At 44.0% G+C, this 143,708-nt stretch overlaps 1 long non-coding RNA gene across 1 annotated transcript; it reads right to left on the bottom strand.

Moving 5' to 3' along the window:
* Positions 1 to 54,157: 54,157 nt before the first annotated feature.
* LOC125137366 (uncharacterized) lies at positions 54,158 to 142,290 on the bottom strand. The gene is made up of 3 exons (XR_007137415.1): positions 142,210 to 142,290; positions 67,842 to 67,989; positions 54,158 to 54,899 (listed from the first exon to the last, which is right to left on the bottom strand). It is a non-coding gene; the product is annotated as an uncharacterized LOC125137366 (long non-coding RNA).
* Between the last annotated feature and the right edge of the window lie 1,418 nt (positions 142,291 to 143,708).

The following is a 143,708-nucleotide window of genomic DNA, read 5'->3' as shown; positions in this document are numbered from 1 at the left end:
CCAGGCTAGGGGTTGAATCGGAGCGGTAGCCACCGGACTACGCCAGAGCCACAGCAACGCGGGATCCGAGCCTCGTCTGCAACCTACACCACAGCTCACGGCAATGCTGGATCGTTAACCCACTGAGCAAGGCCAGGGATTGAACCCTCAACTTCATGGTTCCTAGTCGGATTCGTTAACCACTGCGCCATGACGGGAACTCCCCAGGTTCTTATTTAAAGACCCAAGACGTCTGGGAATCCACATAAAACAAAGTTAAATATGTTTCTTTTCTAGGGAACCTTTCAGAATTTGAACACACTGCTGTCATTATCATTCTCTAAAAGAGCAAAGAAAGATGCTCCCCAAACCTGTTGGCTGCGGAAACTTGACTTTCTGGACATCGATCACAACTAGCGTTCCTTTGAAGGTACTCTGGGAAATGAAGTCTTCATTATTCCTTTCAAATGTCTTTATACACAGCTCCCCCAATTCCAGAGCACACTGCTCATAAACATGAGTGAGTGGACTGCAACATTTGGGGCCTTACTGGTTGGATAAACGTAATGTTTCAGTAAGGCTGTGATTTCAAACATGTATGTAAATAGCACATATTAGGATACAGTACAGAGCAACTGCCTGCATCCTATAAGTTTACTACTTTAAGAGGAATTTTGCAGGGCTTTTCTTAGTTCTGGAACCTCATAATACTTCTGAGGAGAAACTGTGGGATTAAAATAGAATGACTAGAGGGGCCACTGATGCACATATACTGGGTGGTTAGCACATCTTTACAAATACTGGGTGGCTGGCAGATCTTTACAAATTCTGGGTGGCTGGCAGATCTTTACTGGACCCCATGGTCCCAGGGTATGTCAGTTAAGACACAGGGACTGGCAACATGTCTGATGGCCTGCCCTCTCTGGGGCCGCATGATGACAAGACTGAGGACTAAGGTCCCCTTGCAGAGAGGAGGGCAGGGTGACAGGGCAAGTTACAGGGGAAAAGGAATGCTTTTCTCCTTTCCTGGGGAAGCATGGAGGGAGGTATATATTGTTTTGCTTTGCTGATTCAGAAAATGAAGATACAGGACCAACAACATAATTTTATTTATTTATTTATTTTTTTTTTTTGCTTTTTAGGGCTATACCTGAGGCAAATGGAGGCTCCCAGGCCAGGGGTCCAATTGGAGCTACAGCTGCCGACCTACACCACAGCAGCAGCAACGCCAGATCCGAGCTGCGTCTGCGACCTATACCACAGCTCACGGCAACGCCGGATCCTTAACCCACTGATCGAGGTTAGGAATCGAATCTCATGGTTCCCAGTCGGATTCGTTTCCGCTGCACCATGACAGGAACTCCACAACAACACAATTTTAAAAGAAGGTGGGGATCCTGGGACAAATTCCTGAGGAGGACAGAGACTGCGGCTTCCACAAGTCAGGGGTCAGAGGTGAGATTGTGGCGACTGACCCGATTCAGGGATACCAGGCCCCAGGGCAGGTCCACAGCCTCCATCTGCTTTGATCCCTGGGCCAGAAATGTCACTGCTTCCTCCCCAAGGTGATGAAATTCTATTCATCCTTCCAAATCAATGTCCTCGAAGCTGTTCCCAACCCCCCAGCCCATTTAACCAATCACAGCTCCCTCCGGCTCCCGTTCACTTTGCTAGTGCTTACGCTGCATGACACCATGTGTTATGAGCTGAACTGGGTCTCCCCAGATTCACAGGTTGAAGCCCTAACCGCTCCCCTCCCAAAACTCTCAGATGGTGACTGTGTTTGGAGATGAGGTCTTTAAAGAGGTAATTAAGGTAGAAGAGGCCATGGAGCAGGCTCTAGCCCAACATGACTGGTGTCTTTCAAAGAGGAGATCAAGACACAGACACACACAGGAAGCCCACGTGAGGACATGGAGAGAAGACGGCCATTGACAAGCCACAGAAAGAGGCCTAAGGAGAAAGCAACACCGAAGACACCTGGCCCTGGACAGCTGCCCTGCAAACTCCTGAGCCCCCTGCTCAGCGGTACCGGTCACGGCAGCCCTCGCTAACTAATGCACCAGGTGGCGGCTGTGTGCTCCTACAGAGACCCCTCTGCATCAGCTCCTCTGTGCCACTGTGTCTTTGCACCTTACAGAAGCTCTTCTCTGGGGAGTGCTTCTCTCCCTTTGCCTGGAGAACTCTGGCCATCCTCCCACACACAACCCCAGGGCCACGCTCTCTGGAAGGCCTTCCTTGACCTCTGCCCAGAAAGAATGGCTTCCTCCTCTGCTCTCTGCATGTGTGTGTGTGTAGACACCTGTTGCACAGCGCATGCCACAGCTCCTGGATGCAAGTTCCCTGGACCCAGGACCCACACCGCGTTCAGTCTCTACCTGCAGAACTGATCACGACCCTGGCGCAAAGCAGACAGTTTACAGATGGATAGTCCCTAGGCCCTTAGGGCCAGATGTGCTGAGAAATTGGAAGTTTTTAGATTGCACAGAGGCATACTTAGACCCCAATGGGGCTGTGACAGCACTTGATAATCACATGGCAGTGTTTGTGGAAAACGTTTATATTCACCTTAATTTTTGCTAACAGGAATTTACGCCAAACTTACAAAGGACCTTTGGGATTTTCAAAGTATAGATAAAGGATGATGATCTCTTTAGGGGATACGGCCAGCCTGCAATCAAGCTGGAAAATGCAAATGTAAATGTTCCCATGTGACTAATATACACTCTCATCCACAAGAAATACTAGGCGAGTACAGAAAATTGCACCCAGCTGAAATGAGGTGTGTAGGAACATACAGAATGCGTGCATACAGAACACACACACACACAAACATCTCCCATTTCCCCCAGACTGCCACTTGTGTTAGAAGACACACCCACACACACGTGGTATTACAGCTCTGTCTCCCTGCCCCCCGAATGTCACAATAACTCCCAGGTTGAAGCACTCTCAAGCTCTCGTCCACAAGAAAACTTTGGGTCTTTTTCAAGGTCAAGAACCATATTTATTGTAGTATCAGTAGATTTTATTACCATTTAACACATATAAAACTGTGCTGTTTTTTATTAGGTTCCTACCCACTTAAATACATCACTGAGAAGTCTGTGTGTTGTGCTGTTCTCCAATTTTTCCCATTAGCTCTTGATTTTCACTTTCTGACTTTGCATAGCTCATTGATTTTTAGCCATACGTCATGTTATAGACAAATTGACTGAATGTACTAAACAGAAACTGCTGAACTAGGTTTGTACTGTACCGAGGCAAGGACCAGTCAATAAAAATGTAAACAACTTGGCTGCTTCCTGGGCCCTTTCTTTCTCAAAACCACACCAATTTCTCATTTTTCTAGTTTTTCCAATCAGGCTATTTCAGAACTCCCGTCTACATGTTTTACAACAATTCACAAGAGAAACCAAATAATACTGAGCAATAGTAACAGAGGCAGAAGGGATTTTTCATGTGAAGTCTCAGTGTTTGGCCACATTTCTCCCACATACTGGAAGGTACGTGGGTGATGGTTCTTTCTACTGCCAGCTTCTGCCACTTGAGCTTCAGGGGCTGCTGTGGATCACCGCCTACCTCTGAGTGGAAAATACTAGCAGGGGAGCTGCCTGCTCCCTGGCCCTGCAGAGTCAGCGCAGCAGCAAAACCCCTTGACAAAGGAAACCTCTGCGCAAGGGCTGTGGGTACGTTCAATTCAATACATAGTATTGCATATCTAACACCTGCAGGACTGGTGACAGGCCTTGCTGGCAGCACTGATGGGTAAAATAAAAGCTTTAGCGACATCTGAGGCTCTATCTGTCAAGGTTTAATCAAGGAAACAGAAGCAGCAAGAGGAGTTTTTGCAAGCGCGTGTGTGTGTGTGTGCATGCGCACATGCAATATATTAAGAGATTTACTGCAAGCAGGAGTTCCCATCATGATGCAGCGGAAACGAATCCAACCAGGAACCATGAGGTTGTGGGTTCGATCCCTGGCCTCGCTCAGTGGGTTAAGGATCCGGCGTTGCCATGAGCTGTGGTGTAGGTCACAGATGTGGCTTGGATCCTGTGTTGCTGTGGCTGTGGTGTAGGCTGGCAGCTACAGCTCCAAAAGGACCCCTGGCCTGGGAACCTCCATATGCCGCAGGTGCAGCCCTAAAAAAAGCACACACAAAAAAGAGAGAGATTTATTGCAAGCAATTGGCTTCTTTCTGCCAGGTGGGGGCTGGCTAAGCACATCTGGGGCCCATAGGGCAAGTCCTCAGGAGGACAGCCTGAAATTTCTTCCCTCGGGAGCCCCATTTTAAAAGGCCTTTCGATGTACAGAACTAGGTCCACCCAGATCACGCTGAATTATCTCCCTTGCTTAAAGTTAACTGATTATGGACTTAATTTCACAGCAACAGCTCAATTAAAAATATTTGTGTTTGAGCAGACTTGAGGTTGCCAGGGAGAGGGGGAGGGAGTGGGATGGACTGGGAGTTCGGGGTTAGTAGATGCAAACTATTACCTTTAGAGCGGATAAGCAATGAGGTCCTGCTGTACAGCACAGGGAACTATTTCCAGTCACTTGTGATGGAACATGGTGAAAGATAACACGGGAAACAGAGTGTGCATAGATGTATGACTGGGTCACTTTGCTGTACAGCAGAAATTGACAGAACACTGTAAATCAATTATAATAAAAAATTTTTAAACACTTGCATTTGATTCAATAACTGGGGAGTATAGCCCAGGCAAGTTGACACAGCAAAATGACCATCACATGCCACCCCCTGTCAATTTGGCACTCATGCACAACTACTTAAGCCACCCTTCATTTCCAAATCAAGGTCATAATATAAGTCACTTCCACTGACGTGATATAATTATCCTATGTACACCTGGAACACACTCACCTGTTCCCCAGAAGACAAGGCAGTGTCTTGGGGTGATGCTCACATTTCTACGACTTAGATACTGAGATATAAAATTATTACTATGTCTTACGTTAGATGATAAGGAGATAAGAGGGAAGACACAAAAATATGTGGCTAATACACTCATGACAAAATAAGGAAGAGATGCCCATGACACTTATTTGTTTCTGCAACCATCCCGTGGTTGTAGCTGGTCTTCACGGCTCTCCTCTCCCATCACCTGTCCACTTTCCTCTTGCCCTCGGCAAAGACAAGGACCTCAGCTGGCTGTGGCTCTTTGTCTGATGAATGGACCCTAACTGGCACTCCTGAAGCACCGACCATTAGCTGTCCTGAACTGGGTTCTTATGGTTTTCATTACCCCATAGGACATGAGACTACTGGGAGATGCCCTCAAGGTCTCCCGTGTTGCAGACATGCTCTTCCTCACCTCCATTCTATGGCAGCAGCCCAGCTCTCCCATGGCCCGGCTCTCCCCTGGCCATCAGAGCCAATCGCTCCAGCCCACAGAGAACCTCTTCTCTGCCTGCTGACTGAGAGCCTGAGGAGCCCAAAGGGCTGGGGACAATCTACACAGCTAGTTCAGGAGAACCACTGCTGTATCCCTGATGGAGCTTTCCTCCCACTGGACCTAAGAACTCTAGACCAGCAGAACCGAAGGCCAAGGGGACAGGAAGATACATTTTTCTGGTGGATCACTAGGGGTAACAGAGAATGAAGCCACTCCCACTGCCACCCCTTAACTCCTGGACCAGGAAGCCTGGCAATGAGGAGCAGCACCACACAGCGGACACTGACTTAGGATACATGCTGCATCCTAGAGGCCACTGCCCCCGCCCCTCAAGTATTGCTACCTCGCTGGCACCGTGACTGAGTCTTCTCAAGGCCATTCCACTGCTGTATGAAGCCAGCTGCTACAGGATGACAGGGAATACGAGAAGACTAGTGAATTCTCTGAGCTTGGGCCTTGATCAGAAGTGATGCTACATGAAATGCCATTACAGTCAATAAGCTAGTCTATAAGCACAAGGACGATAGTGTTGACAGAGGCACTGCAGGCAGAGAAGGCAAATCTAGAGTGTGTTCTCATAAGAACACAGAGGGAAGCAGTCCAATTTAATGAACTTGCACCAGGTGCCCAGCTAGGCAATGGTGTCCTCCTGGGCACTCAGTGTTGGTCTCTGGCCTTGATGAGAGGGAGTCCGTGCAGAGGCCATCCATAACCTCCATCCTTGATGCCATGGCCATTCTGCTTATGAGCCCATTGGGAAAGGACAGGGGTGGCCGGGACAAGAGGCTAACAGGTATCCAGAATGGCTCATCCTCTTCCCTATTAAAATCCTCCTCAGGTCATCCTTTGGCAAACATCCACGAAAGACATGAATATCTTAAAATCTTGTGCTCATTCAAAGAGGCCTATCAATATAACTCTTACCTGGATCTCCTTGTCACTGATTTCCCAACCATATTTCTTCTAAGTCCCTGGTCATCCTGCCACACCACTGGCCACAATCTATGGACTGTTAGAGATGCACATCTTGGGCCATTTCTTCTTACAAAAAAAAAAAAAACCAAACAAAAAAAAAAAACGAACAATCAGATGTGCTGATTCAACTTCTGCCCATTGGAAGGATTTCCCTTCACACGGTCCTAGGGCCGCCCTAGAATGAGGCTAGAGCATTATAGCCTTCTTGCTGTGCCTGAATATCAGGAAAAAACATCCATAAACCAGGCCTGAGCTTGGTCTTCCCCAGTCGGCTGCTCACAGGGAACTCATGAGGCCATAGGTGCAGGCTGGGAGCAAGAAGACAGTGGGCAGCAGTGGGGACACTTCATGTACCTTCCTTGTGCCTTTGGGGCCAGCCTGCACCTGGAGTCATGGGCAGCACTTCCTTAAGGTGATACAGTGCTGCCAGGCACACCCAGCTTTATGGCTCAGTGGGCCAGACAACACCCAGGTCGTGAAGGCAGCTCAGGTCACGTGGTGATTTAGTGGCCACGGTTAAGCATTCAGTCTCTGCTGACACCCGTGGGCACACCCGAAGCTGTTTCTCCAAAGGAGCATTTTATCTGCAGAGGATAGGAGGGCTCTGCTCCCAAACCCTGGGGCTGTGTGTGCTGTGATTCAGCTCCAGGGGCCTCCAAAAGCTCCAAGCAGCAGGGCTAAGGTGCCCTGGGCCTGCTGGACCCTGTGGCATGGAAGCTAGGACCTACTGCAGAGACTTCTCTTGTTCTACCACTACTGAAAACGACAGCTTTTGGGGGTCACGTGATAAATGGGCCAGACCGGAAGCCGACTCAGATGGGGAATATGCTGCCTCTAAAATCCACCTGGCACTGGACCTTCTTCTGTGGCAGGAGGGGCCAGGTGCCACAACTTAACCTTCACCTTAGAAGGTATGTCATGACGTGTCCCAGGCCACTAGACCCCTAGAAATTGTATTATTGTGAAAACCCCTTAAATTTCAGAGGGGTTTATGTCTCATCCTCTGGCAAAATGTTTTGCCAATACGTCTAGACTAATTGCTACGTCTTGCTCACCAGGTACAATAACTGTAGCCTCTACGATATTATTATGCTATCACTTACTTCTTTTAAAAACAAACTGATTTTTTAAAATTCGGTGGAAAAAGAATGTATATATGTGTATAACTAAGTCGCTTTGCTATAGAGCAGAAACTAGCACAACACTGTAAATCAACTGTACTTTAAAAAAAAGATTCAGTGGTCTCAGTTTGGTATTCTTTAAATCTTGAACAGTTGGTGCTTTCAAAGTCTTTATGTCTTTACACTGGTATCTTCATTAAACTGAGAGTGAGGGGTTCCCATTGTGCTCAGTAGAAACAAATCTGACTAGCATCCATGAGGACGCAGGTTCGATCTCTGGCCTCAAGCGATAAGTGGGCTATAGCTCCAATTTGACCCCTAGCCTGGGAACCTCCATATGCCACAGGTGCGGCCCTAAAAACAAAAACAAAAACAAAAACAAAAACACTGAGAGCAAGGTGGTGCTGATAAATAGAAAAGAGCTCTGAAAATATTAATGTTTACTGAGGACGGCTGAGTGGAAGATATTCAGTAACATGTATAACAATAACTGGTTTAACTGGAAATGAGCTGAAAATTATGAGAAAAACTGCAATACAAGATGCAATTAACGTAAGTTACAGAATTATTTAGTTACAGATTTCAGAATGATTTGATTGATTGACTAATAACATATTCCAGATTCTCTCAGACCATCCTGTCGGGCTGTTCTTTGATCTGAATCCCATTCTGGCACAATACCACACTGGCTTCCTCTGGTGCCTGCTCTGTCCTTCCTGGGGACATTGTCCTATCTCCCCAGGGACACTGTCCTGTCTCCCCAGGGACACTGCCTTATCTCCCTGAGGACACTCGATGGGCACGACGCAGTCCTTGGAGACTACTGCTCTCCCATCAGGTCTCTCACTTCCAAGCTCAACCTCAGAGAAGAGCCGAGACAACTAACAGGTGCACGCTGGCCATGTCCTATCCTGGACTGACAACCAAGACACACCCACTACTTGTTCTGTGGGATCTTTCCATTCATTCTGGACCAGATACTGACAGAATGAATGACAACCCAATTCTGAGATTCTAAGGGTCAGTGACTTAAATTTCCACTAGAATCTCAGCTGGGTTGTCTCTTTGACTAGCAGCTGTGTGACGTGGAAAAGGGGGAGACAACAAAGCTGTCCTTTGTCCTTTTATGGTTGGGAATAATTTTTGAGAGGCGATCTCGTTTCTGTGGTAACAGGTGTATCAGGAGTGCAAGCAGCCGCCACACACCTCAACGTCCAACGAAGCCTTCAAGGAGAGTCACGGGAGCTGCTCGTCAAACACAGGAAATCTCGAAAAGGTCACTCCTGAGCCGCAAACAGCACAGCTCCAATCTGGGACCTAATGGAGGCCCTCTGGGCTTCTGGGTTTGCTTGTTTTAGCCTCACCACGTCTAACAGTGCCTAAAACCGTGTTTTTGCACACTTTCTCAGCAGTAAGGAGACACGCTCTTCACCTCAAGAGGCCACGTGGACGTGGGGGAAGAGGTTGCAGAGTCGGGACGATCCAGCTTCTCTGGGTCACTCTAGCCATTTTCATCTAGTAAGATGAAGCGACTAAGCTACATACTATCTAAGGTCCCTCCCTGTTCTAAAAGTCTATAGACTGTTTAAAAAGTGAGGGAAATCTATGATCTATTCTGGCTCATAATTCCTGTAACTTTTTTCATAAACTGTCTATTAATTATGTTCATTATATTTTTCCATTCTTGGTTTGTCTCCTAATTACACTGGCTTGGTTACCATTGTGCTTATTTTGCAAAATTAAGGATCTTTGGGGCCTGGAAGAGGAAGTGACATAGTCTGCAGGTTGGCAAAGAGAGCCAAGTCATGTCATTTCCTTGTGGAGACTCCAGGCTCGCACTCTTAGGAAGGGTAATACTGATGGAGAAGGAGCTGTGTTACTGTCCCAGAGTCTGAGACCCCTGACATGCCACCCTCCTGCCATGCTGAGGTCTGACTCAATGAATCTTTCCTAAGAAAGTAACTAACATGGGAGCTTCAAACCTGGGCAAAAACACACAGACCTGCTTTCAGACACATTTCTAAGATGTCAGGGACTATATCAGCCACTCAGGGCTCCTTTGAAGTCCTGAAGGGCAAAGTCAGATGGGTCTCAGACAGCCTCAGACGAGGGGCTGATGATACAAATGGAGACAGCTTCAGTGGCTGACCAATTGTGCCCCGGTCTATTCAGATCCTGCCAGCCCTGCAGCCGCCTGCATGCTCTTCTCAACACCTCATACATTTAGAAATGTACGCCTGAGCTGCACTCTCACTCCCCGAATTATTCCACACCTTGACATCTTGTCCGCTAAACTCAGCCCATCTATAGAGAAGCAGTATCATTCTGTCCAGTGCAGCTCAGCACTACCTCAGCCAGAGCCCCGTTTCCATGATGATTGGGGACGATGCCTGATTGACAAATATTGACTGCAGTCCTACTGGGTACAGAGCACTGGGCTGGCACCAGCAGACATATCACAGGAATTTCTGAGTTTCTGACACCAGCTAATAACTCAGAATTTAAGAAGAGAGTAAGTTGCTTTTCAAAATTCACAAAGTTTTCAAGATTGTCGCCTTCTTTGAGAAAAAGCTGGGGTTTTACTCGGGGAAAACCCCCTAGTAGCCGTTGAAAGGGCTCTGTACCCGTAGGTCTAAAGGTTTAGTGGCAGTGGTGATGTGGTCTGGGCAGGTGAGCTGAATGGAAGATATCAGGTCTCCCCTGAGGGCACAGAAAGCCAGGAAGGTCTGGACTAAGGGGAATCCTAAGCCTTCAAACCACTGTCCTTCAAACAGTGGGTGATAAGTCCACTAGTGGGCCATGACCAGGAATCCTTTAAAACTAAGTAGAAAAGAAGAGAAGTAGTGTGGAATACAAAACAAGGTGAGTACAAGCTCAGGAAACTTCATTTCTAGTTTACACATGTATTTATATATACAGGTATACATAGCTTTACATACAATATGTTCTGATATAAGACATATTTCTCCCTGTAGATCAAGTCAAAAATATTTGGGAAATGCTAATTAAAAAAAAAAAAAATGAACACCCTTCCCAGTAAGCTAGGCATGCATTTCAATGCAAGAGCCAACAGCTATTTATTGACATGAGCCGCTGCATATGTGGCGGTCGAGCTGGCTAAATGAGAAAAAGTGATGCAGGCAAAAACAAGCTAAGAGCTGCCAAAGTGATTAAATAAGCTCCTGACACTGCCAAAGAGGAGATGGTGTTTGCGCTGCTGAAATCTCTCCTCTGGCTTGGATCATTCTGCTTCTCAAGCAGTGAAACTCTACCTCGGAGTTGAACAAAATCTTCCACCTCTGAATTAAAAAAGCAAGAAAGCTTTATTAAATTCGAGCATTTGTGGCAACTGAGCTGGCTTTTGGAGCATAATTTAAAAACTCCTAATTTGGGGCATCACTTTAAAAAAGGTACTAATTATGCTTTACCTTTTGTAGACATTTTACCTTCTACAGAAAACGCCTTCCAAATACAAAATTTCATGAGGAAATCAAATCTGCTTGCACCAGATTCATTTCTGCTGAATCACAGCATCCCTTTCTTCCTCAAACGCCTTTTTCATGAAACAACTTCCAGAAGCTGGAAGTGACGATTAAGTCACTGTTTGTTTGCCACATCAGACTAGAGAAGCTGAGTTAGCTGAACAAGGTCAGATGCCAAGTAAGGGCTCAGATCTAAAGACAGACTTTTGAAAAATATTCTCCGTTTTTCAAAGATTCCTTTCCTGGACCAATATCTAAAGTTTTTTGTTTTATTTATTTATTTATTTATTTATTTTTAATTTGATAGAGATTATTTCTTTCTATGATTTTTCTGGTGTCTGTGCTTTTCTTTGATGCTCTCCATTTGCCTTTTTTTATAATTTTATTTTATTTTTTACAGAATAAAATACATATATTTAAACACAATTACATTCACACAGATTATTATATCATGGATCTTAAGAAACAGATTAAGTGACTCCCTCTGGAGAAGTGGAATGGAAAATATGCTGAGACAAATAGGAAATTTATTCTATACTTTATCCCTTTTTGCATGGCTTTCATCTTTACTATTTAGTATTATCTATTACATTTCAATTTTTCTTTAAAAATTAGCATTATATTAAAATTTTGTATATTATGCAACTAAAATTTATAAAGAAGAAAGCCTTATATACCATTAAATATTTTATATAGCATAATAAAAAGAATAGCTTAACTGGTAAGAATAACAAAAATAATACACCCTTTCCTCTGAAAATAAGTAAAATTTAAAATGCATAAATTGGTTAAAAAAACAGTGTAACTATATAAATATGTCCTCACAATTTGTTACATCTTATTGATTCTTCAGTATAGGCATTACACCATTCTAGGTGATAAACAAGACATTATAGACCTTACATTATACCATGAAGAGAAATGGTAATTAATAATACAATTGTAGAATTGTATTATTTAATTGTACAGTTGCATTATTTAATTATAATTATCATAAATTCTTTGATGGAGAGGAAATCAGAATCAGATGTAAGAAAACTGCAGCATTCCAAGAATGATGTCAAATGACCCCCTTCATGGTGGATTATGCACTTATTGACTATGAGATATATTGCTTCTTCAGAGATTCCTTGTTTGTGTATCAATTGTAGATTTTTGGTTTGCAGTTATTCTGAAGTTTTGATAATAAGAGTCTATACGTATATGAGATTGTTTTAAGTTGTTCTCTTAATTGCAAGTGCATCTCCAGTGTCCTGCATTTGTACCCTCCTCTTCTCCTGATTTCTGATTTTGGTGGCATAATTTTGCATGGATGATTTTGTATCTTTATTGTATGTATACCTTACTGGTGAGCCTTGTCATTTGTGGAATTTTTGTTTCCTGTTGCTGTCTTTTCTTTTCTGCCTAGAGAAGTTCCTTTAGTATTAGTTGTAAGGCTGGTTTAGTGTTGCTGAATTCTCTCAACTTTTGCTTATCTGTGAAGGTTTTGATTTCTCCTTCAAATCTGAATGAGAGCCTTGCTGGGTAAAGTGATCTTGGTTGGAGGTTTTTTCCTTTCATCACATTAAGTATATCATGCCATTCCCTCCTGGCCTGCAGAGTTTCTGCTGAAAAATCTGCCAATAACCTTACTGGGGTTCCCTTGTATGTTACTTGTTTCTTTTCCCTAGCTGCTTTCAAGATTTTCTGTCTTTAATTTTGGTCAGTTTGATTAATATGTGTCTCGGTGTATTCCTCCTTGAGATTATTTTATATGGTACTCGTTGTTCTTCCTGGATTTGAGCGAGTGGTTCCTTTCCCATTTAGGGAAGTTTTTGGCTATCATCTCTTGGAATATTTTTTCTGTCCCCTTCTCTCTTCTCCTTCTGGCACCCCTGTAATACGGATGTTGGTGTGTTTAACGTTGTCCCAGAGCTCTCTGAGACTCTCTTCATTTGTTTTCAATCTTTTTTCTCTTTTCGCTTCTCCCTTCCTAATTTCTTCTAATCTGTCCTCCACCTCACTTATTTGTTCTTCTGCCTCCTGTATTCTGCTGTTAGCTGCTTCTAGTGAATTTTTTATTTCAGTTATTGTATTTTGCACCTCTGCTTGTTTAAGTTTTATATCTTGTATCTCTTTGCTCAGTGTTTCCTGTAAGTTATCCATCTTTGCCTCCGGTTTATTTCCAGTGTCTTGCATCATCTTCAGCATCAACAGTCTAAAGTCTTTTTCCTGGAGGCTGAGAATCTCCTCATTGCTTAGTTGATATTCTGGGGTTTTTTCTTTCTCCCTGATCTGAGTTATAATTCTCTGTCTTTTCATTTTTACAGGTTTTTGGTGTGGTGACCTTTTCATAGATAATAGAGTTGTAGCCTCTCTCACTTCTGGTGTCTGCCCCCCTTGTGGCTGAAGTCAGTATGGGGGCTTGCTGTAGGCTTCCTGATGGGAGGGGCTGATGCCTGCCCACTGGTAGGTGGAGGTGATTCTAATCCCTCTGGTGGGTGGGGCTTAGTCTCTGGATGGGATTAGAGGCAGCTGTGTGCCTGAGGGGCCTTTAGGTAGCCTGTTTAGTGAGGGGTGGGGTTGTGATCCCACCTGGATTGTTTGCCCTGGGGCTACTCAGCCTGACTGGCTGACTGACAGGTGGGGCCAGATTTTCCCAAAATGGCCACTTCCAGAGAAAGGCATGGCTGCTGAATATTCCCAAGAACTTTGCTTTCAATGTCCTTCCCTCACAACAAGCCACGTTCACCCCTGTTTTCCCAGGAGGTCCTCCAAGAACTGCAGTCAGGTTTGACCCAGATTCCTATGGAGACCTGGCTGTGCCCCGGGACCTAGTGCACGTGAAAGTCTGTGTGCGCCTTTTAAGAATGGGGTCTCCGTTTCCCCTAGTCCTGTGGAGCTCCTATGCACAAGCCCCACTGGCCTTCAATGCCAGATGCTCCAGGGGCTCTTTCTCCCAGTGCCAGACCCCCGCATGTGAAGGTTTGATGTGGGGCTCAGAACTCTCACTCCTGTAGGTGAGTTTCTGTGAACCAGTTAGTTTTCAGTCTGTGGAGCTTCCCACCCCGGAGGTATGGGGTTGTTTATATCACAAAATCGCCCCTCCTACCTCTTGATGTAGCCTCTTTTTCTTCTGGAGTAGGGTATCTTTTTTAAGGTTTCTGGTCCATTTGAGTGGAGATTGCTCAGTCTTTAGTTGTGAATTTTGTTGTTTTTAGGAGAGAAGTTGAGCTCCAGTCCTTCTACTCCGCCATCTTAATCCTGTCTCCAGTTTTTCATCTTATCTAAAGTTTTTTGTTTTAGGCCGCACCTGTGACATATGGAAGTTCCCAGGCTAGGGGTCGAATTGGAGCTGCAGCCACCGGCCTACACCACAGCCACAGCAACTTGGGATCTGAGCCATGTCTGCGACCTACACCACGGCTCACGACAACACCAGGTCCTTAACCCACTGAGTGAGGCCAGGGACTGAACCCACATCCTCATGGACAATATGTTGGGTTCTTAACCTGCTGGGCCGCGATGGGAACTCCAATATCCAAAGTTTTGATGAAGCTGCAGGTATCAGCCAAAAGACTGAAGGAGGTCATTCCAGAACTATTAACTGCCTTTACTGACCCTAGAACCACAGAGTGAAGACATGAGTGGATTCAAGGACTCTTTAGATACACCCACTAATGTAAAAGCCCAGGGCTTACAGAGGACGCTTCAGATACTTCAAAATATGCTTGTAATTAAATGAAGTTGTAGCAGAGGGATAAATGCTATTTTTACCCCTGGAAAACAGTACCAGTCAATTTTGTTGGACTTCTGCTATGTGCCAGGCTTAAAGTTTTACAAGCAATATCTCACGGCCACACTGTAAGTTGTTACTTCTCATGTTTTATAGGTGAGGAAATTGAGGCTCAGAGAGGGAGATGCTTTGTGCCGAGTTATAAGGCTAATCAGTGCTGAGATTCAAACCCAGTCTAATTCCAAACACCATTCTCTTAACCATTTCGCTGCCTTCTCAAAGTATGCCTTGGTGCCACCACCTGAATGAGGGCTCAGTGCACGTGAGGCTTAAGCGCCCGGAGTCAGATCCTGGGTCTGAGCAGCAATTCACTTACAGCTACGAGACCCTGGGCAAGTTTCATGGTCTCTTAAGTTTCTACTCTCCTGTGTGAAATACAGATAATAAGAATAATACAAAGTTTACTGACTTGTAATTAAATGCCACATTGAAAGCCTTTAGCAGAACGTCAGCAAACAGTAAGTACTCAAAAAACACTAGCAATGACAGTGCTTGTTAGTATCATGACGTTCACTGAACTGAGGAATGGGTATGTCTTGAGCTTTGGGTGGCATGTCTTAGCTATTATTCAAAAGAGAAGAGATGAGGAAGTAGAGAAAAGAGGAGAAGCACAGGAAACAGGGAAGCAAAACGGAGAAAGAAGAAAGAGGAAAAAGGAATGTCAGGAAGTACTTAATGAGAAAAAAAAGTGAAAGAGCTTTAGATACCTTTCAGAGCAATTCAGACTTCCTCAGAACATGTAAATAAGGTTTCTTTATCCTGTTTCACCCCAATCCCAGAACACAGTAAACCTCACTGGCAGGAGGTAGTCCAGATAGTGAGACAATAATGTCACCTTCTTTGAGGTCGCCTACAATTCCAGACAAGCATATCAATGAGAAATGTTGATAATATATTAGAAAAGTAATGACAGACACATGCATGATTTAAAATTAGAGTTCAAACAACCATGAGATGAAGCGTTCTCTTTTTCCCCAGGAGGACTAGAAACCAGCCTCTGTCCTGTAGGTCATGGCCAGACTCGGGTGACAGGGCCGGGAGACCTGGCACAGGAGGACTACTCCTCCTCCTACACAAGTGAAGGGACTTAGTGAGATGGAGGCTCGCAGATTCTGAAAGACAGGTGTCCCGATAAGTGCCTGGTGTTTTGGTGACATGCAGTGTCTCTGAATAAAGCCCTGAGCCTGGGGTATCTTAAGTTTTACAAACCCATGCAGTCTGTGAGCGTCTTTTAGGTGACCTACCTAATGGCAGTGGCAGCAAAGAGGCATTTAATCAGTATTTCCTGGCTGAGCTGAAACCGGGCAGGTTAACTACCAGAAGTTTAAAACACAGTCTCTCATGTATGAGCAAAACGAGGTCCCTCCAACATGTGTTCTTTCCTAATAAGACGCCAGCTCTGACTCAGAATGAGTTGCTTGGAGAAATATTTTCTAGTAGCTTGAACGCGGGAAGCTCTCTGACAACAAATTGCACTGAGCTGTCCTCGGCAATGCTCCTAGCTTTTCGGTGGGAAACACACGGTGCTCCGGCCTGTGTGCAAGGAGAGGCTGCGCCAGCATGAAAAGCTGACCCCTCAGCCCTGCCGGTGGAAGAGGAGTCCATGTCTAGGGCTGCTGGGGGTTTACGTGCTTACTTACTAACTTCCGGGGAGGGTACCACACAGACTTATCAACCCCCCATAGTTTTTATCTTGATAAAATGCTGTGGGATGCTGTAAGCATGAAGCAGCCCGTGCAAAATCCCTCTCAAATTCCACCACAGAACTCTGGAGACTTCCTCTCCCTCTTGTTACCTGGAAGGTTCCCAACTATGGAGACAGAGGAAGGTGTTGAGATCCCTCATGAACTCTGAAAACCAAGCCTTTCTATAGATTCCCAGATTGTCACCAGCTGCCCCTCAACAACGGCCAGATGACACAGCTGGAAAAGCAGCCAATCCACTGGCGTGCACGCACAACAGCCAGGTGGGAAGGGGCATCTAGAGAGCAGTTGCACCAAGCAGGAGACTTGGGGCTTCCAGAGATACTGAGCACATCTGGGCCCCGACATGGAGCTCATGAGCCAGAGAAGGGAGGAGCAGTTTGCAAGAGGGACCCAAGCCATAGTGGCTTTTGGCTTTTCGGCTTTGGCATAGCCCCAGGACGGGTGCTGGCCGCAGGGCACCAAGCATGGATTAGGCGATGCTCCCTGCAGCCTGGCAATGCTGCAGCTTTGTCCTGCTGCAGGGAGGTGGGTGGGCTGTGAGGTCCCTCTGAAGGCCCTGCCATTAATGGAGGGCTGGGCGATGTGGCATCAAAACAGCTGCCACGGGGGCCGGATGCTGGAGGCGCCTCTGAGGTCATTAAGGGCGACCTGCTCGCCTATTTCCCCTCAGTTCCCCACTGCAGACATCACGTCCAGGGCCCTTCCTACCTCCACACACTTACCCCTTGCGCTGACCGAAGCCCAAGCTTCCCAATCATACAAACGAATCTCCCAGCCAGCACGTTAGTGTAGTCAATGACGCAGTCACTGGGACTGCATGCCCCGGGGGCATCTGGTGGTTACAACCAACTGTCTACCATGCAGTGCAGGTTAGGGACAGCTACCGTTGGCCTGGCCTTCGACACAGTTCTAATTCCAGTAAGGAGGGAACGGCCAATGGAGCAGCCAACTCAGGATTCTGCCCCTGACAGTTGCTCTAGAAACACATCGTCAAACAGCAGCACTGCCCCCAACGCCACTGAGCTGCGTCCCTTCTTGACCCCGAAGTGACCTTGAGCTCACCTGACTTATGTGGGTGTGTATATGTAATCTTTTCATGAAAAGCTACCAAGAAAAAGTAAGGGATTTGAGAGCTCTCATTCTGTTCAGCATTTCCTAGTTTCAGAGGCTAGGAAACAGCCTTCCCCCACTACCTGGCAAAATACAGATTTTCTGACCATCACTGTTATGAGATGCGGCTGGGTGCTCAGGCGGCCGTCTGGGGGCGGACATTGCAGCCTTAGGTACCCACCCCTGCCTCCCTCCATCACAGGGACCTAGAGCAGATGCCAGGCACAGCCTCTGGGCAAAACAGACAGGTGTCAGTGAGAAAAATTTCCTAGTCTATATTTTGCCTGAATCTTATCTAAAAGAAGAGAGTGGAGTTCCCTGCTGGCCAAGCAGCTAAGGATTTGGTGTTGTCACTGTTGTGGCTCGGGTTCTAGCCCGGCCCGGGACCTTCCATGTGCCCCAGGTACCGCCATAAACCAAAGCATTAGATGTTTGCTGATACACCCATGATCCTAAGTGCCCATTATTTACTATGTCAACCAAACACTGCAAGTGTGACCTCAGTTCCAGGCAAGGCCCCTGGAGAGCCAGCGTCTGAGAGACTGCAGGCAGGAAGGCACCACTATGTATTCTGCTCTGGGCCTGACGTCTAGTCCCAGCCAAGGCGGCCACCCATCTGCGGCCACCAAAGTCGCAAGAGGAGCTTTGCTTTGCTGCAGAAGACCATGCACCACTCTTGAGAAGAAAAGCTCTGCTCTAGCGTTTCTGAAAGATTGAAGTCAGTGCAGAAAATGAAAATTATGGTCACCCTGTTACCTTAGAGAGGGAGAAAGGGCCAAAAGCCTGCGTTCAGAAAATCAGCAAACATTTCAGCATCTGTTTGTTTCTGACTACTCCTATTTTATTTTGGTTTTTTGGTATGTAATGAAATGTGCTATAGAAATCAGGATCAGAGAGGTTTGGGGAGAATCTGAGATTATACTACACAGACATTCTAGGGAGATGATTAAACTGCTGGCAACTATACACCCATGATAATTAGATAATTAGAGCACCCTTAATTTTTCTTGGGGGGGGGCGGGTGGCACAGCGTGCAATGTCTTGATGTGGGATCTCAGTTCCCACACCAGGGATGGAACCTTGGCGGCAGCGGTGGCAGCCCTGAGTCCTGACCATTGAGCCACCGGGAACTCCCCAGAGTCTATAAATTTAGATGAATACTCCCATTCACCCCAAAATTATTATTCCTATCCACTCTGAAAAAGACTTTCTAGGAAGGACTAGGAGATCACCGTATAAGACATGAAATAGCGTGTTAGCTGTGTGTGCACTGGGTGGGGGTCCCCTTCAAGGAGGAAAGTCACGTTTCTCTGTAAGGCTTCTTGGGAGCAGGGGAGAGGAACCCACAGACATGGCACATGCAGAGAGCGAGGAAGTCTGAGTTAGGTGCACAGAGAGGAAGGTGAAAAAACGAGGGATCAGTGGCAGGAGACATCCAGGCTGCTAGAGGTGTGTGGGGGGGCAGACATGTGGGACGTGGTGACATGAGGAACGTGTTCAGCACTGAGGGGCTGGAACCGGGGTTAAATACAGGCCTCAAACAATCAGAGCAGACAGGACAGCTACACATGAGCCCGAGGTTCACTCCAAGTGGGACTGATGCTTTAGGACAGGAAGGGTTAGGAAGCGAGGGGGTAGGGGAGGTGACCGACACTTTGGGAGTGGGGACCATTTACCAGGGCTGCAGAGGGTCCTGCAACCAGTGCAGTTGAATTCCAGATGTAAGTTCCAATCAATCAATCAATCAATCAATCAATCAATGCCCAAGGCTAACTAAAGCCTTTGTTTTTCAGATCTGTGCCCTGGATCCCCACTCAGATATCCCAGAGGTCCCTCAAACTCAGTGTGTCTAAAACTAAATGCATCATATACTCTGCTAAACATAGCATCTGATGATTAGTTCAGATAGTGACATCAGAAACCGGGGCATAATTATCAGGCCTGCTACAACATCGCCAGTGTATGTACCCCCTTCCTAGTTTGGGGAGCCCTTATTGTGTGAATTTTGAAGGGAGCCGGGCAACTCACTTCTTCACACTCTAAGCTTCTGCCTTCAGAACCTCTTAGAGTTTCCAGAATATGCCAAATATAAATGGTCCTGGGAGTTCCAGTCTTAGCTCAGTGGTTAACGAATCCGACCAGGAACCATGATGTTATGGGTTTGATCCCTAGCCTCGCTCAGTGGGTTAAGGATCCGGCATTGCCTTGAGCTGTGGTGTAGGTGGAAGACGCTGCTCGGATTCCAAGTTGCTGTGGCTCTGGCGTAGACTGGCGACTACAGCTCCGATCAGACCCCTAGCCTGGGAACCTCCACATGCCGAGGGTGCGGCCCTAGAAAAGACACACACACACACACACACACACACACACACACAATGGTCCTGAATCTCAGCATTCTCCCATTTTCCAGTAAGACCATCTTCCTACCCCCCCAATCTTTTGATCAAGTTACATACATAATATTTTGGGGATATAGTTGAAATATAGTCAAAAGTGTTCTTAAAATATATTACCTTAATTATGCCTACAATAAATTAAGTAATATATTAATCTGGAAATACTTTATTATTTAACTCTGACATTTTACAGATCAATAATAAATGTTTAAATCATTTCTTTAATAATCCTTCTATTTTCTCTTCCTTCTCTTCCTGAAACTGTTATTAGTAATATGTTGGACTTACTGGAATAGTCTCCATTTTTCTTATTTTTTTCTCACCATTGCCCATCCTTTTGGTTTTTTATTTTACTTTCTGGGAAATTTCAGCAATTTCATCTTCCAAACCTTTTATTGAACTTCATAAATGATTCATTTACAAAAATCCCTTCTTATCCTCTGAATGAATAGCATCCTACTCTTTTTTTCATGTAGGCTGTGTCCTTCTCTTGCCTCTTTGGGGATTTGACTACTTGTTCTTGTGAAGTTTTTTTTTTTGTCTTTTCTAGGGCTGCACCCTCGGCATATGGAGGTTCCCAGGCTGGAGGTCTAATCAGAGCTACAGCCTCTGGCCTACGCCAGAGCCACAGCAACATGAGATCTGAGCCTCATCTGTGACCTACACCACAGCTCACAGCAATGCCAGATCCTTAACCCACTGAGCAATGCCAGGGATCGAACCCGCAACCTCATGGTTCCTAGTCGGATTTATTAACCACTGAGCCACGACGGGAACTCCTTCTTGTGAAGTTTTCTTCTGCTCCCTGCACTGCTTCTGATTCCTCTGCATTCCCTCTTCCAGTTCTTCACTCTGGTTTCCACCTTTCATGCTGGATGCTTTAATCAAATGTCAAGTGATTCTTAGCTGTCCATTCATATTTAATAATGAAGCACGAAAACGCTGTTTTGAAGTTAGCATATGATATGAACTGGTAGGCTACACTGTAGAGTATTTGAGCAAATGCCCAGGGGTTTTGGTTGGTTGGTTAGTTGGTTGTTTTAATATATAAGGTGTATTAGTCAGGTTACAGGCTAACCTGCTACAACAAAGAGGTCCCCAAACACAGTGGCTCATACAAGTTAGAAGTTCACATCTTTCTTGCTGATGGGTGGTGCTGGACAAGCTGCTCTTTCTGGTCCTTCTCTTTTGCTGCTCCACTGCCCCTGAGTCCTGTTCTTGTACACGTGGCTGAGTGGCTGAGGCCGCCTCACCAGCACCAGCCACGTCCTCATCTCATCCTTGAAGGGAGCAGGAGAAGGAGTACAAGCAAGATCTTTCTAAGCTTTTCTTTCATAACTTTTCTTATATATATCCCAGAGAGAGCTCCATGTATATACAAATATATATATATATATATATATATATATATATATATATATATAAATTTTACTGTTGGCTGCATGTACAGCAGCCTGATGTGGAATCTCAGTTCCCAGAGCAGGGACCAGACCAGGGACTGAACCTGGGCCACAGTGGTGAAAGTGGTGAGTCCAAACCACCAGACCACCAGGGAACTCCCCAAGCAAGTTTATCTCTAGAGAGTGAAGTAGAGGATGCTCCCAGGGCTTGGAATGTAGTCAGCGGCCCTGCCTCACGGCAGGGGAGCCTGGGAAATGTAGTCTGCCCATTTCCTTGCCCAAAACTGGAGGTGTTCTCTCAGTGAAAAGGGGGCACTAGAGTCTTCTCCAAATTAGGGGCTCCCCATGCCAGCATCTCCAGGGTTTCTCTGGGGTAGTCCATCTTCTCTAGAGGTGGACCCTCCACCCACTCCCCCCCACCACCCTGTCATATCCAGCTGCTGGAGTCCACTGTCAAGTGTACAGACTACACCACCACCTCCTCTGAGCCTGATCTGAACCTGTAGGTCCTCTGGTTTATGTCCTCCGGAGAACAAACTTCCATTTTCATGTGAGGGGGAGGGGCGGAGGCCTGGCTTCCTGTCCATGGGGAATGGATGCGATGGCTTCCTAGACAGACCTTCTTCTAACACCCCAATTCTGCCCAACCATTTCCTGTGGGCCCCTGCCTTTACTTCCAAGCTTTTCAGGGGTTCTGTGGATGCCTGTACAGTGGGAATTTTTAGGTTTGACCTTCCTGTTCTCTTAAGATTCCTCTGCCACTTTTCAGTCTTCAAAAATTCTAGGTCAAGGTTATACACATCTCCCAGCACCATCAGTAGTGAAGTCTGAATTTGTTTCTTGTTCAGTTTATTATTTCGGGGAATTGACAAAAGGAGAAGAAAGTGAAAATGGCTTTCCTTTACTATCTCAAAACTGGAAATACCTTTTTCATCTGCACATGATGTTATCACTGGAAATTTTATCTCAAGCCACAAATATCCATTTTCTTAAAATAAGAACAGTTTTATTTTTCTGTTCATCCTGTGAGCATTATTCATGATCTCCACAAAGTAACCACTAATTGTATTTCATTTTAAAGTGATCTTTAAAAAGCTTATTTGCAATGATATCCAAGACTTGCAGTTGTGAAGTCATGCCCCAGCCCCCACCCCCGACACTTAAATCTCTACTGAATTTCTTTGCTTCCTTTGTCAAATGACCCTCTAAGCATATGAACCAGCAGTGGCACAGGTGGTTATGGGATACTGTCTTTCCTAAATGATGCTGTGTGGTTCAAAATAAAGTAATTGCAAGCATGCCCTATAACATAAAAGGGTTTTAAAGACCTGAATATGAGGCAACTCTCTTTATCCTGAAAAACAGATTTGGGGAACAAACTTGATATAGGGAGTTTCCTGGTAGTCTAGTGGTTAGGATTCTGTGCTTTCACTGAGGTGGCCCAGGTTCAATCAATCCCTGGTCTGGGAACAGAGTTCCCACCTCAGGCTGTTGCCAAAAACAAAAACAAAAACAAAAACACCTTGATATAAAAGGCTTATAATTCTGCCTGAAAGAACTGGACTCTCTTTTCCCTTCCTATTTCTGCGTATGTTAGATTAAGTACACAATACACCCTCATAGCTTCTTTCTCTGCCTAATGTGTACGCAGCCTTCAAGACATTTCAGGTGTCAGCTCCAAGAAGCCTTTCTTGACCACCTCCCAGATCTCTTCCAGAGGCTGATCGGGTGCTGCACCTGTGTGTCCACAAGATCCAGAGTTCACCCTAAATGACAGTGACTGTATCATAATCCCTGCCTCATTTGTCACTCTTCCCACTAAACTGTGAGCTCCTGGAGGACAAGGTCCATGTCTTATTTATCTTCACATTCCAAGTGCCTATAAACCATGCCTGGAATATAACACTTGCTGGTTACATATTCACTTACAGAATGAGTAAGAGACATGCTGGTTTCCAACTGGAAATCAAAGTCCCTTGATGAAATGAGCGGCAGAGGAATTAGGAGGGATTGTTCTCTCTGGTTACTTCCATTCACTCATTCCTTCAGTGGCTCAAAACTAACTGAACCACACACAGAAAACGACTTCTACAAGACTTAGTTCACTGAAACTTCAGGAGCAGAAATTAACCTTGGAAAAGCAAGCCACTGGATGGAGGGTCACATAAAAAGAAACATGGGCCTTGAGTATTTGTTTCAGTTAAGACCCTTTGGTTGCAATGGACAGAAACTCATCCAGGTTAAAAAGTGGCAGAATTGATGGACTCAGAAAACAGAAAAGCCTTAGAATGTGTAGCCACACTGGAGAGAAGCCACAGAGGGTAGGAAAATTTCGTGGGCACTTTGGGTTAGAGCCTCCACTTTCCATCCAACGGGAAACGTGGAAGAAAATGGCAGCTGCTCCAGCCAGGACTTTGCCTGCAGGGTGGACCAGTGACTGCAAGGTTTGTGCGCCTCTGCTGCGCTCACCCACGCAGCTGCCATGACGGGGGGCGCACACCGGCCAGGCGGGCGGTGCAGCAGGATACCTGCCAGCTGTCAGAAGTGCAGAGGGCCTTAGCCGCTGCTGCGTTGATGGAGGGGCGGGGGCAGCATAAGAACCAGTCTCAGATGTAGAGGACGGGCTGAAGGAGCAGCAGGTACAAACTCTGCACCTTCTTTTCAAGGATTGTCTCTGCTGGCATGCAGCTGGCCAGATGGAAGTGCGGCTCTGGGGCCGAGCCCAGTACCTGCCGCCTGCTTACAGCTGTGCTGGTCTCCTGGGACCAAGCAAGCAAAGAGACATGCAGAGCAAAACGTGAAGCACACACACTCAGCACGACTGTGCTGATGACTTCTGTGTCGTTTATCTGTGGCTCCAGGGACTCCCTCTTGGGGGGGGCACCCCCACCCCCACCATGTCAGGTGGTCCCCTGCCACCACATGCTCTGGCATCTCTCTCAGGGTATCTATCCTCTGCATCTTCGTAAATCTTCCCCACTTCCCGAAGGTGAGAGTTCTATCATTCAGACACCTTTCGGCAGGAAGAAGGGTATATATACATTTTTAGTAAATGAGGTTTATATTATTACAGCTCTGTATTCTTGGGGCCCAGTGTGTACCTGTCTAGTTAGAGGAATTGAGTAAGGAGAAAATGAATGAAATAAAAATATTTGGAGCTTAATTTATCTTTAAAAGTTGTATAGTAGGAACCATTGGTTTAATAATTCCTCATGACTTTCGTCTGATTTCACACATTCACATCGGCAAATCAGAAGTCCACGTGTCCCTGAAGAAGCATTCGTCTTTTCCAAGTCTCTAAGTTTTGAGGTGATTCGACGATGACACTTTGTGCCATGGTCTGATACTCATAACACAGAGAAGACTTAGGCAGGAAGCTGAGGGCTCATTGACTCTGATGGTGGCCGACTTTGTCTCCACACCGGTCCATTTAACCTGACAGCAACCATTCTATTTCTAGATTTAGACTTTTTTTTTTTTTTCAGGTGCAAAGATGACCTGAATTTGCTTCAGGTTCAGTTCTGCTTAGATGCATTTAGATGCTCATTTCAGCTGAACTTGGTGGAAAGGGAGGTTTGGATGGTTCTCTTTATTATTCTTTGATGAAGTCACAGAGTAAGTGTTGATGTTTTACACTGAAGATCAATTTCCACATGTGCACACTGATCGTGGTGCCACCATTCTCCAGTCCATGGTGAGGGATCAGTGAAATGTCTGTTCACCATGGTGCCCAGGACATCGCCGGTTCTTGGTACATGTGTGTGGATCTGAATCACTTTAAGTTAATAAAGATTCTAGTCCAAAGATGGTTCCTTTTTTTTTCCCCCTCATGGACGGCGAGTTTTCTTACAAGGGCATTTCTTCCTTGGAGGATTGCGGCAGAGAAAATAGAAAGTTTGGGTAAAAGAATGGGGGATGAAAAGTCTGAAAACAGAGGGGTCTGGATGTTGCTCCCATTTCCCTCTCATCTGCTGCAACCCCCTCAACTCTCTCATGTGCAGAAACCCTTGGCCTTCATTGTGTTTTCTCTGCTCTGCTTCAGGAAGTGAGCAGAAGCCAAAAGGGAGTCAGAAAGCACGTCAGGGAGTTCCCATGTGGCTCAGCAGGTTAAGGATCAGGGCTGTCACTGCTGTGGTGCAGGCTTGATCCCTCCCCTGGGAACTTCCTTATGCCTCGGGCACAGCGCCACTGCCCCCCTGCCCCCCGCCCAAATAAAGCAGGTCAGAGGGTGTCTTCTCCTCCCTCGCCTGTTGGAGCATCAAATCAGCCTCAGCACCGTGGGACCACACTGAGTTCACGGGAACATTGTGGGCACAGATTCAGAGGAGGACGCTGTACCTAAAGGTGAAGCAGGCAGGGCCCCGAGATACAGAATGGATCCGAGTTGGCAGTGGAATGTGCCGGGGAAGTCCGCTGACCTGAACTTACAACATGGGTCTCACTTTGTTTGGCTTGTTCACCACAGCACCCTTGTCCCAAGTCGCTCTCGTTTTTGCTCAGGTTACTGCAGTCCACTGACATACTCTGTAGAGTAACCAAGGGATCTTTTAGCAGAACAAGGGCAGTGTCTTCACTGCTGGCTCCCCTGCCCCAGCCCCGCCTGCGTCCGCAGCCTCATCTTTGCTCACTTCTGCAGGGCACGCTGATCTCTGTGTGGTTCCTCAGGAACACAGACTTCCCTCCTTCTCTGGGCCCCTGCCTCCTCTGTGACTGCCCCACCCCCATGTCTCCTCCTCCTCTTTCAGTTTCCAGCTGAAGTCTCCCTCCCTCAAGGATGCTTCAACAGCACCCCCCAAGCCCCCTGAGTGCTGCTTGCACCCCGCACTTCTCCTTCACAACATTCATGGCAACTTACTATCTGTATTTGCTTTTGTGACTATTTCTTTCATGCCCATCACTAGGAAAAGCTCCCTGAGGGCAGACAGAGTGTGTTTTACAAACTACTGCGTATCCAGGACCCAACACAGTGCTTGACTCTTTGCTGAGTAGGTGGAAGCAAAAAGGCATTTGTTAATCTCTTCTGTTGGGAACATACTTTGGAGCTGTTCTAAGACCTTTTCTAAGAGACATCATACAGGTAGGAGCTTCTTTATAAAGATATGGTTCCTGGAGTTCCCGTCGTGGCGCAGTGGTTAACGAATCCGACTAGGAACCATGAGGTTGCGGGTTCGGTCCCTGCCCTTGCTCAGTGGGTTAACGATCCGGCGTTGCCGTGAGCTGTGGTGTAGGTTGCAGATGCGGCTCGGATCCCGCGTTGCTGTGGCTCTGGCGTAGGCCGGTGGCTACAGCTCCGATTAGACCCCTAGCCTGGGAACCTCCATATGCCGCGGAAGCGGCCCAAGAAATAACAACAACAACAACAACAACAACAAAAAAGATATGGTTCCTTTTTATAAAATTTAGAGGCATTATCTTCAATCCACCACAGCTCCGATTAGTGACTTATCCTCACTGCTACATCCACCAGTGCCTACTCTCACTGCTCCGGCCACATTACCCAACATGGGCTTGCAGGAGACACTGAAAGGGACACTGAACTTGAGGGCGGGGGGCTCCTTGTGACTCAGTTTCCAAGTCAGTAAAAGGAGGGGGTTTGAAGTAGCTGCTATTTAAGACCCTAACTGAAAATTTCAGATCTTATGAGTTATTAATTCAACAAAAAATATAAACCAGTAACTCACGAAATAGATAAAAATGGCCAGCACACTCCAAGAGTAGCCAAAGAGTAAACTAGAAAAATCAGACACCGTCTTTGCAGATCAGATTGGCAAAGATGAAAAATAATAATACCTTCGTTCAGCATTTCCTTTTTCACAAGCATCATTTGCATCACTGGCCAGTGTTGGAAGTGGCTGCCTGGGTCTGTGTATCCAAGTCTTGAAACTACATGTAGCAGCAGACTGTGTTCCCAAAGACGGCCTCACAGTGCAGCCTGCCACCCCACAAGCTCTGCCTGCAATGAGGTGCTGAGCACCCTCAACTAAGAGGTGGGGGTCTACATGCCCCCCAAACCTGCGTGGTCTGTACAGTAGACATGCTACTGCATGGCCTCTGAGGCCAAGCTGGAAAAGGCCACTTCCACCGGGGCTCTGTCGGGACATAAGCCTTTGGAGCCCTCACTGCCATGGCAGAAGCCAAGCTACCCTGAAACTGCAGTGCTGAAAAAGACCAGAGAGAGACAGAGAAGGTGCCCGAGTCCCAGCTGTCCCTGAGCCTAGCCTTCTGACTTCCTTCTGATGTCTCTTTCACATGTGGGTGAAAGCCTTCAGCAGGTCCCAGCCTCACAGCCGACGTCACATGCAACAGAAATCAGCCATGTCCCACCTGAGCCTGGTCCAAACTGCAGATCCGGGAGTCAAATTAATGCTGAGGCTTGAAGTACTAAGTTTTAGGTGGCTTGTTACATAGCACCAGACAATTAAAACATTATATACAGTGCTGGGTTAAAAGATATCTATATTCATGTACACACACACACACACACACACACACAGAGTTCTGGAGTAGTTTGTTATGTAGCACTGGATAACTAGAAATTACATATTAATATTTATAATATCACATAGTTTATATAACATATTGCTATCTTTAAAGACATCTATATAGTTTACACATCTGTGTGTATACATCTATCTACAGATGTACAAATAAAGATATTTTTAACCTAGCAATTTCAGTTCTAGGAATTTATGCTAAGGAAATGCTTGGAAAGTTTACAAAAATGGCTACATAGCATTATTTATAAAATGAAACATTATGAAACCATGCAAAATGTTCAGCAATCAGGCAACTGATTAAATGTATTACTTTATGTTCATATGATCAACTATGAAGCACCCACATCAAAAACGATGCTGCATTTTCTGACAGGACACTTGAGTCATGAATCACAAACTATGATTAATTAAATTCTTTGCACCCAAGGTCCCTTTTTCCTACCAATTTTTTAATAGGACCTTATGTGCAAATAGGCAGACCTTAGGTGTCAAAACTAGATTAATCATATTCATCAGTGGTTCATGCCTGGCTCTCTGTAAATTACTTCTTTGTACAAAGATATGAAAGCATACTTCCCTGTGCCCTCACCAGCAAATGTTCCCCCCTCCGTGCCCCCACAGTTAGAAAATAATCCCAGTGCTATGTACTTTTTATATATTTAGTATATGAACCCCTTGTCATACATTGTAAATATTTTTCTCTTTGCCTTTGAACTGGTTTCATGGTGTATTTTGTAGCATATAAGTTATACTATGTCATACTTTCTAGGATCGAATCTTATCAAATCTCTTCCATTTCAATTGCTTGCACCTTTGTTTTCAAAGCTAAATACACTGTTAATGATTAGCATTAGTGGAGGTGGAAGTGGCTGAACAGACTCATCTGCATGGATGGTATTTTCTACTTGAACACTTGAAGGATAACCTTCAGCAACTATTCTGCTGCCACTGTTCCCAGAGGCTGTACACTTGTGTAACTGTGAGTTCTTAACAAGCGGTTTCTCTGATACTTTTGTTCAAAACTGAGCAGTTCCATTCCTCAATGAACTGAACTTTACTGATGGGGCTGTGAGCTGATATTTAATGAGCCTGCAGCACTACAAAGCATGCTGCTCCGTTTCTTGTTGCTCTAAGGAAATAAAAATAACCTTCAAAATAATCTCTCTATAGACATCTCACAAAATGCAAGTTTCTAAGTTCTGTAATTTTTCAGTTTTCCTAAACAGAATCCTTTAGTGGTTTATGCAAATGTAGGCAGCTCCAGCTTTAGATACCTTAGCTGCTTTTGATGAAAGCCTTGACTTGACAAACACCCTAAGATCTACTGCTTTATGGCTCTTTTTGTACCCAATTCGTACAGCACACAATGAGCACTCCATTCTATATTTTTATCTGTATTAAAATAAAATAAAGTTTGGCACTTTATCACCCTAACATACAATGTGGTTATACATGCTGCTGTTGTCCTGTGTGTAACTTGTGTGGAGGTTTGACAGCCCCTTTTAAGAGATGCCACTGCCAATTTATAATCTCAGCATGAAAAATTATTATTCACTGTTTTCCCATGTGTATATAGAATACATTTTTCCTTTTTCTCTTTCTCTCTTTTTCCTATTATTATGTATATTTTAAATTAACTGATACAGGGACACTTATCATACATTACCAATATCAAGACAGATTATGTAATCCTTTTACATGTAATTAGCAGATGATCTGAGTCAAAACGTAAAAGGTTATCAAAGAACAAGAAAGAGTGTCAGGGTGTTCCTGTTGTAGCTCGGGGTTGAGGACCCAACTTGTCTCCATGAGGACGCAGGTTTGATCCCCAGCCTCGCTCAGTGGGTTAAGGATCCGGCCGCACTGCCACAAACGGCGGTGTAGGTCGCAGATGCAACTCAGATCCAGTGTTGCCATGGGCAGAGCACAGAAGGGGAAAAAAAAGACAGAGTGTCAGAGTGTCAGTGTCCCTCTGTAGTTCTGTTTGTTTTTGTTTTTGTTTTCCTTTTTTGGCTGCACACGTGAAAGTCCCTGAGCCAAGGATCGAATCTGAGCTGCAGCTTCGACCCACACTGCAGCTGCAGCAATGATGGATCCCTAACCCACTGCACCCGCCTGGGGAGCAAATCCTTGCTCCTGTGTAGAATGTCCTGTATAAAATGCATGCAAAGTCAGGATGAGGGCACCAACTGGGCAGAACATCATAAATAAAACCCCGGAATGGCCACCAGGAGGAGCCCAGGACGGCACTACTATTCACAGAGCGTTCTCACTGGCACTATTCATTCCACTCACTCAGCAGGTGTCTGAGTGCTCACCAAGCGCTAAGGGTATAACAGTGGCCAAGCTAGAAAATGGTTCTGATCCCCAGGAAATTTAAGGCCTGGTGTGAGGAGAGGAAAGACAGACAGTTATAATAACATAGCATGATAAGTGCTATAACGGGCACCTAGAGAGTAACCTAAGCGTACATCCGAGGGGAACCTTAATAAGCAGATGCCTAAGAGATTCAATTCTTACTTTTTCAGTGAAACATGATCAAAAGTTTAAAGTACTTAACAGTGCTTTACTCTTCTATTAGGTCACCTATAATTTAGAAAACCACAGGCATTCCTTCAAAATTTTACATGTAAGCATAGTGCACACACAGAAAGCACATTTATCTTAAGTATATAGCACGATGAGCTTTTGCAAACTGATGTAGCCATGTATCCAGCACCCAGAGCAAGCAATCAAGCAACACCAGCATCCAGAAGTCCTCCCCTGCTCCCTGAAAGGCTCCTATCAGCACAGACTGTTTACCCTGGACATTTAAATGCAGTTACACAGCATGCGCTCTCTGGGTCCGGCTTTGTGTCCAGCTGTGGATTCTGCACTACCATTGCTGGTTTGTACTCCTTGTGTGAACCCACAGATTTGTCCCAACACATGTTGACAGCAGCTGGGTCATTTCTAGTTTAGGGCTATTATCAGTATTGCTCCTCCAACATTCTAGACCAGGTCTTTTGGTGAATATATGTAGGCATTTCTGTTGGCCATTCACTTAGCAGTGGAGCTGCTGGATGCTGCGGTGTGTACATATTCAGCATTAGAAAAGAGGCAGCAGCCATATTTCTTATCACAGAATGGGAGAAATAGAACTTTTGTTTTGTTTTTGCTTTTTGTGGCCGCACCCACAGCATACGGAAGTTCCCAGGCTAGGGGCTGAATCAGAGCTGCGGCCACCAGTCTACACCACTGCCACAGCAACGCCAGATCTGAGTTGTATGCATGACCTATACCGCAGCTCATGGCAATGCCAGATCCTTAACCCTCTGAGCAAGGCCAGGGATCAAACCCGCATCCCCATGGATACTAGCTAGATTCTTAACCTGCTGACTCACAACAGGAACTCCAGAAAGGCCCTTTTACATTTGCTTGGGATTAACTGAAACACCTTGATTAGTTACTTTTCTCTGAGCACCTCCTGCTGGCCAGGCGCTGCACTATGTGTTGGTTATACACCAGCCCCTGCATTGTACCTGTGGGAAAACACCTCTGCTCTAAGATTAAATAAAAAGCCCAGATATAAAACTTGTGTGTGTATTTATACTCATAACTATGTTAAAAAAATCACAGTATATGGGACAATCACCTGGAAGGAAAATAAATCAGAAATGTGATTGTCTTTGTTAAGGGGAGGTTCTATTTGTAATTTTTTCCTACTTTTCTGTATTTCCTACCAACCATATAAAATTTCACGTACCTCTGGCTCCAAATGAAGACAGCGTGATGTTCAGAAGCTATGATTTTCTCAGGTCTGCAGGAATCTAGTGAAAGCTACGTGGCTGAAGGAGAATTCTCTGACTCACACTTAGCACACCTGCTTCTACATGTTCTTACATTTAGGTACAAAGACTTAGGCTCACAGAAGATCAGAGCTGGAAGAGATGTGAGGACTCCTTTGGTCACCTGCTTTCAAACACTTTTAGCACTGGAAGGTTTTATTTGAAATTTTACATGGAAATCTAACATATAAAAGTGAGAGACTGGACGCCACAGCCCACCTGCTCACCCACTAAGGTAGACAGTCCCAAGCGTCAAGGGTCTTTGAGGGAGATGGAATCCACTGATTCAGTTCAATTCATTCATTTTCCAAAAAAGAAGCTGAAGCAAGGCCATAAAGCAAGATACCTGCAGATCTTCTGACTGGGATCTAATCTTTTCCAACATAGCACTTCATCTCCAGTGGACCCCACACTGACCAGTCAGTGGACCCCACACTGACCAGGTACGATGCCTTCCACCTCCATGTCCCATCTAGGCCAGACAGACGGACAGCAGTGCTCAGAACACCTTCTCTGTTGAACAACTGACATGCACCTGCTCTTCATCTGGAAAAGGCCAGATTATTGCTCACGGTGAGTTATACAACGAAAAAGCTCGGCACGCTTTTTACACAGGAGCTAAGGGTCATTTCAGTCTCCATACCTAACCTGCTCAGTCACCAAGGACTTTTACCAATACCAATAAGACGAAGATTAACAAGTTAAACAACAAAGCAGCTGGGGTTATGTAATGGACTTAAACTCAAAAGCAGGAAGAAAACCTATACTGAAGAAACTTCTTTCAGCCCAGAGCAATTAATGTGGTGAACAGATGGGAAGGGAAGTGGGATGTTTTCAAGCTTTAAAGGGAAGATGAAAGACACAAAGAAAGAATAAGCAGGAAGCCCCATAATGCAGGGCAAACACGGGGACAGGTTTTTCTTTCTTTTTTTCCAAAAGCTATTTTTATTGCTAGGCAATAATATTTGCTTCAAGTTTTACCCTGTTCTCTTTCCATCCATATAGGAACTGAGTACTAGAATGATAGTACTAGAGATGGCATAACCATCTTGAGAGAAACTGCAAAGACATCAACTGAGAGCAATGGGGTGAGAAAAGCTCCCAAGTTCTGGTCCTTGCCTTCTCCTGACTTAGGCACCTGTCTTCCCCTGGCTTAGGCCCCTGCCTTCCTCTGGCTTAGGCACCTGTCTTCCCCTGGTTTAGGCCCGTGCCCTCCCCTCATTGAGTTCATGAAAGAGCAGGCTTGCCTTTATTTAGAAGACAGCACACAGTATTTACTATGATGACTACAAGGTAGCATTTGTATCAGCAAAGAAGCATGGAATACGCATCCAATAAATTGTTATTACAGATTATTATTATTATTATTATTATTTTGGCTGTGCCCACAGCATGTAGAAGTTCCCAGACCAGGGATGAGATCCGTGACATAGCAGCAACCCAAAGCACTATAGTGTCGACACCAGATCCTTAACGCGCTACGCCACAAGGGGGAACTCATCTGGACCTTGTTTTTTGCTTTTGCTTTTTAGGGTTGCGCCCATGGCATATGGAGGTTCCCAGTCTAGGAGTCGAATTGGAGGTGCAGCCACCAGCCTACGCCACAGCCACAGCAACACAGGATCAGAGCCACCTCTGCAACCTACACCACAGCTCACGCAATGCCAGATCCTTAACCACCTGAGTGAGGCCAGAGATTGAACCTGTGTCCTCATGGATGCTAGTCCTGCTGAGCCATGATGGGAACTCTGTGTGCATCTTTTTTACTATGCTTGCGTCATTTCCCCATTGGTCGCCCATACACAGCACAGCACAGGTCTTTTTTGACTCACATGCTACTGAAGCAAGCTTGTCTCTTAGGCCTGTTTCCTTATAGCTCCTATAGCTCCTACCTGCAAGGGTACTCTTCCCGCATCACCACTGTCACAGGGTCACTGCAGTAGCTGGCACTGTGGAGAACATTATGACATTTAAACTACTTTTCACATCTATTTCTTCCTTCTACCCTCACAGCATCTCTGTGGTGGGTACTCGCCATTCGACAGATAAGTGGAGACTCCAAGTGTCAGAGTGAATAGTCTCCGGCAGGGTGGAAACAGGAGCCTGGAACTAATGGTTTTTAGTCCTTTAGTCCATCCTTCTTCCATAACGACGAACTTATCCCTAATCCACATAAAACACCAGCAGATGTGCCCTGCTGTCATCAGCCTCAGTGTGGCTTTCCTGTCTCTGCCCACCTGGAACCTTCCCCATCTAACCTTCATGCCCACCTCCCTCCAAGACACACCAGCTGCCTGCTTCCAGCGCTGCCCCCCTGACCCCGGAGCGCCCCCTCCACTCACAGAGCTGCCCCCCACCCAGCGCCCCCTCTGCTCACAGCACTGCCCTCCCCCAGCGCCCCCTCCACTCACAGCGCCCCCCCCCCCCGGAGTGCCACCTCCTCTTCGTCTCACAAACCATCCCTGCCCAGGCGCAGCCTAGGTGTCAGGTAGACATGACCTTCCCCCAAAAGGAATTCACGTCTGAATGCCATATTTTAGTGTTTCATTATTTTCAACGTTACTTGTAGTAAGCCACAGCTGTTCAATTATTTGTTACACCACGTTAGTTATTTTATATTTAATTGTGTACCATGCCCAAGCCTTATTTCTGCTAAAGACCAAACCCTTTGTCAGTAAAGGGAGGTGTCATACGCTTTGATTCATGAACACGCACCAGTGCTTGGCACAGGATAGGCAGTCAGCGACAAAAGGTGACTGTTTGGGTTTTGTTTCAATAAAGTGCCTAGTGTTGTATGAGGACACAGGCACTGCGATGACTGGGGCAGGGAGGATAAGGCAGAATTTCCGTTTCAGAGGAACGAGGGGCCCAGGAGGGTTCCAAGGCAGGGACCCGAGCCCTGAAGCCAAGCACAAGGCAAAAGTCAAACGGGCAGCAAGGCTGACCTGCAGGTTCTTCTGTGCCGCCTGCTGAGCCAGGGAGGAACTGTAGGTGGAGGTCACACAGCTCCTAAGAGGCAGAGGAGGAGAGGAAGAGAGAAAAGGGAAAGAGAGGAGGTGACAAGGCAGACTGCTAGGGGACTGTGTCCTAGAAAATGTTACTTTCTGTTAGTCTGTATGATGTATAATACTTCTGATCACGGAAAGCAATGCTCACTCCCAAAATCCAGGTAATTCTCTCACCATGTGATCCAGCGATCCCATTCATGAGCACCTATCCAGACAAAACTATAATTCCAAAAGATACATGCACCTGTACACAGAAGCACTATTCACAACAGCCAAGACAAGGAAACAACCTAGATGTCCATCAACAGAGGAGTGGATAAAGAAGATGTGGTACATAAATACACAATGGAATACTACTCAGCCATAAAAAAGAATGAAATAATGCCATTTGCAGCCACATGAATGGAACTGGAGATTCTCATACTAAGTGAGATGGGTCAGAAAGAGTTAAGCATCATATATATCACTTACATGTGGAATCTAAAATGTAACATAAATGAACCTAAGAAACAGAAACAGACTCATAGACATAGAGAAAGGGGCTGGGGTGGGGGCTGGGGGAGGAGGGCAGGGGAGGACTGGACTGGGAATTTGGGGTTAGTAGATTCAAACTATTATATGTAGAATGAATAAACAACCATGTCCGACTCTATAGCACGAGGAACTACATTCAATATCCAGAGATAAACCATAATGGAAAAGAACATAAAAAAGAATGTATATATGTATATGTAAGTGAATCACTTTGTTGTATAGCAAAAATTGATACACTGTAAATCAACTATACTTCAATTTTTTTTTTTTTTGCTATTTCTTTGGGCCGCTTTACTGTTCACAGGATATTTATTTATTTTGTCTTTTTGCTATTTCTTTGGGCCGCTTCTGCGGCATATGGAGATTCCCAGGCTAGGGGTCGAATCGGAGCTGTAGCCACTGGTCTATGCCAGAGCCACAGCAACGCGGGATCCGAGCCGCATCTGTGACCTATACCACAGCTCGTGTCAATGCTGGATCCTTAACCCACTGAGCAAGGCCGGGGCTTGAACCTGCGTCCTCACAGAGACAAGTCGGGTCCTTAACCCACTGAGCCACAATGGGAACTCCTAAAACTTTTACTTTATAAGAAGAATTTAACCATCCAAAACTGAAAATCAAATATAATGCAAAGAATAAGAGAGAACTGAGGAAAGAGAAAGATGGGAGAAAGGCAAGAAGTTCCCATAAGGCCCAGCGGGTTGAGGACCCAGCGCTGTCACTGCTGTGGCTTAGGTCACTATTGTGGCTTGGGTTTGATCCCTGGCCTGGGAACTTCTGCATGCTGCTGGCATGGCCCAAGAGAGAGAAGGAGGGAGGGAGGGAGAGAGAGAAATAAACAAAAGAGGGATAAGAAGAAAAAGGTCCAGGGAAGCAGACAGAAATGGAGGAGAAAAGAAGATGAGTAATACATGAACTGGAAGAGTCACTCAAGATATCTTCATTCAAAAAGTTAGTGTTGTGGCGCAGTGGTTAACGAATCCAACTAGGAACCATGAGGTTGCAGGTTCGGTCCCTGCCCTTGTTCAGTGGGTTAACGATCCGGCGTTGCCGTGAGCTGTGGTGTAGGTTGCAGACGAGGCTTGGATCCCACGTTGCTGTGGCTCTGGCATAGGCCAGCGGCTGCAGCTCCCTCTCGACCCCTAGCCTGGGAACCTCCATATGCTGCGGGAGTGGCCCAAGAAATAGCAAAAAGACAAAAAAGACAAAAAAAAAGTTAGTGTTGAGAGAAGATCACAAAGGAAGAGCTATTCCCATTTTCCTTAAAAGAATAAGGGTGTGAAGAGCAGAGTGGCACGGCCTCGCACTTGTGTCCTGACACCCAACTCCCCCAGATCTGATACCAGCCGGTCAGACCTGGCACCTAGCTCCAGGGCAAAGGAGGCAGGTAGTGCTGGAAAAGTCAGAGTTAAGCCAAAGTAAATATGCAATAAAATAGTCCTTGCAACTGAGGAAAATCAGGTTTGAAGCAGGATTAAGGAAGTGAAAGGTAACAGCCAACACAATAGAAAGGAGTCAGGAGAATCAAAGACTGGATGGAATAGAGCAAGTTAAACCATCCATACTTACAGATGATATGATGACTAACTCAAGAAAGTCAACTGAAAAGCTACCAACACAGAAGAGAATTTTCAAGTCAGATGGAGTAGAGATTAATGGTTTTCATGAACCACAAAGAGAAGACAGAACAGATGAGAAGTCCTCAATTATAATAACAGCCAAAACAACAAAATACGTAGGGGTAAACTTAACAGGAACGTGAAGAATTGTACGAAGAAACACCCAGAGCCAGAAAAGCGATCGAATGCTAAGGCGCACTGTGCTTGTGGGGAGGGAAACTGACCCCGTGAAGACATCATTCTCCTTCACCCAGAAGTCGAAGGCAATTCCACTGAAAAAGAACTGTGAGCAAGGCTCTGAAAATGCAGAGTATTAAGGGCGAGCCAGCTCTATCAGACATCAGGAGGTTTTACAGACCCTCAAGAATTAACACAGCATGAAATCATGGCATGAATACACAGATCGATGGGACAGAAAAGAAACCCAGAAAGTAGGCCCAAAGACATTTAGGAATTTAATATATGATAACAGTGACATCCTAAATCAGTGGGGATAGACAGACCATTCCATAAATGTTGTTAGAATAACTGGTTAGCCAACTGGAAAAAAGATGAATGTGGAGCCATACTGACACCAAGGTAACTCCCAGAGAGGCAGACATTAAAATGGTAAAAAAAACGCATGAAACCATAAAACCATAATAGCACTAGCAGCCACAAAAAAGAGACAACCCATAAATGTCTGCCACCACTGGACAAACACACAGCCAGTGACACAGGCTTGGGGGGGGAAATCTAATCTAAATCTGAGCACTTTGATGCAACTACCAATTTACAGAAGCTCCAGAGGCAGAGGAACATTTGAACTCCACTGCAGGTATGCAATCAGCACCATCCAGATAGCGGGGTGTTCCAGGACACTCACAGTGCAAACACCACCAACAGAGTGCCTGGCGCCCACTTTCGTTACAAGGGGTAAAAGAATAGAGATGAATATTTTCTTGTATATCCATTAGGAAATTGACATGAGAAATAGGATAGTATTTAAACTCAAGTAACTTTGACATATGAAAATTTATTACCTATTTAAAAATTAAAGAAAACTTTAAAAGCCAATGAACTTACAAAGAAAAAAAAAAAAAAAAGCAGCAGCTCTTAAGCTTGTCTTGACCATGAGATAAGCTCCAGAACAGAAGCTCCTGGAGAGGTTAACAGCAGACAAGAGACAATGGGCCCCTGAACCGAGGAAATGTATCTTGATTTTCTCAATGAGGTATTGCCACGATTTCCCAACTCATCTTCCTGACGGTGCTTTTGTTTATTTATTTATTTATTATAATTTTTTTTATTTTCCCACTGTACAGCAAGGGGGTCAGGTTATCCTTACATGTATACATTACAATTACATTTTTCCCCCAGCCTTTCTTCTGTTGCAACATGAGTATCTAGACAAAGTTCTCAATGCTATTCAGCAGGATCTCCTTGTAAATCTATTCTAAGTTGTGTCTGATAAGCCCAAGCTCCGGATCCCTCCCACTCCTTCCCCCTCCCATCAGGCAGCCACAAGTCTCTTCTCCAAGTCCATGATTTTCTTTTCTGAGGAGATGTTCATTTGTGCTGGATATTAGATTCCAGTTCTAAGTGATATCATATGGTATTTGTCTTTGTCTTTCTGGCTCATTTCACTCAGGATGAGATTCTCTAGTTCCATCTATGTTGTTGCAAATGGCATTATGTCATTCTTTTTTATGGCTGAGTAGTATTCCATTGTGTATATATACCACCTCTTCCGAATCCAATCCTCTGTTGATGGACATTTGGGTTGTTTCCATGTCCTGGCTATTGTAAATAGTGCTGCAGTGAACATGTGGGTGCATGTGTCTCTTTTAAGGAGAGTTTTGTCCGGATATGTGCCCAAGAGTGGGGTTGCGGGGTCATATGGAAGTTCTATGTATAGATTTCTAAGGTATCTCCAAACTGTTCTCCATAGTGGCCGTACCAGTTTACATTCCCACCAACAGTGCAGGAGGGTTCCCTTTTCTCCACAGCCCCTCCAGCACTTGTTATTTGTGGATTTATTAATGATGGCCATTCTGACTGGTGTGAGATGATATCTCATGGTAGTTTTGATTTGCATTTCTCTTATAACCAGCGATGTTGAGCATTTTTTCATGTGTTTATTGGCCATCTGTATATCTTCTTTGGAGAAATGTCTATTCAGGCCTTTTGCCCATTTTTCCATTGATTGATTGGTTTTTTTGCTGTTGGGTTGTATAAGTTGTTTATATATTCTAGAGATTAAGCCCTTCTGATGGTGCTTTTGAACCTTCCAAACCCACACTCCCCGTGGCTGCCAGGATGATCTTCTCAGATGCAGGTCTGATCATGTTCTAGAACTTTCAGTGTCCCCCTACCTACAGGACCAAGTTCAGCGCCCTCGCAGGGCATAGTGTTTGTCGTCTTTCCCATCCAGCCTCAACCCGCTTTCCAGGTGTCCTGCCCTCTTCACTGCAAACGCTCAAACTCAAGCACCAGGAGTAACGCTTACATTCTGAACACAGCAAGCACGTTCCTCTCTGCGTGGTTCTCTGCCTGTGGCTTCTTTTCATGTCTCCACCTAGTTAGTATTGACTTTCTGCCCTTTCCACAGTGTGGACCTCCCTGTGGTGCAGCAGGTGAAGGACCCAGTGTTGCTACTGTGGCAGCTCTGGGCACTGCTGTGGTGCAGGTTTGATCCCTGGCTAGAGAACTTCCACATGCCACAGGCGTGGCCAAAGATAAAGAAGACCCAGCTGAAATGCTCTATCCTCTAGGAAGCCTGCGTTCACTTCCTCCAGGCAGGGCCCCCAGGGGTCGAGGCCCCTTCCACTCGGCTCACGGAGACCCCGGCTCAAGCCTCCATACAGTACAGGTCACAGCAGTTTTATTTCTTCCAGTCATTTCTTGTTATTGAACAAATAACCGCGCTTTACAGCCAACCCACCTCCTTCCCCAAAGGTCCTAAGCTCAAAGGACAGGACTCCAGAACATATCAAAAGCTAGGCTTCAAAAAAAAAGACTAGGCCCCGAAGTAAATTTATTGGCAGGTCCTCATTCCAGATGGTCCTGAAACCGACACCCTGTATCACTCATTGCTCTCCTGCTCCTTCCACGGGCAAGTTCCCCTTAGGCACAAACCCACGGAATCCCACCATTTCTCTGCTTAGGTTGCTGAGTGAAGGTCAAAGAGCTTGTTTATGGAGAGCCAGGAGTTGGTCACAAGAGCAGAGACTAAAAGTCACAAATCCCCTAATTAGATGCCTGTGCTAAAAAGCAAAGGAAGCCCGTGATCTGGTGATCTCTGTCTTGCCGGTTTAGGATATTTGAGATTATGGGCAAAGTAAATATTTGGTTTGAGAAACACACCTGAGTGGAAATGAAGCTACAGGTTCGGCTTTGATCTAGGCGCTGGAGTAGAGGAGGCTCCCAGGCTGGGGCCTGCCCAACCCCTTACAGATGCATTCCTGACAAAGTCCCTCCTGCTTTTCTTTCTGTCACTCAGTCTCCTTTCTCATATTTCCTACAACTGAGTTCCCCCATTGGTTTCCTCACTTTACCTCCTTGCAGCGTAAAGCCTCAGCACAGCTGACGGTCATTTCTGTTTTCACAGGTGGTGCTGAACCTCCGACCTAACCCCTCTTAAGACCTCATCAGGCACCGTGTGTGAGCACTGACCTAAACCAGCCTATCTAACTGCCTCTGCTTGTGCAGTGGTGACCCTGGAATCACAGCCTCCCAGTGGGAAGGCATCGGAGAGGCCACTCGTGATCCAGCGCCCCACACTGCCCTCAGGGAACAGAAAGGCAGACTGACTGTCCAAGGGCATGGCGGTGAACTGCAGAAGCTTGACCTCAGTCTGTTTTCCTGCTATCTGGTTATCTGGTTCCCCATTATTTATTTTCTTTTTTTTTTGCTTTTTTTGTTTTTCTTGCCTCATGGATGCTAGTCAGATTCATAATCCACTGAGCCACAAGAACTCCTTCGTTCACGCTTATTGCTATCACATCAAGCTACCTGCATTGTTTCCATTTTATTTCCTTCATCTTAGATGATATATTCAAATTTCTGTCCATAACAAACAGTGATGGAACCTCCCACCAGAACTCTCCAAGGAAGGGATTTCCTAATACTAGGAACACCTTGAATTATATTCAAACTGTCTCTTGCAACAGGGAGAGGAAGTGGTGGGAAGAGAACCAGGAGCGGGGGGTGACTCGTGATATTCAGCTTCAATCAGAAGAACTCATCTTCCATCCACCTATCAGCTGGAAGGCTCTGAGGGACCCGCTATTGCCCATGCTGTCACAGCATCCTGCTCCACTAAGGCGTATGCAGGGCAGTGAAGGTCAAAAGCAGTCCGGGCTCCCCTGCACAACTTCCAAGTATCAGGAAGATGGCAGATGTAAACATTCTGCATTATAGCCCCAAATAAATACAAGCAATAATAACATCACAAAATAATTCTTGTGAGAGCCTTCCTGCCGTCACTCAAAAGCCTTTCAGGGCACACATTATCTGCAGCGATTATAAGAAGGAAATTTCTGCATTTTCAAGTAGACATCTGTTACAAGCTGAATGGTGTCCCTTCCAGAACAGATCCAGTAAGAGTCCTAATTGCCAGCAGCTCAGAATGTGACCTCATTTGGAGACAGGGTCTTTGCCAAAGCAATCAAGTTACAATGAGGCCCTAATCCACCTGACTGACGTCCTTATGAAAAGGGGGAATTTGGACAGACACACGTGCAGAGGGAGGACGTTGTGAAGACCCAGAGTGATCAGACGGTGCAAGCAAGACACACCTGGAGGTGCCAGGAACCCTAAGAGGAATAAACAGAACCTCACTGCCCTCAGAGGGAACCAGCCCTGCCCACACCTGCTTCCGGCCTCTAGCCTCAGGACACAGAGAACAGAACAATCCACGCCTGTTGTTTAAGCCACCTGCCTGTGGGACTCGGCTACTCTGCTGTGGCAGTCCCAGGAAACGACAAAACCGCTGATGACTGAAGGGAGTTTGGGTAACACCTGCCAATGGCGGCAGGCGTCAACCTCTACTTGCTAGAGGGACCACCTCTACCAAGCAACAAAGGTACCCAGCTTAGCTCACGGCAGAACATAAATGCCAGCGTTTCTCTACTTTAGAATATGTAATCTACATATTTAGGCAAAGGCCAATGTTCAACAATGCTTCTCTATAAATTCACACTGCTACTTTTGCCAAACCAGGGAGGGTATAGAAAGTGGTCTCTCCCTCCCTCCCTCTCTCTCTCTCTCTCTCCCTCACACATACACACACACACACACAGAGTATATTCCTCTATCTGGCCCTGAATAGACTGACAGGTTCCCCAATGAGCCCTGTCCATTGAGCAGTGACGACTGGAACAGCTGCATCTTCAATATACATCATTGTCTTCAAAAGATGCTCAGAGTGAATTACAATTAAATTACAGAGCTGTCAAAGAGGGGTGTAATTATAGCATTTATTCACCACATTTACAAGGCCAGACACACACAAAAGGAACTGAAAGCCAAAGAGAGAAACAAAAACCCACTCCATATTCCTTACCTCAGCAGGACATCTGGCTGAGGGGAAGGGGAGGAGTTCGTTATCACACAAAGAGCCCTCTACTGTATCAGCCAACTTCCAGGGGGTCTTCTAGTCCAGGCACTCTCAGGCATCCAGTGGCAACTCCTCGCTCCTCTATGACTGGAAAAAGCAGGGCCTGCAAGGTGGCCATGACTCAACCACAGTCACAGACAAGCAAGGTGGGGGCTGGAAGCTGAGAGCAAGGCCATTCCCGCCAGCGGCCACAGGAGAGCCAAAGCGGGGCAGTCAGATCGGCCTCTTGTTTTGTCCCATCTAGAGACGATGTTAATTTATCCAGCAATTATTCATCACGCAGCTTAGAGAAGCTTGAAAATTGTTCTTCACTTCTCCTGTCCAAACAACACCAGGGAAAAGAGAGGAAGAAAGTCCTCAACTGCAATCTATGCGGGTCAGTTCCATGGCTAATTGATAATGCATCCAAACCACCAGAAGATGGTTCAGTTCACGTGGTCACCTTCCACCTCAGTGTCCAAGACAAACTGAGGTAGGTACACTTATACAGGGAGCAAACACCTTGAATACAAAAAAACCCCAAAAAACCCTGCAAACTAGATCACCATGGATGGTCTCAATCCAGCCATCAACAAACACCTACTGCACGCTCTCTGTGTAAGATGTTGCACTAGAGATCGTCAGGGACACGGGGAAGTGTCACACGTAGACCTGTTTCTCAAGAGCCCACGGTCTAGTCGAAGAGACAGAACACAGAAAGACAAAGCAAAGCGAGGCAGGACACACAAAGTATTTGAAACCACAATTCAGTCATATATACAAGTTTGGCGCAAGGATTCTTTTTTTGTGTGTGTGTCTTTTTGCCGTTTCTTGGGCTGCTCCTGCAGCATATGGAGGTTCCCAGGCTAGGGGCTGAGTGGGAGCTGCAGCCGCCGGCCTACGCCAGAGCCACAGCAACACGGGATCCAAGCCACGTCTACAATCTACACCACAGCTCATGGCAATGCCGGATCCCTAACCCGCTGAGCAAGGCCAGGGATCGAACCCACAACCTCATAGTTCCTAGTCGGATTCGTTTACCGCTGAGTCACAACAGGAACTCCAAGGATTCTTAAATGAATGGATTATCATCAGTCTGCTTTGCACTTTTTCTTGCCTGAATATGATCATGTAATGGTGGCTTTCTTAGCACCTTCAGGTGGACCCAGTGGTCTAAAAATTTATCTCATTTGTTCATTCAATCGAACCTGCCTTTCCACTAGGGAGTGGTATTTCCACCATATATAAAACCCCAACCCCAGCCCCCAATTTAAATCGCTGCTTGGCCACAACGGGATGAATCACTAGGGAAAAAAGTAAGTACTTTTAATAGTGCTACTGACAACAGACCCTATGACTTTATAAGAGCTCTTCTCTGAATGAAGACACTGACGGCAAGCACACGGCATTTTCCTCCTATCCTGAGCCCAGGGCAGGTGTCACTTAGTGATCGTGTAACTATTTTCATGTTCAACACAAATACGGAAGCACAATCTTTCTTAACATAGCACACAGGCAGCCACGGGCATATGAGCAAAATCAGCTGGTGATACAGCTGCCAACTGCAATTAGTGTCACATTTTGTGTCTAGCTTCTTTGTTTTCTCTTTTTAGGGCTGAACCTGCAGCGTGAGGAAGTTCCCAGGCTAGGGGTCAAATGGAGCTGCAGACGCCAGCCTACACCATAGCCACAGCAACGCTGGATCCAAGCCTCATCTGCGACCTACATGACAGCTCATGGCAAGCTGGATTCTTCAATGCACTGAAGGAGGCCAGTGATCAAACCCGCATCCTCATAGATACCAGGTTGGGTTGGGTTTCCAACCCACTGAACCATGACGGGAACTCTTTGTGTCTAACTTAATAAGCTAATTACGTCATATAACATTTAGTACTCTGGGTTCAAGATGTGATGAGAATGATCTCAGAGATGAGTGTGACAGAGACTAACAGCTGTCCCCAGTGTCCAAGCTCCCTTTCTTCAACAACGTTAAACTCTGATTTTCAGTGAGATGCCTGGCTGTCCTCTATAAAGCTTATGGCTAAGGTCTAATGAAACAGAGCAACTTCCAGGATGTATGCTTAAGGGATATGCTGTCTTCCTTCCCTTCCTCCATCCTGGACCACACGGTGAGGAACACACACTAGGGAGAGCAGCAGTGAGGGAGAAGGAACTTCGGGCCCAGGTGTCCTTGCGGAGGAGAGGACACTGGAGTCATCACAGTGGCCCTGAAAAATCTGCCCCAAGCTGTTACAAGAGAAATAAGAAACTCCCATTGCATTACTTTTATCTGAGATGCTATTCTTCATGGTCAAGCTTATATCCTAACTAGTAAAATACTCACATTACAATTCATAGCAACCAAGAGATTCAATTCTTTTTATCAAAAACAAAGCAATATGGAAGAGTAAAAGGAAGTTTTGCTTTCAAAGAAAAATCAGAGAAAGTATTCTTCTAGTTTAAGTACTATTTTTTTTTTTTTGGCCACACCCACAGCATATGGAAGTTTCCAGGGCAGGGATCAAACCCCAGCCACAGAAGCAACCTGAGGCACTCTGGGTTCAAGGTGTGACAATGCCAGATCCTTAGCTTGCTGAGCCACAAGAGAACTCCCACCTTAAGAACTTTTAATGGCAGAAATCTCGTATTCCTATAAATTCTGGATTTATCTGGAAAGGTGAGCAAGAACACATGCACACATATTACATAGCTCTGTTTATACATTTGTTCACACACAATAACTCTAGGTTCATAGGTACAAGACTAAGCCACGGAATACGGAAATCTGTTTCAAAACCATGGACCCTGAATTTCTGGCATCAGCAGTGCAAACAAATCTAAAACAGATCCAAGGATCCAAGCAAGTAAATGAAAGCATTTTTTTCCTGTCAGTACTGAACTTTCAGTTTCCAGCCCGCCCCCCACCACACTCACATGCGTGCACACATGCACGTGCACACACACGCACATACACAGGCTATAAAGGACAGTTTAGAAAAGGCATGGAGCTTGGCCTGTTCCGGACGACATCCCCAGGGCTCTGCCACATGGACTCCACTCCCCGGACACCAGTCTGGAGGGTGCAGAGGCCCAGCCTGGCTCTTCTGCGACTCTCCTCCCATTTTCCGGGAGGTACGCTGGACTCTCCCCAGCTCTTTCTGGGTGTGCATTATTTATTTTTGGTGGTGTGGGAAAGGAGGGGAATCTGATGTCCTTTGAATTTTTAATGTGTCAAAACCCAGTTAAAAATCCTCTCAGGAGCCTGACCTCGCTGGTTCTTCTCTTTCCTCATGGTCACCATGCCCTGGCCCCCACTCAGGCAAAGCTAGCCAGGAATTACAGAATACTCCCAGGATGACAACCATTCCTTTTCTCCTGATATTTCATTAATTTTTTTCCATTGTCTAAACATACATCATCCTACGAATGAGACCACAGACCCCAGCAACTTAGAATAGATACGATGGAGGGAGAGCCTGGGATCTATCTGCCTATTACCAAAGAAGCTCATTCTGCAGAGCCAAGTAGATGGATTCTGATAATTAGTGATTTTTAATCATAAGAAAAGGAATTCTGTAGATAAGTGAGCAAAACCAACCTTATTGGTTTTATTAAAGGGCAAGGAGTTACAGCCTAGAGTGCAAACCCAAGAAGCCTACATACTCAGACACCCGAGTTGGGTGTCTCAGGTGTCTCACGTGGGAACAATTAAGGAGCTAGGACAGTCTAGCCCATTGATCTTGCCACCCTGTGACAAGGGATCAGACAGGTTGTTCCCTCAGCAAGTGACTGTGCAGAATGGCACAGGCTGTTCCCAGCACGAAGATGCCCAGCCAAGCACACCAGAGGCCAATGCCATCCAGCCGAGTGCCAGGCTGGGTGCCCAGAAGAGGGCTGTGTCTGCAGGAAGGAAGGGGCCAGGCATGGGCCCACCAGGCTGCATCTCTGCCCAGAAAGGACACTGCAGCACTGCTGGAAGTGCCACCCAGAATGTGCCACATTAGCACTGGGATTATTTGGGGCTGAAGGCAACTGAGAAGAAGCAGATACAAGGAAAGCTCTCTGCCCTCTCTGCCCTTCTCCTCTGGGCCTAAAAGCAGGACGTAAAATTACAAATGTGTCCCCACCCCCCAACTCTCGACCAGAAAGGACAGGAGTGAACCAGGGGGCCAACTTCAGCCGTGCACTGGCCCAGAGATGGCATCAGAGGCAGCTGCGGCTACAAAGCGTCCTAACTGGCTCCTGTGTGTTATTGGTCAGCTTCCCACATGTGTGCTCTCTAATAACGTGTCTCCCAGAAACCCCAAGTCCTCTTCCTTTGTCTTGTCACTTCTCTAAAATCATACCCTTCCTCAGCTCAGATGCTACATAAGGAGTTCTCACCAGGCCCTGGAGCTCCTCGCCTCTGGGCGCTCCCACAGGTCAGCGTCCTGCACACGTTAACAAACATTGCTTTGTTTCTCCTTGTTTACGTCTCTGTCAGGACAGTCAGAGGGCCGTGAAGAGCCGGGGCAGTGGGAGAGGGAACAGTTTTGTTCTTCGTGATCCAAGTCCTCTCCAAGAGCACCTTGTCCCCGACAAAGACAGGTCACCCGTACGGATGGTGAGTGCCAGGGGACGACCCACGGGCCCCCCCAAGACTGGCCGCCTCTGGTCTGCAGGCAGCCCGGTGCACAGAGCCAGCCCCATGGGCCCATACCTGTTCTGATGCTTGGATTACACTGGCTTAAAATCCTTCATTTGTGAACACGGGGCCCACGTTTCTGTGTGGCACTGGACCCCCCCTGTTACGTGGCCCCCTTAAGGTGGAGATGGCGCAGTGACATGGGGAGATGTTAGACCCACTCGGTGCCATGGCCTCTGGGAGCCCAGCTCGTGTGCAGGTCTGGAGGGAAGAAGGGACGACGGGAACTCCTCACCTGATGCTCCTGATCAGGAAGGAGGAAATGGAGTCTGTGGTGGCAAATGGGAGACTTCAGGACTGCTGCCGGCGGAAGCTCAGAGCGGTGAACTGACAGCCAGGCTCTGTGCTAAGCGTGCACCCTGAGGGTTCGAGTCCCTGGGAAAACCACTCTCGCAAACCGTACAGCGCAGGTGCTCGGGTCCCAGCTGGCCTCCCCGCTCTGCCAGGGCTCAGCATCAGCGCAGAAATGAAGGGTGCTTTCTCTGCAGGCCGGTTTGATCACACACATTCCTCTGCTTGCTCTGACACCACACAGTGGAGGATTTGCTGGCTGCCTGGTCCATCCTCCCAGCTCCCTTCTTCTTCACCTCTCAGCATTCCTACCCTTCTCTTGAATTCTGATAACAAGGTGCAATATCACCAAAGCAAATTTTCTACAGGAAACATTCAGGTTTAGCAAGACTGTATGGATCGCTCCTCTAATTCAGCAATTAGATGAATGATTTTTGCCTGATACTATCATTGCAAAAATAAAATCTTTTTGAAATTTTAAACTGATAGCATAAATGAGGTTTTAAGACTTAACTACTATGATCTCTAGGTGACAGAATTATAGGTAATTTTTATTCTTTATATTCTTATTTTTTCCCAAGTGCTTTATAATGATCCTATTTTACTTTTACAATTAGAAAAAATAAAAACTATAATTTAACCTAAGTAGAAACTATTTCCATCAACTTTGGAGACATCTTTTGTCCATACAAACTGCTGATACACTAATTAGAAATCAATTTCAGCTCTTCATTAAAGCTGGTTCCTTAAGGAGTTCCACCTGGCAATACTTTAATACCTAGCTCAAATGGTCACATTCTTTCATCTGTGAGAGTCTTAAGAATGTCCCTTAAGGAGTTCCCGTCGTGGCGCAGTGGTTAACGAATCCGACTAGGAACCATGAGGTTGCGGGTTCGGTCCCTGCCCTTGCTCAGTGGGTTCACGATCCGGCGTTGCCGTGAGCTGTGGTGTAGGTTGCAGACGCGGCTCGGATCCCAAGTTGCTGTGGCTCTGGCGTAGGCCGGTGGCTACCGCTCCGATTCAACCCCTAGCCTGGGAACCTCCATATGCCACGGGAGCGGCCCAAGAAATAGCAACAACAACAACAACAAAAAAGACAAAAGACAAAAAAAAAAAGAATGTCCCTTAAGTTTCCAAATTTTGGATTTGAAAAATCGGGGGGGGGGGGGGGGTTAAAAATCATCAATAAGCCAGTCAATTGAAAAAGTTATAAAAAATAAAAGCAAAATATCTCCCAAGTCTAGTTTTCCTACACATAAACAGACTTGCCTACAAATATACTTTTTTTTAATAAAATGGGTATTATAGTATTTTCACTTTATTGCATGCATATCTGCACTTATTAGTACATATATATGTAACTTATCCTTTTTATTGGCATCTAAAACATTATTTATTTAGCCAAATTTCCCACTGCTGAGCTACACATTGTTTCCACTTTCTTGTCACTGCACATATGGTTACAGTGAACATTTTTGTACATGTATTGTGATCTATAATGACAGTTATGTACACAGATTGTGATCTATAATGATGGTTGTGTACACGGATTGTTACCTATAACGGCAGTTGTGTACATGAATTGTTAAATATAATGATAGTTTGTACAGGTATTGTTATATATAATGATACTACTGCTGCAAAATTCTTAAGAGTGTGATTTTTAAATTAAAGATGGTAGGCATTTTAGGAGTTCCCTTGTGGTGCAGTGGGTTAAGGATCCACTGTTATCACAGCTGTGGCTCAGGTTTGATCCCTGGCCAGGGAAGTTCTGCATGCTGCGGGCAAGGCCAAAAAAAGTGTGCATTTTAAATCTTAATAAGCGCTACCAAATTAGCCTCTCCAAAGGCTGAATGATTACACTCTTGGAGCTACAAGCACCTCACTCCCCATGTCCTTTTTTTTTTTTTCTTTTTAGGGCCGCATCTGCGGCATATGAAGGTTCCCAGGTTAGGGGTCCAATTGGAACTACAGCTGGTGGCCTACACCACAGCCATAGCAACAAGCCACATCTGCCACCTACACCACAGCTTACGGCAACACTGGACCTTTAGCCCACTGAGGGAGGCCAGGGATCGAACCGGTGTCCTCATGGATCCTGGTCAGGTTCTTAACCCTCTTAGTCACAACGGGAACTCCCCCCACCACGTCCTTTATTGCACTTAAGGTTATATCCACTTTTTTCAATTGTTCTTAATCTGATTCCAGAAAAATGTTTTCATTCACATTCCCAGAGCGACTCTTCACATATTTTGGCCCTTTTTATAACTTCTTTAAATGTGTTCGGATCCATCATCTATGCTTCTACTGACTGCCCTTCTCTTGCTGTTCACTCTTAATACTGTTGTCCAGCCCCCCTTAATGTAGTTGAAATCACCCCTTCACAATGCCCAGTAAGAATATGCCCTGAGCATGAGGGGACAGCATTGTCTAAGGACCTCCCAGCTTTATTAAATAAGGTCTGCCTTTAATATTTTCACACATAGCACAAAGGAATGAAAGAATCCGCCCACTGCTAATGACCAAAAGTCCAAGGCTTCAACAGTGAGCTGGAAGCTCAGATACCAGGAGGAACAGCTTCTCGGAAAGCATCACAGCACAGCACACACGGCCATGAAGCCACTTCCTCACTAGAACGACTTCATGTGTGCACACAGTGGTAAGCATCACTGCACACCTAGTCACACCACGAGCAGTTTAAAGAGACAAAGCCATCAACCCTCAAAAGACAAATTTTAAATTGTGACAGAGAACACTCTGGTTCATACAAATAATCGGGATGTTAAAAATCTCAAATAAAAGACACTCCAAAATGACAAGAATTTAGTTAGAATGGTGAGTCTGAGGGATATTTGTTCTCCTTTTCTTTAAATTCTCTAAATGATACCTTGGGTTGATTTTAAAGTAAATTTTAATTGTGAAATTGGAGTGGAGATGCTTACACAGCTCTAGGAGTGTACTGAAAACCACAGAACTGCACACTTTAAAAGGTAAATTTTATTATATGTATAATTTCTTTTTTTTTTTGTCTTTTTGTCTTTTGTCTGTTGTTGTTGTTGCTATTTCTTGGGCCGCTCCCGCGGCATATGGAGGTTCCCAGGCTAGGGGTTGAATCGGAGCGGTAGCCACCGGCCTACGCCAGAGCCACAGCAACGCAGGATCCGAGCCGCATCTGCAACCTACACCACAGCTCACGGCAACGCCGGATCGTTAACCCACTGAGCAAGGGCAGGGACCGAACCCGCAACCTCATGGTTCCTAGTCGGATTCGTTAACCACTGCGCCACGACGGGAACTCCTATATGTATAATTTCTTGATGAAGCTCTTATTTCTGTAAAAGTAGAATTTTAAAATGAAAACACTATGCTGCAGGAGCAGGAGGGCATAAGGGAATTCTGTGCTTTCTGTTGATTTTGCATGAACCTAAACTGCTCTAAAAAAGAACATGTATTTAAAAAAACTAAAGTGCATTCTTTTTTGTTTTTGTTTTGGTCTTTTTGCCTTTTTTTTGAGCCACTCCCACGGCATAGGGATGTTCCCAGGCTAGGGGTCGAATCAGAGCTGTAGCTGCCGGCCTACGCCAGAGCCACAGCAACTCGGGATCCAAGCCGCGTCTGCGACCTACACCACAGCTCACTGCAATGCCAGATCCTTAACCCACTGATCGAACCCGCAACCTCATGGTTCCTAGTCGGATTTGTTAACCACTGCGCCACAACGGGAACTCCTAAAGTGCATTCTTTAAGTTCCATTAATTTTGTGTTGAAAATCCCAGAAGGCAGCAGAATACATAAAACCTACAGCACAGCAAGCTTCTTTGCAACTCCTTGTTCTCGGCAGTGCTAACTGATGCGCAGGTGGAAGAGGCCGCTCCAACCATCAATGAGTGTCAGAGTGTTCAGAAACTCTGTGCGACTTTATTCCAGAGCAACTTACAGACCCTGAGCAGAGGGTCTATGCTCCCGGCACACTTATTGGAGGTAAACGCGTTACCCATGAGAGACAGACAGACAGCCCCTCCCTTTCTATTTGGGCTCCACTGCGGAGTCCTAGCTGATGATTAATGAAAAGTTCATTGTGTCAAACTATTTCATAGACAAAGAATAAGTTCTAGGGTAATGAAAAAGCAACAGAGAATAAATTAATTCCATTTATCACTGGCGTAATATAATGGATGAGAGCACTCTGAGGAGAGGCCTGGCTATTCTTGTAGAATGTTCTATATTAATACCAAGCCAAAAAGAAAGAACTGGCAGCAAATATTGCATCTAGGAAGTTAATCAAGCAGTCAGAGTAATCGTCAAGACACAAGTGAAACTGTTTTATTCTGATGACTTGGATAAAAAGAGACTTCTGCAAGGAAATAGTAAAAACTAAAATCCACTTTTATTCCCAAAGCATGAACGGGAACAAAACAATACTTCTGTGTTATGGTGGTCTGGTGGTCTCATAAGAAGGGCCACTACCCCACCTGGGGTAAAAGTCAGAAACTTCAGTGGACTTTCAGGCATATAAAGGCATCTGTCCTTGGAAGTTTAGGGAAGAAAGCTCTTCTTTCTGAAGGAAACTGGAGACGTTCTTGGGAGTGGGGCAGAAATCACACCGATACTGGTGAGCTTTCAAACCAAAGACATGAAGAAATGTTAGGTCCTCTCTCACCAAGCCTGTTCCTCAGCCACTTCACAAACTGCCAAAAGCATGAACAGGTTTCAGCCTTATCTGCACAGAATTTCAGCGTGTCTTCCACTACCAGGCGCCACCTGGACAGTATTTCTGTGCCACACCTCATTCCCGTGGCTGTTTCTTCAGGGCATCGTCCCAAGACAGTGTAACTTAGGAGGAGCATGTGGGACTGAAGTCAACTTTCTTTAGGGTCTGTCCCGCCTGCTATGCATCAGGTGGTGGCAGCTGACCACCCTAAAAGGCCACTGTGCTGGAAGAGCCTAACAAGAGCCCAGACACAAACCAAAAGCAGAAAACTGAGAAAAATGCAAGGGAATCCACTTGATGAATGAAAGACACAGGACAACTGTGACTAACGGAAGACAGCTGTGGCTGCTCAAATTTTACTAAATTTTAGTCACCAACCAGCAGCACAAAGACGAAGGCAACAATTTGGTCTCTTTTTAAAGTATATTGTTTCCTTTATGCCACTGATTTTCCCCTTCAACTTTAAGGGCATTAAGTTTTCTATTCTGCTTTCTTTTTAAAGTCAGTATAGGGAGGGGACAATTTTCTCTATCCTGTGGACACTACAGCTGTGGCTTTAAGAAAGAATGACACCTGTGAATGAGGTGGATCAGAGTGCCTGGCACAAGCAAGTAATAAAACTCCTGTGAGCACAGAATAAGAGCTCTATTAATGAAGGGTTTATGCATCTACTTCTTCACAGATACTACGCAGTTCAGCAATTACTTTCTTTTTTCCCTTCCTATTTCTGTATTAAACACTTTCCCATCCCATCTAAGGAACAGAGAGAAATGCCTTTGCTTTATTACAGGAGAGTACAAAGGAGATCATTTGGGGTCTGCTTCTTTCCTAATCAAAGGCTAGAGCCAACTTCTAAAGTCAAAGACCTATGAAGTTCCCTCGGGGGGTGTCTGCCTTCTCCTGTCTTCTTTGGAGGTTCCTGGTCAGCAGGCTACACAATTTCTCCTGTCTCAAAGAAGCGACAGCTTAAAGTGGATGGCAGGTGCACTGCCATTATGTGTATATATACACTTCTTCTCTAATCCAAAAATAAAATCTAGTTTATCTGGGGTTGAGAGAAGAGAAACTTGAGAAAGCAATGCTTTTATACCCCAGATAACAATGAATAACTGTGTGGAGTTCCTGTCATGGCGCAGTGGTTAACGAATCTGACTAGGAACCATGAGGTTGCAGGTTCGATCCCTGCCCTTGCTCAGTGGGTTAACGATCCGGCATTGCCGTGAGCTGTGGTGTAAGTTGCAGACGAGGCTTGGATCCCGAGTTGCTGTGGCTCTGGCGTAGGTCGGCAGCTACAGCTCCGATTAGACCCCTAGCCTGGGAACTCCATGTGCTGCAGGAGCAGCCCTAGAAAAAGGCAAAAAGGCCAAAAAAGAAAAAAAAGAAAAGAAAAGAATAACTGTGGAACTACATAGAAGAATCACACAGCAAAGTGACATTGTGATTTCTAATGAGGGATGATAAGAAATAAGGTTGTTCAAGGGATCACCTGATCAAGAAAAATTACATACCTCTTCTGAAAAAAATGTACCTACACCATTAGGAGACAGGGAAGCACAACAGACTTTGTAACCTGCCTAGGGATGTAGCAACAGCCTCACAGGGTATGTCACAGACGGTCATGCTGGCCTCAAGGGCTGTGGGGTGAAGGGGGAGGAAGTTCAGGGCAGGGGTGCTTCCAAAGCCCCCAATCCTCATGAAATTTCTACTTTCTCAGCCAGAAACAGGTACAGCACCCAAATAAGTTATTTTTAACCTACTATGTTGTTTAAAGGGAGAGAAACTGCTCTGAAGAAAAGAAAAACACGTTAACACCCAAGAAATTAACCAGCAAGAATGCACTCGTAGGCACATGTCCTTTTCATCCCTTGGGTAAACCCAGTTGTTGGTAGTTTCCATGTAACTCATGTGAAGGAATTTTGAGAGGAAAAAAACAATTGAAATGGGAGGTAAAAATAAAAATGTCCTGATTACTACTACTACTAAAAATAGATGTATTTTTGGGTTCATTCAATGCAATCTATAGTAATTCTTATTCACATGATATGCTTGAAGGAAGACGCTAACTGAATGTTATCCCTATTAGTGCCAACATTTTTAAACTAAAGCACTTTGAACGGACACTTTCCTGTAACAGACTCTACTCTGAACAGAACAGAAAGTGCTCTGGATGTCTCAGGGCTTTATGATGCTCACAGGCAATCAAGCGACACCCTGAGGAGAGACCAAAGTAGACAGGATGGCCTCTGACAACGGTCCTTCTCCCCAGGACATTCTGGTTCCTACTTCAGAATAAGTATTCTGCTTCTTTCTTTCTTGTCTTTCTTCTCTCCTGTGTTTAGCCTTCACTTCTCATTAGGCCGGCAGGTCTAATTCTCAGAGTTCCTTCTCCTTTTCTATTTTACCCCTTCCGGTGTCTGTGAGAGAGGATATCAGATCCTCTAGCAGGACAGAATTTTAGGTAAACAGAGAATCACTAGGTGCTGAGCAAAGCTTCAGAAACTCTCCCAGGAGTTTAGAGGATGAACGGCATCTGCTTTTGCTGCCTTTGCTTTGCTTGCTGAAACCTGGGTGCTTTGTTGTGTCCCAGACAGATGACATAATGTCATCGTATGGTTAATGTGTGGTTAAATCCACTGAAAGCAACAGGGAAAAGATGGCTTCTGTCTCTTTAACTTGCAATTCCAAGCAGCTACTTTGTACCATACCTGAAACATCAGCACTCAGAGGCTCATTATGGACATTCTGTGAAAGTTTAATTTCCTCCATGGCCATGATTTTGTTAAATGTTACTGCAATAAAAAGGACAGCATACAATCTATGAGCACAAAGTTTATGAAACTGGGGGTGGGGGGGGTGACTCACACTTATATTACCAATTCTGTCCTCTCTCTCCACTTCAGGGAAAGAAAACACATTACTTTTCATCGTGTTGATGCATAGAATAGGCAATAAAATGGAAGGGATGGAGGAGACAAAGTGACACCTGTAATAAGATACTGGAATTATCACCGCATTTTACAATCTACAGAACCGCACATTCACCAAATTACAGTCTCCATCAAACTGCTGACCCTGCCCCGAGGGAGCAATTTACTGTATTCCTCATTCCTGAAAAGGAAAGGGAGGATTAGTTCAGGGGTGAGTTCCTTTTCAGCAGTAAGAGTCAGTGTTTACACTTGGGTAAAATGACATAATTTCCAAACTCTGCAAAAGAAAAATATACCTCACCAAATTTACAACCCTTTCATATCTCATCTCTTCCAAAATGCTCTCTAAAACCCAAAGATCCAACTACTCATAATATTTTTAGGATGAAAGAAAAGGCTTATAAAACATTATCATCATCATGTTTTCTCTCGTTCCTGCATTGTTTTCCAAGTAACTCGAATTTATTAGCAAATATTCATCCTCCTAGAGGTTGTTTATTAGAGAAAAGTTGTCCTGGATTGATTAAGGCAAAAGTAATTTTTGAAACATTTACATTTATACAAGGTCAATTTTTATCCTCCTGTTTTGCCAGATATAACACATTTCTCTTTTTGTTTCCCTAGAAAAATTAAATTCCACGAGCTCCTCTAGCTTATGCCCAGGGGTTCTTATGGCATCCATCTTTCTACCTGGTATAAGTAATCACTTCAATTGTCTTAATACCATAATGCCATGTATACACGCACATATTTTTTAACCTTTCTTAAACTTTTTCAGATACCGATCACATTTTCGAAGCATTCATTTCTCTGCATTTCCACAAACTTTAAACTCTGGATCTACAGTCTGTGGTCTGTATAGTTTTTACCAGCTCTTTCCTCTAACATTTTGCCATGAAGCATTCGTGCAGCTTTTCCCGCAGGTGTTTAAGCTGTGTTTGGACTCTGCTCCCTTCTAAGCCTCAAGACTCCTGCATCCTGGCACAGCGACCATAGGAAGCAAGTTGTCTAAGCCCTCTGCTTCTAGAGCACAGCAAAAGGATTTCCCAAAACTCACAATATCCTTTCCTGACCCACATCACCCATGAAAAACTCATGTAGAAGGATGAAACTGACTACTTTTCTTATACCTTTTACCAACATTACAATAAAAGCCTCTAAAGCTAATACCTGCATAACCTTCTCTTTCAGTTACTGAATTGATTGATACGACAATGAACAGTCTCACATAAATGTCATCTCTATGCAGACTTGTCCAGATCTACCTAAGAGTCAATCCACTGGAGGAGGTCAACTCTCCTTTGGAGAAATGTCCCTATTTCCCATGGTTTTAGCTTTCCTTTAGCATATCTCTGAAACATAAGCTATAATACCAATGGCACCTTATTCAATTCTGATCTCTCTTATGAATCTCTTAGCTGCTTCCTTAGCTGCATTACCAGTTAGAGGTAAACCTAAATTTCATCATCCCTGGGTATTGTGAAGCTTCGCTCTTTTCTCTCTGTTACGCTGTCATATTGCTGGGAATGCGACAACACTGCTTTGGAATGCATGTCCTGGGGCTGACGGACAAATGCCCTCTGTTAAGAGTGTCCTGGAGTCATGGACACGTTTTCTCTTGTAGGATCCATTGCCACTGTGAACTGCAAAGGACTGCCTGGGAATTTGTCTTTTACAAGCTACCCAGGAGTTCTCGTCGTGGCACAGAGGAAACCAATCCAACTAGGAACCATGAGGTTTCTGGTTCGATCCCTGGCCTTGCTCAGTGGGTTAAGGATCCGGTGTTGCCGTGAGCTGTGGTGGAGGTCGCAGATGCGGCTCGGAGCCTATGTTGCTGTGGCTGTGGTGCAGGCCAGCAGCTGCAGCTCTGATTCGACCCCTAGCCTGGCAACCTCTATATGCCATGGGTGTGGCCCTAAAAGAAAAAAAAAAAAGAAAAAAAAAAATCTACCTAACTGATCATAGTATGTTAGCAGGGTTGGGAAAATCTTTCAATATAGTTGATTGCAGACGAGAATGTGTTTGCACTCATTTTACGGCTACCCACACTGACTTACGGTGCTCATATCGGCGTGTTTTACCGGGTCATCCAAGTCCTCTATTACTTACTGAGGGCCCATGAAGCCCACAGTATGACCTACACAAACTGGGGGTAGAAAAACGAGGTGTGAGTCATGTACTGTCCCCAGGCAGCATAGAGAAGGCTCCAGTATTTGAATACGAAGCAACTTCTGCCTAATCTTCTAAGTAACATGGTAGCCTATAAGCATTCTTTGATTTAGTATTTGCCAATTCAATCATCTGCAAATGATTGCCTGATATTCTGTATATACAACAGTGGGCAGACAAGTGACAACGTGCAATTTCATTGAAGAATGATTCTCATAACTTTGTATCAACATCTGAATCTCAATAGACCTCTGCTGTTCTCTGCCGATGGTGCATATGTTTTCCGGTGGGAAATTTTGGCGTCACTGTAGTGAAGTGAACAATTTGGGAACGAAGAAATCTCTAGACCTGTCCTTTGAAGAGCTCACCATGCTCCTCATCTCTCTTTTCTCAAACATCCCTTCTCTTGTCAGTTTTTTTAAACATAATTTCCTCCCAATGAATCAATATGCAGGAAGGGACTAACTCTGCAATCATTTTACTTGGTGAGCAACAAACATTATGACAATATGCCAAGCTGTGTGTGAGGGCTGGGACTCAAGGATTATTCAGACATTGTTCCTGCCCTGCAGGGACTCACAGTCCTATGAGATGGGGTGAATGGAGGCTGATATTAATCAATTTTTTCCTTTCTTTTCAGGGCCACACTTGAGGCATACAGAAGTTCCCAGGCCAGGGGTTGAATTGGAGCCTCAGACACTGGCCTACACCACAGCCATAGCAACACCGGATCTGAGCCGCGTCTTCGATCTACACCACAGCTCACAGCAATGCCAGATCCTTAACCCACTGAGCAAGGCCAGGGATTGAACCCATGTCCTCATAGATACTAGCTGGGTTCGTTACAGCTGAGCCACAACAGGAACTCCAATATTAATCAATCTTATATGGCTCCCCTTTAATGCCTGATACCATAATTCTATGTGGAATTTCAAAGATCTTTCATGGCTGGATTTTGTAAGAAAAAGTTCATTTTTTTGAGACTAGGGAGAAGTCTTCTCATTCTACTTGTTTGAAATCAAATATCTTTCTTAGATTTCTCGGTTTCCCTGCAGAGGACAATGTTTAGGGGTTTTCCTCCCAGCCCTTTTAAAACATGACATGTGCTGGGCTTCAGTTCATCTGTCTATCCCTTGCTTGGCTTCCTTTTCATCCAGTTTCATTTTTCTCTTCTTCCTCACGGTCATCCTCTTCCCACAAGTCTTCAAACATTATTAACCTTCTCCTATCTTTCTATGTTAACATTTTAGCACACCTTTTTTGGTGACTACAATCCTGGAGAGACGTTGCTGAAGTGTACAGGGCGGTGGGCATGACAGGGGTAAAAGTAGGGCTGCCAAGGTGGCAAGGACCTACTGTATGGCACAGGTGCCCTACCCAATACTGCGTAACAACCTAGATGGGGGAAATCTGAAAAAGAATGGATAGATGTATAACTAACTGCTATGCACCTGAAACTAACATAACTTTCTAAGTTAACTATACTCCAATACAATTCATTAAAAAAAAAAAAAAAGTAAAGAGTTCCTGTTGTGGCTCAGAGTAATGAACGCAGCCAGCACTCATGAGGACGTGGGTTCCATCCCTGGGCTCAGTGGGTGGAGGATCTGGTATTGCTGTGAGCTGTGGTATAGGCCTGCAGCTCTGATTCAACCCCTAGCCTGGGAACTTCCATATGCTGCAAATGCGGCCCTGGGGAAAAAAAAAAAAAAAAAGACCGCCAGCACAGTATACCTTCCTAAACAAAGAGTAAAAACTCATAAAATGATGCATAATAGATCCATATTTATACACAGTTGAAAAGCTCCTGAAAGACTCTGAAAGTTCAGAAGATCCTAGTTGGTAGTCTTATCACCAAATCTATCTGATGTGCTATAAAAACAAGCGCTCAACAACAACAACAAAAAAAGACCAAAAAAAAACCAACAACAACAAAAAAACAAGCGCTGTGCCCCTGGGACTGTGAGAGAAGAGTTGAAGCAGATTCGAGTGCAGGAAAGCCCTCAGAGACCGTCATCATGATAACTGCGGAGGTGACTCTATAACGAGTCCAGAGTTTTTCCATGGCTGTGTATCATGTGAATTTGTTCTGTATGACCTCTGCCGACTCACTGGCCCTTGGAAATAGCGTTAGGGGTGGGGGTGGGTGTTCCAGTCCATCCTCCACAAGGGACGAAAGGCTTTCTCCCCTATCTCTGCTGCAGACTCCACAGCCTGGGCTGGCAGGATAATGGCTCCCAGCGTCAGCCACTCTCCCATCCACGGTACTGGGAACATGCTACTTCTGTGGCAAAGGAGCTTTGCAGAGGCGATGAGTTGAAAGTGTTGAGATGCGAAGATGAGCCTGGATTTTCCACGGGGACCCAATTCGATCACAACCACCCTAATAAGGAGGTGAGAGTGTCAGGAGTCATAGGAAGAGATGTGACACCAGAAGCAGATGTCACAGATCGAGAGGGAGCGAGCCTGGAACACACCACTGAAGGGGAGCAGGATCCACCATCCTAAGACAGCAAGTCTGGCCTCGTGATTCCTCCAAAGTAAGGTACCCGGGCAACAAGTAGGGCACCTGTGACCTCCTGCGTCCCCTGGAAGTGGGGACACATCCCCCACGTGACAGATGCCTGCCCTTCTCACCAGAGACAGAGATTCAGGCCAAGGCTCTATGCAAACAAACAGCATTAGCTCTTCACTAACTTGGCACCCCAAGCTCTGCCTCACTGTTTGTCAAGCCTCCCCAAACTCACTGTCCCTCTAAGAGCGGCTTACTTTGATCGTTCTTTGAATTTCATATTTTTATGGGACTCCCACACATACAAAATTAAATTTGTTTCTGCTGTTAATCTGTTTTATGGCAATTTACTTAATAGACCAGCCAGAGAACCTAGAGGGGAAGAAGAGAAAAAATCCCCACCCTGTACTGTGAGGATGGCTTTGAGGATGGGGGACGGGATCACAGGCCAAGGACGGCAGGAAGTCTCCAGAAGCTGGAAAGTCACAGAAGGAAAACGGCCTTGCTGCCTCCAAAACCTTAGTTTTAAGGAACTACTGAGAAACTCCTTCTCAATGCCTACACTTTGAGGAGTCCTATCATAGGAATCCTGTTTAACTTTGTATAAACTGAAATTTCCCCAAAGTTTCTTTTTTTTTTTTAGGGCCTCACCCACGACATATGGAGGTTCCCAGGCTAGGGGTTGAAGGGAGCTGCAGCTGCTGGCCTACACCACAGCCAGAGCAACGCAGGATCCGAGTCGAGTCTGCAACCTACACCACAGCTCAGGGCAATGATGGATCCCTAACCCACTGAGCGAGGCCAGAGATTGAACCCGCATCCTGATGGATGCTAGTCAGATTCATCTCCACTGAGCCACAATGGGAACTCCCAGGATTATTTTTTTAAACATTCTTCAGAATAACTGTTTGTGGATCCTAGTTTGGGAAACAATGGTTTAAGGATTTGTGTTTACAGATGACGGGAAGGGATGCAGAAGTTCTCAGATACATTTATCTAGACTGAAGGTCCATCCACTGACTCCTTTCAGGGACCTATCAAGTGAGAGAGGAACTGGGATGAGGGATGTGGGGATGAGACAGAAAGACATCAGGACAGCATCACTGACTTCAAGGGAAGCACCATTCAGTAGAGAGTATGAGATATTTACCCAAAGTTATAAACCAAGTAGAAAATGCTTGATTCTGTGTCTGTATGGGTAGAGGAAGGGATGGCGGTGGCAGTGAGCTGCTATGAATGTCTGGAGGGGGTGATGTCAGAGAATAAATTATGGACAACCTGGCATTTGAGTTTAAAGTCCTTTATAGGTAGCCAGGCTGGTGATGGGAAAAGAGACACAGGAGGACTCCAGGTGAGCAATCTTACCTGCTACCCAACTCAAGAACAAGCTGTCCCCAGATGAAAAAGGTAGGAAAGATTAACCTTGCTAAAGCACAACCTTGTCGTTTCCCCGGTAAATCTTCTAGTAGGAAGATTAGCTCTCCTCACTGTTCCTTGGCCTCTAAACTTCAGTTTGGGATTCGAATCACCTATTTCAAAAAGTTTCCACATCAAAGCTACTTCCACGTCAATGCTCTGTGCAGGGAAGACTCTGCTTGAATAGTAAATGCAGAGGAGGCCTGTCCGTGCTGGTGCTGGCTTCCCGTCCCAGCGGGTTTTAGGCTCCTGGGAGCAGAAAGTGTCCCTCCGTTAGTCCTCTGTCTCTGCCCTAGAGGAATGGACACAAACCATGCACTCCTGTTGCAAAGGCACTGAGATCATGGAAGCAAAATCTTGGCTCCAACTCAAACCCATTTAGGAAAAGAAAATTCTAGTTTTTAAAATTTATTTCAACAAGGAAGAGGAAGATTAAAGTAGATGACATTTTAGGGGTGAGGAATTTGACGGAATTGGGGGTGGAGCTTTAGCCCCTAAAAGAAACCGGACTTGTCACTTCCCAGAATGATGCCTAACTGTCCCGGGGCTTGAGCCAAAGCTACTGCAAATCAAGCAGGTACTTCCTGAAAGTTGGTTCAAGAAAGAAAGAGCAAGATTTAGAGGATTCCAAGGGCCCCTCCCCAGAAACACAGTCCCGAAGGCGTGACCCCGGGAGCTTGTGTGTCCCCCTGTCTGTCTGGCAAACACCATCTCATCTTTCTGGCCCCCTTGGCCCTTGTTTACTCTGCCCTCTGTGCTTCCGGCCACTCTGGGCAAAACCCTCTCCAATATCATGACCCGCATTTGAGCCAGCTATCCGATTACGTATCTGAGTGCAATTCAATAAAGTTCTACAAGGGCCGTGCTGGATTCAAAGGCTCAAAGGCAGAAAGGACTCTGGCTTTTAGAAGCTGCTTCCTTCTATGAGAGACAAATACTCTGCTGTGTGCAGTCCTGTCACAACCCTGGAACAAGGCAGCGAGAGAAGAGGAGGGAGGGAGGGACCAGGAGCTCCTGGGCGGCAGGCTCTTATTTCCCATCCTTAGCCTGAGCACAAGGTCTGGTGCATATACGCCTCCACACACAGTAACAAGGAGAAGGAGATGGGGAAGGAGACGGGGAAAGCAACAAACATGTCCCTGCCCATCGTGTCACGGCTGTACTGTCAAACCCATCAGTTACTTTTGAGTGGCATTTTCAGGCTCCTGGAAGAGAAAATTTGGAGCAGACTGCTGATAATTCAATTCTTCTAGCACATAAAACAGTACATGATAATCACCATTTGATGGAGACAAGTCACAACTGGCCCTGTATTTACCTGTCATCCCACAGAGCACGTTAATAACACTCCCAGGGGCAGGGGGGAGCCATGGAAGAGACTTACGGTGGCAGCTGCTTTGTTGAGCCGCCAGCACTACAGCAATTTCTTTCCTGGGCATTATTAGACCAGCAGGCTCATTCGCCCCCACAAAAGGATTTAGCTAGAATTCTGGTCTCCGAGAAGCTGGCCTGCCATTCGGTCCCCCCATCCTCCGCCAGCTTCATCTGTGCAGCTCATCTTGAGTTACGTCTGGCAGATGGAGAGAGGAGTCTCATTTCAAGCCTCTGCTGTCTGCATCCCAGGCTGCCCAGGGCAGCATCAGTCCCGCCCAGGAGAGGAGGGAGGAGAGGATGATCAGGAGAGAGCATGGAGAGCATTTCTCAAGTTTTCATCCTCAACGGCTGGTGTCATTTAACTCCTGCAGGAGACTCTGCTTTGTTGCCATATCATCTCCAGTCTCCCGATGCCAAAATATCAATTACAGGTTCATCTGGATGATGGCATAAATGGGTATCTGGACCACTAAACAAGACAGAAACTGGGGGTGGGGAGAGGAGGCAGGGGGGCAGAGCTAGGGAGACACGAGAAATGAGGGCAAGTCCAATTCCTCCCATCCGTGCAAACTACGTCACTTAATTCTAAACTGTCTCCTGAAGAGAAGCCCGCTAGCAGATGCAGGTTTTCGTAGGTCCTAACAAGAGAATGTTAATATTTCCACAGCACCCCAGTGCACCAAGGATAATGATAAAAGCAGACTGAAAGAATAAATGACTTGTAATTTAAAATGAATGCCTTATGGAAAGTCACATGTTGTATGACCCGTTTATATGAAATAGCTAGAACAGGTACACCCAGGGACAGAAAGCAGGTTGGTGTTTTCCGCGGGTCGGTGGAGGGGGAAATGTGGATTATTGTGTGTGTGTGTGTGTGTGTGTGTGTGTGTGTCTTATTTGGGTTATGAATGTGCCTGGGGACGAGTCAGAGGTATTGGCACCTGGTCAGTATATTGTGAGTATACTAAGTGCCACTGCACTGTTCACTTTAAAATGGTTAATGTTATGTTGTGTGCACTTCACCTGAGTAAAAAAATTATTAAGAATGAGATGTTTCCTAATTAAAGGGCTGTTTCTCACTGCTCAGCAATCCACCACCGCCTGGAAATAAGAAGGGTTATATTCCCATTCTGCAGTGATAGGAGGAATTAAATAGGTCCGTAGGTTATAGTATTTGTCACCTTTTGGTCTTTCCTGTAAAAAGCCGACTATTTCCCCAGAGCGTCGGCAGCAGGGAGGTCACTCTAACCAATGACCCACGACTGGCCTGCTGCTTCACAATCCGCAGCCGCAGCAATAGTGGCGTCTGTTTAACTTCAGTAGGTGGTGTGGCTAGAAAACCACCCTCAGAGGAGGTACGCCTGTGTTCACTGCGCCCCCGCAGGCCGTAGACCCAGCTGTGCTCTGGGCATGGCCTTCTGTGCTGGTAATGCCAAAGACACGGGTCACTTTAACTCCGTGCCTTGCTCTTCCCTAGCACTTTCAGGGTCAAAGGGAATCAATTTCAACAGCGAGTAGAAGCATCTTTGGAAGAGAGGACACTGGTTCTCTTTCTTGTTGATATTAAGGGGAACATGCACACAGATATCCTAAGCAGTCAGCTGTTCAGCAGAAAGAAAAGCCTTAGAACGTAGGGGAATACAAATATTGAGAAAGAAACTATAAGACTAACAACAACCCAAACTGGCTAACACCATCTTTAGGAGAAGCCGGTACCTGACTGCCCAGGGTCACCCACCGCCTCCCCTCAAACCCACACCCCATGAGGTCAGAGCCTCACACAAACCCAAGTGACTTTCTAAACCATTCAGTTGGTCTCGTACTCTGTCTCCTGATATATCTTGAATCTTTCCAGTTTTCATATTAGGATATTTTTTTCCAACCATGGGTTGGTCTCGTCTGGACTTGATGCTCAGCTTTGAGCATCTGACATCCTTCTCAGACTCCTCTGCTGGTGGCCCCTGGACTCAGCCTGGCCTGGGGACGCCATTCCTCGCCAGGACTCCCAGGAAAGCACTCAGTTCTGTTTTGTGTTCATTCCTTTTCTCAGTGTACCTCTCAAGACTGAGCCTAAAATAAGGTCACAAAAATGGCTAGACAAGCTTCATCTCAAGAAGACATTTTTTTTAAGGGCCACAGCTGCAGCATATGGAAGTTCCCAGACTAGGGGTCAAATTGGACCTGCAGCTGAGGCCACAGCTACAGACACAGCAATGCAGGATCCTTAATCCACTGAGCAAGGCCAGGGATCAAACCTACATCCTTAAGGATGCTACACTGGGTTCTTAACCCTCTGAGCCACAACGGGAAATTCAAGAAGTAATGTTTAAATAGAAGGAGAACACGAAACACAGTAAATGCTCTCAAAATCCCCTAATTCTATTGCAATATGCCAACTGACTCCAAGAGTCGTACTTTTTCCCTATGTTGTATGAGAAAAAAGCCTGTGGTCCTGTCACAAAAATGATCTGCACACCACAGAAACAGTGGTGTTGTTTTTCTGGAAAAATTCCTAAAAGAGAGCAAAAGCATCTGTTTCCTAGGGTTGTCCTGCTCTGGAAGGAAATGCAAACTGGGGACTGGGCTACGGAAGCGCCTCTATTTCCCTTCACTGGGAATGCAGGGCAGAGCTCCAGCTTGGAGCTGTCCAGCCGCAGGCATGCGGGTGGGTCTGTAGGGCTGCACATGTGTAGTCCCGTCCTAAGCAGGGCAACCCTGGTCCCCGCCATCCTTACATCATGGCCGTGGCCTGATCAAATCCACTTGAGAAAGCACACTGACTGGGCCAGCTCGTCCTGTGGACTCTGACCTTGGGCAAGTGATTTAAGCTTTTAAAGGCTATTTCTGCCCTTGCAAGATGGAAACAGTGATATACCGGTGATTTACTATTTAAGGTGCTGGGCCTGTTGAATGTCCCTCCAGAATATTCCAAATTCCTACCTCCAGTACCCTTGTGACCCCACCTGGAAACAGGGTGAATATAGGTGTCACAGTTCAGACGAGGTCACACTGAGTAGGTAATTCAGGACAAGTCCTCTGTCCCTATACGAGAAAGAATGGCTAACGGCGTCGGGAGATGCAGACACAGGGGACAGTGTCACGTGACAGGGAGGCAGCACGTGAAGGGACGCAGCTGCAGGAGAGGGTTGCCAGCGAGGGATGGCCACCACCACAAGCTCCAAAAGGCCAGGGAGGACTCCCCGAGGGGCAGGGCCCTGCGCAGATTCTGGGCTTGGCCTGAAGAGCTGAGAGACAAATCACTCCCACATGTTCAGGCACCAGCTTGTGGCTTTTTGTTGGAAACTAACACAGTAGTGGAGGTGTAATGCACTCGTGTGTGTGTGTGTGTGTGTGTGTGTGTGTGTGTGTGTGTTGTAACTGTAGAGGAAAGACACCCAGTATAAACCAGATAGAGCAGAAGACAACAAGGTGGCTTTTCTTCTGTATCTAAACCTGGGAAATGGCGTTATATCCCTGGGAGCCCCTGCTGCTGCCTGCCTTCCTGCCCGGCCAGTCCTACTGCAGCTCACCCACCACCGGGCTATGCCTGCGACGTCCCACATGCTCCCTCCATAGGGTTTCGGTCAGAAGCTCCCTCTGCCAGGAACACCCTGGGCTATAACCCCTGTCTCTCCTCAAGAAGCGGACACTGCCACCCCAGGTCACACAACGATCTGTACTTCCCGCTGCAGCGGTACCCCCGCGAGCAGTCCCCCCCGAGAGGTCCCAGCGGTTCCCCCTAGCAGCTCCCCCCAGTAGTCCCAGTGGTCCCACCCCGACAGCAGCCTCTCACCCCCAGCAGTCTCCCCTCCCCCTCCCACAGGCGGTCCCAATTACCCTTACTTGGCTCTACTTTTTTCCATATTCTTACTGGCTTCTAATATCCTAGTAATTGACTTAATTCTCCATTGTGTGCATTATTTACTGTAAGAGGTATTCAACCAAGATTTTCAAAAATCTATTATTTATTTTTTAAATTTTTTTGTCTTTTTGCCTTTTCTAGGGCTGCTCCCGTGGCATATGGAGGTTCTCAGGCTAGAGGTCTAACCAGAGCTGTAGCCACTGGCCTGCACCAGAGCCACAGAAACGCAGAATCAGAGCCACGTCTGCAACCTACACCACAGCTCAAGGCAATGCCGGATCCTTAACCCACTGAGCAAGGGCAGGGATCGAACCCGCAACCTCATGGTTCCTAGTCGGATTCATTAACCACTGCGCCATGATGGGAACTCCTATTATTTATTTTAAATTAACCACTTTTTTTTTTTTGTCTTTTTAGGGCTGCAGTTGTGGCTTATAGAAGTTCCCAGGCCAGGAGCTGAATCGGAGCTGCAGCTGCCACCCTACACCACAGCCACAGCAACACCAGATCTGAGGAATGTCTTCAGCCTACACCACAGCTCATGGCAATGCCAGATCCTTAACCCACTGAGCGAGGCCAGGGATCAAACCTGCACCCTCATGGATCCTAGTCGGGTTTGTTACCCTGAGCCACAATGGGAACTCCCCAAATTAATCACTTTATAATTATGGAAGCTGAACATGAGCATCATAAAACAGAGGAAATGAAAAACTTCAAATTCCCTCCACCCAATAATATCTCCAGAATGGTTTTTATCTTCTTTGAAGTGACTTGCTAAGGAATTCTAATTCTGTCTCTTGACGGAAAATGTCACGGTAGGAATAACACCCACCTTCCAAGGCTCGGTGTATGGATTACATGAAACCACACCTAACACAATGCTCACTGTAACAACTAGCACAGGGAGCTGTTATTTTTCTCTTCTTTGACTTTAACTTCCACTCATTCCCCCAACTTTCTCAAAGTAGGTAACAGATACCTGCAGCCAAGAGAACGGTATGATGCTGTTCTTACAGGGGGGCAGGTGGGCACGCCCTCCACTCCTGGCACTAAGGACAAAGCCCCAAGTTCCATGGTCCCAAAGCACCATAAGTCACAAGGCCACGAACCACCTCCAGAGACTTTTACAACAGCAGCAAGAATAATAATTAATAATAAACAATAACTTACATTTTTATATCACATTCTGCCATTTGCTAATAAGTGCTTTCATATGAAATTTTCTTCTCTAGAAGAAAGAACTGGGGCGATGAGAATTTAAATGACTTGTCCAAGTTTACACAGCTGGTAAGGAAAAGAGCTGAAAATCAAATCTAGAACCAGAAAATCATCAATGACAAGGATCTGGGAACTTGACATTTAGTGAAATGCACACTGTTCATTTCTAGAGTCCCCCTCATAATGGATGAAAAATTCCTCAGTATTTTCTTTGTAAGCCACGTCCTTCCCCTACTCTTTACAAAAGACTTACCCTCTCAACAGCCACACGTCATTCCTTTTGGATGCTCTCCTCCAAAATTTTCCTCTTGTGAAAAGGAGAATTCACCCTCAGTGGTAAGTAGGCCAGGAAATAAAGCACATTGTGGAGAGAGCCTGGGAGTCACCACCACTCTTGTGAACTGTCAAGAAAAAAAAAAACAGCTTTAAATCTTCAGTTCTCTCTGGGACACCTTTAGAATGAATTTCTTTTTCTTTGGCAGAAATCATTACACAAGAGGTGACTTTTTCCTTTTTGTTTTTTTGGCTGAGTTTTCCAATTAGGTTTAGTAATATTAAATTTGTGTTCCTTAGCCTATTTTTTTTTTCCTTTTTACAGCCGCACCTACAGCATATGGAGGTTCCCAGGCTAGGGGTCTAACTGGAGCAACGCCGGATCCTTAACCCGCTGAGCAAGGCCAGGGATCGAACCCGCAACATAATGGTTCCTAGATGGATTCGTCTCCATTGTGCCATGACGGGAACTCCTCCTTAGCCTAAATTTATTCTAGGGCCTTCAAATATTTACTATAAACTGTTCCCACTTTTGAAGAGACTGAAAGAATCCGATTCATGAATACTGAGGCTCCATCCTTCTTATATACAGAATTCTCACACTTATTTTTAATGGCTTAGTTAAAATTCAGGGAGCTAGAAGACACCGGTTGAACCCAGCAGAGAAGTGAAGGCAGAAATCTCATTAGGTCGTTTCCTCCCCCAGCGTGACAGTGACGAAAGGACCTTTTTGTTCAAATACCAGTCACAGTGCTAACGGGCTCTGAGGGCAGGGCACACAGGAGCCCTTCTAAGCATGGAATGAAAACCACGACAGAGTGACTGCAGACTTGTAACTAGAAAGGAGGTGGGCAATGTCCAGGGACACCCCCAGGTTCAAACACACCGTCTGCAGTGCCCAGGAAAAGGAGTCAGCATTCTGGGGCCATGATGCAGGAAGCAGTGACTTTGCGTCTGAGGATGACAGGAGCTGGGCTTAGAGGATTCCAGCCATGGGCAGACAGGACAAGCTGGATCAGACCAACTGCCCGGGCACAACTAGAAAACGGGTACAATCCTGATGAAAACCTGCTCGAAGGCACTGCAGTCCATCGAGATCACGGGGACAGGAAGAGCAAGATCTCAGGGACATAAGAATGGGGCGCATCACCATCCTACTTTTCCTCCCAAGAAATCTCATCTTTAAGAGACTCGGGCAGCTGCTTCGAGGCCCAGGGAGTGAGCAGAGGTCTTGCAGACTCGAGGGGCCAAGGAGACCCCAAGGAGAAGGGAAGGAAGAGAAGCTGCCTCCCATCTCCCTCTCTACTGAGCACGTGCTCACTGACAGATGCTGTGAACCAACTGGAAAACAGCGGCTAAGGGGGAGGGGGGGTAACCAGTGTCTGATGGTTTCATGATGCTGGAGGAATGAAAATGAGGACATATCCTAGATTGAAGGCCAAGAAACACCTGAACTGAGCCTCAGATCAGCTCAGCCCCTCGCTGGATTAAAGACATCTGCCTCCCTCTGTATCCAAAGTAAGCCTCTGATGATATCATCACCCGCACTGTTGACATGTACACACAATGTCCTGTGTTCAATCGACAGTTATGGGGCGCAGGAGAGAGGTTCGAGAGAAAAAGACGCAATGAAATAAGCAATGAGATCCTGTTGTATACCACTGGGAACTATATCTGGTCACTTATGATGGAGCATGACAATGTGAGAAAAATGAATCTATACATGTATGTGTAACTGGGTCACCATGCTGTACAGTAGAAAACTGACAGAACACTGTAAACCAGCTACAATGGAAAAAATAAAAATCATACATATAAAAAAATAAAGCGGATAATTAAATGTAAAGAAAAAGAAAGAAAAAGAGACGACGAAAACCATCACAGAGTCAAAGGATATGGTCTTTAAAATATCTATGATTAATGTGCTCAAAATTATAAGGATTATAAAATAGTTTAATATATATCTCTCAGTAACTCACAAAACACTCTCAGTGAAAAAAAAAAGAACACAAGATTTGAACAACGCAATTAACAAACTCAACCTCAGTAACCTAATTAGAATACTCAACAGCTGTGATTACATAGTGTTTCAGGGTACACACATTAACATTTATAGAAATTAACCACTTGTGGATCATAAAAGCGTCAAGAAATTTCAACAAATGGAAACCAGAGAATACTTTTTTTTAACATTGTTTTATTGAAGTATAGTTGATTTACAACGTTGTGCCAATTTCTCATAAAGGCCTTTTTTGAACCTATTATTTCAAAGTAATATAGATTTACAGGAAATTGCAATAAAAGTATCATTTTCAAAACTGAAGTAAAATTTACATACAGTAATAAACTGCTTTTAAGGGTACACCTGGATACATTTTGATAAAGGATCCAGCTGTGTAACCACCAAAAAAATGAAAATAAAGAGCATTCCCATCACTGCAGACAGTTCCCTCATGTGCCTGTTAGTCAACCCCACACCCCAAAGGCAAGTTAGTACTGATCTCACTGCTGTTATCACCACTGCTTAGCTTTGCCTGAGCTTCGTAAAAAATGGGTTCATATACTAGGTACTCTTTAGGGTCTGGCTTTATTTACTCAGCATAATGTCTCTGAGATTCATCTGATAGGGATGGAGTAGGCACAGGTGGTTGGATGAGTCCCAGTAAGGGACCACAGATAAAGGTGGAAACTTAGGGGGCTTTGGGAGATCACCGAAGTTAATAAATTGCTCAAAAAAGCCATCACAACAAGGCAGGCTTGCTTGACTAGTGGAGGTGCGACAATTGCCTCAGGCCGTTGGGTGGGGGATGGGGTGAATCCTGCGTTCAGATTCAGACCTAGGACAGGAGTTTGAGGACCGCCCTTCTACTGATTTGAATACATGCCTTACTGGATACCAAGGAGGAGCTACCACGACTTCCAGAAAGGAAGAGGCAGACTTTTCCAACCCCAACTCCCTTTGGATGATAAACCTGTAGCCCACCAGATCCGGATCCTCAGGGCAAAGTTTCCGTGCCTGCAATCCTACCTTAATAAATCTATTTCTTGCCTATCACTTTGTCTCTCACTGAATTCCTTCTGTGCAGAGGCAGGAAGAACCTGAACCTCAGTGAGTCCAGACACCAGGTGAGTGACTCCAGTTGAAAACTGTGGGTTCCAGTCCCAATCTGGGTTTTGGCTGGGTGCAGGCTGTTAGTGCTGTCAGTTTCACATCTACACTGTCAAATGTATCAATCGGTCACTCTCTTTTTTTGGGGGGGGGGGAGCAATAAAGAGTCCATTGTATGAAAGTACCACAACTTTTTAATACCTTTTCTTATAGATGGCTATGTGGTTGTTTACATTTTAGGGCTATTACGACTAAAGCTGCTATAACTATTCTTACACAAATCTTTTGGTGAGCATGCATTTTCATTTCTCTTAGGTAAACACCTAGCTAGGAGTGGAACTGCTGAGTTATAGGCTTGATGAATGTTTAACCTCAAAGGAAACTGCCAGACAAACAGGTGCATCAATTTATAGTCCCACCAGAAACTCAGAGAATTTCAGTGTACACAGTCTCACCAGCTTGCAGTGCTGGCAGATTTTAGTCCGTGGGAGTTTTGACATGCATTTCCCTCGGTGGCTAGTGATAGCTTTTTGCATATCTTCTTTGCGCAGTGTCTGTTCTTTTGCATATTTTTTTTTCAAATTGTGTTTTTTTTTTAAATGACTGCTCTATGGGAGTCCATTCTATAGTTTGAGGCCAGCCTTTTGTCAGATGTGTGTATTACTTATATTTTCCCCCAGCCTGTGGTTAGCTTTTTCAACTTGTCTTTTTTTTTCGGCTTTCTGTCTTTTCTAGGGCTGCACCCACAGCATATGGAGGTTCCCAGGCTAGGGGTCAAATTGGAGCTATAGCCGCCAGCCTATGCCACAGCCACAGCAACGCCAGATCCAAGCCACGTCTGCAACCTATACTACAGCTCACAGCAATGCCGGATCATTAATCCACTGAGCGAGGCCTGGGATTGAACCCTCAACTTCATGGTTCCTAGTCGGATTCGTTAACCACTGAGCCACGATGGGAACTCCACAACTTCTAACAGTCTTTCGATGAGCAGAAGTACTTAATGCTGACAAATCACAATTTATCATTTTTTTCTTTATATTTAGTGCTTTTGGTATCCTTTAAGAAATCTTTGCCCACTTCAAAGCCTAAACAATATTTACCATTTTTTTTCAAGAAGTTCTGTATTTTCAGCTTTATATTTATGTCTCTGATCTATCTCAAATTAATTTTTGTTGGAGTTCCCATCGTGGCGCAGTGGTTAACGAATCCGACTAGGAACCATGAGGTTGCGGGTTCGATTGCTGGCATTGCTCAGTGGGTTAACGATCCGGCGTTGCCGTGAGCTGAGGTGTAGGTTGCAGACGTGGCTCGGATCCCACGTTGCTATGGCTCTGGCGTAGGCCAGGGGCAAAGCTCCAATTAGACACCTAGCCTGGGAACCTCCATATGCTGCAGGAGCAGCCCTAGAAAAGGCAAAAAGACAAAAAAAAATTAATTTTTGTTTTGGTGTAAAGAAGAGGTACAAGACCTAATTTTCCCCCTACTTGTTTCCCCAACGTTTGTTGAAAAGATTTTCCTCCTTAAACTCTCATACACCTTTGCCAAAGCTGGTCATATGTCACAGCATGTTTTCACTTAAGCTACAAGTCAACATAAACGTGTGAAGGAGAGATTTCTCAGATATTTCAAAGTTAATCAGTACACATCTAAATAGCCTGGGTTCAAGAAGAAATCACAAGGGTAATTAGAAACAATTTTGACTTAAGTAATAATGAAATAATGACCAAAAAATAGAGAAGGTGCTGTTTTCCGGTTGCTCAGCAGGTTAAGGGTCCAGGATTGTCACTGCTGTGGCTCTGCTTACAGCTGTGGCTTGTGTTTGATCCCTGGTCTGGGAACTCTGCATGCCATGGGCGTGGCCAAAAAAACAAGTAGTGAAATGTAGCTCAGTATTTTTTTTGTTTTGTTTTGTTTTGTTTTTTGGGGGGGGCCACATCCACAGCATATGGAAGTGTTCAGGCCAGGGGTCGAATCAGAGCTACAGCTGCTGGCCTACACCACAGCCACAGCAATGCCAGATTTGAGCCACATCTGCGACCTACACCACAGCTCACGGCAACGCCAGATCCCTAACCTACTGAGCGAGGCTAGGGGCTGAACCCACGTCCTCATGGATAGTGGTCAGGCTCATTACTGCTGAGCCATGAAGGGAATAGCTCAGCCATATTTTAAAAGAAGGTTAGAAATCAATAATTTATAATCCATATTGAACAATTAGAAAGAAAAAGAGAAATCTGAAGAAAAAGGAGACAAATCACAATTAAGAGCAAAAATAAATGAACGAGATAGAAAATAACCATAAGTAGAGAAAGATCAACAAAGGTAAAAAGCTGGTTCTTTGAAAAAGACTAAGAACACTGACAAACACTTTAGCAGGCCCTTGAAAAGCAGAGCCAGAGCTTCCTGCTCAGCCATGACCTAAGCATCTTTTCTCCACAAGGCAGATTTCAGACAAGGGAGCATCTGCAGCCCCCGCTCCCCCGCCCCCGCTTCCCCACCCCCACCCCCGTCGTTCCCAAAGAGAGAGGGTCAATTTTGCTTGTAAGAGTTGTGCTTCTAGTCTTTACAGAGAAACAGAGAATAACGGCAATAAACACAAGGAGCAAAGTTTCCACAACCTTGAATGTGAGCTTTGTGTCAGCATCACTGTGAGGCTGAAGCAATGCTACCCTAATGTCTGAGGAGACAGCAGCCCTCAGATGTGAAACTGCCAATACGATGTTTGAGGTACTCATTTACACCCTCTATCATTAGGAGTGAACTTCATTCTAAGTGCAATCTGTGCCTTAAAAAAGCAACAAACAACACTATAAAGCCAGGGTGAGTAGCAAGACATTTTACAATTAAGTCTCCAGAATGTGGATAGAAATCTCTCTTTTTCACTGACCTTAAGTCACTGTGACACTCAAACCAACAGTTAGTAAGAATTACATTCAAGCAGAAGACAACAAGCCTCACATCATCTGTGAAATATCTGTTCTCCCTGCTTCTGTAAAAAAAAAAGGATTTAAATAGTACACCGAAATCAACCACTGGTATTAAAAATTTGTTTATAATTAAATAATACACATATGAAAAAGTGGCAATCAATCAAATTCATTCTCTTGTCAATAGTGCAAGAAAATGCTGGTAGAGAGCTGATCTAAAAATTAGTCAACATGCAAAATTTAACACACCATTGGGGGAAAAGTACAGATGTTTCTGCCTCAGTGATGAAATCCATAAAGAACTACTTTTTTAGTGAGCCACTAAAGAAAGAGGTGCAGCAGAAGGAATATACATTCTAATAATGAATGACTTCTCTCATAGAAACAACTGTTTTATGGAGAGCCTGTGCACACCGATGAGTGAAAGAAAGGACAAACACTGCAGGTGAAGAGCCTGCACTCCCAGCAGCACAGAGACAAACAGTTACTCCAGAAAAGAGGCAGAATCTGGAAGAGCACCAGCACTCCAGAAGGTCACTGGCATGGTTCGTTTTGCAGAATCACTTAGAAAATCTCGTCCTAACATGGGATTGAGCATGAAAATCTTACACTACACAGTGGCTCCCTGGGTGTTTCACACCAATGCACCAAGAAGACTTGGCAAATGATATTGACTCACATTTGTTCTTTCACAAGTAACACATGTCTAAAATGTCCTGACTGCTTCGGTGATGGCAACTGCCAGCTACTGGCTTCAGAAGAGATGTTTTTGGTAAAAAAAAAAAAAAAAAACATGTTTAATCTATCCTTTTTTTTTTTCTCAAAAAATTTTCTAAAACATAGTAATCCAGCTGTCATTTTACTCTTCTGATAAAGAAGAGTCATTTACTCTTCTGATAAAATTGATGCTTTAATAATGAGTGATAAACAACTACTTTTCAAGGAAACTGACTGTGGAAAGAATCCTTTGAAAATGGGTGTTTGGAATGTTTCCCATCAAGTGATTTTTTTGTTGCTGAAAATGAAAGCCATCATCTTTAGGAGTCATTTTGAATTCTGTCTCACATTTCCTACAACTAATTGTCCCAAACCGAAATCTCTATTCTGACAACTAGTCAATAGACCTTTAAAATGCATCGAGGTCTCGAGCACACCTCACCATCCCTGCAGCTCCCAGGCGGGTCCCAGCCACGTCATCCAACTCCTAGACAACAGCAGCAGCCCCCTGGCTGTGCTCCTGTTCACTCTTCTCCTACTTCTTCATGCACCTGTGCCTCCAGCAGCCAGGGTCACCCTGCTGATACTCATCTGCTCAGAACCACGCCATAGTTTCTCCTGCATCTCAGAGTAAGATCCTGATTCCCTACAAGTCCCTCCATGATGGGGCTGTTATACCATCACCTCACTGCCATCGTTTCCTGTTGCCCTCTTCTCTACTCACTCCACTCGAGCCTCAAATGTGCTATACCTCAAAGAAGCCAGATACATGCTGCCCCAGGGTCTTTGCACTGGCTTCTCCCTTTGCCTGCAATATCTGCCCAGATATCTTCCCGCACCTCCTTCAGCTTTTTACTGGAGTATCACTTCTCTTGGAGGCTCCCTGGCCCTGTCTAAACCAGCAGCTGCTTACCACACTCCCCACTCCCCCACACTGCTTTTTCTCTTAAATGTTTATCACCATCTAATATATTTCACTACACTTGTTTATCTGTTTTGTCTATTTCCCTCTCCCACAAGGAGGACAGGAATTTCATTTGTCATATGTGCACTGTCCAAGCTCCCAAATCTAGAACGATGCCTAGCAATAACACATGAATATGTGAATGCTTGAATATTTGATGCTGAAAGAATGAGAGTTTATTTAAAAAAAACCTTCATACCTGCACACTTTAAAAACTTGGAAATGTAATTTTCTAAATCTTCCAAATGAATTTTAATGAGTTTTGAGTGCTATTAGAAAGATAAAAAAATGGAATACTTTAACCGTAATTTGTAAGAACTGAATGACATGGGAAAATAACAATTATTAGCTGAACTGAAAAAAAATCTTGGCATAGCTGGTGGATGTGACTGAAAAGCAAATATTTCGATTTACTAAGTTGCTCATCCTGAAGGAGGCCCTTGCTTTATGCAGCTGCTTCTCATTATTTGCAGTAGGTGTTTCCTACAAACTTACCATGGAGACGAAAGCAGTGAATGCTGAACCAGTGTTCCTAGGGGAAACAGAGGGTTAGGTTCCTGAAAGCCTCTGGTCACATGTGTATCAAGTGATCAACACATGTACATAATCTCATTTTATATGGAGTTCTAAGACATTTAATATACATTATTGATTCATTAACATTAAACTCATGGTCACCAGCCTGTAACTCACACTTGAATAAAGCTTATGGAACACCACACAGTTCTCCACAAAGGACATCACAGCTTCCTGCACTTCAGGAACACCAAATGGCAGATCAGCGTTATGCTGGGGGGAACATTTTAAGTAGCAAAGTCACCCACCACCACCAAAAAATCCACGAATATGCAAAAATGCAGCACTAGGTAGACTACAGAAGGGAACCTGTTCACAGTATGAGAGCGGGGACAAAGGCTGAGGTGCCTTATTTGACCTCAGCTGGAGATGCATATGTTGGGCAATCTGTGTACATCTGCAAATGACCACTGAAGTGTCTCAAGTAGGAGTTCAGTTATAAACAAATTTGTAGGCAAACTGGCAAATACAGAATTCGAGAATAATGAGGACTGACTGCATGTATGGTTCCAAGTCTGAAATGTGGTTTTCCTCTTAAATTGCTTCCCATTCAGACCAAAGAGCCCTGGTGACACTCATAAATTTCATGACTCCCAATCAAGGTATGTGTCAATCAACACAGCTTCAGGTGAGACAGGCTTGGACTGGGCCCTGAGGCCCTGTGCTACAGGGCCAGCACCTGGACCAGCTTCTCCCGGGGCGACAGGACATAAAGACATTATAGGTGACTAAGAATAACTGCATGAATGGGCCACTGGGCCAAAGTGTGAACAATACAATACAAAAAGGCCAAAATCACTTGCTACTTCTGAGGTGCTGAGAGCAAAGCCAGGGAGGGGACTGCACGTGGTCCCTGAACATGGCGCCCTGGAGCAGGGACCAGATCACCTAAGCCACCCCTCTAGCCTGACCCACTGATATGTCCCGACCCTCACCCAAGTAAGAAACCAGCTCGCCTCCCCTGTGGGAGCGAGCAGGGGCATCTGTTTCCTGTTCCTCCAGCCTGCCCCTGCTGCACCCCAGTCCCAGTACAGCCTGGCCTGAATTCCTCACCTGGCCTCTTATCAATTTCTACTGATTAAAGAGTCCAAGGATGCTGGATAGTCACATGTGGAAACCCACATACTGTGCAGGGAGCAACTGACAACCTGTCCTTTGTCCCACATTGAACACTTGGGTTTGAATCCTCGCCTCATCCCTACTCACTTCCTTTCTCATAATCTCAGCGGGATCTTTGCAGAACCCTTGAAATTTTAACTGTTTGTCTGCAATTCAGGAAAGGCCACATCCAAGTGTTTTCAGACACTAGGACAGAATCAGCAATAATGAGGCCAGATCAGTTAGGTACCACACCCTAGGGACTGGCTGACTGTGATCCTGCAGTGAACCCAGAATCTGTCTCCAGCTGAACTCCTTTGAGTAAACAAAGAAGTGAGCATTTTCCACGTCTGACACCCCTGCTGGCTGGGGGTGCACCCCGCTGCAAGTGCTAAGTGCTAAGAACCCGTTCCTGCTTTGCAAGCGCTCAGGCCAGCAGCCAGTCAGATGGGCGTTCACCCCCACATCTCCAGCATTGATTCACCTGCGCCTGTCACAATACTGGTGACCTGCCACTTGAGCACAGACTGTAACAGAGAAACTGCAGCAGAGTTTCTCGGAAGATTCCTGCCTGGACTGGTAACTGTGCTGCTGCTTCTGGCCAGGTTGAATTAGGTTTCTGTCTGGGTTGCTTCAGCTCTGCAGGCAGACACGACATGGCTACTCTGAGCAGTGTAAGCTCAGCCTGTTCTCAACAGCCATCAGCAACGAAAGCTGCAGCACCAGTCTGGGTGGCTCTCAGTGGACAGCAGGACCTGAGCAGTGATACCATCCTCCTTTGTAACCTCTAAGGCCCCTGACCTGACAGCAGGATGTGTAGGAATGATCTGGACTCAGTGATCTGGACTCAGCCCAGGAGAGCTGTATTCTAGTCTTGGCTGGATGGGAAATTACATTGTGAAGTTAAAAAAAGATGGATCTAAATCATCTCCTTTGCTTTCTCTTCCACTTCTGTGCACCTGCAAGAGCACAGAAATTCTGCTCTTTCATCTCACATTTTCCCTGGCCTCCTCCCCAGCAGAACCTCTGGAAACCTGTGGTGCAAAACACACACCTCAAGCTGTGTGGCTGCAGTTGTAAGAGGACAAGGTAAAGCCCTGAGCACAGACACATCTTCACAGATGCCTTGTCCGCAGAAGTCAGGCTCAAGGGTTGAAATCTTATAATTTTCCCAGATCTTATAATTTTCTACTATTCTTCCCAACAGAAAACACTTTAGCTAAGTTTTACTACAAGTTGTGGTAACCTGTAAGGCTGTTGCTACCATTAATTTTCATTAATTAATAGTCTTCCTGTCACTTCAGAGGCACATGATCTTTTAAACCCTCTATATACTTATTTTCCCTCCGCTGATAAATGTGCAAAGCAAAGCAAAGATTACAGTTTTTCTTAAGATTAATACCTGTCATTTTACTTTTTCATTCTCAGTCATTCTCCATGCCTGGTTAGTTGTTTTTGTTTTATCTTTTCTTTCTTGACGGCTCTGATCTGCTCCCTCTGTTGGCATTCTAATCCAGGCTCCCCTCTGCTCACACCTAATTTGATCCATGTAGTCTGCCTCTGCTATGCCCTAAATATTATTGCCAGGTTAATTCAGGAAATTCTGTTTGCATTAAGTTATTCTCTTTCTACAAAACATGCACTGACTCCACATTATTTACTATAGAATAAACTTCTGAGTCTGGTGTTCAAGAAAGACCCCTTTGCCCCCAAACGTGATCTCACTTAACCTGGCCAAGCTGTTTCTATTACCTAACATCTCCCCCCATCACAAGTCATCTCTTCTGGGCAAATCAATGTCCTTGCATCCCACACATATACAGGATGAGTCTCAACTCTAAGCTGTCATATTTTCAATGAGCAGCAGAGAGACACTTGGTTTTTCCTAGACCTTCTGCTGAATGCTTCCACCCCCACCACTTCCAACAGAGGCACAGCACACACCCCACAAAGAGCCTGCAATCCTGAAGGCTGAGCAATCTGCCAGGAAGCATTTATTACTCTGCTCAAACCAGAAAGCATGTGCTAGGCAGGCAAACAGGCGATGAAGAGTCCTCTGTGTTTGTAAAGCTGCACTGGGACGCTGTTCTATTACAGAAGGTGGAGGAGGAAGGGCTTCGAAAAGGAAGGTATTCTGTTCCTGCTCGGTGAAACTGCAAACAGAACGGGAGCATCACAGACTGAACTGATTCAGTTCTTTGCAGTAAAGTAGTTCACTGGATAAATACCTCTGCTGGTTGTCTGAATTACAGGTGAGTAAATGAATCTGTTTCTTTATTTGCAGCTTCTCAAAGGCAACTGTTCAAAAGCACATCTTAGGAATAAACTGCATCCCCCTGATAATGGTCCAGAGAATATGGCTACTAATTTCCTATATTCTTAAAGGAACAACCAGGATTGAGGCAGGAGAGGATAGGCTGAGTATGGGATCATGAATCTACTTACCAGGAATGAAAGGCAGGGCTTTGGAGAGATGGCCAACAACCCTCTCCTTTGGAGAGCACATACTACTGGCTAAGCTGCTGCTAAGCAGTCAGGGTTCTAGATCAGATGATAACAATTATTTACACTCAAACACAGTTTTTTGTTTTGTTTGTTTGTTTGTTTGCTACACCAGCCAGGGTGCGAAGCTCCCGAGCCAGGGATCAAACCCTTGCCACAGCAGCAACCGGAGCCACAGCACTGACAATGCCAAGTGCTTAACTAACACATAACCCAGGAACTCCTTTAGCCACAATTCCAAGACAACAATCCTCAAACATGTAACCTTCTTGGAGGCTCTCCTGAATTTCCAAGTCTCCTATTTTCATTTTCCATCTTTTCTTCACCTTGTTTTACCTGGTAAAGGACTTCTGGTCTTCTTTGACGGTTTGAGAACAGAGTACAGAATCTTCCCTAATTTAGCGACAGAGAACTTTCTCCCTACCTGCCTGTTCTCTGGCCATGGGAAGAGACCGCCCCTCCATGCTCCAGCCCCGATGAATCCTACCTTTATTGGGTGGATGCCTTTAGTGGGTGTCCCAAAAACACAGGTAGTCTTTAACCTCCCAAGTCTGATTTTCTACATTGGTTTGTAAAGTCAATCTCTGTTTTATACATTGGCTTGTGAAGCCAGTTGTGGAAATGCTGACGGCCTTTTTCTATAGAAACCACGTGATAAATGGTCATTAGGTTCTCAGGACAGCTCTCATGACCAATTTATCTGCATCGCTGCAGTAGGATGAAAGGTACCTGAAGCCTTTTTGTGTACCCAAGTCCCCTTAATCTCAGGAAGGTGGATAAGGAGAGTTCCAGTCTCTTCTGTGACTTTCCACAGAATTTCTTGTATTACAACATATATGTGTCCATTCTCAACTCTTTTTCCCTTTTTCTTAGCACAAAACTTAGATATAATGTACACTGTCCTACACACTTCTATTTTCCCTTCAAAAGACACTTGGGAGGTTGTTGCATATCAGAACAGTGTAGACTGGCATATTCTTTTGAATAGTTCTATGGCTATGACATGGCTTATTTTTAAAAAATAATTTAGGAGTTCCTATCATGGCACAGCAGAAACGAATCTGACTAGGAACCATGAGGTTGCGGGTTCAATCCCTTGGCTTTACTCAGTAGATTAAGGATCTGGCATTGCCCTGAGCTGTGGTGTAGGTCAAAGACTCGGCTCAGATCTGGCATTGCTCTGGAGTAGGCTGGCAGCTACAGCTCCGACTAGACCCCTAGCCTGGGAACCTCCATATGCTGTGGGTGCGGCCCTAAAAAGGACAAAAGACAAATAAATAAATAAATAATAAAGGGATTAATAATTTAATAAATTTAACAACTAATTTAATAATTTAATAAAATGTACAATTAAAATAAATTCAAGATTCCTTTTCTTTGCTGCAAAAGCAGGAAATAACAACAATCACAAGAGAGAAATCAGGACATTAAAACATTATCCACGGTCCTGCTAAAGTATGCTGGTTTAGTACTTTCAAGATAGTGTTTTTACAGTCTGGCAGATGGACCATTCATACCACAACTACCTCAGATGCCTTTCACACAGTAGATTCCAGGGTGTGGTCATACACTTATTAAATCAGAATTTCTGTGCATGGGGCCTTTGCACAAGATTTACAGTTGAAGTTTGCAAACTGGTACTTGAAAGCCTTTGCTCAGTCTTAAAATTTTTCTTTTAATTATAGTTTACATAAAGTTTTGTATTCCCAGTTTTTTTTTCAGTGTTTAAAGCTCATGTGGGATAACGAGCACTTTCCATGTCACTGAATCGTCCTCACTCTCACCATTTAACTGCCTGCTTACCGCCCACTGAACAGGGGTTCTTATCTGCTCATCTGTTACTGGAATTTAGGATCGTTCAAAAGGTACCCTCACAATTCCTGCTCTTTCATATTGTCCTTTAAAACAAGTACGTAGTTGAAAGCCAAGGCTAATACTGCAGATAAAACACTCACTCAGACTCCAACTAACACACTGCTGCCCTTAAGTCAAGTTCATTGCAGCCGTCCATGACCACAGACGACATCAAGCACTTAGACCGGGGGCTACCAGGATTCTGAGAGGAAGTCAAGATGTTCCTGTCCAGGAGTTGAACATCTGGTTGATAGTTTACAATATAGAAATCAGAAGCTGAAATTCCATTTGTTTTGTTGACCTTGGCAGGGCTTGAGATTTAACACCTCTGTGGTAGCTGCTCCGATGATATTGATGTTACGGGGAAAGAAACCAAAGCCTAGAGTAATCAAGCATTTTGCCCAGGATCACACAGTAAGTGGAAGCAGTGAGATTTGAACCTGGACTGTATGACTCGAAGGCAGGGACTTGGGTTCTTGGAAAGGACCTGACAGTACAGATTTGAGGCTCTGGGGCCAGACGGCTCCTAGTGCAAGTACTCAATTCAGCTCCTGCAGAGAATAAGCATCCACAGAGGACACCTTAATGAATGCATCTGTCTGCGTTCCAGTAGCTTCACCTGCCAAACCGCTCCTGCTCTAAGACACACAGTTTCCATCCCAGGCTGTCATGCTGCCCATTCATCCTCTGTACAACGTAGACGTGCAAATGCAGCCACAAAGGAGGCTGCAAAAGAAGTCTCTGCCCTCCAAAAGCTCCGAGACAAGAAAAAGACCATGTGACTTTGAGGAAGACGTTTAACCTCTGTCAGTGACTCAATTTTAAAACTATAAATATTGATATTTCCCCCATACAACACAGATGTTGTGAAGATTAATGAGACAGTTTACATATTGTGATTTTCTCAGCCAAATGTCTTTTTCTTAAGTTAAATTAGTGCTTTTCTTTAGGAGATGAGTGACTAAAGACATCTATCCTTCTCTCAGAGAGGAAGAAGTCCCCTTACGTTAGTAAACTAGCAATTTTGTATCCAGTCTGATTGCAACACACTTTACTTTTAGGAAGCAGTTTAAAACTTATGTTACATGTAATTCCCTACTGGGACCAAAGAGTTTTTAAACTGCTATTTCTTAACACAATGGGAAGGAAAGAAAAGCTGTGTAATCCAGAGACCCTGCAGCAGGTACTTGGCAATCACACACACGCTGTCCTCTGGCTACTGACATTTTCTCAGTGATGCCAGTTCTCTGACGGTACCTCAGGGTATCTGACACCACGGAGCTTCTGCCAAAACAGGCAGGAAGAGTCAACCACCTACTCTCAGGGAACAAGGAGGATAATTTTTAAATTTCTCAGAAAAGTATTCACTCAGAAATAAAAAGAGAGGGAATACTGAAACACAGAACAACATGGACGACTCTCAAAAGCATTAGGTTACGTGAAAGAAGCCAAACGAAAAAGGTTGAGTGCTGAGCGATACCCCTCACGGGACACATGGGAATGGGCAAATCTACAGACCCAGGCTTCAGGTGGCTGGTGGCTCAGAGCTGGGGACAGGAGGACGGGACTGGGGTAAAGGGCTAGGAGGGACCTTTCTGGAGTGATGGAAATGCTGTGCACTTTGTCATATGGTCCCATGTTCAAAGAGGGCCTTAAAAAGGGGGAAGTTCACTGCATATGAATGAGACCTCAACAAACCTGTCTAAAATGGTTACCGTGAGTTAACACACAAAGATCGATGGAACAAAGGCCTGCAAGGTCCAATAACCTGCTCTTCAAGTTAAATTCTGAACGGGAGCAAACACTGGGACTGGGCCAAAGGCACTTCACTGCTTCCCCTCAAGGACAGGCCTCGAGTGCCCAGGGCAGGGCCCATCCTGGAGAGCCAGCGGGTGGGAGAGACGCGCAGGCAGCTGAGGGTCTAGACTAAGACGGACTTTCAGGCCGTTCCTCAGACTCCTGAGAGGCCCCTGTTTCTCGTGTTGAGGAAGCTGAGCTAAATTCTACCCCTTTCTGCCATGTTCAGTCTGACCTGCATCTTTGCCCCAAACTGCCTGGGAAAAAGAACAGGGCTAGCTGCAGACACTTTGGTGGTCACAGTCCTGCCGCAGTATGGTTTCCAGGATGGCCATGTAAGGAACAGGCACTGGGGCACCTGCTGAGCACCTGTCAAAGGGCAAATGAGACCCAAGTCCCTGCTCTCCTGGGGCTTATGATCCAAAGGAGGGCAGACAGCTCACATGTACTGAGCGTTTCCAATGCATCGGTGCTGCAGGACTGAGATTTAATTCATACAGCTCTGGAGGATAGAGGCCCTTATTGTCACTCCCGTTTAAAAATTAGGAGCCTGGTATAATAACATAGGGAACTACATTCAATATCCTATGATAGGAGTTCCCGCTGTGGCGCGGTGGGTTAAGAACCTGGTGGCAGTGGCTTGGGTCACTCTGGAGGTGCACATTCAATCCTGGCCTGGTGCAGTGGGTTAAAGGACATAGCACTGCTGCAGCTGCAACACAGGTTCCAGCTGTGGCTCAGATGCAATCCCTGGCCAGGGATCTCCCACATGCCATGGGTGCAGCCATAAAAAAAAAAATCCTATGATAAACCACAAAGAAAAAGAATGTATATTAAAGAAGAATGTGTATATGTATAACTGAATCACTTGGCTGAACAGCAGAAATTAACACAACACTGTAAATCAACTATATTCTCATCAATCAACCAATAAAATAAAGATAAAAATTAGAGCCTGAAGCCCTGCAAGTAAAGCAACTTGTGCAGAGATGCATGGCTAGTAAGCAGCAGAATTGGGGTTGAAAGCTGGGCAGACTCGTCGCCTTAGAACTACACTACCTCCGGGAGCCACGGGCAGGTAAGCAGAAAGGCTGTCCTTAGAAGGTCTCCAAAGGCCAGTCTAGATGCCTTAGGAAATGTCTGTAAATGTTAAATAAGGCTATCCCGTCTATGCAGAAAGTGTTACCTCATGAGATAAAAGATCAAATATCCAACCACTATGGAAAACAGTATGGAGATTCCTCAGAAAACTGAAAATGGAACTCCCATCTGATCCAGCAATCCCACTCCTGGGCATCTATCCAGAGAAAACCATGACTGGAAAAGACACCTGTACTCTAATGTTCATTGCAGCACTATATGCAATAGCCAAAACATGGAAACAACCTACGTGTCCATCAGCAGAGGAGTAGATAAAGAAGAGGTGGTACATATATACAATGGAATATTACTCAGCCATTAAAAGGGAAGAACTAATGGCATTTGCAGCAACATGGATGGACCTAGAAATTATCATGCTAAGTGAAGTCAGTCAGACAGACACTAGCATCAAATGCTATCACTTATACATGGAATCTAAAAAAGGACACAATGAACTTCTTTGCAGAACAGATACTGACTCACAGACTTTGAAAAACTTATGGTTTCCAAATAAGACAGGTTGGGAGGTGGGGGATGCACTGAGGGTTTGGGATGGAAATTCTTTAAAATTTGGTTGTGATGATCATTGTACAACTATAAATGTAATAAAATTCATTGAGTAATAAAAAAAGGTCAAATATCATTAATAGACAATTTACAAAAAAAATAAATACTAATTAACATACCTACAAAAAATGATTATCTTATAATCAAAGAATAAAGCAATAAAATGAGATTTAATATTTTTCTTATTAAATTAGCAGGCAAAGAGTTCAATTGGAGATAGCTAAGATGAATTCACTGCTAAAAAAAATGTTAAATAATATAGTCTAGAGGCAGTTTGCATTCTGAACCATAAATACATTAATTCCTCTTAACCAGGTTTTCCATTCTTATAGCTTTATCTTTAGGAAATAAGTATGGAAAAAGTTATGTGCAGCAAATATATTTGCTCAGTGATGGTGTTTATAAATTTATAAAAATTTATTATCTCTACAATTTATTCAATTTGGTGATCCAAGCATAAAAATAAAAAATAAAATAAAACCTACACACCTCTGATTCAAACCTGTAAAACAAAACAAAACAAAAAAAACTATACTTTTCAACAAAGCAGGTATTTATACTTTTAACTACCTTGGTTAGGCTGAGGTTAGTATCAGCTAAGAGAATGCATGAGCAGAAGTAAGTCAAAACACAAAGCACCAACAGTTTAAAAAGGAAGAGATTTCTTTGCCAGAAATTCCAGGAGTGTGGCGGGCACTTGTGATAAAATCATCCTCAGGCCCCACATCATGCTGATCTGTGTGGCTCTTTCCTCTTCCTCATCCCCAGACAGCAGAACCTAGAAAGTGTGCTTTCTTACTGCAGTCCCTCCCAGTTTTACACACTGTTTACCCATGCAAATGCATGCAAAGCAAAGTGCTATTTTAGTGCTTCCTGATAGAATCACTTTCATTAAGTGATCTTCTTACAAAAACAAACATCTCATGCTGTGTTACCCTACGAATCCAAATCAGAACCAGTTATTACAGTTACCAGGAATAATGAACATTTTCCAGCTAATTATTTTCTTCCTAGACATTCACGGGTTGTTTTTTTAAAACTCCAGATCCAATTTAGGATGAGGAATATCTCTGTCGTTATCTTACTCCACCCAGAACCTCAGGTAAAGCCTTTGTCTGGATCCTTGACCTGCCTCTCCATCTTCCTCTTGCATCAGCGACCAGCATAAGGATGAAGCGGGAAATGCATAATTCTGCGTGAGGTATTCTGGTCAAGTTGATGAACTCCAGGAATTTCAAAGGGCAGAAGCACAAGGGCAAAGGGCACTGATAGTGAAGGGCAGGCTGAGGTGAAAAGACTAAGAACTTATCATCTAACAGGTGCGTGTCTGCACATCACAGCATTTCCTTTTCCTAGTGCTTAGAAACTGCCCTCATTTTACTGATGAGGAAAGTTTCAGCAGCTCTCCCAGAGTCACAGAGCTGATAGAGGGTAAAAGCAGAATTCAAACCTGGATTCAGGGCCCAGCCTCTCTCCATCTGGGGTCCTGAATGACCTGTCACACAGCACCTGTCTTCTGTAGAAGGCAACACATCTTCCTCAGCATCTGCTCACATTAATGGCAACTTTATAAGTAGTTTGCTTCAAAAAGCAGGTAGCAAAACAGGATGAAACCTTTCCCTACTCATCAGGTGAAATGGTTAAAAACATCAAAATGTTGGACTGACTTGGGTATGATTTTTCTAGTAGGGTTGCTTTCGCTAGATTTTCTATCATAAGCATGCATTAATTTTTGTACAAAGGGAAATTCCAATAGAAGTTATCCTCAACTGTTTAACATTTTTTGAGTCAAGGACCGGAGCACAGCTACTATGTAGCACTATGCCAGCAGGCCAGAGAAGAGGCTGCTAGGGTGATGTCGCATTGGTGGCAACAGTGTTTGGCCATTGTGAATACATTTAGAAAGGTTTTGTATAGCTTGACTAAAGAGACCCTCTCCCCAGAAACAGGAGAAAATGTACTAGAGATATGGCAGTAAGTGCTAGAATGTTTTCCTCTATGGATGTTAGTGACAATTTTCCTTCCTTTCAAATAAGACTCTAGAGTGACTCTTTCCCAGAGGGTGAGTTGTCACCACACTATCAAGTGACAACTGCACCCTTAATGTGCAACATGCAGCAACTTCTGCAGAGGACAGGGCCAGTGGTCCACAGAGATGTTGAGCTGAATATGAAGGAAGAGTCAGATTTTTACCAAGTAGGGAAGCAAGAAAGGAGACTGAGAAAAGAGCTTTCAAAAGTTCGGTGGATCCCACTCATGGGCATCTATCCAGAGAAAACCATGACTTGAAAAGACACTTGTACTCCAGTGTTCACTGCAGCACTATATGCAATAGCCAAAACATGGAAACAACCTACATGTCCATCGACAGAGGAGTGGATAAAGAAGATGTGGTACATATACACAATGGAATATTACTCAGCCATTAAAAGGAAAGAAATAACGGCATTTGCAGCAACATGGATGGACCTAGAAATTATCATGCTAAGTGAAGTCAGTCAGAGAGTGAGACACCAACATCAAATATTACATGTGGAATCTAAAAAAAAAAAGGACACAATGAACCTCTTTTGCACATAGATACTGACTCACACACTTTGAAAAACTTATGGTTTCCAAACGAGACAGATTGGGGGGTGGGGAGATGCACTGAGGGTTTGGGATGGAAATGCTATAAAATCGGACTGTGATGATCATTGTACAACTATAAATGTAATAAAATTTATTAAAAAAAAGGAACCCTAAAAAAAAAAAGGTTCAGCAGAGCAAGAGTGCAAGCCTGTGTCTCTCTGGAGTTAGATAACAATCTTGAAAATGAAGCTATGCTGTAAAATCTGTCCTGAAATGGCTATCTTCCATCAATATGTGACTTTGGAATTCAGCCAGAATCCTTTAAGAGCTGATGGATGGCGCTGCCAGCTCAGTGACATCGCTCTGATGGATGTGGCACTTTGCTGTCACTTTGTGATACACATTCTTCTCTCTCCTGCTGACATATCATCACAAAGGTGACAGCCAGCCATAAAGATAAGGCATTATTTCTCCCTAAAACAAATATCAGGTAGATAAGCGGTAGGTCTTATGCAGTGATTTATCCTCTTCTACAAAACACTAATAAAATAGTTGCCAATGGAGCTGAAATGATTACAGCTCCCCAAAATGTCCCTATTTGAGAATAACAAGCAGAGCACAGACAAGATCTGCCTTCATCCAAGAAGGAAAGAACTTACTGGATGATCTTTGCTCTTTCATTTGAGGAAGTTACAAAAAATGTTAATTTATTTATGGGATTTTCTTTAAGGGTCAAAAGACTTTCAGGAAAAAAGCATTACTTTAGCGAACTGAAAGAACACAAAACTAGGCTGCTCATTTCCTGATCCATACGGTTTAAAGAAGTTATACTACATTTATACCATAGGAACCACGCAGACATCAGAGAGAAACAGTGCATATAGTTCTACTTGATCCTTAGAAAAGAGATTCTTCTTACTAAGTGTCAGCAACCAAATTTAGAGGCCTTTATATGAGGAGTTGTTTGGGGCTGTAGGAATGCATGCATGTGTATTTATTTATAATGTACCTCATTCCTTAGGGATCTGGCGTGGCTTCAGCAAGAACTGTCATCCATCCACTCTTTTTTGAACTCCTGAGCCCTGTCATTCAATCACTAGCAAAGAACACTGCTGAGTGGGAGCTCCCACTGTAGCACAGTGGGTAAAGAATCTGCCTGCAACGGCTCAGGTGCTGCGGAGATGCAGGAGGTTAAAGGATGCATTGTTGCCACAGCTGCAACTCAGATTCAGTCCCTGGCCCAGGAACTTCTACATGCTGTGGCTGTGGCCATTAAAACAGACAAAGAGTTTGACTCTGGGGCTCCAGGCAGGCAAATGAAAAAAGAGGCACAATTAGTCACATCATTCTCACGAGCAGAAAGCAGGAGGGGTGCAGCACTGCAGGAAGGCGAAGTTTTCCTAATCCAGAATTTTAAAAGGAGATTTTCAAATGGAATAATCTTTGGGATGGAGGGTAGGAGGGTACTGAATTGAGATAGTAAACATTGCCCTAAAAACTTCTGTAATACAAACAAAACAGTAACTAACTTTATATGTTTTTATTTACTTATGTCATCCCTTGATTTAAAAAAAGGGGGGGGGGGAGTTCCTGCTGTGGTGTAGCGAAAACGAATCCGACTAGCATCCATGAGGATGCAGGTTCGATCCATGGCCTCGCTCAGTGGGTTAAGGATCTGGTATTGCCATGAGCTGTGGTGTAGGTCACAGATGCACCTCGGATCCCTCGTGGCTGTGGCTGTGGTGTAGGCTGGCAGCTGTAGCTCCGATTCAACCCCTAGCCTGGGAACCTCCATATGCCATGGGTGAAGCCCTAAAAAAAGAAAAAAGGACAAAATATTAAAATTCAACTCCGTAAAGGAGATTCTTTAAGTGACTACGGTGATTTTGCTCAGTAATGTTCAGTTTCAGTTTTGGTTTTGTCTGTTTTAGAGTTCTTATTATTTCTAGGGACAGTTCTTGGCACTGAGTGACAGCCAGGAAATCACTGCCCTTACGGAGAGCATATATTCTAGCAGGTAATGAAATGCACCAGGCCAAGCTCTAAGCCAATTACATACATTAATAATTAACTTAATCCCCATAATAAGCCAAGAGATAAAGGTGTTATTACTCTTTCCACTTTACAGATTAGAAAACTAAGGCATCGTAAGGTTACATAGCAAACTGACACAGTGAATACACAGCAGAGCAGGGTTGAGTCTGGCCCCAAAGCCCATATCCCTAAGCACTGCAGTGACAGTCCCTAACACAGGGGCTCAGGAAATATCTGCTGAGTGACTCAACAGAAGAGAGGAGGATGGGAAGATCAGGGAAGAAATCAGGAAGAAGGTCTCAAAGATTAATCAAACCCTTACATTTGTAGAAAACCTAATGGTCACAGAGTGCTTTCAAATGAAATGCTACTGAAGCTTCGTGCCATTATGTCAGGTATGTATTCTGACCCTCCTTACTCAGAGGGCACAGAGCCGTCCCCAGCTCCCTAGGTCACACGGTTGGCAAGTGGTGACCGGGGGTCTCCTGGGCTGTTTCTAAGGCACCTCAGAGGCAGGAGTGAAACTCGGCTTGAAGGGCCCAGGAGGTTTCCAGAGGAAGAGGCCGTGCCTCTGAGTGAGCCCCCGGGACTTCAGTGCCACACTTCCAGAAGACAACGGAAATCAAGAAAACCAAAGAGCCGGGTAAAGATATGAACTCAGAAAACATACGAACCAAAATATCTTTATTTCCTTAGGTTCATAAGTCAGAATGTTGCTGAGAAAGGCGAATCTGATTGGAGAGAATTCTGAGACACTTAGAGATCCCTGGATGGACTGCCCAACTAGCTACACAGTTAGCTCCCCTTTAAAGTTTTAGTTCCTTGGAAATATGCTACACTGGAGGGTAACTACTGATACAATGTATCATCATCACTGCTCTCTAAAAACACCCACCTGATGTCTCAACCAACAACAGGTGATCATTCTCAAATCTTCAAGAGTGAGGATGCCTTCAAACCTAGATGTCTGGCAGACAGATGGCCAAAAGCACATGAAAAGATGCTCCACACCCTAATGATTAGAGAAACACAAAACAAAACTACAATGAGGTACCACTTCACACCAGTCAGGACGGCCATCATCCAAAAGTCTATAAGCAATAGGGAGTTCCCATTGTGGCTCAGCAGAAACAAATCCAGCTGGTATCTGTGAGGATTCGGGTTTAACCCCTGGCCTCACTCACTGGGTTGAGGATCTAGTGTTGCTGTGAGCTGTGGTGTAGGTCACAGGTGCAGCTCAGATCCCAGGTTGCTGTGGTGTAGACTGGCAGCTGCAGCTCCGATTAGAGCCCTGGCCTGGGAACCTCCATATGCCATGGGTGTGGCCCCAAAGAGCAAAAAAAAAAAAAAAGTCTACAGGGAGTTCCCGTCGTGGTGCAGTGGTTAACGAATCCAACTAGGAACCATGAGGTTTCGGGTTCGATCCCTGCCCTTGCTCAGTGGGTTAACGATCCGGCGCTACTGTGAGCTGTGGTGTAGGTTGCAGACGCGGCTCAGATCCTGCGTGGCTGTGGCTCTGGCGTAGGCCGGCAGCTACAGCTCCGAGTAGACCCCTAGCCTGGGAACCTCCATACGCCTCGGGAGCGGCCCAAGAAATGGCAAAAAAAAAAAAAAAGGCCAAAAAAAGTCTACAAGCAATAAGTGCTGGAGAGCGTGTGGAGAAAAAGGATCCCTCTTACACTGTTGATAGAAATGTAAGCTGATGTAGCCACTATGGAGAACAGTACGGAGGTTCCTTAAAAAACTACTTAGAGAACTACCATAAGATCCAGCAATTCCACTCCTGGGCATATACCCAGAGAAAACCATAAATCAAAAAGATACATACACCCCAGTGTTCACTGCAGCACTATTTACAATAACCAAGACATGGAAGCAACCTAAATATCCACCAACAGAGGACTGGATAAAGAAGATGTGTACATATACACAATGGAATATTACTTGACCATAAAAAAGAATGAAATAATGCCATTTGCAGCAACATGGATGAACCTAGAGATTATCATTCTAAGTGAAGTCAGTCAGGGAAAGACAAATATTACATGAGACAACTAATATGTGGAATCTAATAGAAAATTATACAAAAGAAATTAGTATCAGAATCAAAGATTTTGAAACCAAAGGGGAAACATGGTGGAGGGGGGGATAAATCAGGGGGTAGAGCCTGACATATGCACGCTGCTCTGTATGAAACAGATGAGTAACAGCACCCACTGTAGAGCACAGGGTAAAATAGTCAATACTGTGTAGTAACTGTATGGGAAAAGAACCTTAAAAAAGATACATGTAAATGTACAACTGATTAACTTTGTTGTATACCTGAAACTAACACAACTTTGTAAGTCAACTATACTCCAATAAAATTTTTTTTTTCTTTTAAAGGCTGCACTTGCAGCATACGGAGGTTCCCAAGTTAGAGGTCGAATTGGATCTGCAGCTGCAGCTGCCAGCCTAGACCACAGCCACAGTAACACGGGATCTGTGGGCACTTGCAACCCACACCACAGCTCATGGCAACGCAGGATCCCTGACCCACTGAGCAAGGCCAGGGATCGAACCCACAACCTCATGGATACTAGTCAGATTCATTTCTGCTACACCACGATGGGAATTCTGATACTCCAATAAAATTTATTTTAAAAAACCCCAAAAACCTAAGCGTCTGAGTTTGAAGCCTGGCTCTGCTAAGTACCAGCTCTGGGGACTTGGGTCTCAGTTCCCACATCTGTACAATAAGAATCATTAATACCACCTATCTGGTAGGATAATTGTGGGGATTCAATGAATTAATCAGCATAAAGTGGTGAAAACTAACTGGCAAAGGGCAGTGAGGAAGCATGTGCCCGCATGATAGGTTCACTGAGCGGCAGCCCCCTACTCCCTCACGGGATGCCTACTGGTCCTCTGAGGTTCCAGCATCCTCAGCATCCACGGGACGCCCACTGCTTCCCTGAGGTTCACAGAATCCTGTACAAGGATGATTTTCCCCTAGCCCACTGACTGCCAGCCTGGCCACGTGACCTGGCTTGGCCATCAGCCTGAGAGTAACCAGGACACAGATACTGTCTGACTGGAGATTTAATAAGCAATGCCTGCTTCCACTGACTCCGTCTTCCCTCTGTCAGGAGCTCACCACGTCCAGGTACAGGCGGCCCCGTGGGCCTGGGTCATGGATGAGAAGACACAGGAGCCAGAGCAGATCCAAGCCAAGCTGCTGAAGATACACAATGTGGCCAAGAAATAAAGCTCAGTTCCTCCAAGCCACTGAGGTTCAGGGGCTATCTGCTATGGAATAGCTGACTAAATGAGCTATCACTATCATTATCGGATTAAATTTCCATTTTAACCAAACAAATTGGTTTTGAAAAACTTTAAAAAACCCAAATCTTCACAACAGATCTGAATGGGTCTCCTTGTTACAAATATCTCTTAGAAAAGTAACAGGGCTCCTACTCTTTACTGCTCTTGTTTTCTCTTTATCTGGGAACTGAGTTCCCTGACAAAACTACAGACAACGACAAGCATCCTGCTGAACCCAGTTTCCCACTCTACATATACACACCGTGAGTCCTTCCTGGGATCCATGATCTACACAATGAAAGGCAGGAGACTGCCTTTCAAAGGTCTCTCTTCAAAGCTCTACAGCCTTGGAAAACAAGCTGGGTTTTGTGCTGAAGGTAAGAGAAGCCAGTGGTGAGGATTTCATCACGGTTTATCAATAGATCCTCACTGATTCTGTTTTCCTGTCTCTGCCTGTTGTAGTTTTGAAAAAAATCAGCTTCTAAAAAATCATTTCATTCTCTCACATCAACAAGAGCATTTAATCTTCTTTACATCTCAGGAAGGGTGGAGGATCCTGTTTAAAGCAACTGCACTGTGTGGCTTTCCAGCAGCACCGAGTCCTGAACCACCTGCTCTGCTCTCTCCTGACGCTCTAAGCACCTGGCCACGGACTGCTGTTCCCACAAGCCTGGAGCCTAATGGGGAAAAGAAGACGATGAACAAGACCCAGAGGCCTTCAGATCCTGTTACACAGTGTGAAGAACCATATTCCAAACCAATAAAACTGAAGATGCCCATTCGATATCCGAGTGGAAATGCCAGATAGGCAACTGGACAGGCAGGGATGAAATGCAGAGGGGAGAGCTGAGCAAGCCATACTTTGGGAGCGATCACCGACAGGCAAGGAGGGCTTAGCATGGAGAGTCGAGGCCAGAAAGTAAGGAAGCAGGAAAAGAGGGTGGCCTGGCAAGAAGACGGACGCCAGCTTGAAGTGGCTCTCACTGGCCAAAAAAACTTATTACAAAAAGAAAAAAAAAAAGAGTATGATGGAGCAGCTGGCAGTCATCACCTTAATCAAGCACTCATTATCATCTGCCCCTGGGAGTTTCCTGGGGCTCAGCAGGCTAAGGATCCAGCATAGTGACTGTTGTGGCATGGGTTCTATCCCTGGCCCGGGGAACTTCTGCATGCCATGAGCGTGGCCAAAAAAAAATCATCTACCACTGGATAGGGTGCAATGAGAAGAACACTGTAGCCCATCCTCTGTGACACGCCTAGAAAGACACCTAGTGTAAGTCTAATCATGAGGCAACAGCAGATAATCATAAATTGAGAGATATGCAACAAAATAACTGGCCTATTATTTTCAAAACTGTCAAAGCCATGGTATCAAGGAGAGACTGAGAAACAGTTCCAGATAAGAGACCAGAGGGCAGGTAAACACCACACGTGTTTTAACCTGCATCCTTTCACCATAAAGGACATGATTCAGACAATTAGTGAAACCAGCGTGGAGTCTGTAGACCAGATGGCCACAGTGTAATCAATTAAGTGTCCTGACTCTGTTGGTTGTATTGTGCACACATAAAAGAATAACCTTGTTTGTAGGAAACACATACCAAAATATTCTGGAACATTAGGGGAACATACTGACAAATCACCCTCAAAAGAAGGTTCAAGAAAAAATGGTTCTTTCTACCGTACTTGTAACTTTTCTGTAGGTTTGCGATTTTTTTTAAAAAAAGAGTTGCAATAATATATCTACATACACCAGATTGTAAACATTAAACATCTGACCAATTCCAAGTATTTGTGAGAAAATGAAGTAATGGAACCCTCATTCTGAGCTGATGAGAGTGAAAATTTGGAGAACTATTTTAGAAAACTGTTTGGTTTTAGCCCAGAAAATTGAAGATATACATCCTCTATGACTCAGCAACTGCATTCCTAGAGACTCTCTTGAATATGAGCGCAAGGATGTTCACTGTGTTTAAGAATCAAAACCGGGAGTTCCCATCGTGGCGCAGTGGTTAACGAATCCGACTAGGAACCATGAGGTTGTGGTCCCTGCCCTTGCTCAGTGGGTTAACGATCCGGCGTTGCCGTGAGCTGTGGTGTAGGTTGCAGACGCGGCTCGGATCCCGCGTTGCTGTGGCTCTGGCGTAGGCCGGTGGCTACAGCTCCGATTCAACCCCTAGCCTGGGAACCTCCATATGCCGCGGGAGCGGCCCAAGAAATAGCAACAACAACAACAACAACAACAACAAAAAGACAAAAAAAAAAAGAATCAAAACCGAAAATAATTTAAATATCCATCAATAATAAAAATAAGTAAATAAATTCTATATATACAATGTGTATATATATACTGAAATATATATATACGTGTGTGTGACCCTCATACAGCAATGAAAAGGAATGAATTAGAGTGATGCCCATCACAAATGATTCCTATGGACAGTGCTGAATGAAAGAAGCAAAATACAGCCATTTAATAGGGTCCAAAAATAGACAAAACTAAACTATATTGTTTAGGTGGTAAAAATTTATGAAAACTAAGAAAATGATTATGACCAGAGTCAAGATGGTGGAGGCAGGGAGGGAGGGAGATACGATGAGGAAGATGCAGAGTCAGTTTTTGGACGATGGCAATGTTCAATTCCTTGCCATCAGAACAATGATTCCATCTGTGCTCGTTTTAATGTGATTTGTTAATGTGTACATGTATGATTTGCTCACTTCCTGGATACATATAATATTGATAATTTTAAAATTATTTAAGACACTTATAATTACTGAATGTTTACTATTCGTCTGCTACTGTATTAAGCACATATAGATGTTTTATCCTATTTAACCTTTTTCAGCCTATGAGGCATGTCTTATTACTATATTCCCCATTCTGCACATGTACAGACTGAAGCTTAGTGACTTAGCCAGCATCGGCATCAACAAATGTGGACGTGAATGCATGCAGGCTGACCTGGAGCGTGCAAATTTAACCTCTCAACTGTGCTTGCAAGTACTGCTTTGATTCTTCTCTATTTCTTGATATGTTATTAGAACTGGGGTTCATGAGGGATTTCTCTATAAGTTTCCACAGTATTTAGCACAGTGCTTTCAAATTGAGGCTTGATAAGTACTCTTGCCTAGCTGAGCACTTTGTCATTTCTAATAGAACCTTAAACTGATGTGTAAGGTGCTGAGATATTTTTCATTCCTTCCATCAATGCTGAGAGCCAGAGTTTTAAATTATAAGGCAGAAGTCTTTAAAAAGTCATTTAAACTAGATGAACATTTACACTGAAGTAAAAGCCAAGAGGCTGACATGATTTTGAAAGCAAGAACGCATGAAAGGACATTCAAACACACTTTCAAAGACCAATGGGCTCCAGCTAGCATTCCATGTACAGCCTATTTGAAAGAATTAGGTGTAACCATCAAAATTCAAACACTCTGAAAACTGGGGTTTTTATACCTGATAAAGTTCTACTGAGCCAATTTCATGAGACTGTACTTTGAAAAGAAATCACAACTTTTGATTTTCTTTGGTGGCTTTAGACCTATGTAACTTCTTTCTCCCTAAAGAACTCCACGTTTTGAGAGTTCCCGTCGTGGCGCAGTGGTTAACGAATCTGACTAGGAACCATGAGGTTGCGAGTTCGATCCCTGCCCTTGCTCAGTGGGTTAAGGACCCAGCATTGCCGTGAGCTCTGGTGTGGGTTGCAGACGTGGCTTGGATCCTGCGTTGCTGTGGCTCTGGTGCAGGCTGGCAGCTACAGCTCTGAGTAGACCCCTAGCCTGGGAACCTCCATATGCCACGAGAGCGGCCCTAGAAACGGCAAAAAAAGAAAAAAAAAAAAAGAACTCCACGTTTTGTTTTGTCCAAACATTATGCCATTTACTTCCTATTTTTCAGGAGTTGTATTTCCAAAATTTACAGATAAACAAATATAGAACAATCAAAAGAAACTTTAAAAGGCAATACCTGAAAAGGAATCAATTTTTTTTTTTAAGGATTTGCCAATCTCAAGCTGTAGGAATTCAGAAATTTTGAATCAAGGAGTTTGTATCTTTTTCCTTGAGAGGCTAGAACATTGTACTGAATTTGCAGTGTGTACAGTCCAGCAATGCACTTCATCTCATACGTAACTCTAACTAGTTTAAAGATGACATAGAAAACAGAGTTAAGATCAATAAGCAGTAGTGGCAGGGAAGCAGGGAGAAGAGCTGGCAGTCATAGTTCTGGAGAAGATAAGAAAAAGACTGCCATTGGTCTCACGGCTTCATAAGAAAATATATGCTTAAATACATTTATAAAACTCCAAGAATAAGCACTATTATTACAACTGAACAGGATTTTAAACTTATGAACCTCATCAATGCATCAAAAAATAGTAAAGAAAATAAAAGGAACAACCAAGTTATAATAAACAGAAGACATTTAAAAATGCAGGGGATAATAAATAAACAGATGTTCACCACCCACAGCTGTTAGGGAAGAGCAAACCCAAAGCACCATGAGCTACTACTTCATACCACCTAGAATGCTGCATTGGTTTGCTAGGTTTCCTTAATGAAATACTACAGACTGGAGGGCTTAAACAACAGAAATACATTTTCTCACAGTTTAGTGTGGAATCTAAAAGTCCAAGATTAAGGTGTCAGCAGGTTTAGCTTCTCCCGAGGCCTCTCTTTGGATCTCAATGGACACCTTCTTCCTGTGTCTACACGGGCTTTTCTCTGTGTCTGGGAACATGGCATCCTGGTGCCTCTTCCTCTTCTTACATGGACACCAATATGACTGGATTAGGACCCCATTCTTAAGACCTCCATTAATCTTAATGACCTCTTTAAAAGCCCTATCTCCAATGCAGTCACTTTGGGGGCTATGTGAATGGGGGAGGGGGAATTAAGTCCATAACAGATGGTTATAATCAAAAAGACAGGAAATAACAACAGTTGGTGGAGAAATTATGACTTTCATACATTGCTGGTGGGATGGAAATATGATGTAACAAGTTTGAAACAATAGTCTGTTTAAACATAACAGTTTAAACATAACAGTTATTTCATTACCCAGCAATTCTACTCCTAGGTATATACTCAAATGAAAGTATAGAAAGAAAGGAAGAAATAAATGAAGAAAACATCTACACAAAAACTTCTATATGAATGTTCATACAGTATCATTATAATAGCCCTAAATGGAAATTAGCCAAATGCCCATCAGCTGATGAATGGATAAATAATACGTGAAATATCTATACAATGGAATATTACTTGGAAATACAAAGCAAAGAATTACTGCTAAATGTTCCAACATGGATGAACCTTGAAAATATGCTAAATGAAAGAAGTCCATCATAAAAGGCCATATATTATATGACCCCATTTACATAAAATGTCCAGAAAAGGCAAATCTATAGAGACAGAAAGTGGACACGGGGTTACCTAGGGCTAAGGTAGGAGGGCAGTGAAGGGTGGGGTATGGTAGCTACTACCAGCAGGTACAAGGTTACTTTTCAGAGTGACGAAAATTTTCTAAAATTGACTGTGGTGCTAGGTGCAAAAATCTATGATCTATATTAAAAACCACTGCATTAATTCATTCAAAATAAGCTAGTTATATAGTGTGTAAATTATATCTCAATAAAGCTATTAAAAAAGAAGAAATATACCACTGTTAAAATACATCATCAAATATATGATGGATTAAATGGATTAAATTCCTCTATTAAAAGAGCAGGACTCTCTGAAGATGTAATGTACAGCATGGTGACTATAGTTGCTAACACTATATTGTATATTTGAAAGTTAAGGGAGTAGATCTTAAAAGTTCTCATCACAAGAAAAAAAATTTGTAACTGTGTGGTGACAGATGTTAACTAGGCTCACTGTGATCATTTTGCAATATATACAGCTACTGAATCACTATGTTGTACACTTCGAACTAATATAATGTTACATATCAATTATATCTCAATTTTTAAAAAGATTAAGACTCTTGGCATGGGTAAAAAATGTTATATATCAGTGAAAAGAAATACATTAAATAAAAACTGCAAAGAAATTTTGAAAATAATTTATCAGACAGGGTGAAAATATATATCAGAGTTAAAATATATATCAGACAAATGTAAAAAGAGAAAGGAAAAAACAGTGGCAATATTACTATTTGATAACATATTCTCTGATCTTTTATAACAAAAAGAATAATAAAATTTGAACACATATATATTTATTAATGTAAATTAAAACAACAAAGTCTAATGAATCACTGGATGTTAAAAAGCACTCTTTTGAATAAATCTTAGATTAAAAAAAAGTCAAAACTGAAATGACAGATTATTCAGAAATTAATGGCAAACAATAAAATAATAAAATCTATAGGATGCAGTCAAAGATACACACAGAGGAAAATTAATAGCCTTTAAAATGTTCTTTATAATAACCTAGAAAGCTGCTAATAAAAAATTAGGCATTTAGGGAGTTCCCGTCGTGGCTCAGTGGTTATCGAATCCGACTAGGAACCATGAGGTTGTGGGTTCGATCCCTGGCCTTGCTCAGTGGGTTGACGATCCGGCATTGGCGTGAGCTGTGGTATAGGTTGCAGACGCGGCTCGGATCCCGCATTGCTGTGGCTCTGGCATAGGCTGGTAGCTATGACTCTGATTCAAACCCTAGCCTGGGAACCTCCATATGCCACAGTGCAGCCCAAGAAATGGCAAAAAGACCAAAAAAAAAAAAAGAAAAAAAAAGAAAAGCATTTAACTCTAGAAAACTAGAAAAATAACAAGAAAATAGGCCCCTCAAAATAAGAAAAAATAATAAAAATTAATGAATTAGGAAACAAAGAGGGAATTTATAAATAAAACTAAGAGCTGTTTCTTTGACATCATCAAACTGTGTTCCAGCAAATACCCATCCCAAGAGAGTATTAATAGATGCTCTGTGGGGAGGAAAAGCTTTTGTGGCAAAAATGTTTGAAAAAGACTGCTTAGTAAATCTTCCACTTAAGAATTCACAATGCAGGAGTTCCTATCGTGGCTCAACAGAAGTAAATCTGACTAGTAACCATGAGTGCACAGGTTAGATCCCTGGCCTCACTCAATGGGTTGAGGATCTGGCATTGCTATGAGTTGTGGTACAGGTCTCAGACATGGCTCGGATCTAGCATTGCTGTGGCTGTGGCCTAGGCCAGCAGCTACAGCTCCTGATTCAATCCCTAGCCTGGAACCTCCATATGCCACGGGTGAGACCCTAAAAAGACAAAAGGAAAAGAAAAAAAAAAAGAATCCACAATGCAGATTAGCTTATTAAACACTCTGAAAAATTCTAAAGCCTCTAACTATTTCAAGTAGTGGGACCCAGTCTCACAAACTTATTTGAGCATCAACACTTTTACTCCTCAGAATTCTCTGAAATAGTACTCTATGGCATACCCATTTGGGAAATGATGATATAGATAAATCTCTGACATGTACATCAAAAAAATAAATGCAAAAATATGAATATGGATCATCTGGAATGGGAAATGGAATTTAACATAGAAACAGGTGAGATTAAATTAAGAAAACTGTATGTAAGCTTTATACTTTTAAAAATATACACAGGAGTTCCTGTCGTGGCTCAGTGGTTAATGAGTCCGACTAGGAACCATGAGGTTGCGGGTTCGATCCCTGGCCTTGCTCATTGTGTTAAGGATCTGGCATTGCTGTGAGCTGTGGTGTAGGTCTCAGACGTGGCTCAGATCCCGCGTTGCTGTGGCTGTGGTGTAGGCCGGCAGCAACAGCTCTGATTCGACCCCTAGCCTGGGAACCTCCATATGCCACAGGTGCGGCCCTAAAAGGACAAAAGATAAAAAAATATAAATAAAAATATACACAAAATGGACAATTTTTAAGAAAATACTTATTACCAAAATTTATTCAGAGAGGTAGCAAAATCAATAATCTAATAACCATGAAAGAAATACAAAAGGTTTTAATTAAACTCCACAAGTATAGCCAAAATCTATTCACTTTTCTTGGAACAGAGAGGCTTCCTAATTCTCTAGCATCCAATTACCCTAGTTCTCACCACTTCATCCCTCTCTAGGATTTGCCACAACTTTCCAACTGCTCTCCTTCCTTTCTATCCAACAAGGGAGATTCCTCCAATAAAGAAATCCAATCATACCACTTCTCTGCTTAAAATCCTTTAATGATTCCTCATTAACTGTGGAAAAAAATTCAAATTTCTGGACATATTCTACAAGATTCTGTAAATTCTTAATTTTTTTTTTTTTTTTTTAGGGCCACACCTGCAGCATATGGAGGATCCCGGGTTAGGGAGCTACAGCTGCTGGCCTACACCACAGCCACAGCACTGTGGGATCTGAGCCAAGTCTGAGACCTTCACCACAGCTCACAGCAATGCCAGATCCTTAACCCACTGAGCGAGGCCAGGGATCGAACCTACAACCTCACAGTTCCTAGTCGGATTTGTTTCCACTGCACCATGACGGAACTCCAAGGTTCTGTAAATTCTAACCTCTAGGAAGCACTCTAGCCTCATCTAATTCTCCTCTACCCCACTTTGCTACAGTCCAATGGAATATTTTCCCCCTTTTCAGAAGCATCATGTTCTCCTTCACCTTCAGGTCTTCACAGGCTCATCCATCTCCCAAGGACACTCTCCTCCCGACCCCACTACTCTTTTGAATGGATATTCTCACTTAAATGCTACTTCCTCTGGAAAGCATTTTCCAATTTCCCCAAATGTGGGATAGAGGCTCCTATTTTTCCCATATCCTTATTGTAGCATTTACCTGACACTGTTTTCAACACCCAGTTTTCTTCACCTCATTCCCCAAAAAGTACAAACTCCAAGATGGCAGACGTTTTATCATCTTGTTCACTACTTAATCCCCAGTACTTAACAGCATTCTAGACACCTAACAGAAATTCAACATGTTTACTGAAAGAATGAATGAAACTGAACACCGAGAGCAAAGATGAAAAAGATGGCACCCATAATATAAATGTAGTTCAATCTTATCTATGAATATAGGTATAAAATCTGAAATTAAGTATTATCAAGTAAAATACAACGATGTAATGAAAGAATACTATATCATGATCAAGATATGTTTACCCTAAAATGACAGAGATGACTCAACATTAGGAAACTTAAGAAAAATTATGTAATTGTTTGGAGAGATGATAAAGAATATTTGATGGACTTTAAAATTCATCATGATAACCATCCAGTAAATTTAAAATAAAAAGACATCTAACTTGACATAAAGCATTTACTAAAAGAGAACAAAGACTAAAAAGGAATAAGACAGGGAAAATTAAGATGGATGAATACTTTATAAGTTATGCCTAAATATATTCCACGTAGATAAAAAGAGTAAATATTTTAAAAACTCATTAGAATACTTAAAGAATATGTTATAATGTTAAAAGATGTAGGCTTTTATAAGCATGAAAATAAAGCCAAAAACATGAGGAAAGACTATAGACATAATTACATAAAAATTTACATTTCAACTAGTATAAAAATACCTAGCAAAAAAAATTTTTTTTAAAAGGTAAATTGGGGAGTTCCTGCTGTGGCACAATGGAATCAGTGATGTCTCTGGAGCCCTGGGACACAGGTTCAATCCCCAGCCCTGCCCAGGGAGTTAAGGATCTGATCCCTGGCCCATGAACTCCATATGCAGTGGGGTGCCCTCCCCCAAAGAAAGGTAAATTGGGAAAATATTTCTCTAATTTCTCAAGGATTCAGAGAAATCAATATTTTTCTTACAAGGTTGACAGTACGAAATAGTACAGACTTTCAGAAGCACATTCTGGAAATATTTTCACAAAAGAATAAAGAAGAAATGGAATCAACCTAAATGCCATCATGAGAGAAGTTAATTAAATTATGGCAGAGCCACACAATAGATATCAAGGCATTAAATACCATAATATAGATCTATATTTCTTGATATGTAAGAGCACCTACAATATATTAAAAAGAAAAAAGGCTTAAGAAAAAATTTGTGTAGCATAATCCTTTTACTGTAAAATATTTACATATATAAAAATTGACAATAAAATGGTTATTTCTAGGTTTAAAATGGTTAATATTGGTTACTTCTGGATTTAAAAAAAGGGAAGATTCTTATTTTCTTCTTTAAGACTTTTTTTACATCTCATCTTTTCCCATTTTTTTTCTTGCCACACTCATGGTATATGGAGGTTCCTAGGCTAGGACTTGACTCAGAGCTGCATCTGCGACCTACACCACAGCTCAGGGCAACGCCAAACCCTTAACCCATTGATCAAGGCCTGGGATCGAACCCAGGTCCTCAAAATGAATCCATAGTCAGATTTGTTTCCACTGAGCCATGACGGGAACTCCTCATTTTTTGCTTTTGAATACCTATTGCCCTCATAATTAGCAAAGGGTATTAAAGCAAATAATCAAACCAAGAGAAGTTGAAATTTTCTAAACTGAAAAATAATTATCTTTAAGGAACTTTTATTCCATGTTCAAGGGTATCTCTTGAAAGCTTTCATGACAGGTAAATCACCATCGGATAACAGGTAGCTACAAGAAAATATTTCCAACAAGTTTTAAAATCCTCATCTAAACTCCTAGAAGAGAACACAGGCAAAACATTCTCTGACATCAACCTTACAAAGGTTTTCTTAGGTCAGTCTTCCAAGGCAACAGAAATAAAAGCAAAAGTAAACCAATGGACCCTAATCAAACTGACAAGCTTTTGCACAGCAAAGGAAACCATAAAAAAAGAAAGAAAAAAAAAAAAAAACCTACAGAACAGGAGAAAAGTTTCAAATGATGCAACTGAGAAGGGCTTAATCTCTAAAATATAAAAACAACTTATACAACTCAACAGCAAAAAAACCAACAATCCAATTGAAAAATGGGCAAAAGACCTGAAGAGACATTTCTCCAAAGAAGATATACAGATGGCCAACAAGCACATGAAAAAATGCTCAACATCACTAATTATTAGAAAAATGCAAATGGAAACTACTATGAGGTACCACCTCACACCAGTGAGAATGGCCATCATTAACAAGTCAACAAATAACAAATGCTGGAGAGGGTGTGGGAAAAGGGTACTCTCCTGCACTGTTCGTGGAATGTAAATTGGTACAAACACTATGGAAAACAGTATGGAGGTACCTCAAAAAACTAAACATAGAACTGCCATATGACCCAGCAATCCCACTCTTGGGCATACATCCAGACAAAACTTTCACTGAAAAAGATACATGTACCCGTATGTTCACTGCAGCACTATTCACAACAGCCAAGACAAGGAAACAACCTAAATGTTCATTGACAGATAAATGGATTAAGAAGATGTGGTGCATATACACAATAGAATACTACTCAGCCATAAAAAAGAACAAAATAAGGCCATTTGCAGCAACATGGATGGAACCAGACTCTCATACTAAGTGAAGATAAGTCAGAAAGAGAAAGACAAATACCATATGATATCACTCTATCTGGAATCTAATATATGGCACAAATGAACCTTTCCACAGAAAAGAAACTCATGGACTTAGAGAACAGACTTGTGGTTGCCAAGGGGGAGGGAGTGGGACGGACTGGGAGTCTGGCGTTAATAGATGCAAACTACTGCATCTGGAGTGGATAAGCAATGAGATCCTGCTGTATAGCACTGAGAACTATATCTAGTCACTTGTGATGGAACATAATGGAGGATGATGTGAGAAAAAGAATGTGTATATATATATATATATATATATATATATGATTTGGTCACTTTGCTATACAGTAGAAATTGACAGAACACTATAAATCAGCTATAACAAAAAAATTAAAATCATAAAAAATTTAAAAAATAAAATAAAATCCTCATCTAGTATTTTAAGACCTTCCATTAACTGACCCAACTCTATCTTCCAGTCTCCCATTACTCCATATGTAAGCTTTCTGTCAAACCAGTCTTTGTTTCTTCAGCAGAAAATATACAAAAATCTGTTTGGTGTTTATCTTGGGTATGCAGGGTTTAAACAACTTAATTCTTGTTGTTAAATATTTGGGGTTGACATTTCATAAAACCCCATTTGGTAGCAGTTACCAGAAGTAACTGCAGAAAACTGAAGAGAGGTTAAACTTCATCCCTTCTCTGATCATTCCAATCCACAATGATGGCTTTGTCTGACTTCTAGAACAATTATTCTGCGCCACTTTTACCTGTTCATATACTGGTGGACAATTCTTTTCTCTGATCCATTCAATCATTCATTCATGCTTGGTTGTATGATTTACTGTTTTCCAGATGAACTCAGCAGACTAGGGACAGGCATGGAGGAAGCCAATAGCTGGGATTCATCAGGGTTTAGTTTTTGCTGGGTTGGCATTGTGGAAGGGCAAGAAAGTTCAGGATATTGCCAAGACAGTGGCTGTGAGAATGGACTCTGGGCTCTTAACTCCTGATGTGGACGGGATGAAAATGAGAGCTGACAGACAGGGAAAAAGTGGATGTTTCCAAGAACAAGCCCTGTGGAAGGCTCCCAAGGCTTTGCAAGATTGTTTATCATTTGCCTTTTGTCACCTGGGACTATGACTATGCACTTTCAGAGAACAGGAATGTTCATTATATAATTTAGGAACACTTATGTCATCCTGCTAGGAATAAGAAACAGAAATTCAACAGTAAAGAGACATTCCATCAATCACATTTACTAAGGAAAGGTTTCTCTTTTTTTAATGGTGAGTACAATGCACACTTCAGAGACTGAGCTTATTAAAACAGCAAAACAAACACATATAGCAAAGACACACAGGGCACCAATGAGAGCATGTTAATAACTAAGCAGTTCTGAGTAGCCAGTGTCCCTCCCCAAAGCCACTTAGAACCACCAGCAGTCCCTGCTGTGATCCAGAGCAAAGGCTAGAGAGCAAGGTCAATGCACAGCAACAGCACACGAGACTCTCGGCCCTTCTCGGCCTCAGTTGAATGAGCCTTGGAGAAAGGGTTGACCATGTCTATGTGCTACAGTAGGATGTGCATGCTACTCAAACGTCAGCTTTTCTCCTCTAACAGATACGGGTTGTCTAAAGAGTCTTTAAAAGTTACAACTATAACCCCGATTCATGTGTCTGCAAGTGATTTTTTTCCCTTTTCTAGGTGGTAACAGCCCAGTCCAGGACTGCTGACCCTGGAAACTCCCAAATCCTAATGATTAAAATAATTGGGGGAAACTTGTAGTTCACATGCAGCATTGCTTGAAGGAATTATTTCACTCACTTTAATGTGGACATTAGCATTAGTTTCATTGATGAGATTATACTTCAAATGAGGAACGGAAGTGATCCTTAAGGAAAAAAATGTTTGTTATGCTGTTTGATTCCTATAATACAATGGCATAAACTGTGCCCTGAAAGGAAATAAAATGTTTGAAACCCACAAGATTAATTAAAAAAAAAAAAAGAAAAGAAAAGAACCTTGGAGAGGACCTGTAGACAGAGGGCAAAAGGGACAGAGAGCTGAGGATAAAATACTAAAAGGGGTTAAAATATACATTTCCCCCAAGGAGAGATAAAAAGGGATTCTATCTTCTGGTGCCCATGCTTCTATAAATACTGTAGAGAGGCAAGATTAAATAACTTAAGAGTAATCCAGGGAAAAAACTACTGAAAGTGCATAAAATTTGTACAATGTGAAGCTGACTTTAAAACTCTGAACATAGAGGAGTTCCCGTCGTGGCGCAGTGGTTAACGAATCCGACTAGGAACCATGAGGTTGCGGGTTCCATCCCTGCCCTTGCTCAGTGGGTTAACGATCCGGCGTTGCCGTGAGCTGTGGTGTAGGTTGCAGACGTGGCTCGGATCCCGAGTTGCTGTGGCTCTGGCGTAGGCTGGTGGCTACAGCTCCGATTCGACCCCTAGCCTGGGAACCTCCATATGCCGTGGGAGTGGCCCAAGAAATAGCAACAACAACAACAACAACAAAAAAAAAAGACAAAAAAAGACAAAAAAAAAGTAAAACTCTGAACATAGAGTTGTAGACTATGTTATGATTTTTATTTCAAAATCATTAGGCAGGTGGGCATATACTGAAAGGGAACAGAAAAGTTCACATGTGTGGGAATGGTTATGGACTTTCCCCACAGACCCACATAGGTATATAATTGTATGTGCACAAGAAAGAAAAAAATGCTTTTTCTCTTAGGAGTTTTCACACTGATGGCATTCCCGGGGCGCATCCCCACGGCTGCCGTCTCTGCCTCTCCTCCACTCACGGTGTAGGCAAGGCCTCCTCTTGGGGTAGGTCGAGATTTGGGGGCTGTGACACAGACCGAACCCTGAACAGACAAGGCCTTACATTCCTTCTGGAACCTCCCCTTTCTTCCATTACCTACTCAAAGACAAAGGAACCGCTCTAAGTGTTCCAGTTCCTCTTCTTGTCTACACCCTTGCCTCTGCAGGTGTAATCAAAAGGAAAGAAAAGGCTGCTTCCCCGGTGATCATGAAAAAGACCGAGAGACAGATAACAGACAGAAAGAGAGACAAAGACAGAAAGAGAGAGACAGAGACAGACAGAAAGAGAGACAGAGAGATAGACAGAGACAAAGACAGAAAGACAGAGACAGAGAGCCAGACAGAAAGATAGAGACAGACAGACAGAAAGAGAGAAAGGGAGAGAGACAGACAAGACAGAGAGACAGAGAGACAGAGACAGAAAGACAGAAAGAGACAGAGACAGAAAAACAGAAAGAGACAGACATAAAGAGAGGGATGACTCTATTTCAAGATTCAAAAGGAAGACAAAGACAAGGTTTTTTTCCTTGATCCTAAAAATGCTTTAGAGGCATGATAGTAATATTATGACATATAATCATTATTAAAGCAATTTCTCAAGTCACATATCATAAGGAAAATATAAAGGTATTTGTAATTGATATATGGAAGCACCTTTTGTTGAAAACAAACTTCAAAATGACATTTCTGACTTAATTTGTACCCAGTGATATACAGACACCTTGGACAACTTCATTAGCACTTTTCTTCCAAGTCACCCGCAGTCCTTTCATCAGAATAATGATTCCATTATGCACTCTGGCCTCACTGTGAAGTCTACAAAGTTATGCTTATTATTGGAGGCACTCGTAATCAGAGCTTTTTGAAATCTGCTGAGAAAAAAGGAAGATATCTTCAGAAAAGGATGAGAAAAATCATCAAATGTGTTTTCTTTGTTCATTTAAAGAGTGACAAGTTATTTTCAGTTTTCTAGGTCAAAAGGTTTGAAGTTAGAAGAGGACTTTCTTCTGGTCTTAGGTCAGGTCGAACCTTGTCAAATCTCATGTTTCAGACTTTTCTGATAGAGGACAGAAACTGTTCTTTTATCCACAGGGAGTTCAAGTGCAGTCACAGGGCACAGGATAGGGACTAGATAAAGTTGAACCTAGAGACTGAAGTGTTTGTGATTTAATACCATTCATCCATCATTCAATTTAGCTCCTAAATCAGTGATTTAAACATTTAACCTCAGAGAAAGTCACCATGGCCAATGTAGGAAAACTGGCCTACTAGAATATCTCATCTGAAAGATATATTCAAAGGAAAGGCTTAATGAGCTCAACTAGGCTTAATGCAAAAGCTCTCCACTGAAGTGAAGTGGAGAAAGAAGCCTGATCTAATTTGCTACCCCTACTCTTAAAATTATCAGAACAAATGGGACCTAATCAAACTTACATGCTTTTGCACAGCACAGGAAACCACAAAATAAAAAGACAACCCACAGAATGGGAGATAATATTTGCAAGTGATGTAACCGACAAGGGTTTAATTTCCAAAACATACAAACAGCTCATGCAGCTCAATATCAAAAAAACAATCCAATCAAAAATGGGCAGAAGATCTAAACAGACGTTTCTCCAAAGGCAGAAATACAACTCGAAACTATAATGAGGTACCACCTCACACAGGTTAGAATGGCCATTAAATTCTACAAATAACAAATGCTAGAGAGGGCGGGAAAAAAGGAGAACCCTCTTACAATGTTGGTGGGACTGTAAATTGGTACAACCGTTACAGAAAACAGTATGGAGGTTCCTCAGAAAACTAAATATAGAACTACTGTATGACTCAGCAATCCCACTTCTGGGCATATATTCAGAGAAAACCATAATTTGAAAAGATACGTGCACCCCAGTGTTCACTGCAGCACTATTTACATTAGCCAAGACATGCAAGCAACCTGAACGTCCACTGACAGAGGATGGATAAAGAAGCTGTGGCACACACACACCACACATATACACACTCAATGCAATATTACTCAACCCTAAAAAAGAATGAAATAGGGAGTTCCCGTCGTGGCGCAGTGGTTAAACGAATCTGACTAGGAACCATGAGGTTGCAGGTTCGGTCCCTGCCCTTGCTCAGTGGGTTAAGGACCCAGCATTGCCGTGAGCTGTGGTGTAGGTCGCTGACGCTGCTCAGATCCTGCGTTGCTGTGGCTCTGGCGTAGGCTGGCGGCTACAGCTCCGATTCGACCCCTAGCCTGGGAACCTCCATATGCCGTGGGAGCGGCCCAAGAAATGGCAAAAAGACAAAAAAAAAAAAAAAGAATGAAATAATGCCATCTGCATCAACATGGATGGACCTAGAGATACTCATACTAAGTGAATTAAGTCAGAAAGAGAAAGACAAATACTGTATGATATCACATATGCCGAATCTAAAATATAAGACAAACGGAGTTCCCATGATGGCTCAGTGTGTTAAGAATCCAACTAGTATACGTGAGGATGTGGATTTGATCTGTGGCCTTGCTCAGAGGGTTAAAGGATCTGGTGTTGTCACAAGCTGTGGTGCAGGTCACATATGTGGCCCAGATCTGGCGTTGTTGTGGCTGGAGCTCTGATTAGACCCCTAGCCTGGGAACTTCCATATGCCCTAAAAAGATAAAAAAGAAAAAATATATATATATATGTATATATATATAAACACAAATGAACTCATTCATAAAACAGAGGCAGACTCAGAGACGTAGAAAACAGACTTATGGAAGGGGGGTGGGAAAGGGTAAATTTGAGATTAGCAGATACAAACTATTATATTCAAAACAGATAAACAATTAGGTTCCACTGTAGAGCATAGGGAGCTATTTTCAATATCATGTAATAAACCATAATGGAAAAGAATATATAAATATACGTATGACTGAATCACTTTGCTGTATGTCAGAAACTAACCCAATATTGTAATTACTTCAATTTAAAAAGTGATCAGGGAGTTTCCATCGTGGCTCAGTGGTTAACAAATCCAACTAGGAACCATGAGGTTGCGGGTTCGATTGCTGGCCTTGCTCAGTGGGTTAAGGATCCGGCGTTGCCGTGAGCCGTGGTATAGGTCACAGACGTGGCTTGGATCCCACATTGCTGTGGCTGTAGTGTAGGCCAGCGGCTACAGCTCCGATTCAACCGCTAGCCTGGGAACCTCCATATGCCGCAGGAGCATATGGACCAAAAAATAAAGATAAAGACCAAAATAAAAATAAAAATAAAAAATAAAATAAATAAAAAGTGATCAGAATATCTGAAACAACAGCACTCTTTCCATCCACACTTTTTACATTTTTTGTTGTTGTTGTTCTTTAAAATGTTATCTATCATGGTCGTGATGAAGTAAGAGGGACAAGATTTTCCTTCTCAACTAAAAACTGGACAAAATTTCTGATGCTCGATGCCAGTCTGTGCAGGGCAGTATCCCCAAGAGAAGGGAAATACAAGGAGTGGCCCTACAAGTGATCCAGTTCCCCGACGGGGAGAGTTTACAGCATGCAGGGCGGGAGGAAGAAGCCAGCCGCACCGAGAGTTCCTCCAAGCTGAGGAAACAAGTTGAGAATTAAGGAACCCAAGGGATAAGGCCATGATAAGGAGAGGGCTCCAGCAACAGAGGCGTCTGGAGACCTGCAGGGAACCAGCCGAGCCTTCGCTGGGTACCGAGCGGCACACATGTGTGAGGAAAGCCCCTCAACTACAGCACATGCAGCTCATGCAGGACCACGACCGGCTCACGTTTCCAGCAGCTGAATGCAAAGACCTCGCCTATGGGCAAGGGATGCAACCCGAGGGTTACTGCCTCAGTAACAGGAAGCACTGAGCACTAGATTAACGGCCGATAGCAGCTTGCTTAACAGAGGCCAGCAGGAAAATCTGAACAGATCAACTGTCTCTCAGAAGATCAAACTGTTCCCCAGTTAGCTGCATCCTGGTACAATGTCCAAAACTATTTTAAGGAATTTTTTAAAATCCAACACACAACAACATAAATCTCACAATGCCTAGCATCCAATAAAAATGTCTAGATCTAGGAAGAAGCAAAAACACTTGACCAATAATGAGGAAAAATCAACCAAGAGACCCAGAAATGACATGGACCCAAAATTCAGTAGCTAGAGGTGTTAAAACAACTAACAACCTGAGGATTTATTTATCAGAGTCTGAATATGCATAAAACGTACTCCTTATGCTCAAGAAGGTACAGGAAAGTGTGACCATGATAAAGAAGTAGAAGATATAAAGAAGACCAAATCAAACTTCTAGAGATATTCCTGAGAACTATGTCTAGTCACTTATGATGGAGCACGATAATGTGAGAAAAAAGAATGTATACATGTATGTGTAATTGGGTCACCTTGCTGTAGAGTAGAAAATTGACAGAACACTGGAAAGCAGCTATAATGGAAAAAACAGAAATCATTATAAATGAAAAACAAACAAGCTCTTAGAGATGAAAAATACAGGGGCTGGGAGTAACAGCAGACAAGACGGTTATAGAAGAAAAGATTAGTAAGTGTCAAGACAGAGCAGCCAAAGTTCTCCAAAAGGAAATACAGAAGGCAAAATTACTGAAATGTAGGGAACGAACAGACCATCAGTGGCCAACAAGCACATGAAAACACATTCACCATCATCAGTCACTAGGCAAACACAAATGAAAACCACAAATAGACACCATGCCTACCACAATGGCTGAAACAAAGAAGACTGACCACAGCGAGTGTTGCTGAGGAAGGACGTGGAGCAACTGGACCTCTCAAATACCGTTGCTGAGAACGCTAAATGCTACTGCCACTTTGGAAAACAGTTTATCAGTTTCTTACAAACTTCAGCATATATGTACCAGACAATCCAGCCATTTCACGCCTACATACTTATCCAAGAGAAATGAAAGCACACCTACATAGACCCACACTTAAATGGTCATGGCAGCTTCATTTTAAATTTCCAACAGTGGGAAAACAAAATCATATACCAATACAATAAAATCCTACTCAGCAATAAAAAGGAGCAAACTGCTAATACACACATCATGGACAAATCTCAAAATTATTACGCAGAGAGAAAAAATCCAAAACAAATAAAGAGTACATACTGCACAATTTCATTTACTCAAAATTCTACAAAACACAAATCAATTTATGGTGACAGAAAGCACATGTCTGGAACAGGGGTGGAAGGAAGGATGGACCTCAGGGGAACAGGACTACACTTTGCAGGAGGAAATATTCTTTCTTTTAATTGTGGTGACAGCATCTTCATTATTTCCCCGTGAGAGCATCATACACTTCAGGTGTATGCATATGTCAAATCTCAAGTTGCTCACTTTAAATATGTGCAGTTTACTGTAAGTCAATCTTGCCTCAATAATACTGTTAACAAATAAATACCAGAGCATTCACCCTTTCACTGTTCCTTCAAGATCTAATTTCACATTTCCTCATTCCCAACCCACTCAACACCATTCTAAATGGTGACAGTATCCATCCATGAAGTACTGCTGTAAATAAGACACTTATTCTCTACCACGAGGTGGAGGAGACGGGGTCAGGAAACAGTAGAGCAGACACTTGATCAACACTAATGTAGGGGGTAGGAACGCTGAGCTCTGGCTCTGGATATTTCCTTGTTCCTTTTTATGTCACCTGGAGACACCCTCACCTGGGGCCACCGTCACCCTGCACTGCTTTGGAGCTCTCAGAGTTAACCTGTCCTGCCAAATAATGCCTCTTCCAAGAAACCACTTGAGTTGCCACAAGGTTTTGCAGAAACATGTAACTCAGCGTGTACTCTGTGGATGCACTTACATGCTGTTCAGAAAAGAAAAACCTATGTGCCTCTGTCCTCTCCATTCAGATCAGACATGACACAGTTCTCCAGGCAGCACCTTCCTGGACCACTGGGGAGCGCTGACCTACCTTCTCCCCGATCTCCCATCCAGGAAGAATTCTCAGTTTGTATCAGTTTATCACTGCAGTTGTCCTTTTTTTACCTGAAGTGGAGGGATCTCTTCTATTCCTCTTCCCAAGCTTCTACTCTGCCTACACTATGCGAATTTCTGCTCCTAGTTCTGCTCTCTGAGGGCAGTGATGAGGAGGAGGAAGTTTTCACTCTGATCACGTCTCCTGCTTCCTCCCCTACTTGGGAGAGGGCGGAACTTAGGCATGGCTGAGCTGCTGACCAGCCCCTCCTAAGTCAGAGCCTCTGGGAGGCAGCCTCTGCCACATCCCAGGTGTGGTGCCTGGGAACCAGGCAGCCACATGCGTGACACTGAGGAGAAGCAAGAAGCCCTGCAGGCACCCTCAGCCACATCCCTCAACCCAGGCTGATCAGCAGTTCCGCCCATCAGACATTTTTACTTCCATCACCGATAGGCGCGGATGAGAGGCGGGGTAAATCAGCACCACCAACAGCTGGAGTGCCCTCCTTCCTTCATCTGACCGTCGAAACGTCTCCCTCTAGGCTGACTTCTTACTCATGCAGTCTTTTGCAATCCCCGAGGTCTCAATTGATCATTCTCTAGTCTTTGCCCCAAAACTACTTTTTTTTTTTTTTAATCTTTATGCCCACACCTGCGGGACATGGAAGTTCGCAGGCTACAGGTCAAATCAGAGCTTCAGCTGCCGGCCTACATCACAGCCACAGCAATGCCAGATCCTTAACCCACACTGATCAAGGCCAGGGATGGTACTCGAATCTTCAAGGACACCATGTGGGGTTTTTAACCCGCTAAGCCACAATGGGAACTCCCAAAGTACTGTTTGATACCTACCACAAGGTTTATTACATGTGGCATTCTAGTAAGTGGTCTGTATCTCTTTCAACACCTAAGGCATAAACTCCTTAAGAAAAGGGACTAGGTCATATTTATCTTCGTACCAATCAGTTCAGTTTAATTTTATACACACTTAATCTGAATCACCTTTGTAACCACCTGCTTACCGTTTGTTTTCAGGCAGATTACAAATTCAAAGAGACAGAGTCAATTCTTGTTAATTGCAGTCTCTCTTCCACTGGCACAGGACTTGACAGAATAAATGCTCTGTAAATATTTGTTGAATTGAACTGCACTTTCTCTCACGTGTTTATAATCATGTCTAATAAATACTTGTTGATTGATTGGCTGATTATTTGGTGGGGGATAAGATGTGGCAGATGAATCTAAAATTAAAGTGCCGTGGAGCTCCTGTTGTAGGACAGGGGGTTAAGGATCTGGCACTGTCCCTGCAGCAGCTCGAGTCCCTGACCTGCGAATTTCCACATGCCGCGGGCGGGGCCAAAAAAAAAAAAAATCAAAGTGCCATCTTTTTAAAATCCAGAATAACTGAAATCAAATGTCAACAATAACAAATATGTTCTTCCTTTGAGGATAATGTCAAAATGATGAAAATGTCCTTTACGCACACTGCACACTGTCCTTTGGCGCATTCATACCTGTGAATTACTAACCTGGTCAGAGTACTCAACGCCAAGGGTAAAATCTTCGCCTCATCACTGGATGCTCTCTCTAAATGATCCAATTCTAACGAGATAAAGGCTTTTCACATTGCAGGTATAGGAACTGGAAACAGCCTGTCTAACAGGGTTCTGAAACATGCCTCAGCCAGAATGCAGCCTCAAGGGCGGCAGAGTTGCGATGGCTTCCTGCTGCGTGCTGGGTGACTGCAAACCCATCAGAACTGGGGTCTCTGCGGGTTTGGCCAGCGGCAACTGCTGCCTCTTGGCCTCAGAGAGGCCCCTTGGCTTTTCTCCAATAGCTCAGCAGCACTACAGCATTTATTTCAGATGCTCCAATTTCGATTTATTAGCTAATGGATTACAAGAGGAAGAGAGCAAAATAAAGCTCAAAAAAGTGCCCAATAACTTAAAGAAGTATCTACTGATGATCCAATCTTATGCCGAGTCCCCGGAGAAGATAGCGTCCCTCTCTAGAAGCGGAAAAGGCAGCTGGTTTATACTGAAGCCGTCATGGAACAAGATGAAGTGGAACACAAGGGGTGTGAGCGCCTGCAGCACAGCCCATCGGAACAGAGAAGGGTAAGAGGGGTGCTTCGTTGATAAGCTGCATCTTAAAAAAAGCCCAGGATGGGCAGAGGTGCATGCAGGAAATCAGGTAAGTCCCCAAAGTTACACATGCCACTGGCAAGAACACTTGCAGAATCCACGTGGAAGCTGAACTGCTTAACAGTTCACTGACAGCCCTGGGCTACAAAATCCAACCTGATTAAGATTCTCCTGAGCATGCTCAGTGAGTCTCAGTTTTAGAAAAGCCCCTGAAGTTGCTGTCATCACTAAGGCCAGGCAACCAGCGCCCCTCCATTGACACCTGCCCAAAAGAGCACTGATTGTGACCATCAGATGACTGCTATCTCACTGAAGCTTTTCTGGAGATGTCAACTACCAATAAACCATGTATGTCTGGGGGACTCATCTGGACAGAATGTCCAGAGCTCAGCTAGTTCTCATGCAGTAGTTCTTACCCTGGGGGAAACATGGCATTATTCCAAAGATCCCAACTCATATGAGCACCAAGTTCACTGTCCGAACACCACACGTTTTATGCTTCACTCAGACACTATCTTGTTTCCAATGTATATGATTATTCTGATTATTCTTATTTTTAAACATATTTTAGGGTCAGGAGTTTCAGATCTCAACAGTGAGTAGAGAAGCATGTGAAGAGACGAGGCTGGAGGTCTACGGTCCCTGAGTTCATATTAAAGAGTTTGAGCTTCATCCTAAAAGCAGCGAGGACGTGAAGTGACCATCTTCTCAAGAAGGGCGTGCACTAGATTTAGTAACAAGCAGACAGTGACCAGCTAAGGCAGCTCTGTGGGGTGAAGGGCACGTCCAGCTGGCAGAGACCCCCCAATTTAATCTCAGGCAAATAGACAAGAACTGTGCAATTACTGAATAGTATATACTAACCAACTAGGGGATGAGAAAATTACATAGAATACCAAGTCTCCCCCCCCCCTTTTTTTTTGGTCTTTTTTGTTAGGGCTGCACTGGTGGCATGTGGAAGTTCCCAGGCTAGGGGTCAAATCAGAGCTGCAGCTGCTGGCCTACGTCACTGCCACAGCAACACAGGATCCAAGCCATGTCTGTAACCTACACCATAGCTCACAGCAATGCCTTAACTCACTGAGCGAGGCCAGGGATTGAACCTGCGTCCTCATGGATAGTAGTCAGATTGGTTTCCGCTGACCCACAATGGGAATTCTCCCCTTCTCCCCGCCCCCCCTTTTTTAAATTTCAAGCTACCTGGAAGTTCTTAATTCTGATGGATGATAAGACAGATATAGCTAGACAGATTAGATAGTCAAACAGATAAATAGACAGATAACGTAAAATCAAAGAGATGGGAAGGGAGGAGCCACTAAGTTCTGATCTGAAACAATTTAGAGTAATTTAAGATGGTCCCAAACCAAGATCAGAATAAGAACTGGTTTTTAACAATGGAAGACTAGGGATAATAATATATTAAGTATTGTTCTAATGTTTAAATATTGTTCTAAATAATTTTCCTACATGTATTATATTAATTATTATTTTTATTAATTGGAGATTTAGGGTTTGGGGCTTCTTTTCAATGGCTGCACCAGGGGCATGTGGAAGTTCCTGGGCCAGGGATTGAGTCCCAGCTACAGCTGTGGCAATACCAGATCCTTTAACCCACTATACTGGGACAGGGATCAAACCTGAGCCTCCGCTGCAACCTGAGCTGCTTCGGATTCATAACCCACTGCACCACAGCAGGAATCCCAGGTTTTTTTAAACTTGGGTTTACAGTTATAGTTTCCTGGGAAAAAACAACACATATAAGTATGTTCTCTTGGAACCAGCTGTCTGCACGAGCATCCTCACTTGAACAGGTACAGCTCCACAGCAGTTCCCTGAGGGTTTCGTCCATAAAATCAAGGTGGGGGGTTTGCTTTCTCTTTGTCCTCCCGGGGCACTTATACAGTTCTATCACTTTACTGGTTTTGTGTCTACCTCCCAAAGGCAAGGATTCTATCTCATCCACCTTTGTCTCCTCAGCACCTAGCACGGTGCCTGATGCACACGAGGTTCAACAAACACTTGTTAAATCACTGAAGCACTGCCTTCCAGTTTCCAGGTTGGACGGTGCAGCACAGCGAGCAGGAAGTGAACAGTTCAGAGAGAATCACTCTTACAGACTTAAAACATCTGAAAAGTAGCAGTAAATCCACATGTGCTCCAAATTCCTGCACTCCCCCTCCGCCTCCACCCTCCTAAATATCCAAAGCCAGTTCATACAAGCCTGAAGGCTGCATCTTTTACTTTCTCGGAATCAAGCAGATACTTGTGATGAGCATCCCCAAAGAAAGTTCTAGAAGTAAAATAATTCAGGAGCACTATTAGTTTTAACAGAGTCCCAAAATAACTGTGCTTAACACGTCTTCCACTGAAAAATAAGTACTGGTTCAAGGAAACTGATCTCAAAAATACTGTTGACTCAATGTTAGGCAATTTAGCCAAGTTTATTTTTTATTTTAACATGCCTTTAGCAATTGTCCAGTTATCACGGAATATAGTTTTTGATTTTTTCAATGTGGAAGAGAATATTTTACGTGGGAGGTTCAGGAATTTAAGGAATATTTTTATTTATATCTTATTTGAACTACTATTTTATCTGGTTCCTAAAAATCAAAATTGAACACCTTCTTAATTGCCCTTCCAATCTGTCTGCATCTCGAAACAGCAGAAGATAACCAGACCCTTGCCAAGCAGCATTTTCGGGGATGAGATGAGGGGTCGTCCCAGCAAACAAATTTGTTACAATACCAGGCATCAAACTAAAGAATTCCAGAACAAGCAGTAACTGACGACTCCTTCACACACAAGGAGAGACAAACAGGAACTCTGCTGCATTCTGGTAACAGCCCCATGAGCAGGGTTCCCTCAGGCCTAAGGGTCACGCTTTGCAGACTATTTTATACTCTAAGAAAATCAGAAGAATTAAAGGCATCTATTATTTCGCAGACTCTTTGGGTTAAAATCATTCCCTGGTTGGCCTACATTTTAAGCCACCAGTATTTTTCCAGCATTACCTAACCTCTAGCCCCTCCTCTCTCTCTCTCTCTCTCTCTCTCTCTCTCTCTCTCTCTCTCTCTCACACACACACACACACACACACACGCCAGAAAGCATTGATAAATGGGATGTCGTGACAGCTCTTTTCTCATTTTGCTCACATTCCCTCAGCTGCTTGTTCTTCAATCTTCCTTTACAAGAAAACACTACAGAGAAAGGAGGAACACATCCCTCTTCCACTGTGATACCAAGGACACTGCACCCTAGTGTCCCTTCGTCCAAACACGGCCCATAGGCAGCTAGCTACGTGCTGCCTTGGAGCTGGAGCTGGCTTCAGCTCTCTGGACTGAGACGGGATGTACTGAGCCTTTGAGACAGATGGTCACATCATGTGCTGAGAAACACGGTCTCTGCAGAAATCCAAAGACCACAATAATCCTAAAAAAAACTGCATATGGCCCAGACACAACTGAGGTGAATAAGACACTTGATGGCCACTGAGAGCATTTCAGAAGCCAGCCACGCGCACAAAGAGACCAAGCTCATGAGACCCTAAGGTCAGAGGGGCTGTACAGAGGGAAAGCTCCCATTTGCAGGGAGAAAAGGTCCATCGGCCATTCATTTCCAGACACGCTGTGCTGGCCTCTGCCTCCAAAGATGTACCAGCCCCTTTCACATCAAATACTAGTGGGGAGAAAGCAAGAAAAATAAATTATAGAAAACATAACTTTAGTAACAAAGAATTCTATTCTTCTCCAACTGGAAAACGCAGGTGCTCTGCTTCTAAGGACTTTTGCTCTTTTTTAGGGTGGGGGTGCCAAGCCCACGGCATGTAGAAGGTTCCAAGGCCAAGGACTGAGGCTGAGCCACAGCAGCGACAATGCCAACCAAGTTTCTTCAACGAGAGGTAAAAGGGGGAAAAAAGGAACAGAGGGATGATTTATGGATTAAAAGAGACTTAAGAAATATACCCACTAAATGCAACATAAGAATCTTATTTAGATCCTGACTCAAACAAAGCAACTATAAAATGCATTTATGAAATAGGAAAATCTGAACACTGCTAGATATTAGATATTAAGTAATTAATTTTACTTTTTAGGTGAGAATGTGATTAAGATTATATTTTTTAAAAAGTCCACTTTTTGGGAGTTCCCGTCGTGGCGCAGTGGTTAACGAATCCGACTAGGAACCATGAGGTTGCGGGTTCGGTCCCTGCCCTTGCTCAGTGGGTTAACGATCCGGCATTGCCGTGAGCTGTGGTGTAGGTTGCAGACACGGCTCGGATCCTGCGTTGCTGTGGCTCTGGCGTAGGCCGGTGGCTACAGCTCCGATTCAACCCCTAGCCTGGGAACCTCCATATGCCGCGGGAGCGGCCCAAGAAATAGCAAACAACAACAACAACAACAACAAAAGACAAAAAAAAAAAGTCCACTTTTGGACAAGATACATACTGAAAAACTTGAAGATAATACAGTGTCTGAAATTTGCTTTAAAATATTCCATCAAGAAAAGACAAAGAGAAGGCCACATCAAGAGGTAGGAAGGGCGATTACGTGATATAAAGAATCCCATACCTGCTGGGTAGGCAGCCCACAGACTGGAAAGTAACTGTATCTGAGACTCACCTACAGGAATGAGAGTTCTGAGCCCCACATTAAATCCCCATGCGTAGGGATCTGGAACTGGGAGAAGGAGCCCCCAGAGCATCTGGCATTGAAGGCTGGTGGGGCTTATGCACAGGAGCTCCGTGGGACAGGGGGAAATGGAGACCCCATTCTTGGAAAGCACACACAGACTTTCGCATGCACTGGGTCCCAGAGCAAAACAAAATCTCCATAGGAATCTGGATCAGACCTGACTGCAGTTCTTGGAGGACCTCCTGGGAAAACATGGGTGAATGTGGCTTGTTGTGGGGGAAGGACATTGGAAGCAAAGCTCTTGGGAATATTCAGCCTTTCTCTGGAGGTGGCCATTTTGTGAAAATCTAGCCCCACCCATCAGTGCTGAGAAGCCCCAGGCCAAACAATCCAGGTGGGCTCACAGGCCCACCCATCAGTACACTGGCTGCCTAACAACCCCCCAGGCACACAGCTGCCTCTACTCTCACCCACAGACAAAACCCCACCCACCAGAAGGATAGGAATAAGCCCCACCTACCAGTGGGCAGGCACCAGTCCCTCCCATCAGGAAGCCTACAGCAAGCCCCCATACCAACATCAGCCACAAGGGGGGCAGACATCAGAAGCAAGAGAGGCTACAACTCTATTGTCTGCAAAAAGGTCACCACACCAAAAACCTATAAAAATGAAAAGGCAGAGAACTATAACTCAGATAAGGGAGCAAGAAAAAACCTCAGAGAAACAGCTAAGTGATCTGGAGATTATCTGCCTCCAGGAAAAAGACTTTAGACTGTTGATGGCTGAAGATGATGAAAAACACTGGAAGTAAACTGGAGGCAAAGATTGATAATTTACAGCAAACACTGAGCAAAGAAATACAAGATATAAAACTTAAGCAAGCAGAGATGCAAAATACAGTAACAAATAAAAAACTCATTAGAAGCAGCCAACAGCAGAATACAGGAGGCAGAAGAACGAGTGAGGAGAGATTAGTGGAAATCACTGATGCAGAACAGAAAAGAGAAAAAAGATTGAAAAGAAATGAAGAGAGTCTCAGAGAATTCTGGGACAACGTTAAATGCACCAACATCCATAATACAGGGGTGCCAGAAGGAGAAGAGAAAGAGAAAGGGACAGAAGTAAATATTAGATAATAGCCAAAAACTTTCCTAACATGGGAAAGGAACCACTCACTCAAATCCAGGAAGCACAAGTACCATATAAAATAAACCCAAGGAGGAACACCCCAAGACATATATGAATCAAACTGACCAAAATTAAAGACAAAGAAAATATGGAAAGCAGCTAGGGAAAAGAAACAACATACAAGGGAACCCCCATAAGGTTATCAGCAGATTTTTCAGCGGAAACTCTGCAGGCCAGAAGGAAGCAAGGCTCTCATTCAGATTTGAAGGAGAAATCAAAACTTTACAGATAAGCAAAAGCTAAGAGAATTCAGCAACACTGAACCAGCTTTACAACAAATGCTAAAGCAACTCTAGGCAGAAATGAAAAGGCCACAGCTAGAAAGAAAAATACCACAAATGACAAGGCTCACCAGTAAAGGCACATATACAGTAGATAGGAAATCGCCCATGCACAATTATGCTACCAAAATCAGAAATCATGAGACTAGGAGGGTACAAATGCAGGACACAGGAGATGCACTTGCAATTAAGAGACCAACAACTTAAAACAATCTCATATATATATAGAGAGAGAGTCTTATATCAAAACTTCAGAATAACTGCAAACCAAAAATCTACAATTGATACACACACGAACAAGAAAAATCAACTCAAATACAACACTAAAGATAGTCATCAAACCACAAGAGGAGAGAACAAGACAAGAAGGGAAGAAAAAAGAGCAAAAAACAAATCCAAAACAGTTAATAAAATGGCAGTAATAACATACATATCAATAATTAACTTAAATGTTAATGGGCTAAACGTCCGAACCAAAAGACGTAGACTGGCTGAATGGATAAAAAAAACAAGATCGGTATATATAGTGTTTTCAAGAGACCAACTTCACTTCTAGGGACACATACAAATTGAAAGTGAGAGGATGGAAGAAAATATTCCATGCAAACAGGGATCAAAAGAAAGCTGGAGTAGCGATACTCATATCAGACAAAATAGACTTTAAAAATGAAGAATATTTTAAGGGCCAAAGAAGGACATTACATAATGATCAAAGGATCAATTCAAGAAGAAGATATAACAATTTTAAATATCTACACACCCAACATAGGTTCACTGCAATATATAAGGCAACTGCTAACAACCTTAAAAGGAGAAATCAACAATAACACAATTATACTGGGGGACTTTAACACACCATTTACAGCAATAGACAGATCATCCAGACAGAAAATCAAAAAGGAAACACAGAAGCATTAGACCAGATGGACTTAATAGATATTTATAGGACATTCCATCCAAAAGCAACAGAATACACATTCTTCTCAAGTGCACATGGAACATTCTCTAAGATTGAGCACATCCTGAGCTACAAATCCAACCTCAATAACTTTAGAAAACTGAAATCATATCAACCATCTTTTCCGACCACAACGCCAAATGACTGGAAATCAACAAGAAAAAAATTAGAAAAAACAGGAGTTCCCGTCGTGGCGCAGTGGTTAATGAATCCGACTAGGAACCATGAGGTTGCGGGTTCGATCCCTGCCCTTGCTCAGTGGGTTAACGATCCGGCATTGCCATGAGCTGTTGTGTAGGTTGCAGACGCAGCTCGGATCCCGCATGGCTGTGGCTCTGGCGTAGGCTGGCAGCTACAGCTCCGATTGGACCCCTAGCCTGGGAACCTCCATACGCCACGGGAGCGGCCCAAGAAATGTCAAAAAGACAAAAAAAAAACAAAAAACACGTGGAGACTAAACAACATGGTACTAAACAACCAATGGATCATTAAAGAAATCAAAGAGGAAATTAAAAAATACCTAGAAGCAAATGACAACAAAGATATGACACTCCAAAACCTATGGGATGTAGCAAAAGCCATTCTAAGAGGAAAGTTTATAGCAATACAAGTCCACCTCAGGAAACAAAACAAAGCTCAAATAAACAACCTAACTTTACATCTAAAGCAGCTAGAGAGAGAACAGACAAGACCTAAAGTTAGTAGAGGAAAGAAATCATAAAGATCAGAGCAGAAATCAATGAAATAGAAACAAAGAAAACCATAGCAAAGATCAATGAAACTAAAAGGTGGTTCTTTGAAAAGATCAACAAAATTGATAAACCCTTAGCCAGATGCATCAAGAAAAAAAGAGAGAGGACTCAAATCAATAAGTTAGAAATGAAAAAGGAGAAGTTACAATGGACACACAGTAAGCACTCAACAAACGTTAGCTATCAGCAACACTCATGAGTTGATTGTATTAAATCTGCGACTCCTACTCTGCTGCCATTGAAACTCTCACATAAAACACCGTCTTACTTGGAGAGCTATTAAACTCTTTAATACCATTCCATATTTCCTAAAATGTAATGGATGGAGCATCTGGTGGTGACACGTCTCTGCATAGAACAGCTTGAGGAAACATTATATTCCTTCGCGTTAATTGACAACAAAAGACATGAGATGCAAACCCACGAGAAGCCGCCCAGCTGCCCTTTAGTGAACCAGTTTATTTGCAAACACATTTGTCTTCAGGCAACACATCACTGATACTCATCTGCAACAATGAGGTCAGACCAGCACAGGCCAGGCTAGACAATGCAAATCAAACTGACGCACCAATAACATTTTCTACTACTGTGATTTTGAAATATAATAAAGCTTAAGCTTAATAAAAAGGGACGACTTCCTGCCTCTCCTGGGACAGCAAAGGTTTGATGAAATTGCCAACGTGACTGAGGATGAGGAATGACAGTCAGAAGGTGGACACACTGCAGCCAGTGGGACGCTGGCTTCAGGGCAGAGGTCAGGCTCCAGCTGGGGAGGGAGTGTCATGTGTGTTTCTCAGTGTAGGTTACAACAGATGGGAACACAAAAGAGAAATCCAAACAACTCAAGGCTCTGAGCAGTGGCGTCAGGAGCACAGGGTGGTGGGAGTGGCCTGCTGCAGTGTAGACAGTAGAGGCACAGGATGTCTGAGAGGATTTTAAAACCTGCATAAACTGACTAAATGCTGTGTATTTTATTATCATCATGCACTGGCAATTCCAAACAATGCCCGTGATCAAACATTCCTCCCCAAGACCAAATCCTTTGTTAGTCTACAACCTAGACACTACTGCACTGCAGTCAAGTTTTAATCATATATGTGAAAGCTTCAAAACAGCACATTTTAAAATTTGTAATTAATAAACATTTATGGAAGTTAGTTTGCCGAATGCCCTTTTATACATCTGTGGAAGCAGATTCAGCTACAAAGATTCATTTTCAGAGTAAATGAATTTGTAATGGTACAAAACTGTTGAATTTGGTTTCCCAGTTCCCATCACCCGCGATGTCTCATAGTCCTGCACTGAAACAGCACAGTCAAATAAACAATGATAGTCTAGTGATGGTCACAGGAAAAAACAGAATTGTAGTTACTTCATTTCTTTCTTTAGGTAACTATTTGAAGTTGTTAATTTGCATTTAAAACAGAATTGCAATGTGCAAAATTTGTGTTTGGTAGGTACAAATTTTATCATATATAGGAACTATTTTCATGAATATAAATATTATCTTTAAAATTTGAATTTATTATTGTTTATAGCTGATTTTTTAAAACCAAAGAATAGAATTCTTTAAAGAGATTACTTACTGCTATAATAATTATTATTATATAGAAAATAAGGATTGTTTCTGATCTTAAATGGTGAGCAAAAATAATGATGCTATATGGATGGGAGAAGGTTAAAAAAATGAACTGCCCCTGGTTAATTACAGTCAGTTTGCCACTGTCTTTGATAATCTTCTGTTCAGCCACTAATTACTTAGCAGAATTAAAAAACCCAAGAGCTTGAGGGTTATCAGCACCAGAAGTGTTGACTGGTTGTGTTCCATCTGTCAGATGCAAGAACAGACAAATCTCTGTGTTATTTTGTGATATTCACATGTAAAATCAAGCATGTTTTTAACAGGGCAGGACAACTCAAATCAGATAGATAATCGTATTTCCCAAAAGAAATATGGAACGAGACCCAAACTGCTGACCACTGGCATTAATATTGCTGAATTGTAACTCACGTGTGAATATTTAAAACCATTCTCCTAGTCCCTGAGGCACATCACCTACCTCATTTTCACGTCAGATTTTAGGACCCTTCAGGTAGGAAATCTGAGGCCAGAGCTTTATCATCAGATTTGAAAGGACACCTGAATAGTACATCATGAGCACCACTCAAGATTTTTAAGCAGAGGAGTTCCCGTCTTGGCGCAGTGGTTAATGAATCCGACCAGGAACCATGAGGTTGCGGGTTCGATCCCTGGCCTTGCTCAGTGGGTTAAGGATCCGGCGTTGCCGTTAGCTGCGGTTTAGGTCGCAGACGCGGCTCAGATCCCGCGTTGCTATGGTGTAGGCTGGCAGCTACAGCTCCGATTTGACCCCTAGCCTGGGAACCTCCATATGCTGCGGGAGCAGCCCAAGAAATGGCAAAAAGACAAAACAAAAACAACAAAAAAAGAGATTTTTAAGCAGAGAAATTGCATATTTGGAGATTTAACCCCTGGTCCTGTGAGAATTGATGTGAGGAAGGCTATGATTTTCTAAAGTTATTTGATTGACTGCATATTAATAGAGAACAATTTGATAACTCCTTACAAAATTAAAGTATACTTTCCTAGCCTATTGGCGGTGACTTTTTGGTTTTAAAATTATTGTGAAATATTCCCTCAATTGGCCAATTGATAAGTGTTTTCTTCTGTGTCTGGCACTGTGCTGGCTGCTTGCTGGTGCTGTGCTTCAAAGAAATACAGGACCAGAGTCTCTGCTCTCCAAGAGAAGGTAAACATACATAAATAATAGTGAACGTGGGACCAGCGGGACAATAGGGATATATATGAAAATGCTAGAGGAGCAAGAAGAATCAGCTCATAGCAAGTTCCAAACCTCAACTACTTCAAAATCAAGATGGAATTCTGACCAAAATCTGTTGGAATTAAATATATAACCAGTGAATGTTGACTTTGCATGGACTTCTCCACATTCAAGCAGTGTGATCATTTTGAACAGTTTCATCTTCACAAAACCTAATAATTAATTTTACCACAAAATCCTGAAATCAGAACATCTTAGATTAATAATCAGGCACAGTGAAAATGGTGGATTAAGGTGGAGTGGGCTCTAGGGTGGCGAAGAAAGGAAGGACACCATCCAGAGGGTCATGCTTTGGAGAAGGGCGCAGACAGCGATGCCATTAACAATTCTGGGCCAGATGAGCAGCTGTGGATGAGCAGCTCCTCAGTGTATTTTCAGACACATGTGTATGGAACGCCTCTGGGACAACAACACACAGATGTCCAGCAGAAACTGGGAAGGTAAGCTTGGAGCCTTAAGAGAGGAGGGGGCTTGCTGATACAGCTGAGAGGTCATCAGCTGAGCCATGGGAATGAGAACCTCAGGCTGCATGAGCCTGGCTAGATGGAGTATGTGGAAGTCCAAGAGAAAAGACTAGGGTGAAACTTGATCACACAAGGTTTCACAGTCTTCCTTAAAATGTTACCGTGTCATAAAAAAGTATAAATTTCCTCAACTACAGCCCCTCTCTGACTTCTGTTACCCAGAATAGCTGTTCAGAGCATGGGCTCTAGGACAGGTGCTCCTAACTCTGTCCCAGGCGCTCAGAGGTCACAGGCACGTTTCCTGGGTCTCCTCATCTGTATATTAAGGATACTAAAGTAACCACTACACATGGTTTTGTGAAAATTGGATAAGATGACCCATGGAAAGTGCTCAGCACAGTGTCTGACACAGAGAAGGCACTCAACAAATGTTAGCTACCATGATGGTGACAATGACAAATGCCCCACAGGACCTACTACAATGCTGGCCACACGGCAGAAGCCTAATAAACGCCTGCTATATCATTTACACGTTTTCAACATCTATTTTTATTTCACAGTGAATGGACCATATAAAGAGTATTTCATTGATGTGAGTAAAATGTAATTCATTATACAATAAAGATTGAGTGTACTCTCAGATTATCACATACAATCATCACATACAAAAGAACCTGAATGAGAACTTACTGCATTGAAGGGAACTGTACTCTTTCCCTGTTGATATTAGTCATATCCTACTGTCTCTGATCCTTTCTACTTTAAACATTCCAAGAATCCATGAGCAAAAATAAAACAAAACGCCAAGTTTCCTAATCATCCACTATAACAAAGGATGAAAACAGTAAGGCAGAATTAACCAGTGTCCTCAAAAGTTCCCCAGTTTATGGTGCCTCACTCCACTTATCACACTCTATCACAATTAGCCATACGCAGGTCTATTTCTCCCCTTAGATCTGTAGGGCACCCTGAGCTCAAAGACTGGATTGCTTTCATCACTGTGGACGCAGGATCCAACCCAGGGCTTAGCATGAGACAGACTCTCAGCAGTGTTCTGAATGCCTGAACATCTGAATGCGTGAACATCTGAATTGACGAATGAACACACAAAAGAACTCTGGAGCATGCAGGACAGGAAAAGGGACAATGTGGACTGCATGGAATAAGTGGGGGGGGGATGACCTCTGAGGTCCCTTGTGGTCCAGCTGATAATGAGTCTGTGCTTGATGTATCTTAACATACTGGCATTACATACATGTCCACTGTCATTAATGATGAAACCCTGTCAGGCAAATAGAAACAAATGAGAGGACAGTCTTTGTTTTAGCTGCTTCAGTGTTCAAAAAGTACTGCTGTTTTTATGAAAAAGCAATTTTAAAAATAAACCACCCAGGAGTTCCCACTGTGGCCCAGTGGATTAAGAAACTGACATCGTGTCTGTGAGGATATGGGTTCAATCCCTGGCCTCACTCAGTGGGTTAAGGATCCAGTGTTGCCGTGGCTGCAGTGCAGGCCACAGCTGCAGCTCCAATTTGACCCCTGGGCCCAGGAAATTCCAGATGCCACAGATGCAGCTGTAAAAAATTAATTAATTAAAAATCCAGGCACTTGGAAAAAGACAAAAAGAAGATGTGATGTGGCATATATTTTTTAATTGCTTAAGCTGACTTACAATAAAGAGGCTAAAGAAAGGGCAGAGGTTTGACAAACTTGGAGATGAGAACTGAAATTGCTGTGGCAGAGCCTGCAAATGTCCAGATCTTTGAAGAAGTTTGGATCTTAGACAAAGATCCTTCTCTATGTTCTATATGAACAGCATGGAGCAGTTCGGAGAGAGAATTAGAGGGACCTGGGACTGAATTCCAGCTCCATCACTCACTCTGACCTTGACAAAGACGATGGTGCCCGCACTGGCTGTCTACAGGTCAAGCCTGCCGAATCCAGGCTCTAGGTCACTTTGGCTCCATTTATTTTCTGCTTACAAAAGTTCCTTTTCCCCTAAGCTATTATGAAACCAGAACATCAGTGCTAGATTCCTGAGTCAAAGAGCAGGAGACACATCACTCAGAGACCCGGATAAGATCTGCATACCCATGTGAGAGAGAAGATTTATTACCATCTCTGAAGGATAGAGCTGGTACCACAGAGCAGGCAGAGAAGGTGACTAAGCTTGTGCTTAAGGCAATTATCCAAGAGCCAGTGCTGGCAGAGGAAAACAAGGAGCAGCCAACACCTAACACTGACTGGCATGGAGACAGATTAGCTGATGTTTTTGATGCTGAAAATGGGTCACTGTATCCTTGGCAGTGCCCTTGGAATTCTAATGACTGAAGAACCCAGTCAGTAAAAACATAGAACGCTGACAGAGAACAGAGCAGTGGCAACAAAAACAACAGACTACAGTCATTCTGACTCCATTAGGATCACTCAGTTTGCAAGGTATGAAATCATTTTGTCTCTAGCGAGAACAGAAGGTCGGAAAACAGCATCCTCCCAGATGCTCCCTTCCTCCTCCCTCTTTACCTCCTCAAGGCAGTGAGAAGCAGCCTCAGGCTGGGTGGTCGGTGACCGGGAGGGCTCCCTGGTCTCATGACTTTATGCCTTAGGCTTCCTTACTTGAGCTTCTGGAATCTTCATTCCCTCAGTATAAGGAACACGAGGTTGGGCCACTCGTCTCTGAAGGATCCACCAACACTAAAATTCTTGAGTCTAGGAGCACTTTGATTTTTAGACAAACTTTTATTTTACTGGCAACACCAATCTTATAGTTCCATAATAGTGTTGCCATCATCTCCCTGGAAAAATAAAGGAGCACATATATGACCCTATTTTTTCCAATAAGATAAGAGTAGCAATTATTATCTGAGACCTGGCAGGAAAGATGATTTGGCCAAAAGTCACCCTAATATTCTGAGATTCAGAAAATATAGTCATTTTTTTTGAAAAGGCACAATGAATAGGCCCAGAGCGGAACAGTGAAATAAAGGTGTTCTTAAAATTTCTATAATTCTAAAACATCTGGTTCTGAAATGAGCATGAGCAGCTCTGAACAAGTGTGAACAACACCCAATGCATCACAGGGCCAGAAGGAAGCGGGACCCTCTGATCCTGCAGGTCTCAGTTCAAACGCCACACTTTCTCCAAAGACCCTACTGGGCGTCTCACTCCCCCCTCCCCTCCCCGTCTGCCTGTTAGAATTACTGCAAAGTGAATTCTACTGGCCTTCCAAAGCACTTTTTTATTTTTAACAGCCACACTCATGACATATGGAAGTTTTTGGGCCAGGGATCAAATCCGAGCTGCAGCTGCAACCTACACCACAGCTGTGGCAATGTCAGATCCTTTGCCCAAGTGTGTGGGGCTGGGGACTGAACCCATACCTCTGCAGAGGCTCAAATCACTGCAGCCAGATTCTTAACCCACTGTGCCACAGTGGCAACTCCTCCACAACACTTTTTATTAGGATCTTTGGAGCACATACAGCTGTCTTCCTGGATTACAAATTATTATGCACATGTTTCATCTCTATTTTAAGTTCATCATATGGCTTGTAATTCTAAATTAATACCTATAAAACCAATGATTCTTCAGAAAAAATATGGCTTCCAATTCCTTTTTTACTAGAATAAACAGGCAAGAAGTATTTTACGGTAGGACCCAGTAGATATATACTACATGTGAATATAAATATATAAATGAAACAAATGTTTCACAAATACTTGCCCTAATCAAGTACAATACACTCTGATATTCTCTATTCTTTTCTGTTTTACTCTATTTCATCCTTTTTAATAGTCGTAGCAACTGACCAAACTGATGCTTAAGAATCACTAATGAATCTCGCTCTACAGTTTGAAAATCAGGGCTCTAAAAGAGTTATTGAAAAAGAAAAAAAATATTTAAATGAGGATCTGTTTTCTGAAATTCATTCATTGTTTGACTCCCCCAAAGTCACACAGTTTACTTATTCCTTGCTTTCCTCGAGGTGCCGAATGCAACATACGCTATCTTGCCAGGCCCCTTTGCAGCTATGCACAGCCATGACCCATTTCCTGCAAATGAAGTGTGAGCAGAGTCATTGGAGTGTCTTTAGGAACATTTTTTAAGGGGCCAGATTCCCCTGCCACGCCCCTCAGCCCTTTGCCCTTTTCCTCTTCTTTCGGCCTGAAACGTGGAGACATGTGGTGGTGGGGTGGGCCACAATGACAAAACCTAAGAGTGGACAAGGACCCCAAGAGCACGGTGACATCGCTGAGCCACCAGGGCTGCCGGGGACTGTTCGCCTCACCTTATTATGCGAGACAAATAACAGCCTTACCTGCTTAAGCCACTGTTGGGGTTTTTAAACATACTCCAGAATGATCCTACAAACATTTTTTAACTCAATGATCCTCTGTGGGAGGTCAATTTTTTAAAAGAGAAGAGTGTCTTTTCTCCAATGCCTTATTTGACAGAAAGGTTTTGGAGATGTCCAGGACAGAAAATGCCTGCAGTGATGGCTTCCTAGAAGAGAAGCCTTCTTGGTAAAAATTTAAGTCATGTGTTCATTTAACTTCACCCCCCAGCAAGAGCAAGGCACTGAAGGTGCCATGAAGAAGAGAACCCTAAGAGGCTTATATCTGATGCAAGAGGCAGAGACAACAGGCCTGTACGGTATCATGAGATAAACACTATATAAGTAGCACCAGGGCACTGGGAGGGAACAAAGATGAGGCAGGAGGGATTCACATGTCTTTCAAAGTGTCACAGACAACAAAACCAGCAAATTTTGTTCAACCATCTTAGCATCTTCATCTCTCGTCTAAAAATGCACTGAAGGAGTTCCCGCCGTGGCACAGTGGTTAACGAATCCGACTAGGAACCATGAGGTCGCGGGTTCGATCCCTGCCCTTGCTCAGTGGGTTAACGATCCGGCATTGCCGTTGCCGTGAGTTGTGGTGTAGGTTGCAGACACAGCTCGGATCCCACGTTGCTGTGGCTCTGGAGTAGGCCGGCGCTACAGCTCCGATTTGACCCCTAGCCTGGGAACCTCCATATGCCGCGGGAGCGGCCCAAAGAAATAGCAAAAAGACCAAAAAATAAATAAATAAAAATAAAAATGCACTGAAAAGGATTATTTTTAAATGGAATAATGCGGAGAAATACCTTCCCATGGCTTCCAATGAAACACTTTACGACTGCTAAAAACATCCCATGGAAAAGAACTTTGGTTTTTTGTTGGCTTTTTAAAATGAAACCTCCAAATAGCTTTCTGCATCTAGGAAAAAGACTTACCACCTGTCTTCTCACATCACATTTATTTTACATTTGTCAGTTAAAGTGGTGCCATTATGGGTGTCAAATGCCTTCTATTTTAGCACTTTGAAAAGATCAACAACCAAAGAAAACATGTTTTTATTCAATATCGAACACTAGAATAACAGACAGTAGACTAACCAGAGCAGTAAGACAGTAAATGCTGTCAAATATGAAAGATAAGATAAAAATTTTAAACAATACATACTAGAAACAAGGACTTCTATTAATACATCGATGCAGCTCATCAAACCAAGCTCTTACAGCAAAGTCCACATAAAGATCGCCGTGACCTCAATACAGTGGTTTCACCACTACAACCAGATTCTCAACAGACAGGTGGACAGACCCACCTGAGTCTATCTGGGATTTTCTTTCTTTCTTTCTTTCTTCTTTTTTTTTTTTTTGGTCTTCGCTATACCACTTTTACTCACAGTGGCCATATTTTCAAGCCAAAATTTAATTGAGCCTAATTACTAAGATTAAAACTAACCTAAAAAACCAGTCACCCAATACAGATAAACGCCATGCCTGACCCTCAGCTGACAAGAAGAAATGAGGGGGGCAATGGGAATAAAGGACTTTAATACAAATTTTAAGCAATATGGTTTAGGTGCAATGTCTACGTTAGCCCATGAGTATCTTTTTCTCTAAAATAAAATAAAGGTTTTTAGGAAGGTTTGGGTAAGCAGGACAATGGCAAATTATCACGGACACAAAGTCAGGACCTCCTCTGACTGTAAATCCTCCTGCTGCTTCGTAACACTCACTTCTCCTGTCGTAAGCCTGTCATTCAGGACCATAAAAAATTCACTTCTTAGGGCAAGTTAAATATTTCAAAACTATTTTTTTGGGCCACTTTTTCCATGGCATGTGGAAGTTCCCAGGCCAGGGAGAGAACCTGCACTGAGCTGCCGCAGTGACCATTCCGATCCTTACCCTGCTGCACAAGGGAACTTAAACTTTCTGAATAACTCACATTTGGGGGATTACTTTCCACTTTTACTTACTTGCTTTCCTTTTTTATATTTATGTTCCCTTGACACTGAAGTTACACACACAAGTAGTTTAAAGAATCGAATAGTGGAGTTTCCGTGGTGGTGCAGTGGTTAACGAATCCGACTAGGAACCATGAGGTTGCGGGTTCGGTCCTTGGCCTTGCTCAGTGGGTTAACGATCCGGCGTTGCCGTGAGCTGTGGTATAGCTCACAGACGCGCCTCGGATCCCGCGTTGCTGTGGCTCTGGCGTAGGCCGGCGGCTACAGCTCCAATTCGACCCCTAGCCTGGGAACCTCCATATGCCGCAGGAGCGGCCCAAGAAATGGCAAAAAGACAAAAAAAAAAAATGAATCAAATAGTTGTGCAGGATTCATCACATAAGCAGTGTCCAGCCACCCCACTTTTCCCGCTTCTCAGAGGAAGCCACATCAGATCTTCCGGTCACGCCTTTGGCACTGATGTCCGTATCTTCAAGTGCAAAGTTATGTTGCTGCTCTTGATAGTGAAGCTATAAAAATTCATTATCGGTTGCTTTCCCATTATAAAAACCACCTTCCTCTAATCCACACCCACAAACCCGCACTTCCTACCCCCCACTACAGTTATACCATCACTGTGCATGGTTCTAGATGCAATGCCCACAGTATTATCACACAAAGGCCATTTACAGCTGAGACGTGGTACAAAAATGATTATTCTTCTTTTCTTGGAAAACTCCTAGCCCATTTTAACCAAAAGTAAGCATTCTGGGCTAAGCGGTTTACTGTTCTTCCTGTGCTTCATCTAAAACAAACAGAAAAGAGGTTTTTTCTTTCTGAAAACTTCAAAAATAAGTAGTTATCCAGGCCACAGGACACTCAGCATCCTGACAACACCATCTGGGATGTACATACACAGTGTTTATGCTTATGGTCCCTTTCGTTAAAGAAGACTAACAATTTGTCAAATAACCAGCAATGGTCTACTGCTTGAATCCTAACTCGGACAAAAATGTGGGTACCTCCTGAAGGAGCAAAGGATTCCTGTGGGCTGTAAGTCTTCTCCATCTCAATCAGCCCATTCCCACCTTCCTATCAGCAGGAAACGCCACCACATCCAGGACGTCAGCTGTGATAACCTTCCCCATGGCAGAACCAAGGTCTGGCCTCAATGACTAAATGCCATCAGGGAAATGGACACCTGCTTTCTGCTACGGGAGGTGGCCCTAAATGGACCAAAGGGACCGCCAGGGCTGGTGGGGCCCTGGGAGGTCCAGAAGCAAAAGAAATAACAAACTGGAAAACTAGAAAGAAAGAAGAGATGAAAAAAGCGTCAGGTTAGAAACACGAAGGGAGAAGAAAAGGAATAACAGTAGCTAAAATTTATCAAGTATCTATGTGCCAGACACTATTCTATGTGCATTAAGCAACCCAGCCACAACCTTTACGATGGGAACTCTCACTGCCCCCACTAGACAGACGGGGAAATGGAGGGATTGAAGGTAATGACCTGTTCAAGGTTATACAGGAAGTGGCCGGCCCAGAGCAGGAGCCCAGGCCGTCTTAGCCACGAATGCTCTTTAAACATCATACCTACTGCCTGCATTTGACGTTCCCGCACACACTGGGCTAGACTCACCAATTACCTCTGGTGCCTCTCAAGGCACTCTTATTTTAAGTTGCCTCAGTGTGAAAACAGAGCTTGGCCTTAAATATGCTTTGTGGTTTTCTAGTAAATACATTATTTGTGCTTTTCCACAAGGACTAGCCTCCCGGCTCAAGGGTGTTCATTAAGGATCCTCATGTTCTTGTGCAACCCAAAGGAGATCTGATTATTAAAGACCAAGCTATTACAGAGGAACCAAGAACAAAGAGGAAAAAAGCATTTCCCTGACGGCACTCAGATAAGCCAGCCTGCTATTTGCTTCAGGGAATGATGTGACCTGCCTTGACTATGAAACAGCTTTCTTGTGACTGATGAGAAAATTTCTCCCTAGCTACCCAGAAAATTTCTACCCGTAGCAGAAAAGGTCTGCAGACTGGAATAAATCAATCTTGCCAGCCTAGGACCTTTCCAAATGCATTTCAGATAGACAGTGTCAGAACGGTTGAGAAAAGTACAGGTCTCCTTCAACAAGGATGAGGCTTTTAAACACCAGCCGTCTCCCGAGTTTCGTTTCGTAATTCTGCAGAGTAGGATCCACTCTTGGGACATGAGCTTCATGCCTCCTCCGACTGTGCTTTTGGCTGTTTAGTTTATAATTCTGAGCATCTCAGGGGCCTTTCCCAGCTCCCGCAGGAGCCTAGACAGGGGGAGTCTGGAAGACAAGTGGCCTGGGGACCAAGAGGGGTCTAAAGAGCTTCAGAAAGACAGGAAGCCTGGACTGGCATCTGGGCTCTCAGCTGCAAGATCAGAAGGGAAGCTGTCTCCTTTCGCCCCAGCCTGACAACTTCAACATACAGCCAGCAACTCTCCAGAAAGCAGCATTTAATGAGGACAAGAGCTTAGGGATGAAAACAAGATTGTGAAGGAAGTCAGAGATTCTGTCACAAGAAGGATTACCTGCATGCACAAGCGCAAAGCTCGGGAAGAAGGAATGAGATTTTCTGGGGGTGGATTTGCAGAGTATCAGGAGTAGAAACAAGAAAGAAGGACTGATATCATGTATGTACAACGAACATCAGAGCTATTCCACAGTTACAGCCAGTCCAGGCGATACTCAGACTCAGTAAGTGCTCACAGAAAACAGGTGTTACAGGCTGGCAGAGATGCTGACTCCTCACTGAAAAAGATAACCTAAGTTTGCTAAAGTGAAAGGCATCAGCTAATAGTAATAACAATAAATAATTAACAATAACTGACACTTAACATAGAGCTTATCATGTGAGAGGCGAGCTCTAACCCTGTCCACTCGTTTCTATTAGCATCTATGCCTTTCACAGCCAATGAAAAGGGTCCTTTAATGGCAGATTAGTAGGTTCCATTATTAGAAATGAGGACAGATTGAAGTGGCACTTTGCGCCTAACACATGAACTGCCTCAAGTTCACTGATTCAGTTATTTTTACTTTTTCAAAAATCAAAATAACTTGATGCTTGTAATAACTTCCTTAAAGGGTCCTTTGAAAGATCAATAATATACTACAGGCAAATATCTTCTATAGCAAAAGACAGGGCTGAGGGCAGGTAGTTTAATTAGCTTCAGTGTTGTTACTCCAAATTCTTGTAACATCAGAGTTGTTCTTTGCTTTTAGTGAAAACACAGAGCTCAAGGAGTGTGTTTCACTAAGAACCCTATTCCCAAGGCTGTGAGCAAAGGGAACCCTTGCAGAAGTTCTTAACTCTTTGCCTAAGAAATAGACACCACATGTATATATCCGGGCCACTATGCTGTGCAGCAGAAATTGACACAACACTGTAAATCAATTATACCCTAATAAAAATAAAATAAAAATAAAAAACATTGGCGTTCCTGTCGTGGCTCAATGGTTAATGAATCCTACTAGGAACCATGAGGTTGTGGGTTCGATCCCTGGCCTTGCTCAGTGGGTTAAGGATCCGGTGTTGCCGTGAGCTGTGGTGTAGGTTGCAGACGTGGCTTGGATCCCGCATTGCTGTGGCTATAGCGTAGGCCAGCGGCTATAGCTCCAATTGGACCCCCTAGCCTGGGACCATCCATACGCCACGACTGTGGCCCTATGAAGCAAAAAAAAAAAAAAAAAAAATCTTAAAAAATATAGACATCAGGAGTTCCCGTCGTGGCGCAGTGGTTAACGAATCCGACTAGGAACCATGAGGTTGCGGGTTTGGTCCCTGCCCTTGCTCAGTGGGTTAAGAATCCGGCGTTGCCGTGAGCTGTGGTGTAGGTTGCAGACACGGCTCGGATCCCGTGTTGCTGTGGCTCTGGCGTAGGCCGGTGGCTACAGCTCCGATTCAACCCCTAGCCTGGGAACCTCCATATGCAGCGGGAGCGGCCCAAGAAATAGCAACAACAACAAAAGACAAAAAAAAAAAATAGACATCAGAGCTAAACAAGAAATATGATAGATAATTCATTGAAAACTTGTATTTGCTACCAATTTCTTTCTTTTTTTTTTTTGTCTTTTTGCCTTTTCTAGGGCCGCTCCCGAGGCATATGGAGGTTCCCAGGCTAGGGGTCGAATCGGAGCTGTAGCCACCGGCCTACGCCAGAGCCACAGCAACACGGGATCCGAGCTGCGTCTGCAACCTACACCACAGCTCACGGCAACGCCGGATCCTTAACCCACTGAGCAAGGCAGGGACCGAACCTGCAACCTCATGGTTCCTAGTCAGATTCGTTAACCACTGCGCCACGACGGGAACTCCTGATGTCTATATTTTTTAAGATTTTTTTTTTTTTTTTTTGCTTCATAGGGCCACAGTCGTGGCGTATGGATGGTCCCAGGCTAGGGGGTCCAATTGGAGCTATAGCCGCTGGCCTACGCTATAGCCACAGCAATGCGGGATCCAAGCTACGTCTGCAACCTACACCACAGCTCACGGCAACGCCGGATCCTTAACCCACTGAGCAAGGCAGGGACCGAACCTGCAACCTCATGGTTCCTAGTCGGATTCGTTAACCACTGCGCCACGTCGGGAACTCCAGCTACCAATTTCTAAGTGAACAATCCAAAGAGAATTTATTTTGATAATGAATTAAGAACAACATAGAAGAATTGTAGCTACTTAATGTTCTTAGGCAATGCTGAGATGACAAAAGACACAGTATGGAATATTTAATAATAAAAGTAGGATTTCTACTTGGATGTAGAATCTCGACATTTAGACTCTACCAGGAGTTCCATAATTTTTTAAGGATTAGTGTGATGAAGTCATCAGTCCCCTACAGAACCTGCACCTGTCTTGTGCAAGGAAAAGTCATCGTTGGGAGGGACACACAAGTCCCTCATTCTTCACTGCACCCTTACTCAGGTCTTCACGTCAGCATCCTGGAAGGAAAGGCCCAGGGAGAAGCAACTAGGAGGTTCCCTCTAAGTGAATGACACCCACTTCTAGATGAGAAGCGGCCGCCCAACCAAGGTCCAGGTCCCCTCAGGTTGGGGGTCAGCCCTTCGGCCAGCTGCCGGCTGCAGGTTAGGGCTCCTCCTCCCAGCAGCTGATTCGGTTTCCCTTTACCCTCTGCTGCCTGTGCCCAGGCCATACCCTTTGGACCGTGAACACACATCTTCACTACACCCATCTGGAACTGCTTTTTCCTGAAGACCCCAGCACAGGGCTGGGCTGAGAAGGAACTGGGTGAGTCCAGTTAGATAGTCTGGCCTCAAGGGAATGAGCTGAGATGAACTTTTTTTTTGTCTTTTTTTTTTTTTGCTATTTCTTGGGCCCCTCCCACGGCATATGGAGGTTCCCAGGCTAGGGGTCGAATAGGAGCTGTAGCTGCCAGCCTACACCAGAGCTACAGCAACGCGGGATCCGAGCCGCGTCTGCAACCTACACCACAGCTCACGGCAACGCCGGATCGTTAACCCACTGAGCAAGGGCAGGGATCGAACCCGCAACCTCATGGTTCCTAGTCGGATTCGTTAACCACTGCGCCATGACGGAAACTCCTGAGATGAACTTCTTAAAGACTCAGACCACTGATTCAGTCACTTGTTCCAAAAACAGTTACTGACTTCCAGCCACTTGTCAGGGGAAAGCTCAGGACAGACCCGGGCCCTGACTTACCTGAGCAGAGGGCTGACCGGGCAGAGAGGCCTAATAAAGGGCCGTAGCTCCAATGAAATGTGCAGTTGTGCTGAGGGCTTTGAGAGGCAATGGCCTCGGAGCTCACGGGGGCACACAGGCCAGGACAGGCCATGAGGAGGGGATAGTGGCACCCGGGGCTGCAGGAGGGAGGACCAATTGCCTGCAAAGGGGGCGCACTGGGCAAGTGTGACCCAAAAGCAGGCCCTGTGGCTGGAGGAGGGAGTGCAGGGTCTGGGAGAGCCAGAACGGGCGGGGGCTGATCATCAGCCTGAGCCAAGCTGTGGCTTCAGAGCAAGCGAAAGGAAACCCAGGAGGAGCTGGGCACGTGGGTTTGCAGAAAACTCAGATCCAGCAAAATCCTATCCATAACCCCCATGTACTCACCAATTAAACTTCCGGTCAGTTTGGCCCAGGACTATTTGGAACCACACCAAAGAGGATATTCATCCAAACACACGATCTGACTCTTTGATGTCATAGAAAGAACAGCAGACTGGGAATTCCATCTGTTTGGGGAAATGAACTAGCCCCTCTATTTCTCTAGTGCATCCCTTTGTTTCCACCTTTTTTTAGCTTCCAGGACCCAGCATGTTCAGGATGGTGTGGCCATAGACTACCTCAGTGCTGCTTTTTTTAAAATGAGGAGGTGGGCACTGGACCACTTGATCCATTCTGGCCCTAGGACTCTGATAGAAAAAGGGGAAAAAAAGATACACTTTAAAAAACTCTAGTGGCCAATAAACATGGAGGTGAGCCTAGTATTCATGTGTAATTAGAGAAATTACAGTGCAAAACAACTGCTGGTAAGGATGTGGATCGACAGGAACCTGCACCATTAAATAGGAGCACAAACTGGTATAACCACTTTGCAAAACAATCTGACGATATCTGCAAAGACTGAAAATGTACCCAAGCCGTGACTTAGCAATTCTACCCTTGGGTACCTACCCTAGGTCAACTTTCACATGTGGAAAATGAAGCACAAGGAAATATATATAAGAATGGCTATGGGAGTCCCCTTGTGGCTCAGTGGCTTAAGGCTCCGGCATTGTCACTGCAGCGGCTTGGGTCACTACTCTGGTGTGGGTTTGATCCCTGGCCTGGGAACTTCCATAGGCCTTGGGTAGGGAAAAAAAAATCAAGAAGGATACATTTGACATGGTATCTTTCTATAATGTTTAATATACATATATGATGATACTATCTATTGTTTAGTAATATATTTATTTTTTATAAAAGTTGAAGATATACAGGAAAACGAGTCCCCTTAGGGAAGACAGGGAAAGCGAGCAGGGAAGGGGCTTTATTTGTGGTATTTTAACAGCATCACGTAGGTGGTGGATACATGAGGTAATTATTACGTTATCTATATGCTTTTTCGTACATAGAAAATATTCTAACAAAAAAAGGGCAGGAGGGAGGAAGACAGGTTGCTTCTCTAAATCAAGTGAGAACAGCAGAACCTAAGTCACAGACACACAGATACAGCCTCGGGCAGCAAAGGAGGCCGGCTGGCCTTGAACAAGAGAGAAAGTGAGAGACGCGGGCGGGCATGGCTGAGGCCAGAGTGGAGGGCTCCCCTGAATGAATCCTCTCAGCGCACTCATCTATGAAAAGGAGGTTGTGACAGAAGAGGCCTAAGGCCCATCCTTCCAGATCTAAAATCCCAAGGCTCTCTACTGCACTGCCCCAACCCAGACCGTCTCGCCTGGGGCCCTGGCACTGGGTACAGAGGGCTCAACCCAGGTTTGCCCACTCAGTTCATTTGTAATCTAATGGCTTTACAACTTGCATTTACCTATTATCTGCAGAATCAGAGGTTTTCATCCTCCCGCTCACACCTGATCCCTGCTAATGCTGCTGTAACAGAGCACCTGCCTGGATGCCTTAAACAACAGAAATTAATCTCCTCGCAGGTTTGAAGGAGGGTCAGGGATTTGGGCAGGGTGGGTGCTTCCAAGGCCCCAACCTTGGCTTTAGATGGCTGTCTTTTCCCTGTGTCCTCACCTGCTCTTCCTCTGTGTCTGTGTCCAACTCTGCTCTTTTGTCTTTTTAGGGCCGAACCCGCGGCATATGGAGGTTCCCAGGATAGGCGTCCAATCAGAGCTGCAGCCGCCGGCCTACGCCACAGCCACAGCAACACCAGATCCAAGCCACGTCTGTGACCTACACCATAGCTCACGGCAACACCGGATCCTTAACCCACTGAGCAAGGCCAGGGATCAAACCTGTGTCCTCAAGGATACTAGTCAGGTTTGTTTCTGCTTCACCACCACAGGAACTCCCAACTCTGCTCTTCTTGTAAGGACACCGAGCACGCTGAATTGGGGACCCACCCTCATTTTAACCTAATTGCCTCGTAAAGACTTGTCTCCAAATAGGCCCTTTCTGAGATACTGGCGTTAGGACTTCAACACATGACTTTTGGTAGGGACATAATTTAACCCTCACAAAATGACAATGGGAAAGCCCTAAATCCTTCTGCTCATGGGTTGGTGGGAGGAAGCAGCAAAAATTTACTAACTTACCACAAATTAAAATTTGTTAGCTACACTAATTCTATAACTGTTTACTTCTTGTCACTAAGATGCTGCACTTTTTCATAAACTTGGGGACAACTTTTATATCGGGGTGCTTAAAATTGAGAAAGATCAAGATTAGATGTAGCTATTTATGATATGCAGGCAAGTAAAAATTCTGACACAGAAAGTAAATAATTCCATCTTTTCTTTTAAGAAAAACTCATTCATTTTCTAGAAATAACTTGGTTGGAAAAACATCACACACCTGGTTACCGAGAACTAATGCCTGGTGCCCGAATGACATATACATATCATCTCCCCAGGGTATTATTTCAATAGACTCTGCTGAATAGAGAGTTGCTGCTGGGTTAGGCCACAGCAACACATACAGCATCCTATGATAGCCAGTTGGCCATTTGTCCCACTTCCAGCATGTTGCTCACTTAATTTAGCCCAGCGAGTGACAAGCCGAACTCTGCTGACTAGGCCTGCAGAAGCTTCAGTGTCTGCTAACCCATACAGAGCCTCCTTTCTTGTGCCTGTAAGTCACAGGAAAGAGAGCCAGGTCTCATTAGGGCAACACCATCCAAGGACACTGGGAGCCATGGAAATGGGCCATTTCGGAACAGTGAGCCAAAACCTTAAATGCCCAGCATGGGCAGCTAGCTGAAGGACACTGCTCCCTAAGCCACAGATGGGTCTAGCTTTCACTTGGGGAAACTGCAGTTTTGGCCAAGTCAGACTTACCCCAAAGTCAGGTGAGCACATCATTCAAGTTTATCCCCAAAGAGCAAGTATTTAAAGATTGAACTTCATCCAGAGAACAAAAGGAGCCAGAGGGAACCGAGAACATCCAATAGGAATGCTGTCAGACCCTGGTCCCAAAAGAGCACCTAAAATAAGGCAGGCACCAGATCCAAGTGCAGCCCAAAGTCTCCCACGTGGCTCCAACAGCACCCAGAGTCCCCAGGAAGGAGGAGGGTCCATGCTGTCAATACAGATTGGTGATTCAGACACAGGTGACTTAAACCTGCAAGTAAAACTAAACAGCTACCTGTTCTTCAACAAATGGTTCCTGAACCTGTACAGACACTATTTCTAATGTAACAAACAGGCAGAAGCTCGGCGGAGGCTGTGCTGTTTACCTTGGTAGAGTAGCTCACAGTGGCAGCACCAGGTTTAGATGTGGACTCTCCTGAGAAGCATGCTGCTGCCCCCTGGGAATTATCCTGTTGACACCGAAAGTTCTCATTATAATTAAGTGGAAGAAGTGTGAATTATATCACTTATTAAAAATGAAGCCAACTAAAGTTATTCTTAAAGAACTTCAAAGTGTTTCCAAATTTTCCTACATGAAAATATGAAAAATCAAGGCAGATTTTACAACATGTCCGCAGCAAAATCTCTCACCGCTTTACTAGGAAACCTTAAGTCCTTACCGTTTTTCACATTACGTAAGATCAGATGCCAGATAACTTTACTTCAATTTCTTTTTTTTTTTTTTTTGTCTTTTTGCCATTTCTTGGGCCGCTCCTGCGGCATATGGAGGTTCCCAGGCTAGGGGTCCAATCGGAGCTGTAGCTGCCAGCCTACGCCAGAGCCACAGCAACGTAGGATCCAAGCCGCGTCTGCAACCTACACCACAGCTCACGGCAACGCCGGATCGTTAACCCACTGAGCAAGGCCAGGGACCGAACCCGCAACCTCATGGTTCCTAGTTGGATTCGTTAACCACTGCGCCACGACGGGAACTCCTGAAAATATTTTTAAATAAGCAGAAAAACCCAGCAAAGCACTTAGGGTTTTAAATTTTTTTTTTTTTGAAAATTAAACATACATAGTTTTGAAAACTAAATACATGGAGATGTTTTCATTTTAGATGGATTTGTTTTCATTTTAGGTTTTTATTTTTCATTTTAAGTTTCTTTGGGAGAAATTTAAATGTTGGCTTATAGAATGTTGACAACTAAGGGGAGAGTAGGTCAAAGACACAGTTCTTTAAAATAGGTGCCAACTAAAAATCAGATCAAAAATGAAAACACCACTTGTCTCAAAGCATCAATAACAGTAACACCTCCATCCACTTCTCCAAAACTTCCTCTTCCACTCCAGACATCACTAACAAGTCCTGTCCCTCTGGAGTCACACCTTTTCCACTGCCACTCACTGCTCTCACGCCCAGATCTCCCCTGCCAGCTGCCCCGTGGTCCAGCATAACCATCACTGCCCTGCACGCACCCTCATGCGCTAGCCCTCTTCTCACTCCATCCTATTCACATGTCCAAACACCAAACCCAAACAAACCCAGTCCTTAGCATTTCCACAACTGTCTCACTGGGATTTTTTTTTTTTTATGTATAGTTGATTCGTAATGTGTTGATTTCTGCTGTACAGCAAAGTGACTCGGTCATACAGGTATATGTTCCTTTTCATATTCTTTTCCATCATGGTTTATCATAGGCCACTGAGTGTCATTCCCTGTGCCTTACAGTAGGACCTTGTTCTGCACACTGTTCTGAACATGGCTAGAGAAATCTAGTCAACTAGAAGGAGTGGGCCAATTTTCAGTGCACCTCAAGCAGCAGAGCCCCTGGTGCGGTCAGACGGCCCTAATATTCTCCCAAGCTATCAGCTCTTCCACTGC

The sequence above is a fragment of the Phacochoerus africanus genome, chromosome 10 (genome assembly GCF_016906955.1).
Source record: "Phacochoerus africanus isolate WHEZ1 chromosome 10, ROS_Pafr_v1, whole genome shotgun sequence".
NCBI lineage: Eukaryota > Metazoa > Chordata > Mammalia > Artiodactyla > Suidae > Phacochoerus > Phacochoerus africanus.
The sequence above is the reverse complement of the archived record's forward strand: the minus strand, read 5'-3'. Positions and strand labels throughout refer to the sequence as shown.